This window comes from Pholis gunnellus (assembly GCF_910591455.1).
Source record: "Pholis gunnellus genome assembly, chromosome: 11".
In the NCBI taxonomy this organism is placed as follows: Eukaryota; Metazoa; Chordata; class Actinopteri; order Perciformes; family Pholidae; genus Pholis; species Pholis gunnellus.
Genome location: NC_136538.1, coordinates 7,245,207 through 7,363,731, shown reverse-complemented (window position 1 = coordinate 7,363,731; position 118,525 = coordinate 7,245,207). Strand labels below are relative to the sequence as shown.

The following is a 118,525-nucleotide window of genomic DNA, read 5'->3' as shown; positions in this document are numbered from 1 at the left end:
AAACAGCAATTATCACACATACAGAGGGCGTTACCTTGGAATTGCAACCATGCATCAGCAGGAAACGCTAATTATCTTCCCGTAAGTGGCTAATTTCACAATAATAAAGTTGCATTTTGTTATTATGCTCCCCTATTAACATGCAAATCTAAATGCTGACAGGCCCTGTGCTATTGCTTTTTAGCACTGACCATATTTCCACTTTCAACTGACATTTAAATGTTGCAGTTGCTCCCTGCACTAGTGAGAATGAACTCTGTATTAGCCTCAGTGTTTGCCAGCAGGAGTGGGTTCACTCATTACCGTCGCTGCAGATATAAATTCGTCTGTCAAAGGCCAAAGTTCTGTTTACATCTCAGGCTATTGAACATAGCCGGTTTGACCACTGAGGTGCAGCAACAATGATTAATCAAGCAAGCAGAGACTCAACCTGGCTGTTAGTTCACGGTTCAATGATGCTCACCATCGCATTGATATATGACTCATAAATTATTATCGTTTTCATTACCCAGCGGAGCGAATAAGGCCCATAAGTCTCGACACAACAACCTGAGCTCGGAGTGACATATTTAGCTCTATACCTTGACTAATAAGAGACTGTTATTCATATAGATTGAATTGCTAAGGCTTCAATAACTCAGTGCGTGGCGGTTAAGACTTGTTAAGGTTGACCTGCCTCAGACAGGTTTCTTCCAGGGAGGTTGATAGCTGTTCCACTCACACAACAATGCTATAAATAGGGCCAAATGTGCCGAGGCTGCGCTCTCATCTCCAGGAATTTTCCACGACACGAGCTTGGATGTTTTTGTCCGTCTTTTAGAGAAATATTTGCAAATGTGCAAATTTGATCCGCCTGAAAAGCCTACTGGTGACAGATAATGATGCAGCAGAGGTGAGGCTCACACCATCCTTCTGATTTCTGTGTCAGTGTGCACGGTTCAAGTCTGACAAAGAGCCCCCGAAAACAAGCAAACATGACATCCACGTTGTCTTGGAGAATAAAACTCCTGCGATGTCCCTCCGTAAAATCAGCCTGGATGTCATCGAGAGGAAAACCATCTCCTCGGGGCTTGAATTAACTCAGACAGACAATATGCACTCGCCGCTGTGTGCACTTTATTTATTGCACATTACAGATTCTCTTACTTACACTACAACATCCCAACACACCGTCGATGGCACATGGGGAAATGCAACAATTTACTTTGAGGTCTACTTCAATTTATGACAAAGCAGATCACGGGGGACAAGATGTGAGACGTTTAGACAGTGGTGGCTAGTGGGCTCGGATCTGACAGGGCTGAGAAAGCATTGAATTAATGATGCCACGTTTGAGAAACTCATTTTTATACAAATAAACAGTGTGAAATGATGAAATCCAATTAGAGCAATGAGGGACACTGAGGCAGGATCCAAGAGTATTAAGCCATCTGCCAGTGAGTAAAGATTGCTGCAGGGCTGCCTAATTGAATTTTATCCTCTTGACTGTAAATCTTACGAGTGACCCAAATCAAAAGAAAGTTTGCCTGAACGTGCGATGCAAAACCGGCAAGCCCTTGCAAAACTGTCATATAATCTTAAGATTATGTGCAGTGGAACAAGGTGAGAAATTTGCTCATACACAAAGCCCTGCCAGGAGCAGACTGAAGCAGGAAATGTAACAGGAGGCGTGTGGAGACAAGCTTGATTTTTTTTTTGTGTCAGAGAGATGTAGTGACATTTAGAATAAAACAAAAATGTGAATAAATGCCAATATAGTGATCATAACCATCACCGCAAAACAAGCAGCTATTCTCATAAAATCACACCCTGTCATCAATTCAACCACCTGTTTTTGCTGGGCACTATGAATTTATGAGACGATACAGACATTGTATTATGTGTTTAGGGCTGTGTGGACTGGATGTTGCATCCTGGAGTGTGTAAGCAGAGTATTTGTGCAGCAATGAAACCCCATGTGAAGCATCTTTGAGCAGCCTCAGTCTCATTTACAAGAAAATACCAAAACAGTGCACTTACAGAGAGATACCCATGTAGCCTCTACAGGTGCAACAGCCTTTCCCTGCAGGTTTGAACAATCTGCCCCCCCCCCCCTCTCCATCAAGCATATAACAGCTTTTGTGATAGATGCGATTACATTTCGATGACATGGTGCCCTTGCTGTTTTTCTGAGTGAGTGAAATCTTCATTAATTACGCCAATTCCAATGGAACACACAGCAAACTAAGTTGACGTGAAACCTGAGCAAACGATCAAATTGACACAAATGCACAAATATAAAAAAATATTTTTAAAAAGCCGCATCCCCGCTGAAACAGCAACAGTGGCATCATTTCACCTGTGATCCTCGGAGTCTGTCCTTTATCCGTCCGTGCGCCGGGGTCGAAACGCAGCAACGACGGATGTATGGTGAAGCGATTGGAAACTGACGCTCGTTAAGCCAGAGCCAAATGCACAGCTTCCTCCGGAGGATGCTCGCAGGTCGTCCGCGCGTCGCGCTCAACTTTCATCGCCACAGTGAGTGAAAGCGCTCCGTCTCCTGCGATCCGCCGCTGCGTGTGCCGCGCAGGCAGCTACTGACGTCCCCGCTGCACACTGGCACTTTGTTTCTCACGGTGACAAAAAAAAAGAAAAGAAATAATGTAATAAATGGGGCCGAGCGGCCGCTAGATGGGGCCGTTTGAAATGAGCGAGGAACAACGGGCAGTCAATTAGAGAGGTTCACGAGGTTCACACACTGCTGTGATTAACGACTTTACTTAATTATCTGGAATTAGGAACTCGTTTCCCTGAGTTTGGTCACTTGCCGATGGAGAAAAGACTAAAGCACATTAGCCTACTACAAAAAAGGGGGAGTAAAACTGTAGTGTATGAAACAGAGAAGGCTGTAGCCTGGATTAACAATAACTGAAGAAATAAAATGGACAGAATGATCAGAGGGTGACAGATCATCAATCTAAATCCAAATCCACGCAATGGCCCTGCACGATTAAAGCTTTCAAAGCCTTCTTTACACTGCCAAGAATAAAACTTGAATATGGTAGTTAACTTAAACATATTACATCTAAAAATAGACCCACTGGATTCCACTTGCAGCCATACTCATTGAGGTACTACAAGCTTAGAGGCCGAGCCTATTTCAAGTTTGCTGATTTTCTGCAAGGCTACTTTATACCGCTGCTCTACTGGGTTTAATGGGGAAATGGTGTCCTTCTTGCTTCGCTACATTTATCTGACGGCAGCAGCTACAGGTTACTTTTCAGATAAAGATAAATAAAGCGTTAACATGCCAGCGGCTCTCTGAAGCTGTACTTGTCATTAGAATACATCCTCTGAAGACCAATGTCTTTACAAAATGTCACGTTAAACCATCCGTATATATAGAATAATATGATGCAGTGAACCACCCAATAGTAATAAGATAACAGTAGAATGAAGTCACCTATGGCCAGCTATGACATTATAAAGCAAGTAGGAAGAATCAGTAACAATTATCCAACATTATGATATAAATGATAACTCTGACAGACACCAGTTTACATACCTGTAGTGGCTATTTTACTCTTACTTTAGCTACATTTTGCTTACTAAGGTAACATTATGAATGCATGACTTCTACTTGTAATGTAGTGGGGTATATTTTTAGACCTACTGCTTCCATCACTGGCTGAAGGTTAACTGCTAAACTGCTGAGGACATGACCTCGGTCTACAGCTCCTGAATGAAAATATCGAGATACACAGACAACCTGCAGCACAACTTATTAAGTTCCCTGCTAGCAAAGAAACAAGCCCATAGATACTATCAGAATCAAATATAAGAAGAGGGCTTCAAGTCTTCAAAACTATCCACTATCATAGCAATAGTGTAGATTTCAAAAACAATAAACCAACATTTTACCATAACAGTCACTAAACATCCTATAGTTACTCTAGATTGTATAGAAAGTAGCATATAAAGTATAATGCGACATACATGCTAGTCTGTCCCTAGAGGAATATTGCAGTAATATTTCATCAGGAATTGAGTGTCAGCTCTACCTACCAACTTGTCACAAACTTTCAAGCTATTTTGCGCCCCCCCCAAAAAAATATATTTATTTACTTATTTTCCTCTAAATTGCTTTTTCAAAACAGCGTGATGGCAGCAAGCTACAAAAAAAAACGACCCCCTCACTCCTGCCTGTGTCAGGTTGAAAAAAGGAAATCATTAATATGGCATTAGAAGCTAGCTGTGAACTCATAACTGCCCTGGGCACCCATCAGCATACATGCAGCACTGTTCTCTGCTGCTACACCTTCCCCCAGGTTCAAATGTCATCCTTCACTGTCATTACATTTTCTGCTCCCATTAACTATTGATTATCTCCACTTCAGCATTCCGAGCCCTCCTGTGGAAGTGGCCCACATATACCCGTACTCCACGGATCAGGCAGAGCAGAAGTGCCTACCTCCTTGTTGTTCCAGTAAAAGAGGGGGGTGGGGGGGGGGTGGGGGGGGTCAGGTTCACAGAGGGACAGACCGACTTACCCATTAGCAGTGGGCTTCAGCGGACAACTGGAGTTTAAGTTGTTCTTTCCCAGGACCCGTGAGAACAACTTGTGTGTTGAATATTTACTGTGAGGTCAGTCCAAGTTTGTTTCTGATTTTCCGGAGAGTGCGGGTCGAAAAGTTTGTTCGGGCAGGAGCCCTCTGCCATCAACAAACTGCATCCATAATACCATGAAAGTTGCTAGGACAGCTTTGTGTGTATACCTGCCAAAAACCTCTAAATGTCTGTGTGTTGCCAACTGCTAATGGCCGCCGTTACTGCTCTCTGTTGTTTTCCATAATTCAGTATCACTGCTGTTTAAGGTTTTACATGTCCAGGCTGTAGATGCACATTTCCTCTTTGTAGAAAAGTATCTGTTTGTTGTATGAGTCATGTTATTGTGGCTGTCTGGTCTTTGCTTTTATACGGGTCAGACAGAAACACAGGGGAAATATAACCTTATTTGTGTCGATTTGTTTATAGGTTCACTTATATGTCAAGGGCTTGCATCAATGAAATGTGAAATTCATATCCGAGTAGGTGCTCAAATATCTTATCCACTGCATGTATATAAAGTCTAACGAAGTAGATATTTTGTTTATACAAAAATAAAATAACATAGGAAATGCTCTCTGAGTTATTAACTGTAATGTGTTGTCCTGATTTATATACAATTAAAGTTCAAAACAATGCATAAATCATCAGAGTAGTATTTAGGAGTCAGAGTAATCAACGCAAATGTAAAAGGTTTTCTTCACCAACAAGATGAGAACAAAACAACCAATCGGTATTCATAAAAAGTCACATTTATTCCAAAGTCATTTCAAATATTACAGCTCTGCATTGTTTGGGGGCGGACCCACACCAGAAACACATGAATAAGACATTTATCACAATAATTGCTCAGCGTCCATTTCAGATGCTGAAAGTCGAAGCATTCCAGTCGTTCAGGTTGGAAAACAAACAGGAAAGAAGCTGGCGTACAAAAACAATAAATGAGTTAGTTCAGCCAGTCCCGCTCTACAGGATTACTGCGTAGAGTGAAATCCACTAGAATCCAATGTGGCTTTAGGATAATCCCATCAGAACTGCAACAGCACAACGCTACTACAGAACACCCATGCCTGTTAGCACTGAGGAGAGCCTATAGTGAAGGAAAGGTTAAATTGACAATCCTTGTTGAAAAATACTTAACACAGCGACTTCTACCGTACAAGACAAACATTTCAACAGCCTGCTGCCAACAAAACACCACGTCTTATGATGCTCCGTTGCATTGTCTAACAACAAATAACATTGTAAACAGAGATAGAAAACTAAGTCAATATTTGCATTATGGAAAATACCTCTCCTGGAGTAAGTCTTCATATAAAGCTCTGTAAAATGAATCCATTTGAAAAAAAAATTGCTTTTTCTAGGATACTAATTAAAGCCTGAGTTACCCACATTAATTGTTAAGCATGTCTGCAAGATGATACTGAGTTAACGTGCACCTCTGCTGCCTGTTTTAATTATTGAGGTCATGTTTTGATACTACCATGCTTTCAGTCTGTTTCTAATAATCTCCCAATTTATGGAAGACAAGTGCTACACTGGCAAAACTCACACACACACTGGTGTAAGCTATTTGTAAGCCTATATACACTCAATTTCAAATTCTTTTTTTAATCATTTAACGATGTCTTACCAGTCAGCTACTCTGACGCAACTTAAAAAGCAGACATCAATAGGGAGCGAACTTCTGCCGATCTGATTTTTTGATGCCGGAGGTCGACATTTTTGCAGTGTAAGGGCATAAACCATGAGCTGCTGGGTGGACAGCCAGGAGAGTTTTCATGCCAAGCAGGCTGGAAATGGGGACGGCGTAATGTGGGCTTTGGATGGTTTGTAGGGTGGAGGGAGAGTGGACGTTAATGGTGGGGGCTTGGGTGGAGGCCGCCAGGACGGCCATAGAGGTAGCAGCGGTGGAGACATTGGGAGCAGACTGAGAGAAGCTCATGTTGAGGTCAACTGGGGTCGCAGAGGAAGCGGCCTGCATGGTGTATTTAGCCATCTCTAAGCTGCAGGTGGTGATGTTTGAAGGGGGGAGTTGAGATGGTGAAGGGGTTAAGAGGAGACAGTGGAAAATGAAAAGGGGGAGAATGGGTGAGACAAAGGAGAAGGGAGGTGAGAGAGAGGAGAAAACATAAGTATCAAAGAAGGAACGTGTTAAAAAGCAGAGTCAACAGAGAACGGAGCAGTGAGATGGAACAAATCCGGCCTCACTCTGAGCACAATAACTCTGGTGTTTGGCTGTCTCATCATCAAGCCGCAATGTGATGCCCTGCTTGACGTGGGCGCCCCGTGTAATGTCTTACCTGGCGTTGATGAGGTACTGGGCGATGCTGATGCTGGCCGGTGAGCCTGTGATCGTGACTTGGCGCATGGCTGAGCCATCAGTGGCACTGGCAATTTTGATGTGAGCTCCAGAGACCTGCCGAATCTCATTGATCTTGCTGCCTTGTCTTCCAATTATGCAGCCAATAAACTAGAGAGAGAGTGGAAACATGTAAATGGCAGGACAGGTCATGTTTTCAATTCCTTCAGGAATTATATTTCAAAACAGCATGTGGAAGCAACTGCCATGGCGATAGTAGCGCCACGCACTGACAGTTGTTTTCTACAGAGGAAAACCACATTTCTAGCTGTGTTAATGTAACAGCAGAAACAAATGATATCCATATTACTAACACAACATACTGTAATTGTGTGATTGCATGAAATGTTAGCTCACAATACTGTGAATCCTGTCGCTAGAACACGAGCTACTTTAACATTATGATATATAAACGTATTCACCTTGTTAAATATTGACACCACTGTCATGTCTGTACGGTAAATACGAAGCTACCGCTAGCAGCCGGTTAGCTTAGCTTAGCTCAAAGACTGGAAACAGGGGGGAACAGCTAGCCTCGCTCTGTCTGGCCGTAGCTCTAAAGCTTACTTATTAGCATGTTATGTCGTGCTTGTTTAATCCATACCAAAGTGCATAAATGACTATTCTAGGTACTTGAGTCTACACTAGTTGCCTTGCAATCTCAAGGTGTCAACAAGCCTTAGATTTATTTCTTAACATGTCACTGTGTTTGCTCATAGAAAACAAAAGAAAATTCCCTCAGGCAAAATTTACCTCTGCATCGCCTTTTGATTATTTTATCAATTGACTTCTCATAGTACACCCACACACACAAATACACTACACATGGCAACAACAGAGGTGAATGAAGAGGAATCTTAATTTGTTTTCTGTTGGTGTTTTTATGGGAACGTGGATCTTTCAGATTCATTTGAGTAGTTTTGCATGGTCCACATTTTATCGTAAGTATGTCATGCGGTGTGGGAATCGCACTGGTCTGGTCTTGTCTTGGTCTCAACCCCTCGAAGTCTTGGTCTTGTCTTGGTCTCGATTTAGGTGGTCCTGACTACATTGTCATTATAGCTGTCCTCCTAGAAAGTATTAATAAATGAAACAGCATGAGGATTATCTGTGTGAGTTTTTGTGCTGGGAGAACACAAACAATGTGGCACTTACATCATTAGGTATTGCCAGCTCTTGTGAACTTGTGGGGGCAGATATATCCAATCCTGCAAAGTAGGACAAGAAATGCGAACAACAGTATGGCACTAATGGCTTCCACATTCATTGCATGACAAGTTAACCTACTTTATCACTGGTACACTGCTCAAATAGGAACATGAAAATGGCAAATGGCAACAAAATCTTTCCTGACAGTAAAATAATACTGTATATACATATAAAATCTATGCACATATTTAGCATTGCTACAATAAGATAAGCATTTAAATTAAGATATGAGTCACTCATGAGCTCTAACACACCAGTCCTGCGTACATAATCCCAGTGTTGTAATGTTTTGTCCTCAGTTTAGTTGTGGCAGAGTAAATGAGTACGTGGGGTGGCTGAGGTTAGGGATGGACTGGCCAAGAAGACAATGTTAGATTTGGAGGAGAAATGTTGCAGAGGTGGAGGATGGGATTCGAGAGATTAGGATTTGTTTACGGAGAGGGAAACTGGGCAAATGGAGCTGAAATTTTTGGGAGGATATGAGAAATCGTGAGAAATGGTTAAATATTTACTAAACTGTAAATATTTCTGACATTTTTCACATTCCCCTCTCAGAGAACTCTGCTGTTTTACTTTTGTATTTCAGTCTGTCTGCTTCAATCCGTCACACACTGTAAATATTTCAGTGACTAACTTTCAAGATTGTTTATAATAAACCTGTTTGGTGGCTTAACCTTAAAACGTCACTGTCCTACTCACTATTCTGTTCTTTTCATCTTATTTTCTTGTACAAATAGATGCAAACGCCAAAACCTAACCTCATTTCAGTGATATGCACGTCTCTGTAAAGCCACCTTCTACAAACAAAAAAAACCTGTGAGAGAGTCTGTAAACTCTGAGAGAATGGAGACATCCTTGTTCCTCTCTGAAGTGACAGGGGTGTTGATGATGTGATTCGAAGAGGAGTGAAGACAGAGGGATAGATGGACTTCCCCGGGGAGCCGTGGGTACGTACCAGGGAAGGTAGGGTGGCTCTGCCCAAGGGAAGGGAGGGGGATATGCTGCATAGCCAACTGGTGAAGCTTGGTCAACTGCAGGGTAGGAAGGAAGTTAGAGCTAACCAATCAAACTGGATTATTATCAGAGGAGCTGACAACTGCAATACAGAGCCAATCTGAAGTTCACAAACAGTACAGATAGTGAAGAGATCCATTCCCTTCAGAGAGCATGCTGGCTTCTCACTGGCAGTCATCAGAAAGTACAGTCACATCTCTGGCTACGAAGCTATCACTGATCAAGAACTCTTAAGATTTTCACTTTCATTTCAATCAATGCATGCTGCTACAACAACAACAACGTGTTAGCGTTAGTAATGTCAACAGATCAGGGTTATTGAATTTCATCTTTGCAGAGGGTACACAGAGGGCGGAGTGGTGGCTTGGATGGAGTGGGCAGGGGAAGGTCAACGGGGCGGGTGTCGGCAACTCAAATGAGCATACTTACATCTTGGTGCGCAAAAGCATACTGCCCTGGAATTGCAAAGGCCTGAGAGGAATAAAAGAGAGGAGACGTGGTTGTGTGACTGAGAGGTGCGGACGTGTACGAACACGACACTTGAAAAGTGAATTTGTCACAGAGTATAACGTGTGAACTCGGTGCAGTGAGTGCATTTCTGAAAATCCATTCTCTTCCATTTTTCCATAGCTCTAATGTGTATGGATTTGATGGAATTTCATCTAAATGTCATCTGCTGTCGTGCCCCCCCCCCCCCCCCCCCCCACACACACACACACACACACACACACACACACACACACACACACACCTCTTTGACCACATGCCGAGAAATCCAATAACATAAACAGATGTCTGATAGGTCAGAGCACACTGTGCCAAAATCAGGACAGCAACCGGCCAGCTCAGGGAAAGCTCAAGCTTCAGTCACGACATCTTTCAGGTGTCCCACTGCAGGGGAATTATTTGATGTAAATGACTGTCATTCATATCTCTGACACATTACAGCTTGCCTGAATACTTTGTAATGTGATCATTACCTCGTCCTACCGCTCAGAGCGTTACAACATGAAAAGCTCACTGCTGTATAATTACACAGATGTGTCCCTCTAGTGGCAAGATGTGTTTAATGATCAGCGTGACTCTGAGCTCCCACAAAATAAGAAAGCCTATTCAATTGTTGTGCTTTTAACAGAGCCGTTTTAAAACCACGTTTAAATAACTCCCATATTGCTACTTACTTGTGCAGAGTGTTGTGGTGCTAATACTGCATGGGCTCCAGCAGACATGGACTTGGGTCGGTAGGGAATGGTCGCTCCTTTTGGTGGAGACTAGAGACACAGACATGCAACAAGAATTTACACAGATACAAGTGAGAAGAGGGCTCTTACTGCCACTGGTGCATTTTATATCCCCTTTTTAAATTGCCTGCTGAATATTTGTATTCCCCTTTCATCGGTTGAGAAAGTTACATAAGACCTTGGACCAAAACAACTTATGATAGATACAACTGTGAACAGAACAGAAAATAAGGAGTTAGTTAGATTTTTTTGCTGAACTTAAAAATAGTTTTACTTTTAGTTCAGTTCAGGCGATTCCCATCCCCCCTGGTAGTTACAGCAGTATCTCGAGAACTCAACTAACTTAACTAGAAATTAAAAACAGAAATGGATCATTTGATGAAGAAAATATGCATCCACCATTTTTGTGTTAAGGAGGACTGACATTCCTCAGACAGGACTTTGGTCGCATGACTGATAACATCAAATCATTATCTAATAAAAGCAACAATATATTGAACATCTTCACAACCAGTGCAATCGTTGTTGCATCTCTCATGAGGATGACCAACCACTCCAACCTGGACGCAAAGCTTTAGCCTGGCAGGAGTTAAACATATTCAATATCGGGAATTTGCTACCTTTTACCAGCTCCTAAACAAATGTGACATTTAACGCCTAAATAGAGTTGCTGAACGTGTGGATCATCTGCTGTCTGACAGTGCTTACCTCCAGCATGACAGAGCAGATGTGTCGTACACACTGAGTGATGGCCTGTGGAGTGCCTGAGATTGTGACAGCCCTCTCTGTAGAGTCCGGCAGCATGTCTCCTGCCACCTGAACCTGAGCGCCTGTGGTCTTGACGTTGCCAGACAACAGAAGAAAAAAAGGCTATTTATTGCTGAAAAGAGCTCACCATCACCCAAATTGAAATGCTGTTTTAGGCACCCGCAAATTATCCCAAACATATTTTGACATGCAGGGAGCAGCTGCAAGCCAAATAGCAATGTGTGCTCCAATATTTGAAGAGGCGCACACAAATATTGTCCATTCAGAACGAGTATTCACCCTCCACCGATCTTTACAGGCATAATCAGAGGGATTTTCATGAGCAGCAGACGAAGAAGAAACAAAATACACATATTTTAAGGCAGAGAGAAACAAGTGAGATGGAACAAACAAGTTTGACTGGAGTGCTTGATACTTGAGGTGTCGAAGCAGCAGGGAGGAGGTTTTCTGATCCCTTTTGGGTGCTGAAAAACAACTTCCCGATAGAAAAGTAAAAAAGAAAAGGACTTCTGCCCTACCTCTCTGATCTCTTTAATCTTCGAGCCTCCTTTGCCGATCAGCGAGCCACACTGGCTCCCTGGGAAAACCAGGCGAAGTGTCACAGGTGGCTTGCTTGTCACGGTGCTGTTTGTCATTGCTGCGGTGATATCCTGAGGGAGGATTTAAAAATACTTTTTCAGCACAGACCGTGAGAACGTCAGTTTTATTTGACAAGTCTCTATTTTCATTTGGCAAGGAAAAGGTGCATTCACTGTCCTTTGGACTTCAGACAAAACCTTTCAAGAATGTTTCTTAAATGTTTGCGTTAAACTGAATTCTAATGAAGATATGTGAGAAATGTGAAACGTTGCAGTGGAGTTCGCTGCACATTTGCTTTGCTGTGTACCTCCTCAAACTTCTGAGCGATCATGGCGAAGGCTTTGAAGATGCCCTCTGTCGGTCCTGTGATGGTGACTATCCTCTCGGGAGACGATCCCTCCGATATGTTGATACGAGCGCCACTCTGGAAAACACAAATCCCCAATTATTCCAGCCTCAATTTGTTGTAATTGGTCTGCCAGAACACATTAAAGTATACGTGTTTTCACATTAGGGGTGTCAGAGTGAATGCTCACCTCCTCCCTCATTTTCTTGACTGTTTCTCCTTTCTTGTGTCAGGTAGGGGAATATAAAACAGTAGACTTGATTAGTTTGATAAAGAGAAGAAAACAAGGCAATCAGGAAGAAATCAGTGTGATGCTGATGGATTGTAAAAAAAGAAAAAAGATCTACCTTCCCGATGATGCTGCCAACCTCCTGTGAATGAAAAGACAAAAACGCTTAACAAGCAAGTGGCAACACACAAGTGGCAACACACAAGATTTTCTCTTAACAGCTTTATACATTTATAGCAGCACGTAATTATTTGAACAATGGCCTGTTATTTCCAGATTATTAGGATACGATGACATAAATACACTCAATTATTTGAACTGTTTCCACATCTGTCTATTACCTTTCCATGCATCAGCAGCCTCAGCGTCAGCGTTACGTTCAGACCCCCATCTGAAGCCATTTCTTCCTTGTCAGACATTGTCTGTGTTTTCCTTGAATGTAAACCTTCTGCAAAAAGAGGGACATTGTTTAAGACCACTCCTGTGCATAACAAAGGAGCTCTGGTGTTTCAGGTGGCTCAGTACATTATCTGTTTAAATAAATGGATCCTAATTTCATTACAAAGTCAAACTGTGTGGAGAGTATTATATGAGTTCCACGTTTCAATGAATTTCCGGCCTTCTTTGTCTGTTAAATCATTCTGGTAACTATGGTCTTCTTCTATTTATTACTGTCAAACTGCTGCAGCTGCAGGAAATGTGAAATGTATCATTTCCTGTGCTCAACAGGATTTTTCTGGGGAAGAGCTACTAGACACAGCTATCATGAACTGGGTGTAAGCTGCATCATCAGTCTGCAGAGATGAAATAGATCTCTATTTGAGAAAGTTATGGATCATTAGCTTAACTATGGGGAATACAGAGTGACCGGGAAATGCTTCAAAGAAGCAGACCTTTTTACGCTGCTAAAAGGAGAACACTTTCATCATGGGACTTGTGCTCTCTGAAGAGTTGTGGATCATTGTTGTTTGTCTTCTGACTGTGCACATGTGAGGGGGTGGAAGATAAGCCTATCGCTAGGTGCAATCTTCACTTGGGACCGCATCTTTAGTTCCGGCTAAAAACAAGTTGTGTGTCCCTCGGATAAGATAAGATACAAAGGAAGCCACTTGTGGAGGCCTGAGAATCAAGTGATGTGTGTGTGACCGGTTAGTCTCTTGATTTCCTACCACACAATGTCGGCTCTGTTGTGGCCGCGTATCCAATATGTTGTATTTGCAGAACAAAGAAAGAATGTCTTGATGCATGGAAGGGTAGCTCATCGCATCATAACTAACAGAGAGAAGACTTTAAGTCGACCAAGGACCAAGGTCACCTTATATTTATTGGACCATCGTGGTTCTGAACAATGCTTTAGACCTTTTCTTTGAACACCGGGCTTAGTAAAGCTCAGTTTTTGAGAGACATTCTGCACAAAGAATTGAACTGTAGCCTAAACCGTAGCCAAAAGCCAGTTCCCTTAGCTTAGCATAAAGACTGGAAACAGCTAGCCTGGCTCTGTCCGAAGGTTATCCGTCTACCAGCACGTCTAAAGTGCACTAGTTAACTAGTTCTATCTCATGAGTTTAATCCATATAAACAAAGTGTAGAAAGGGAGTTTACAGTGGGACTATTTCCTGGCTCTGAACAGCATCCAAGCAAACAAGATATAGTGTGGACCATAACCAACAGGAAACAACAAATTGTCATTGTCTTTTCCCTCATACTTAATCCCTGTACGGACTACACAAACAAGATATAATGTGTTAATTGTTGAGCTTTAGAGGGGCTGGATTTTGTTACCAGCACCAGGCTAGCTGTTTCCAGTCTTTGTGCTAAGCTAAGCTAAACGGCTGCTGCCTGTAGCTTCATATTTAGCAGACAGATATGAGAGTGGTATCGACTTGCTCATCTAACTCTCTGCAACTAAGCAAGTAAGCATATTCCTCAAAATATCAACCTATCTGTCCTCACACACAAACCAATAAATACAGAACTCTGTCGCCATTCCACGCCTAAAAAAAAGACCAAAAATGAGAGTGGGTTTGACTCAACCACGCTAACTCTGAGGATATCATGACGAAATGTGGCAATATCAGTAACTAACAAGTAAATAAATAGAAAATAGTTTTCCAGGGGCAGAGACAGGTTTACAATAAGATATTGTTCGAGCACATTCCTGTGTTGATAATACCGGTCCGAGCTGAAGGATGAGCGAAGGGTGTCTTACTGCTAACAAGACTCACAGCCATTCTTCCCGCCGTGTATCATTATAAAGTTAGAGTGACTACATCAAATAAACAGCAACATCTCTGTCTAATCCTATAGGCTGGGATTTGTTTAGTTAATGCTAAGACCCCTTTGACCCATTTCTGTCACCTCTAGCACGTCAGCGCCCACTCAAGACTTCCGAACAAAACACTGGTGCACAACAGCACCCACAGAGCATACATGATAAAACAGATAATCTACAGGAGCCTAGCTCCCAGAGCACTGCAGGCAGAAATGGGCTTCAGACAATAACAAAAAAAATAAAACCAGGGCATTAATCCTTGAGGGAAAAGGAGAACAATGTCTAAGTGGATTACTTGAGGGGTTTCATGTACTCCAAATTTGAGGGTAAAACAAAGCGTATTTTTACATTCTGAAGAATGTAATGCTAAGATTATTGTATTTTACAATATTATTACATACAATAGTGCTCCAGTTTAGGGAGCAAAGCTCCTAAATAAACAATAATTCAAACAATGTTCTATACATTTTGAAATAACGTGTTAAATTACATATCTTTCTCACAATTTAAATAACCCACGACTAATCATTTCTTAAAGATCTACAGTAACATTCTATTTATAACGATCACATATCAGACTATAAGCACGGGGCCCGGCGGCATGGCATTCCTCCCTCAACACAAAGGTTACGCTATCAGAGATTCATGTCTGCTTTAATGTGATAATCCATTGTAGCGCAAACTATCTCTGCCGTCAAGAGTGCAACAAAATGCATTTACCACACAGCAGAGTACTGAAAAACAACCAGCACAAATCAACTAATGGGAGTCAGGAGACGTGCATTAGAATGAAGACGCGCATTCTTAGCTCCCTGTAAGTGAAGAGAACAAAAAAGGAGGGCTGAATTCATAGTTACTTCAACTCAAAACTTCAACTTTGCATCTGGTTGAACCCCCAACCTTACTGTAGTCTGCCACATTGTTACCAGTAGAAACTTTAGCTGTGACGGAGTCTGACCCTTGTGGCTCAGTAAAAGGGCCTGTATTTAAGAATGATAAGTGTACTGACCTTATATACAAAATATTCCTCTTCTGTATTTCTGGTATCTCCTAAATGAACGGCCTTTTAGTTTGCTGTCCGTGATCAATGTTTGCCCCCTTTGTTGTCAGTTATCCACAGACTGGACAGATGGTTCCCTGTGCCCTCGGACCGGCTGGAGCGGAGGCTGGCTTTGCTATTAGTCCCTCAGCTTAGCCCAAGATAAGCCCCTACGCAGGGCAAGTGAACCTGCATCTCTTGCCTAATTCTCCCTGTCACAGCCACCAAAGAGGCGTTCCTCCGCACGGAGATCCACAAGCCGAAGGGGCCTGAGGGCAGGGCAAAGAGGCTCTTTGGCTGGACACTGTCCAGCGCAGATAGAGCAGGCTACAGTTACAGCCACCACAACAAGCAAAATCAGAGAGCTCTAGCCTTTTTCAGTCATCGAAAACACCCATAGAGACACTGAAGAGAGGCTTTGTTAACCAGTTTTGCTCTGAGACTAACAACTCTGCATGACTGCTGTGTTCCTCATTAGATTTTCAGAGAGCTTCCTGCCTGCACAGGGCCGGATTTTTCTCTAAAAATAAATCACCCTGTATGAAATCGGTGCTTTGTACAAGGACCCCCACTAATTGAGGGCTGGGAAGGACAATGTGGCGTTTGAGGTATTTAGTGATGTTAAGCACAATGTCTTCATGGGGCGCTTCTCTCTCACCCCCCCCCCCCCCCCCCCCCCCCCCCCATCACTGCCTCTGCCCTCCCCCACACCAAGCCCTTCTGCCCTTGTAATGAGGCCATACTCGATACAATACAGCCCCGCACAGAAAAAAAAAAATGTATTCAGCTGAGCTTCAAAATTGTGAAGGAAATGAATCAGTGAAGCATAAGTGGCATATTTAATTACTACTCACTGCGTTGCACGGGGACAATGACGGCTGCTGTGAGCCTCATGGCAGTCTGTCAGACATCTAGGCCGGCCACGTTACATTCACTTCTCAACTACCATTTCAATACAACTTAGTGAAATTTCTGTTTATGAGGATTCAATGTCCACAAACATGAATACTATCCTTTAAATCAAAGTTGTTTTGCTCTTCTTCTCTTTTTAAGGGACTTTTTCACGGTGAGGCTCGGTTAGGTTACGATTAAGGATGAAGCAAAGGTCAACAAAGGTCCAGGAGAGTAGAATAAAACTTGTAAAACAGTGTGTCATTCTGATTCCAGACTGCAAACAGAGTCAGAACCACAACAAAGCTATCAAAGCTGTCAAGGGCACGGCGACTGACAAAGTATGTGACAGTTATTTCTATCCTTTCAGAGACCGTGAGATGATCGGGCATTTCATGCCAATCACTTGTGACTAATTTCCCTTCCTTCGTGTACCTTGTGTGTCAATGAGATTAAGGAGTCGGGGATTATATGTAAAGGGATTGCTGTGAAGCGATTACTGAGACTTGTTGGTGTAATCAGTTACAGTTACTGACAGCAGCGTATAGATGAAATAAAGAATACACTGAAAATGAAAGAAAAACGGGGTCCTAGCGGCACTAAGTTTACCTAAACTGAAAAAATGGCCAAAAGATAAATATAATATATACATGGTTCTTTCATCATTAGCTTTAATAACACACAGCCGCTCTAGTAGCCGGACATCAAGTAATCATTACACTTGAATAATATGCACTAATTCATATTTTTTTAAACTATTTTGAATGTCAAGCACTTTGAACTAATTTACTCCTTCATGCACTGTTCAATAAAATAAGAGTCAGGGGTTTGGGATTACTGTGAAGTGATTATGGAGACTTGCTGGTGTAATCTATTACAATTACAAGCTATAAAAACCAGTACAATTTCTGTGATTAAAAGAAACAAATGATTATGAGAACTGAAAGATGAAGTAATCTTTTAAAGTGAGAGTATTAGAAAGTATTTTTATTTTAAAAAAATACTTTTTTAGGTTAGGGATTGGTCTGAGGTTATGAGTAAGGGTTAAACAATGAAGATCAATAAACGTTGACCCTGAAAACAATGAGGGGGGAAGGGTGCATTGAGTACATAAAGGATGAATATAATACTTACATGGTTCTTTCATCATCATTTGTGCTTAGTTATAATAAAACATTTTCAGGCCTGGTAGCCTGACATAACGTACAACTCTGATGTATCACCATGAAAGTAACGTATTTGTCAATGTATGGCTCTCAATATCCAAAGCATATAAGTCATCTATGTATGTGTACATGCATATACCACAAATATCTAAAAATGTCAATTGTCTTTCAAAGTTTCATGAATGCATGTGTCTTATCATAAGGAGACAAATATTCAAAATTATGGAAAACTGTATATATGAAATGTATTTTGTGTGTATGAATTATATTGTCTTTATGTTTTGGAGTAAATAAAGAAGATCATGTGACGGAACATTTTTCATACCTCACTTTTTGGTTGAAATCCTCCGCCTGTGTATATAACATTACCATATTACACATTAGCACAAACACAGTAGATACTTTGTCTTTTCAAACATTTTGCAAAACAAATTGACAATTGCGTATGACCCTTCATTATCCCTATTCATGTTAAAGTGATGCATGGCTACATTTTCATATTACATATGTCAAATAGATGTTGAATATATATATGTTGCACAGTTGGCCTATAATCACATATATTAGGAATATACAGGACTGTCTCAGAAAATTAGAATATTGTGATAAAGTTCTTTATTTTGTGTAATGCAATTAAAAAAACAAAAATGTCATGCATTCTGGATTCATTACAAATCAACTGAAATATTGCAAGCCTTTTATTCTTTTAATATTGCTGATTATGGCTTACAGCTTAAGAAAACTCAAATATCCTATCTCTAAATATTAGAATATCATGAAAAAGTATACTAGTAGGGTATTCAACTAATCACTTGAATCGTCTAATTAACTCGAAACACCTGCAAGGGTTTCCTGAGCCTTGAAAAACACTCAGCTTGGTTCAGTAAATTAAATCACACGTATGGGGATTATCACAATATTCTAATTTTCTGAGACAGTCCTGTAGATATATGCCTACATATTAAACAATTCTCATACACATACGTCATAGTTGGTAAATATGGTTGAAAAACATGTTTATCAAATAGTAAATGCCCATATGTAAACATATAAAGTACATGTTATAAGATATTAATAACGTTACACTAGAATCGTGTGAAATAATCACTAATCGTACAAACATTTTGAAAACGACTGTCGCGCCCTGCTTCATGTGTTCTTCTGCAGTTAGCAGTTGTTTGTAGTCCAGTTAACGTTTGCTGAACATTAGCTAACGTGAGAGCCAAAAGCTGTGTATGTGTATGTGGGTGTGTGTGTGTGTGTGTGTGTGTGTGTGTGTGTGTGTGTGTGTGTGTGGGGGGGGGGGGGGGTAGTCAAAAACTCGCTTGTCACATGATTGCAAAGCAGTTACTAACGCCAGTGTCTCTTTCAACGGGACCGACTTCAGCCCAATCTTCCTGGTTTCTTACCACTTTCTGTCCACTTCCACACAAAAAAAATCTACTTTGTGAGAGTTCGTGACTGTAACTCATGTGACCTTTCTGCAAGACTGGTAAATAGTCTCGAGACGGTTTGCGCGAGGGGCTGGAAAGGGAGGAGGGCTTTACAGCTCTGCCGCTGATGGACTTGGACCGTAAAACATGTCAATAATTACAAAACAAGCCGAGTGTTGACGCGTCTGTAACCACGGCCGCCCCGCGGTCTGCTCTGTAGCACAAAGCGGTCGATGGATTTCCAAACACTGTGCACTTTTGACACCTTTAAGTCGCTGTGGAGTCACTACGGCTATGGGGGGAACTTCCGGGACGTGATCGAGCAGGAGTTCACACGGATTAAAGGTAATAGTCGCGTTCAGTCATGACATGCGCAGTGGCGTCGCTTGGTTGACCGCTTACACAAACACACACACGGCTGCTCTCTCGTTGTAAACAGGAATAACGTATCTGGATCATGCAGCGACTACTCTGTACCCAGAGTCTCTGGTCAGGGACTACTTCCAGGACATTTCAAGGAACGTGTACGGTGAGAGAAGTCACATAAAACGTGTTTATGTGTTCTTTATTCAGCCATAAAACTCAGAGCATTTAAGTTGTTGTCTTATGTCCCAATAGGAAACCCTCACAGCCACAACCCCAGCAGCAGATTGACACAAGACACAGTGGACAGGGTCAGATACAGGTAAAGGCTGTTCGGGCCCTCAGAGGCATTCATAATGGGCCCCTGTGACTCCTTTTGAATGGTACTTTCCTGGATGAGATGAGTTAAAAAAACAGAACATTTTCTTACAGGGTATTGCAGCATTTTAACGCCACCCCTGAGGAGTACTCTGTGATTTTCACTTCTGGTTGTACAGCCGCACTCAAATTAGTGGCGGAGAGCTTTCCCTGGAGGCCGCAGGCCGAGAGCGAGGCGGGAAGTCACTTTGGCTACCTCACCGACAGCCACACCTCTGTAGTTGGCATAAGAGGGCTGGCTTGTGGCCGGGGGGTGGTTGCCCTGCCCGTCTCCCCGCAGGATGTGGAGAACAGGGCCAGGACGAAAGGTGAAGATGATACTTGTCAGACGCCGCACCTCTTCAGCTACCCGGCGCAGAGCAACTTCTCGGGGAGGAAGTACCCCCTTGGCCTCGTGAGAGGCATCCAGGCGAGACGCCTTTACCCAGCGTGTGACCACCGGGGCCGCTGGTTTGTGCTGCTCGATGCGGCCTCTCATGTCAGCTGTTCGCCTCTGAACCTGCAGGAGTGCCCCGCTGACTTCATTCCCGTCTCCTTCTATAAGATGTTTGGCTTCCCCACAGGTCTGGGGGCCCTTCTTGTCCGTAACGACGCAGCGGGCATACTAAAGAAGACTTACTTCGGAGGCGGCACAGCAGCAGCTTACCTTTCTGGAGAAGATTATTATGTGCAGGCGGACAACATTTGTGACAGGTAAAGCGCTATACGAGTCTGTCAAATCCTAGATATTCTCTGAAAGTTCACAGTTGTTCCGGTAGCTGCTGCATCCTTATTCTAAGACGCAATGTTTTCTTTCTCCCCGATACAGATTTGAAGATGGGACTGTCTCTTTCTTAGACATCATTGCCGTGAATCACGGTTTTGAAGCTCTTTACAGGATCACAGGTACTGTAACAGACATGTTAATAGAAAAACATTAAAGCACCGATTTAATAACAGAATAATGATACATATGCAAGTTATTCACGATTTGCTAAAGGTTAACGTGAACAGCGTCCCCTGTCTTCATCTCTTGTTGCCTTCAGGGGGCATGCACAACATCCAACAGCACACCTACGGCTTGGCACGCTACACTTACATGCTGCTGTCGAGCCTTTGCCATGGCAACGGGCGACCGGTGGCTCAGCTATACACAGAAGGCCAGTTTGAGAGTCCGAGCACACAGGGCGCAATCCTAAACTTCAACCTCAAGGATTCTCACGGGCAGATAATTGGGTATTCTCAGGTGCATTCGATAAATTTCAGTTCCACAACAGCTTGATTACCGCATGTTTTATGCAGAGGCAGCGCTGGTGCATATTAAAACAGCTCCTCTGTTGTTCCTCAGGTGGACAGAATGGCCAGTCTGTACAATATCCATGTGCGCACGGGTTGCTTCTGCAACACCGGAGCCTGTCAGTCCTTCCTCGGGATCACCAATCAGCAGATGCGTAGAAACCTGCAGGTGAGAGATATACCGTAGTGGGAAAAATGTCAAAAGTCTGTTCAGGGCATGTGCAGGTGGAATAAGAAGGCTGTGTTTTTTTCTCCTCAAGGCCGGCCACGTCTGCGGAGACAGCATCGACCTGGTGGACGGCCAGCCGACCGGATCTGTGCGCGTGTCCTTTGGCTACATGTCGACATTTGAAGACTGTCAAAAGTTCCTGAACTTTGTTGCCGAGTGCTTCGTGGAGAAGCCGGTCACAGTGGACCAAGTGAGACTGCAGGAGCTAATAACAGCCACAGCGGCATCCGGAGACTTACGTGAAGAGCCCCCAATCAACCACACTAATGGAGGTGCAGTTAGAGCAGACGAGAGGGCGAAGCCTACAGAAGCATCACTGAGGGGATTTGGTCACAGAGACTCAATCAGCCACCGGGAGGCTTATACTCTGACCAACATCTACATATATCCCATCAAATCATGTGGAGCCTATGAGGTTTGAGGACGACCCATATCATGCATCGATAATCTTTTTTTCTTTCACTTTGTTCTGTCCCCCGTTCTTTCCCTTCTCTCTTGCTTGGATTTGACTCGGTGCTGTTCGTCATGCAGGTCCACGACTGGCCGGTGGGACCGCTGGGTTTGCTGTATGACAGAAGCTGGATGGTGGTGAATGGAAACGGCGTGTGCCTGAGCCAGAAGAGGGAGCCGCGTCTGTGCCTCGTTCGCCCACAAGTCCACCTGCCCTCAAACAAATTGCTCCTGCAGGCTTCAGGTCAGGCAGTCTGTCAGCCGCTCGCTGCGATAAAAAAAAATAACTCAAACTGCCTAACCAAAAGAAATTCCAGTCAGTCAGATGTTCTGCTATAAATTAGCTTTGTTAGAGGATTTATATGTTTTTTTCACGGCCCTGCAGGCATGGATACCATTTCGGTTCCCCTGGAAAACAAAACTCCAACGCACGCAAGCCATCGAGTGTGTCAGAGTAAAGTTTGTGGTGACAGGTGAGCTGGCAATGATAAAACATCTGAATGCAGCAGCTGCAGGAAATACTCTGATATGTATCATTTGTGCCGCGCTTTTTGGCTCGTATCAGTGCAGTCTCTCCGGCTCCACTGTTCTTGACGCTATCTTTCTACAGGCACCGGAAGGTCTCCTTGCTCTCAATAGCATCTGAAACTCCACGTATTTAACACTTTTAATGGAAAAACAAACAGTGAGCATGAGATAATATTGATCTCCTTAGATCCCCTCATGACGAGTCACAAGTTAAACACAAATAAATCTATTTATCCACTGATTCTTGGATTACTGTCGATGTTGCCCCCAAATGACAAGCAGCATCAAACTCTGCAGATTTCCCTCAGGGCCTCCAGAATGTAATCCGCCTCCTTCTCCCCAGGGTGGAGGCTGTCGACTGTGGGGATGAGGCTGCATCATGGCTCTCAGACTTCCTCGGACAGCCATGCCGCCTGATAAGACAAAGTCCTGATTTTACCCGTGACATGAAGAAGAGGCCGAGTGGAGGTACCTATTTAAGCATTCTAACCTGTTCCTGGCCCTGGCTCTTATTTCGTTACGCTGGATTTAACTGCAAAAGTCTCCCATTTGCAACCCAGGGTCACATTATCCTGCTAATACCACCTGGTTGTGGCTGTGACCTTGCGTTACTTTCAGCTCGTCACATGGAATAAATAAAAAAAAAACGTCATCCGTTTCTGCTTTTGCAAGTTACTCTGTTTAAAAGCATCCGTTTATTACGTGACACGTTTATGTGTAAATGAATAGCTGAATAATATGTTGGTACCTCGTCAGTTTTATACATCTCGTTCAGTTTCCATGTTATGGTTCGTAGTATTCAGCCTGTGAAGGAGCTGTGTGTCGAGTCTGGGAAAATTACCCCGATGATGTCTAAGCTCGGGCTTTTCAACAGAAAGCCTGCGTTACAATCTGGCTGTTTGAGAGACGTGGGTATTTACCAGCCAGGGAGGATCTAACGCAGAGATACTATCCAGTGGCATTATGGGAAGTGTGGGCTCCGGTGTTTTTGGAGCGTGACTCAAACTTAAGGAATAGAAATTTGGATACAGCGGCCTTTGCTGCACAGATTTTGTCTTTTTTATAAATCTGCCTCTCGGGACTCTCACCAGATATAAATCCCGACTTTTAGTCTCTGGTATGAGTCAAGCTGCAAAAATACTGCATCCCACCTTTCCCATAATGCAGCTGATTCATCTTTTCAATGCCCATATCTTTTCGGCGTTTGTAATTCAGGCTTTCTGTTAAATATCTGCAGACTCTGATGACCCCGATGGCATCATCAAGATTAATCTCTCAGCCTTTCGGAAACTCCCTCCAGAGCCACAGAAGACACTATGCAACTATTTTCACCGTCTGAGTAGTAGCGGTGCTCATGACAAATATAGCAACCCTCGTGTAAATGTGAGGCTTTTTGCTGGTAATGTTGCATCAGTGAGTCTCTCTGCTTTACTGCATTGTTTAATTCATTTTTGCATTAATATGATGACTTATCTTAGTTGTTTAGGTCTTTTGTTCACTGGATGAGTCAATTCCCATTTGACTTTTTAATCTATTAACAACTTCTCAATTGAATTTATTACATCACGATATGTATTGCTATTTGGAAAAAAAAACAATCTTATCACAAGGTCCGTGTAGTAGCTGTTCTGGGGCTTTTGATCGTATCACACAATCTTTGTCAGCAGATGGAGTTCGCCCCGTTGTCATTGAATTGCAGATATCAAAATTTACATTTTCAGAGCATTTCAAGGTCGTCTTGTTGGCTTTAAAGTTGAGATTGATGTTGCTGTATAAATTACACTCGCAGTGATGGAATATTTAATAAAAAATCGCCAAAATGTAATTAGTAGTGCACTTTTCGATTAGTGTTGACACATTTACTTACACTTCTCTCACCCTCTGTGTTACAGCAGAACCTCAGTTTTCAGGCTCTGTCAGGATGCGGGCTGCGCAAACCAGAGATCAGAATGTTTTCTTCATATTGAATAAGTCACTGGGGTAACATAAAGTCTTTCCCTTCTAGCTACCGCCGCCACGTCCCTCTCCCTGGTGAATGAAGCTCAGTATCTCATGATCAACCGTGCCAGCGCCGAGCTCATTCAGAGGCTAATGAGCAGCAGGTTGGAACACATGATGTGTTATTCAAAATACGCGACGCTCCGGTGAAAAACATCAGGATGCGTGGACGCCTGCACATTTACATGACAGTGGCTGATTTTCAAAAACGACATGCAATTTCCCACATTTCCCTTTTCGCAGGCAGGACGACGCCGAGGGCGATCAGCTCCTTGACACACAGAACGTCATTAGCCGCTTCCGAGCCAATTTAGTCATCGCTGGAGTAGAACCATTTGAGGAGGATAATTGGCCACACTTGATTATTGGCAACACTCGATTCGTGGTGAGCTGACATTTTGAGATACGTGACGAAATGTTCAAAGGCTTTGAGAGCGGATCCCTCAAATATGAATGTGCTCCCTTCGTGATTAACCCAAAGGTCGCAGGTCAGTGTAGGCGGTGCCAGATGATTGGAGTAGACCAGGAGACTGGGACCAAAACAAAAGAGCCGCTGATGTCTCTGGCGGCCTACCGCAATGGGAAGGTCAGTCAAAGACAATTACTGCTCGTTCATGTGTGTGTGTGTGTGTGTGTGAGAGAGAGAGAGTTTTGTGAAATGCATGTGCATAAAAAAAGATCTCTTTCATCTTCATAATACATTTTTAGGTCACTTTTGGAGTGTACCTGACCCATCAGCTCCCAGAGGGCTCCAGTGAAGTCAGTGTCCTCTCTGCTGGTTCCCTGATACAGCCAGAGCCACGCAGTTCCTGAAGTAGTCGTCTGCATCATCCTCTTTATTTATTTTGGTGACATCGTTGGTCCTGAGCGGTCATTTCGCGCGCTGCACGTTCCTAAAAATCACATGTCAAATACTGCGGGGAGTTTGATGCTGCGCTTTTCCCTTTGTCTCTGTTGCCATGGTGCCTTTTGTCCTCTCAAGTGTCCATTTCATACCAAGGCATTCCGATTTTATTCTATCCAAGTCTGCTTTGATGGAAAATGAGAGAGAATTCTTCTCCTATGATTGCATTCTTAAAATGCGTGCAGTAAAGTGGAGGTGAAATAAATCCTACTTTGAATGTATTGTTGTTATCTGAACCAGAACATGTCAGGCTTGATGTAATAACCGCTGCTCATCATGTTAACCTCCCAGACATGTCGTCTTCGGTTTAGTCCCATGGAGGATTGTATTGGTATGTATTCCAAACACACCACTTCTGTTAGTGCGGCCACAAATCTATAAAATATTGCTCCCTGAAATGAAAAAAACGTACCAGACACTCTCTGAACGTGGCGCTGACTTGGACAGCTATGCCAGAAAAAGTAATAATACCTTGGACACCAGAAATGATGTGCTCAGAGTAACATGCTTCTACATAAAGAACACATGTTACATCAAGGTGTGGAGGTAAAATTGTCCCTGTTTATTGCTCACTTATGGTGTAGTTATAGAGAGTGGCATGAGGTGGCTGCAAGGATTTGTACTACTTGTCCCATGTTTCCAATATGTATGTGCCCACATGTCAACTTTCACAGTGCATATAAATTACATGTAGATTGGATAGGATGGAGAATGGTACCGGCAATATCAAACAAAAAAACGTTATGTATAAATGGATGACAATAAAGAAAGTGCCTACATAAAATGTCCTAATACATATTTGTTTATTTTTTACAAATACAAAATCATTTTGTTTCATTAAATAAAATGTGTTCAACTTAAAGCAGACAACAGCACCATAACTAGGGCATATATGCATTCATATGTAATTAAACATCTGTTTTAGTTGCATTGAAAGAGTCTTCTTGTAAAATGACAGAAAACAATGGATGGTTAACAGCATTCAGTTTTTTATTTATTTTATTTTGCACAATTCAAACAATAAAATTCAAAATAAAGAAACATAACAGAGATAAATGAATATCACAGTGCAGGAAGAGGCAGAAAGACAACTTGGCTTATTTGAAGCCTAAACCTCTTAAGGATTACTTTTAATAAAATGTCAAATATAGGGAAATTATGAATATCTGAATGTCATTTCAGCTAACTTTACATGTACTTTTCTCAAAAACTGTACAGTAATATCTCTTGAAAATATACATGGGCATAGCAAGGGTCGTCATAAACAAGAATCCCGTGAAATATTTACATAACCTCTTAAGGATTACATTTAATAAAATGTCAAATATAGGGAAATTATTAATATCAAAATGTCATTTGAGCTAACTTTACATGTACTTTTCTCAAAAACTGTACAGTAATATCTCTTGAAAATATACATGGGCATAGCAAGGGTCGTCATAAACAAGAATCCAGTGAAATATTTACATAACCTCTTAAGGATTATTTTTAATAAAATGGCAAATATGGGGAAATTATGAATATCTGAATGTCATTTGAGCTAACTTTACATGCACTTCTCTCAAAAACTATCCAGTAAGACTACATTACATTTGACATGGAGATATATGGGGTCATCATGAACAGAACTTTAGCTATCCAATGAAGGAATTTTTTTTTTTTACAGATCAAAGATTATTATTAGGTAATATTATAATTTTCGAACCCTTTTTCAATTAAAGATTATACAGCAGTGTATTTCAGATCATTGTATTGTTGTATTTCACTTAATGTACAAAATGACGTTGTTTTTGACTTGTTTTATCAAATTAGACAAATTATTGATGAAATATTGATCTATTTCCGGGCTTTTTGGGCTATCCAAGCACCCGTACCGTAACACCACGAATAGACGAGCACTACATTTCAAACGTCGGCTGACGTGACCGAAGTTCCGCAGATGACGGACCACTTGACCGCAGTCAGGTTCCGCCCCTTTCGACTGATTAGAATGTACTTTGGTCAAACGGATAGAAAAAAACCCACTGCCTAACTGGGCCATAGGTTAGCATACAGAGTGAGCAGTTATAGCAGTACGTGAATTTACTTGAATAATACTGACGTTATGACGAGGAAGAGGGTCGTCAAACGTGATGGTTCATCCTCCGCTGCCAGCAAAGTTCAGGGGTCTGCCAAAGCCCAGAAGGAGGGGAGACCGTGAGTTTGCTAACGTTATCTTAACCTAGCCTTACTTCACTTCTGTATTAATAGCTTTCAGTTGGTCATGGCTTATGCTGTTATTAATGTTGCATACACGTGTTGTTATCATGTGAAGGAAGCCCGTCTCTGCATCTGGTAGACTTATCGTCGAAACCACTAACTTCCTGTTCAACTGAGACGTTGTTTGAGAGGGTTTCTGACAGTGGTGTATAAAGTACCCAAAAGCCATACTTGAGTAAAAGTAAAGATACCTTACTGGAAAACGACTCCAGTAAAAGTGAAAGTCACCTATTAAAATACTACTTGAGTAAAAGTCTTAAAGTATCTGATATTTACTGTACTTAAGTATCAAAAGTAATTTTCTGATATTAAATGTACTTAAGTATTGAAAGTAAAAGTACAAGTAAATGCTGTTAATAAAAAAGCAAAGGGTCAGAATTTTGAGAATTAGGAAGTTTATTCTTTTAAGTGCTGTGGTCACCATGACCAAGGACAAGGAGTTGTGTTGAAAATAATTGGGTTGGCTGTGATTCATCCAGGAGCAACAAAGTTCAACACAATATATTGTACATAAGTATACTTTTGCATCTACTATAAACTATGGGCCTGATTTGAACACAACAGGCAAAGGTAAGAAGAATATTTCACTCCAACATAAGAAAACATTTCTCGCAAATATGGCCACGGTGTTGGTCTTCGTCACCACCGTCGTTTGTTGCGGGAGCAGCACGTGCTTCCATTTCTGCTTCCATCATGAAATCAGTCATCGTAGAGTGGAATTCTACTCATGTAGTCGCTCGCTAGCTAGCATCCTGGGCATCACTGGGAATCAAAAAACCGTGGCTTTGAGAGCACTTGTTTGCAGTTGCGCATTAACATGATTAACCAATGATTTAACTTGCAAGCTAGGTCCACTGATTCACCAAACCTGCTTGCTTGCAGTCTGTGTTCCACCACAGTCCCCCACGTTGGTCTCATGATTCATTTTTTTTCCTAAAGATAGATTTTATTTTGTAGCGAGTAACGAAGGTTTCAGGGGAAATGTATCGGAGTCAAAGTATCAGTTTTCTTTGCAAAATGTAGTGAAGTAAAAGTAAAAGTCAACAGAAGTATAAATAGTAAAGTAAAGTACAGATATCCAAAAAAACGACTTAAGTACAGTAACGAAGTATTTCTACTTCGTTACTATACACCACTGGTTTCTGATTGCATCTCTGTGATCACAGCCCTCTAGCTGTATGTAAAGAGGGTATATTTACCAGCCGTCGACATGTGCGACACCGTCCTGCGACAAGACGTGTGTGTGTGTGTTTATGATTATGTAGATGAACGGATTGACATATAGATGTGTTTACTGCTCTAGCAGGGCTGTACTGTAGACATGAAGCATGTAGCAGCAACTTGAATAGTATGACAGAGCTGGATCAAATACATAGTAATAATACATAGGAAACAATGTCAGAAATGTGTCAAATAGGTTGAAAGGACACTTATAAGGACAGGCGAGGAAGTGTTTGAACGTTTGTGGTCAAGGACTGGATTGTAAAATGTCTCTATACTTCAGTAGAACTCATGACTTATTATCTTCATATTCAGAGTTTTGGTTGTACACTTAAAAGACAACAGATCCGTGAAGTGTTTGCAAAATACTACGAAACGGAGTAGAAACAAATGGTTCTACAGTAAAACAAAGGTTGCGTTTCATGACATTGCCGTTCATCAATATGGCACGAGGCTTTGGACATGTTCTAGAAAGATTCAGAGGTGAAGAGCAAAGTAAAGGCCTTGGATCAGGACAGATGAGGAGACAATTTGATGGCTGTTAAAATAAATCACCTCCTATATGTTCCCCTCGAGCAGTGTGGAGGAATCAGTCTTCGACTAAAAGGGCTCTTCTGGCTGATTAGAGTGTTAATGGAGGGGGTGGGAAGGATTGTCCATTAATTGGCAATAGTCTGAACAGCATCGTCTTTTCTGCTGTTGCCTCTAGGGAGTAAAGCCTGACTCTAATGACAGCCTGCCCTCTTGATTAGACCATCCAGTTCTTCTCTCCCACATTAATGCTGCAACCACAGACTGATTGGACATGTGCGGACCGGCTCTGTACATGCCAACTGGCTTGAGCGCACACATTCCCGTGTACATCTGTTGTTTTGAGCGGTGCTGTGTTCACTCACTGGTGGACACACTGAAGCGCAACAGTGACGTCAGTCAGTCAGTCAGTGAGACTGAATTCTTGTTCGAGTCAGTAAAGCGATTCGGGATTTCCACCTCCAGCACCTCACAACTCTCCTGGATGGAGCAAAGTTGCAGCTCAAGCCAGATGTAAAGTGGATGAAGAGGAGAGTGAAGCTGATTCGGTGTTGTGACACTTGTTCAGACTGGACGTGTGTTGATCGGGGAGTGGGAGCTGATCTGTCTTCAAGGAGGGAATTAAAAAATCACCAATAACCAATAATAATGTCAAATTATAATTTGGCTACAGTACAATAAGTATTTGAGTTAGTTGGAGACAACCTGGAGGGTCATCTGCCTTTACTGACACAGAGCATGTGAGATAATGGTCAGATGTTCAGTAGTCACATTGATGTTATTCCTCTCTCTGTTCTCAGCTCCGGGTGGTGGCTGAAAAGAGGAGTATTGGCCATCGTTGTCTTACTTCTGGTGCCATTCTTGCAGAAGAAACTCCCAGAATTAATCCAGCACCTTGTTTACTCTCACAGAAGTAAGTGAATTCCCTCTCTGCCTCTGGGAAGTTCTCTAAACCTTCAAGTTGCTCACACAAACTCTCTTCTTTCCCTGTTGGTAGTCAGGGTACCTTTCTTTGTTGACCTGAGCCGACCTGCTGATCTCTCCCTTAATCACACCATCAACATGTACTTAACATCACAGGAAGGAATCTCTCTTGGGGTGTGGTGAGTATAAGCCAAGTTTTTCTCTTTCTCTTTCGAAAGTCGATATATAAAAAAGCGAAGACTTTTTGTGTAATGATCCAGCCATCGGTTGTGTCTGTAAGCGGGTGTACTGTTCTGAACTCTTCAAGGCACACCGTTCCTGACAGACAGCAGAAAGAGGCTCAGGGGAAGGACTTGGCATGGTACCAGAACACCTTGAGGGATGGAAGTCCAGTCTTCATATATCTTCACGGGAACACAGGCACAAGGTATGATAAATAATGCAAAAATGAACTTGTATTATACTTTGCTCCCCGAAGAAGCAGAGTCTCAAAGTTCCACGCAGCTTGACATATCTGGGTTTGCTATTTTAAGACACCTGTGTTACCTTGAATCCTTTTAACAGGGCAGAAACTCATCGGGTGGGAGTGGCAAAAGTGAGTGATCACCACCACAAGCATATTCATCTTTTTGAAGGTCTAATAAAGATTTGCAAGTCTCAATAGCCACTCTGATGACAGTAAAGCGTTGTGTGTCAACAGGTATTGAGTGCACTTGGTTACCACGTGCTGGTGCCTGACTACAGAGGTTGGTGAAAATGAAGATTTATGTCTCCTCTTCTAAACGCATTATTCCATCGCTACGCTTCTTTGCCTTCCTATTGATTGTGATACACGACCTTCTCTCATTGATTTAATATAATCTGGAGGCATAAGCTCCGTGTAGAGTAATGCACTTGTGTTTAATGACTGGTTTGTTGTAAGGCGGGTCAAAAGACGGCGGCGGTTCAATTTAAGGTCAGTGTCTAGTGCAGGTGTTTACCTCTGAGTGGCTGCCACCTGGTGGCCATGAAGAGGATCGCTATGCTCTTGTTAGTGAGCGGTACCTGATGGCGAGAAACTCTGGCAGGGTTTGGTGATTCCACCGGGGAGCCGACTGAAGCCGGTGTGACGACTGATGCCCTCTACTTGTACAACTGGGTGAAAGCACGCAGCGGAAGCAGCCTGGTCATCATCTGGGGACACTCTCTTGGTACCGGGTGAGTAACGGAAGACTCCCAATCTACAGCATTTGAGAAGTAGAAATGATTCATGTCACTGTTGTAATATCTGCTTTGGATGTGCATTGATATGCTCCCCCGGTAATGTGAAGCTTTAAACCTTGATGTAATAGCCTGCAACACTTGCACTTTTTGCTGGAGCAAGGGCTCCACACTCAGGAACACAAAATGCATCAACAGGAAATCAGCGCAGTGCTAAATACATAACCATTGATTTAGTTGACATGGCAGTCCTACGTTTATGACAGAGGTGATTGAAATTAGCCCACAGCTACAATAAACCCGTCACCTTCAGGAATACAAAGAGGAAACTGTTTATTCAAAATGTGCTTTTCTGTGCAGAGTGGGCACAAACATTGCAGTTGAACTGACTGAGCGAGGTAGGTTTTGCTGCCAGTACATTTAGGCAAATAGAAATAAGAGGAAAGAATTGCAACGTCTCTGTAGGATGACTATTTCCTCTTGTCTTCAGGTGAGCATGTTGATGGTGTGATGCTGGAGGGTACATTCAATAGTGCTCGACAGCAGATACTAGTCCATCCTTTTAGCTGGGTAAGCTAAGTTGTCACTTTTGATATTTGGTTTATTCATTTAATGTGGCTGCTACTTCATTACTCAGAACCCTTCGATGTTTTATTTCCTTTCTGTTGACAGTATTACTGGAAGTTCCCGGGCGTTGGGTACTTTTTCCCAGAGCCATGGGCAGATAACAAGTTTGTCTTTCCTACTGAAGAAAAGTAAGTTTTCATGAAACTCTTAACATGCTGCTTATACAAAACAGTTTGATATTGAATGATTCATCAAACATTAACCAGCTTTTCATTTAGTTTGGACCCGACTAGAAGACAACTTTTAAAGTTAATCAACAACTTCTTTATTCGATGGCAGCCATTGTTCACTACACATTTCGTGCACCGCAACAACATTTCACAATAAGAGCCCTACTTCCTTCCAATGTGTAAAATCTCATAATATATATTTATATATATATATATATACACAGTTATATTTAGTCACTTGAATATAATGCAACCAGTATGAAAATATAAGCATGTTAACAGTTATTACTAGACTTATTTGTTTTTCTTATTCTGCAGTTTAAAGAAAATGAGATGTCCAATCCTGTTCCTTCATGCAGAGGACGATCACATTGAGGTTGCTCAGCAGGTATTTACTGGCACATAAAGCTACTTTTCATCTGATACAATGCACACTGAGGTGGTATTTTTCTGTATAAATGTAACTGAATAAGCGTTTTCTCTTTTTGTTTTGGGTAAACTGAACAGTTTTTTGCTTTTCTCTCCCAGCTGTATGAGGTAGCAGTGAGTGCCCAGAATGCAGAGCGAGTCAAGCTGGTGTCATTTGACGGTTCTCTGGGGTATCTGCACAACGGCTTATATCGTGACTCCCATCTGCCTGACATCGTAAAGTGAGAAAACATTTCACTTAAAGCGATTATATGCTTGGCAAAACACGTATCTATTTTATTTCTTCGGCGTGTATGTCTCATCATGTCTCCTCTGCAGGGAGTTTGTGCTGTCCTTATAATGTTGGAAAGACGACTGAAGAAGAAAAACCATGCCAGACTTCATCATCTGGTTTCATTTGATCACACGCTACATTCAAATGTTTTGCTTTGCACTGTTATCCGTCTGTCTTTACGCTGTCATCTGTCTAAGAAAATTTAAAAACGCCATAATTTACGAATCAATGCAAAAGTTGATCAGGCAAACTGATTGTAAAATGATTTTTGTGATTGCTTTATCCTCAATTATCATAGCACTTCCCTTTGGAAATGTGATTTGGGTGAGCCCTTGTTGCAGTAGCTGCCCTCTACTGGGCTTTGTTGTGTGGTGATAATGCTCATCCATAATACTGAATAATGAGTTTGGTAATCCAAGGCTTAAGATGTCTCTGTGTCAGCAGCTGGGAAATATCTGTGGTTTTCGAAAAAAAATATTTTAACCACAAAGTATACAGCGCTGCATTGTGCATTCAGATGTGTGTAGGAATCTCAGTTAAAATGTCATTGCTGTTAAATTACAATAAATTATGTATACATTTGACTTCATTTGACTTCCTGTGTCAACCAGCACAGGAAGTGTTGGTCTGTCGTTCTTTCACTTTTGTTCCAAGATAACACACATTAATATACTGGTCTCATTAGAAAGAACTGCAGAGTTGGTGTAACTCATCTTTACCTTTCATAAATTCTTAATGGATTGACGAGGATTAATTCAGGTACACGCAGCACCGTTTACAGTTGCCTTGAAGAAACTGTTCAACCGCTAGGGTTCTTCGATAACCAAGGAAGCCATAGTGACTAAAGAGTAGTTACAAATGTTCCTGTTCTTCTAAATGTACTTGATTATTCTACTGATATTATATAGATTTCTTTTCTTTGATGAATTCAAATCTCTTTAGAAATAAAACTTCAGTTATATATCACATTTGTTTAGATGTTAAGTGACATAAAAACTCAAGAGCATGTGTAAACAGTCAAGGAAGCTGGATCTGTCTCCTTTTGAAGACAAGGTTTGACCACATTCACAGAATGTTATCTTGATAGACAAATACAGTTGGATTACCTTTGAACCACTGTTGTAGATGGAGCATTGTTAAAATGTAGCTCTTTCTATTATACTTTGGTGTTGTGGTTCTGATAAGAGAAGTACAACCAACTTTATTAATGACTTACAAGGTGAAGCCTGCAAATGTTCCCATGGTAGATATTTATATGATGTGTTGTCAATAATCCATTCATTCATTTGAAGGTCTTAACCTGTGGTATCAAGTGATCTGCACTATCGTCAGAGGAGCATGGACATGCAATCCAAACAGATGTGAATACTTTAAACTGCACGTCAATGCATGAAAAGTGAGATATTGTTCAGACATCTTCAGGCCCATTACGAGGCCTCATCAGTGAATGGACCTGTGTTTGTTGTGCGCGCGATCATGTTGCATCCACCAGGTTTGCCAAAGGTGAGCTGAAGCTCCAGTCTTGGCAGTCGGATGACGTGGCTGAAGGTTGCGGACGATGCGCCGACTGAGTTTCTTTACTCACCGTCTGATCCATCGCGTTCCCCTCTGACTGGAGGATGGGAGTCATGTGACTCAAGTCGGCCAATCCAATGTGCGTGCGATGTGCGCTTGTGAAACGCTTACGCCATATGCGTACGAGAGCATCCCTAAAATTGCCTCTGTCATACAACCAGGAAGAAGGTGGGATAGCCGTACAAAGCTAACATCCCCAATCTTTCTGTATACTTTCTCCGACAAATAATGGGATCGTCCAGGTGGAAGGTAGCAGCGGCTGCTTTTCTCGCTCTAGTGGGCTCTTTATTACCTGTCGACGCAGATGAGCATGAACACACGGTAAGACGGCGCTGAGAGGCCGATTGAAAAGAGGGAGCCTTGAAAATAATGGACGTTTGTGCTCGGTGTGACATGCTAGCTGTAGCTGCGACGGCTAGCTGCACTCAAGAAAACGGCATTACAGACACGACATAGTGCATGGCTCGGTCCGTTGGGTTGTTTATCAATACTTGGTGAACTATTTAACAGAAAAGCATTCATTTTGCGTGCTAACTTGTCACCACTTATCGGCCTAAGTGCTTATGGCTAACGTTGTTAGCTTGTTAGCACGTCTTCCTCACTGGTCTTCACAAGCTTTCCTTGAGCACCAGCGGAAACTACTGCGCTCAAGTTAGGCTAGCTAGCTAGCGTTAGTAAGTTAGTTAACGCCAGTTAGTTCGTTAGTTGCTCAACAAAATAAAAACTACTTTCCTAATGAAATTGTAGTCAATCCAGACAAACAGGATGTTCTTGAAGTGATGACTGCGGTAGTCAACGTCACACCAGCCAACGTGATATTATGCAGAAGCACCGGTTAAACGTCGGGGCCTCTCGGTATCTCGTCTGTCTTCTCGCTTTTATCAGACTCTGGTGCCCAAGTTACAGATGATTAACAAGTTAATACGGTGTATTACATTGTCTTCTTCGCATAGTGCAGCTGACTCAGGCGTGAACGCTGTTAACATAGTGGAAAGGGATATTGCATTCCATTGAACTTCTTTGCGTGTAAGCAAACATTACACCAGATTTTATAGTGTGATGACGTACATTTTTTTTATGTTTGCATGAATTTGAATGCAGTGGCTGATTAGTTTCAGTGTAAATGTGATGATTAGTCATCTTCTGTCTGAATCAAATGCATCTGTAACGTTAGCTGTTTAGTTAGTAATATGAGGGTGAACATGTATTGCCAGTTATTTTTAAGTAACTTTCTTGCAAAATGTCCAATGGCTAGAATATGAACCCAGCAGGACTAGAAGAACTGGTGTTGCTTTCCCGGATTTAACATTCTTTTTTTTCCCCCACTTGCAGTACACAGATAAGGAGGAGGTAGTTTTATGGATGAACACAGTGGGGCCTTACCACAACCGACAGGAGACATACAAGTACTTCTCTTTGCCCTTCTGCGCGGGCTCCAAGAAGACCATCAGCCATTACCATGAAACACTAGGAGAGGCTCTGCAGGGAGTGGAGCTTGAATTCAGCGGCCTCGACATCAAGTTCAAAGGTAATCTTCTGTTCTGACTTTCACTTGTTGAGTACATGTGAGCTGATGGGAGCATTGAAATGATAAGTTGTCACTCGTCTCTGCATCTGTAGGTCTTATTCTTTTCCCACACCTCACTTTCTAACATAAAGGAAATGTGTTTATTTACGATCCCTGCAGATGAAGTCATGCAGACAACATACTGTGAAATTGACCTGGATAAAGCCAAACGGGATGCCTTTGTCTATGCCATAAAGAATCACTACTGGTACCAGATGTACATAGACGACCTGCCCATCTGGGGTAAGTGATACTTTATTTATTTAAAACAGACCTTGAGAGACGACTAAGACATTAGGGGGTAGTGAACACATGCCTGTGTTCTGAATTGTCCTGTGAATTGGAGTATTACTGCAGTGTTTTCTCATTCAGGCCATCTGTGTCTTCCTTTCTGTCCTTTCCTTTCCGTGTGCCTATTAGCTTATCAGCCTCTTAGTAAGGTTTGCATTGACACTGTTTCTCTTGCTTAACCGTGTGTTTATCTTGGCACTAGAGAAGTTAAACCAGTTCTCATGCAGGGTACTGTCCATTCATCCCTGGCCAATTTGCTAGGGGTGTAACAATACACTGATATCATGTATGAGATGGCTTACTGAAAGGCACTCAACTCCGTATGTGTGGTGCCTCTTTAGGAGTTCAGCATGTTTTTTTTTTGCGGCGTTCTTGCTGATTAGCTGCTGTCTTCAGTTACTGTCAGCTTGTCTGGTTGTTGTTATGTTGTAGAGAGCTGTATATAGTTTCATGTATGCTGCTGAGAAACTGTTTTTAATAATGGAATCACACGTATGTTTTTAGCAACTGAAATGCTAGCATTACTTAAAAATGTGATTGTGATGCACATTGAAGGGCACTTGTTATCTACACTCTACTGGTTATGTGTTGTTATATGAATGCAGACATAATAATAATAATCAAAAATGTTGTGACTAATTACAGCCCTTGAACTTATTTGGTGCATTCACATGTAGAAAAGAGCTTTTGACGTCAACTCCGACTGTGAGGCGCTCCATTGTTGTTCTTTACTCAGAAGCATATTAATGAGCCACTGTCCTTACAGACTCTTTCAATGCTGTAACAAGATGTCAGTGTGTGTGTGTGATCACTGACATACGTGGTACAGTGGGGCCACTCCTACAGTTGCTCAAGCATAATGTTGTTGGTAGTGGGTGGGGCGCCGGCATTTGCTGAGACAATTGTCCATGTTTGTATCGTACATACTAATGCCTTAATCACAATGAATAAATATAGACTTTAACCTCATGTCCGGTTTGCCGGCGTGGTTACGGAACTGGTGCGCTTATCATGTCTGAAACAATGATGTTTGGTCGGGGTTGTTCCACACAAAGCCTGGAGCAGCAGATCTGTAGTTAATCATGTTAACTACAGTGTCTCAAGTTCGATTCAGCTCACCTGCCCAAGTTTGGTAAACTAGACTTAAAAACAATGCCAATGCCGGCTTTAATCATAAACTGCGTCGTACTCACTACAGAGAACTTTCTCATAAGTGTGACCTGTTGCCACAAGGGAATAGCATTGACTGTCTAGATTAATATTGAAATTATTTGTTGTGTTTCCATGCAGTGGAGAAACGGAAGGATAAATGTGCGGTACGCAGTGTGCCGACCCGTCGGGAGTGTATTCACAGCGACCGCATCGAAGTGATTAGCTCAGAGTCGGAGATTGTTTACGGTGGCCAGCAGGGACAAACTTTGTTAACAGCTGAAGCCTAAAGACTGAATGCTACAGATGATTGCTACGAAGTTAATGAGCAGTGTAGCAACGAGCAAGTGACCTTTCTTTGGCATTTCCACAGCCCGATTATTAGTTTTCTATAACCAGAGGCTCATTGTTTACACCGTTCTGTTCGACCACCACAGTTCTCTGATTCAATGTTTGTCAATTTCTCAAAGGTATCGTTGGTGAGGCGGATGAAAACGGAGAAGATCATTACCTGTGGACGTACAAGAAACTGGAGATCGGCTTCAACGGCAACCGAATCGTTGACGTTAATCTGACCAGTGAAGGCAAAGTCCGACTTGTGCCAAACACAAGAATTGCAATGTCCTACTCTGTGAGTACTGAACGATCCACTCGTTGGTGCTTTGTATGTGCTCATGCCTCGTAGTCTCATGGGGTTCTGCTCATGTAAACATGTAAACCTCTCCCACCACAGGTGAAGTGGAAGAAGTCAGATGTGAAGTTTGAAGACCGATTTGACAAGTACCTCGATCCGTCCTTCTTTCAGCACAGGGTGAGCTGAATGTTACACGTCTGGTGTTCAGAGGTTTGTGCCGGTGGCTTGTTTGTAACGGCACAGTTGCGTATGACCTTTCAGAAGGTACGAGTTGAGCCTCGTATTTTGGTAAATAAGATGTAATTGACCGGTCTGGTGACTTTTGGCTGACTATTTGACTGTACCTGCCATTGGGGCTGAACTCCTGCTGGGCTCTTTTAAGAGGAATTTGTAATCCGCACCAGCTGCCATAGCCAGAGGATGAAAACGTGTGTTTCCTGCCCCGACTTGTACAGACAATCTGAGGGCATGGCTGTTACAAACCAGTGTTTGTGATTTAAATACCTTTTAAATATCCTTAGTAATGCATTCAGCAAGTTTTCACACCACTCAATAGTTCATTTGGTTTATGAGGCTTTTAATATTTCTTATATTCTGTTTTGATAAAATAACTTTATGACATGGTTACGAACTAGAATAACTCTGGATTTTATTCATTCTACTTTTAGATTCACTGGTTCTCCATCTTCAACTCCTTCATGATGGTCATTTTCTTGGTGGGTCTGGTGTCCATGATTCTGATGAGAACACTCAGAAAGGATTACGCCAGATACAGCAAAGAGGAGGAAATGGATGACATGGTAAGGTTTTTACCTTTTTTCTTTTTTTTTTTTTTTTTTTTTATTGACTCAGCAGTTTGCGCGTGAGCACGTTTTGTCATCATTATTTTCTTAAAAACCGTAGTGAATGGAGGGATTTGCCTTTTAAATTCTGTTTCAAGTCTTTTTCCCTCCTTTTTTTTTTTTGTACTTGAGTTCCAGTGATGACGGTGTGAGTTTATTTTGTGCAAGAACTTTTTAAAAATGTCTTCTTGTTTTCCCTTTCCTCGCTGTGCACCATCAGGACAGAGACCTGGGAGATGAATACGGGTGGAAGCAGGTACACGGTGATGTGTTTCGGCCGTCAAGCCATCCGCTGATCTTCTCTTCGCTCATCGGCTCCGGCTGCCAGATCTTCTCCGTCTCCTTCATCGTCATCGTCGTTGCTATGGTTGAGGATCTGTACACAGAGTGAGTGGTTGGCGTTGCCTGGTTGTAACTTTACTGTTGTAACTGTGGGTTTGGGGTCAGCTACCAGCTTCCATTTCCAATCCAAATCGTAAAATAGAATTATTATTATTCGTGTGCAAATGGGGGAAAACACAAAATGTCCTTATAGGTCCTTAGAGGTAATGCTTTTATGACGCCTAAGTGTATGAAGAGTCCTGTTCATGTGTTTTTCTGTGAGTAATGTCTGACATCCAAGTTCTCTATTGAATTATAGGTTAAAACATATGATTAGACGTCAGTGTAGGAAAACACGATAACTATAAAATAACAGTTTCAGGGGAATGAAGCCCAAACACTGACGGTGTACCGGACGTCACAGGGCTCCACTCATATCATTTTTCTCTGCAGGAGAGGATCCATGCTGAGCACAGCCATTTTCGTGTACGCTGCCACCTCACCTGTCAATGGGTACTTCGGGGGAAGCTTGTATGCAAAACAAGGAGGTAATAAAAAAAATATACACAGTCCATATATCTCATTCTCTGTATATGGGCGACTGTCTTTATTTCCTTTCAGAATCGTAAATGTCTCACACGATGCTGTTTTGATTTGTCTGAATATTACAGGCAGAAGATGGATCAAGCAAATGTTCATCGGGGCCTTCCTGATCCCAGCCATGGTGTGCGGGACTGCCTTCTTCATCAACTTCATCGCTATCTACTACCACGCCTCCAGAGCCATCCCATTTGGCACCATGGTGGGTTTGCCACAGTCGCGCGTCCCTAAAAACCACAGAGTTATGAAGAACATCCTCCCGAGTCCACGGCGGTGTGGCTGTGCTGCACTGTGGTGTGGAGTTTATCAGGCGTGGAGCTGATAGACAGCTGAAGTAATAAGAATAGTGTAGAAAGTATTCGGTCAGGTGTGTTTACGCTGCACCTCACATGCTGCAGGTTCTTGAAAAATAGTTTTTATGGTTCGGCCCGGAAAACTATGCTACGCCTCATCTGAAGAACATTAAAATCAGATCACAGCCTCTAAAACACATTCCACATGATGCTGACTCAATGCAGTTTCTCAGTTCTGATGAGTTTGTTTCTGCATTAAGTGCCAACATTTCCAAACGGAACAGTAAAAAAGAAAAAGAACGTGAATGTTTTCCAGAGAAACTCGTCAGTTACTTAATTGCAAACAGCTGTTTTTGGGGCTCGACACTCAACGGTTATGTGTCTGTCAGTGCAACACAACATCAATCTTAAGTGTCGAGTAACCATCTTGAAGTCAAATCAGGAAAAAGCCAAGTTCAAGCTGCATCAGTCAAACGTGTTATTTTAACAGACCTGGGGCAAAACCTAAAAGTCTTCTTTTAATAACCACAAGCCTGGATATATTTGTTATTCATCTGATTCTATGAGCACTAGTGTTTGGGCATTTGTATCTCTGGATCAGGTTTTGGAGATCATCTGTCAATCTTGCCTTACATGACAGCTGGATTCTCGGGATGTCAAGAAATCACGCGACAATCTCAGGATCACATATCGCACAAAATCCACCATGTCAGGCGTCCAGTAATGCGTTTCAGCGTCCTGTGAGCAGCTACTTGCATCTCTGGGCGTGGCTTAGGTGTGACACAGAGAGGCGACTGTTCATTCTAAACAACAATGGCGGCTCCAACAGAGGTTAGCATAGATGCTGCTGTAGCATCATTTATATCAGAAGTGGAGAGTATTTCTTCATTGAAGGAAGAGCAAAGATCGCCACTGATGGCTTTTCTAGATGGAAAAGATCTTTGATTGACGGGTGGTTCATCCCATCACCTGCAGATGGTTCTGTGTAACAAACCATCTGGCGGGTCAGGTTAGAGATCCAGCACCTCTTAAAACGAGTCCAACAGTGTATTAAATGTCATTGAGCTAAAAGGAAACACTCACCGGGACATGGTCAAAGGACAGTTGAGATAAATGAGGGGGGGGCTCTGAAATCGCCCTGGAAGTTGAACCAGCCAATAGCATATTAATCCTGTTTGTTTTGTGCAGGTTGCTGTCTGCAGTATCTGCTTCTTTGTCATTCTGCCGCTGAACCTCGTGGGAACAATTCTCGGGAGGAATCTGTCTGGCCAGCCAAACTTCCCCTGCCGAGTGAACGCCGTGCCGCGACCCATCCCCGAGAAGAAATGGTAAGTGTGGCTCAACACAGGCAGGGGCAGTTTAGTCTCCGAGCGTGGTGTTTAGCAATTTGTCTGGAGCAGAAGTCCTCATAGTACATGTACAGTGTACAAAAATGTCACAGATATACCCGTCACAAATAACCAGAAGCGAATATAACGTCTTAAAGTTGCTTATTTTCTTTTATCAAAAGGATATTAATTCACAATGACGTGGAACAGAGAAATGACCAGCTAATTTAGGTGCTTTTTACAAGATAAATAAATTAAATGCGTACTTAATGTGTATTTAGTAATCATCTTGTGTACTACTGTGCGGCATCTGGCATGCGTCCAAACATGGCATCCAGTGTGTTTATCGTCGTGGAAACAGTGTAATGACTGATGGAAGTTGTTCTTAAAGCATGAAATGAATACTGTGTTCCAGTGTTGCACAAGTGGAAAATGGCATTGCTGTCTACACAAACTCTTTGGGGAATGAAAAACATCAAAGCAATAGACTTGAGTGTATTAACATTTGCCAAGCTGTCAAGCTCTGTGGGCAGCTGCCAACAGGAAATGGTAGATGTGACTTAAGGCCACCGTCAGACTTTGCTAGAATTTCCGATCTGTGTCTCCTGTTCCTTCTCATAACGCAATAAGTCATGTACACTGTGCCTGCAGGGGGAGGGGGGTGGATGCGACCAGTTGTGTACAGAGTTCAGTGTGTACAGTCACATTCATATGTTGAACCTTGTGCGTCAGGTTCATGGAGCCAGCCGTCATCGTCTGCCTCGGGGGAATCCTTCCATTCGGCTCCATCTTCATTGAAATGTAAGTCCGGGCTGTAATACTGCGGGCTTTGTTCGCTGCGAGAGGATCTTTACAGCCGCTGACACGTTTTTATGTCCTCGTTGGTCTTCAGGTACTTCATCTTCACGTCCTTTTGGGCCTACAAAATCTACTATGTGTACGGCTTCATGATGCTGGTCCTGGTTATCCTGTGCATCGTGACCGTGTGTGTGACCATCGTGTGTACGTACTTCCTGCTCAACGCTGAGGACTACAGATGGTGAGTGTGTTCACGTTTTGTCCTTATTCTTGACGCTGACTTTTCCAGCACAGTGAAGGCAACGTACAAGTATAACCTGGGGGACCTTTAGTGATTTGTAATAATTACGGAGGACGTCTGTGATCTTACTTCCGTTGCAATCTGCTCTGTGAAGCACGGAGGTCATGTGACGATATTAGTTCCGTGGGAATCAGCATCTCTGTGATTTGATTTGATTTATTTCGTTTTTCTGCCTCTCCCAGTCGAGAATTATGAAGGCTTCGTTGTAAATTATAGATTTAATTTTGAATTCAAATTCAGGAGGCTCATCTCGCTAACAGCATGGAGAGTAGGGCTGTATCGAAGGTCCTTTTTAAAAATACATTCAAAGCTTGTATTGAGGTGTTTGAATGAAGCTTTGAATGTCTCTCTGAAAAATGGGGAAAACAAGATTTTTCTTTGAGGTTGTAGAAATGTCATTTATGGTTCTGTTTATGTAAGTAATCGATAATATTTCCAATGTCTAGTTATGAATGAAGCCTCGATGCTTTGAACTGTCTATTCAATACAGCACTAATGGAGACTCGTTCACACAGGCACCGCAGTAAGAGGTCCTTGCGGATATAAACATAAATAGACCAATATGATTTTTATAATATTAAATATCAATATTATATAGTGTAAAATGTAATATAAGTAGATGTTACAGATGTATTTCTGAATCACTTGGTCCCCTGGGAATACTTCCTGTGTGAAAAATATTCAGAGAGTTATTAATGATTTTAAAAAGTGACTTCTGCTTCTGGTTAAGTCTCTAACTGTTGATTCCCCTTCTCTGTTCTAGGCAATGGACCAGCTTCCTCTCTGCAGCATCCACTGCTGTTTATGTTTACATGTACTCCTTTTACTACTACTTCTTCAAAACCAAGTAAGTTGTCAGACTTTGTTCACCACATACCCACACAAGTCTCACAATGGGCAAAGAATACAGAACTCTGTTGCTTTGCTGACATGCTGCGTTCTCCCTGTTGTATTTCAGGATGTACGGCCTATTCCAAACGTCCTTCTACTTTGGCTACATGGCCGTGTTCAGCACTGCCCTAGGAATCATGTGTGGTGAGTCCAACTGCTACTTGTTTGAATGCTGTACGCAGCATTTCATGCATAATGCAGGCAGAGCTCGTGAATAAGTTGTTGCCGTTTCCTAAAGAGCGGGCCTCATGCAAAGGCGTTTTAAGTATCCATATCTCTCAGGACCAGTGTGTACGACGGAGTGCTATCTGGCGGCTGAGGTTTCAGATTGCAACCAACAGAAAACCAGTCCCTTTCAAAGAGTACAGAGGAGCCTACGGTGGCCTTAGTGTGTATTCACCATAAGTGATAAATACAACTGTTCGGCTCCGCTTATGGGCGAGTTCCCAAAGGTTAAAAAGAAGAGCTTCACACGGCAGGGCTTCAAGTCAGACGGAACAAAAGTAACCGTTAACAGTCACAGGGGACCCGCAGCAACGATGTGTCTTTAGAGCAGCGTCCTGCTGGGAGAGAGAGGGAGGAAGGGTTCGACCTGAAGCCGGATGCTAAAGCGAAGCAGCAGCCCATGATTTCGTTGGGAGGTAATCAAAGGGACAGTCGTGGAGAAAGATGTAAGAATATTACACAGCAGGTGGTGTTAACCTGTCAGAAGCAATGTAGGCTCCTCCCCCCGCACAGCAACTTTCATTAAGACCCAAACACTGAACAGAATATTCATTTTTCTTTTAGTTTATTTCAGTGACGTATTCCAACTCGCAGAAATTCATTCAGATTAAGGTGTGTTAAGACTTCATGCAACCGGCCATAGACGCAAATTCTGAATAATAAGAGTTCACGTAGGAACAAATCTGTGCACGAAAAACACTTCTTTTTCCACACTGGTTCTTCTGCTCAAAGTGCAGTGAAGCAGCGTTCCCTCTGCAGCTGAAAGCCAAACTAATCCTTCAGCGTGAAGAGTAATAAGTCGAGGCTGGAACCTCGCTCCCTTTGTGGAGCTTCCTCCTATCCGCGCTAGCTCCGACAGGATGCCCTCTGGCTCTGTCGGGTTGTCTGGTGCTCATTTTGTGGACAAAGGAAGTGCTTCCTCTTGCTCAAACCTTTTATTGGATACCTTCACCAGTAATCATTTTATCCTGTGATGGATTAACCTGCAACATGAGAGTAGGGTGATAACTCGCAGCCACCTAGAAGAAAACTGACCGACCACATGTTGTTTTCCAGGTGCCGTGGGATACGTGGGAACAAGTGCCTTTGTGAGGAAGATCTACACAAATGTGAAAATTGACTAAAAGGCAAAGTAGCAACACGGGGATCTAAAATGGATTTGCCTACGAGTATCCTGAAGGACGGCAGGCACAAGTCATTCTTTATTACTTTTCTTTCCTGCGAAGAGATTGTGAGAATCTCACTTTGTACAATGTAGTTTTTTTTTGTTTTCGTTTTTTCCGAATGAATTTCAACGCAGCATCTAAGAACAAGAGCAAATCTGCGGACGAGATATCAAACACAAGGTTCTGTTTTTATCAGTTGCTTTCAGACAGACATTAGGGCAACGTTTAAAAGGCTGACGTGGCTTCTCTTTTCCGACCCAGTCCCACCTGAGACCAGAGAACATAAATGTTTATCGATGGAATAGTGTAGCTCTCTTCAGTGAAGAGGCCTAAGTGTATTGAAAGCCTTTGTTCTACTGGGTCAGAATATTGGAGAGTTGGGTTCATGCCCACGTTCTGACCTGATTTCTATTTTGTATTCTTGAACTCACTCGAAGTATCGTTAATCCACAGTGCAGTCGTTTGTTTCTGATTTACTTCCACTGCAAAACGATGATAGAAAAAGCTCACGCAAGAACCATCCCCCCCGTTTTGACTATTCTAAATTCCCTATTACAGTAGCAATCCATCCAGATGTTGAGGGAGATTTTAGTCCTGCTGTAGTTCACTGTACAGACGAGAACAGAGGGACTGATCAACGGTTGAGGTACAGTAAGAACCGATTTTTAAATGGATGTTGGATGTGATCCAATTTCCCCGTTTAGTTGGGGTTTTCTTAATGTTTGGGTTTGAATGAAGTCTACTTGTAAAGATAATATATGGATGGTTGGGAGTGTATATAACCTTAATGTACCTTTAGATGTAGATCCCAAATGTATTTTCGTTGTACAGATTTACTACAGGGTGTTTCTTTTTTTTTTTTTAATGAATCATTTAGTTATAAACAAACAAACATGTTTTTTTCTTTTCTTTGCTGGTGCTTGGGACGGGGCTGGTGGCGCTGTTACATCTTGCCTGAAATTGCATGAAGTTTTCACCAAACCATCTGCTCATCAAATCCCACTTCAGTCAGCGCTGTCAGTTTTTTTTCTTTTCTTTTTTTTCAGTCTCAAAATGTAAAAGGTTCATTTTTGAGGACTGGTCAGCCTGCTTATGGACACTCTTATTTTGATTTTATATATTATTTAAAGCTTTAAAAGGCTCTACATCTTCTGGTAAGCCATTTTCCTCATGTTCTTTCAGTTGCCTAACCTAAAACATAAATTTGTGAATGTCAGAAGGAATGAGGCGATTGCGTTGTTTTCCGCAAACATACTGTACAAAGTGAAGTTTATGTCCACTTAAAAACTAGATGTTTTCATAACCACACAGTGCTGCGGAGTGTTTCAAACGCTTTTCTCCATTTTGTGTAAATACAGTATGTACCCTACTTGTATGAGAAGTGGCAATGCCTTTTTTTTTTTCCTTCTAATTTCTAGTTCCCCCCCCACTGAAGTTGATTTTGGCACCTCATGTTGTGTACCAATGTCTGATTGGACATTTTGAACCTGCATAATAACTTGCTGTAAAAAGAGAAAATAAACATGTTTATGTACAGGGGTTATTAAGTGTGGTTTTGATCTTGAAGATAAATATTTTGAACTGAATTATTACATCATGTTCTGTGTACAGGGGCAGAATGTGATGTCAAAGGTGTGTGTGTGTGTGTGTGTGTATGGGGAGGCATTGTTAATACAGGCACAAATCCTCACCTGAGGTAGAACACAACACAATTAATTTTGATGATGGTTGCAATAAAAAAATATTGAATGCAGAAAAATGATGGTATTTAATAGTTCAGAACAAAAGCACTCGAGAGATGCTACTTAATTTCTTGTCATGTTTAAGCCTTTTGCTCAGATTTAGTGTCCTGCTAGCTGCCCTACACCAAAGCAAAACCTATGCTTTAAAAGAAAGTTCCATTACTTAAGGTAGTATATGATGGTATGTTGGCACATTTCAGGCCATCACATAAACTTTGTACATAAACATTAACGGGGGTGCAGTAAAGCTGCATGAGAAATTCATTTCTTTCATGTTAAGATATAAAAGATTATGCAAAAAGAAACTCATGACTTTCATACTTTTGGAGATGTAACAGTAAAATTGTAACTATAACTACAATACTAACCAAGTGTGCAACAGGTAATCTACACATTTATTACTCTACTCATTATTTTGGTTGCTGTTCAAACAGCACAGATCTCCATCATACTAGAATGGGGTAAATGTCACGATATTGAATTGTGCGTGGCCTCAGATCAGCACTGTTGCATATATGCCCAGTCAGCAACACCATCTATGAGCAACGCGTAGACAGAGCTATCGGCTAACAACTCATCCTGTTAACAGGTAAATGTATAGCTAACATCGAAGATATTCATAGTTGGATTTGTTGAAAATAAGCTCCAACGGCAATTTAAAGTGAGTTTCTACACCGCAGTGTTAGTAATTCTAAGAAATAATAATAATGTACGTTGACGTCATCGCTGACCTCAGTGGGTATTCATTAGACACCCATCTGTGCCACAGCCTCTCACACATTATTGCTTCATTTTAATTCACTCACCTCTCTCGAAGGTTAAATGCCGTCCCTGCTCATCATGCAGGCTAACAAACACGTGGTCGCGGTATCCGTATCCCAATGTCAGTACAGCTAGTTAGCATCTGTTTGAGGTGAATAATCAAACAACCCAGCGGCAAAATTCACCCGAGTGATGCGAGATGAAAACTAGAGATTATGGTGTTAAAGAACATGGCGTTCGGTTTTGATTTTGTTACACATTTCCGACTGTTTCGTCAAAGGAAATGAACGACACTTGTGGATGAGAACTTAGCGAAAGCTAAGCACACAGGCTCTCCATCAACATCAGGGACCTGTGCTACGAAGCAGGATTTGGGTTCACTTCTTACCTTGGTAGGTATCACCATGGTAACTTATTATGGAACAGGTCGTGTTCGAGAGAAGAGATTAACTCGTAGAAAAAAGCATCACCTACCGACCAATCACAGCGAAGTGCACGGTCGTTGCATAATATTACAAATGTGAAGGAGATGGTACTCTGGGCTAAAAGCAACACACGCTGAACTGTTTATTACAGAAAAGGACAGTCGGTAAAGAATCACTGAGAGAAAGATGTTTGAATGTGTACATTAACAGGCTTGTAATAAAGCAGCTCAGCCGCCTCCGGGACGAGAGCTAAGGCAAGCAGCGGATGAAGGACAACATATTGTTTCCATACTTTGATATTCATTTCAGATTAGAATGCCATAAAACTTTCACAGTATACTATGCCATAATATAGTATGCCATAAATGTCCATTCTTTATCTGGATCAATCAAAACAAAGAGCTGACATTTACAAAGACTTGATTTATTAGTGCATTCAGCTGTAAATGAGTAAATACAACGTATAAACTATACACTAATAGTGTAAATATATTTCTAGATGTACGAGTTGTGAACTTCTTCTTCAGTTGACTTTTTCAAAGTACTCCTTGGATCCTTCTGGGGTTGGTTTGATCTGAGAAGCAAACAGTTAGACAGAATAAACTACTAAAATTACCAGAATACTGAACAGCAACACTTCATTCTCAGTACTGAACTGGTAGTGCTGGAGGAACAGTTACAGATCAGAGGTTGAAAGAACTCACCGTTGGGGACTTGGGGGTCCAGCTGGCCGGACACACCTCACCGTGTGTCTCCACGAACTGGAACGCCTTAACCAAACGAAGCGTCTCTTCAACACAACGACCGACGGGAAGGTCGTTCACACTCATGTGTCTCACCAAACCGGTTGGATCAATGAGAAACAGGCCCCTGAAGGACAATAACAAGTGTGACAATCAGCAATTAACAAGCATCTTTCTAAAACAACAGCTATGAAGTTATCTACAATAAATAAATAAAAGGTAAAACAGACTATTTCAGTATCAACGGCGTGGATGAGAGTATGTGATTATTACAGACATTGTGCAAATTTATAAATGCTGTCGGTAAGTATACGTGGCCAACACCAATGTCTTTTACGCAAACAGTTATGATACCATATAAGTACATACCAAGACTATCTAAAGGTCTTATCTAAAGCAGATGAAAGTGATGTAAGTATGAAGGCAAATCAACGTCAAAATCTGCGGGTGTGTAGAGGTCCCGCGCGTGGATTTGCCTTCATAGTAAACCACAATAATCCACAGACTGGATTTAAGAAGTGGACGTAGTCATCGTGACGTCTCACATTGGTTTGTGGACTGCTGTTTTAAAGCCTCGAGATTGGCAATTTCGCTGTCGCCATCTTGGATTACAGCTGTTGCCATATTGGCTTTTTGCAACCGGTGAACAGATGTTACCATATCTGGAATGCAGAGGAGTAATACAGATGCCGTATACGGCTCTGGTAGAGGCAGCAGTGAGCCCGCCCTAAAGCGTACGCTGCTTTAAAAGGTCCATTTGTCTCTAAATGGACCATCATTTACTAAATGAACATCATGCTGTATTGAAAAGACTGAAAACTAGAGATTGAGACCATAAACTCATGTTCACAATGTTTACTGAGGTAATAAAACAAGTGAGAAGTAGAGTCATTTTCTCATAGACTTCCATACAATCGGACTTCTTTTCATAAAATAGTGCCGTTTCCATGTCCTGTAATGTCTGTTGTGAATAGCTCACGTAGAGCACATCATGAACGTACCTAAGTGCAATGCCTGGACCCTCCAGCAGCACCCCATAGTCTCTGGAGATCTGTTTGTTGAGGTCAGACAGGAGGGGGATGTGGATGTGGCCCAAGCCTCCAGTCTGAGAAAACACCACGAAACAACACCTGTTAGATCAACACTGACACTGCTGCTGCTCATACTGTTGATCACAACGGGTTTCAGACACACAGTGTCATTTACTAAAGACACATCAAAGGATGAATTAAAATAAAAAAGTCACAGAGTTGTACTTTGCACCATGGCATCGTTAATGAGTAGATATTTAAATGAGGTAGAGAACCTTGCGAGGCGTGTTGATCCATGCCAGGTGGGTGAAGTGAGAGTCCACAGACACGCCCACCACCTCACAGTTTATGTCGTGGAACTCACTGGCCTTGTCGCTGAATGAGATGATCTCCGTTGGACACACAAAGGTGCTGCAATAAACAAGAGGGAAATAAAAAGGCTCTGTGAGTGAAACATTTACCGACCCGATCACAATCTGCACATCCGCAGAGGACCGATGAGCATTTCTATTATTTTCCATTCAACAGAGACGGGAGGGCAAGGGCCTGTGTCACCAGACCAAAACTCTACTGGTCATCAGTAGAGGTATTTAAGAATGTTAGATTACTCAACGTGCATTTGAAATCAGAGGTAGAGAGAGCCGTCATGTCGTTGTCTTTGTGCATGTCACAAATACTCACAAATCCAGCGGGTAGAAGAAGAGGACCAGGTATTTGCCCTTGAAATCAGCGAGGCTCATCTCCTTGAACTCCCCGTTGTGGACAGCTGTGGCCTTGAAGGCCGGAGCAGGCTGAGTGACAGCAGGGCTCCACCAGGAAGGGCCTGATATAGTGAAGACAAACACCGTTCACGCATGCATACGACCAAGGTTACTCTAGACCTCCGTGTACGGTCTCACTGTACTTCTAAAGGGAAGATAACTTGGATGGAACATGGGCGCCGTTTACAGTGATGTTGAAATGGTTGTGAGATGGGACATGCAAACAACATGACCCACTAATTAAAAGCAAGAAAATCAATGTAAACTGCATCATACCTTCAGTAGAATTAAATGATGATGAGGAATATGATTATATAATAACTACAAATACCATTGTTGAATATGCAATAGTTTTTTCAGTTCATTGCCCTAAACCTCAATTTGAATATTTTACATGTGATATAGTTGCTTGATTGCAACACATTTCAATCACACAAAATATATATAATATTGTGATGTCATTGCTCAGCTATAGCTGAGGTTGAACTTTTATAACCACATCTGCCAACTATTTTCTCAGTTAACAAATAATCACATATTAAATTCCATTATCAAAATTGTTACAGATTCATATTTAAGTCACACAAATGAATTGTTTATGCAGAAGCCACGTTAACTAAATTCCACTGTATATTGTCTGACGTTGGGTTTGTACGTACTGGTGGAGAAACAGGTGCTCTGGAGTGACGGAGCGGTGAGGATTCTTCCATGTTGACCGGCTGCTGTGACTTTTAATCCTCCTGCTGCAACCTTTGCCTTCAAAATAAAAGACATCAATTCAACATAAATAATCTACATATACACTGAGAAAAATAAAAAAAGATATCAACATGTGTAGTTAAAATTAAAACTAGCCATGTGTGGACTTCTAAAACAGTGAAGTCTAAGAGTATTTGTCCTCCATGAAGGCAAAAGATGTACTTCCTCTATTATTTGTCAAAGTTTCTTTTTGCTGCTACCGCTTCATAGTCTAGTGAGGAAAGGTCTTGAACACACAGTATGTAATATCTGCTGCTTGGTGTCTCTTAATCAAAACAATAACAGATGGACTTTGATGACGTCGTGAACTAGCTGGGGATCATGGGAGTTGTCTTCATTGTTCAACAACCACCATTAGAGATACAAATCTATCTGACGTGACTCAGGCTGAAATAGTGCGGACGAGGCGATAAAGTCTTATTCACGTTACAGCATTTCATTCTAATGAAATAGCCGCACGTAACGTTAGCTAATGTAATGTTAACTTACTAAAACCTCAGTCAAGAGATACAGTTATGATTATTATTGATAATGGTGTGTTTAGAAATGTAAATAGAAATATACATTTGAAAAAGTTAAAGGCTTCATTATTATTGCTCTAAAGAATATACTAGTTAATATATTTAAAATACAACAGGATATCGACAACGTTTTTTTTTTTTTTTTAAAGGAACTTGTCTTATGGCGTAACTTCTGCATAATAAATCTTTAATTCACTTCGAGTCCATATGTAGTTTTTTATCCCCCGTGTCATTATGATCCTGGTGCAGCGCTGCCACACAACACTTTTACTTCTGCAGGTCTGACGTCACGCCAACTAACTTCAGGCAAAAATAGTCTTACTTTTTATTTTAAATATGTTCAATGAAATAAAGGGCAAAAAAAAAAGATCTGAATAAGACTGAAAAGTCACCCTTGGAGCTCTTGTGACCTCCACCGTTACATCACAGCAGGTGGTTTTCCATCTGCTGGGCAGAATACCTGCTGTGACTAATTACTGTTACTAACAGCAGTGACACGATAAGCACACTACTAAGTGTGCAAGTGTGATGTGGCTTTCATGTTGTAGAGTACAAGATAAAGACAGTGGGTGTGAGGAAAACACCAAAAATGACACGTTTCTGTTGAGGGCCGACAGGTCAACTAGTGTGCTCTCTTTCTAGAAGTCAATTATGATTTCTTTCATTTGAAGAAAATCATTTTAGTTCATCATTGAGCGAACATTGCGTTTTAAAAAGACCACTTACATAGCGGACATTTTCAACTCGTCATAGCAGGAAAAGCGCAGGCGTTAAGAGCAACAGAGCCAACCTGCAGTTTTAATTATGACAGAAAGACATGCCTCCTAAAGGAGGACGCACACATGCCATCAAGGCTTTATTTCACAGTATATATATTCACATGTTAAAGCAGAAATGGTTCAGTAATAATTAAAACTATTACTCATGGTGGCATTCCATTCAGGTGTGTCATTTCAAGGATATATTTAAACATAAAAGCATCAACAGAAACATATTAGATGCATGTGTGCTCACTACCCGGCATGGCTTACTGTAACGTTTCAATAGAACCAAACCTGCCATTTCTGGAGGGTAACAGTGCCATCTACTGGCTGTTTGGTGTAAGTGTTCAAAAGAAGCGCTAAACCTGCACAGAACACTACACAGGGATTAAGATTCAGAACACAAAAAGCAGTAAGTGTCAGACACAAAGGTAGTAGGTGTTAAAACAAAACACCAGATGTGTGTCAGCATCAGCGATGTTAGTGGGTGGCAGGCTGTAAAGGTTCTCCTAATCTATAGGGATCATTAATTAACTTCACTTTTATAATATATCACTCCTCGAAAGCTTCTTTTTATATGGGCATTTGTCTTTGGCGTGTACTTTATACATTTCTGATGAAGAGCGATTGACAGATAAATAGACCAAAGCTACCATAGCTAAGTAGGCTATCCAGAAGAGGCGATGCAGCCCCCAGAATGCTCCGTGATTTCTATTATGTGTGATCTTTAAAAAAAATAAGTATTGCATTTGATTTTTATGTTTTCATTTTCTAAATGTTTAATTGTTAACTATAAAGTGTTGCCTTTAATCCTTTCTTAAATAATGTCTTTTTTTAATTATATTTTATATAATGACGTATGCTGTATTTGGGCATTTGTATTTGTATGCATCGTTTGTTAAAAGTATAAAATCAATCAAAAGTATAAAATCAATAAACTGATTTTTACAAAACAAGAACAGAAACAGCAGTAATTAATGTCATTAATGGGATAAATACAATTAATTTACCATTAGTGAGTAAACTAATTTGTGTTGTTTTGTTAGAAGTTTAGACGGAAACTCTTACAAATAGCCTGAATTACTTGTCAGTGAGTACTACTAATAATGGTCCAAAACAGCGGCCGCGGTCCAGAGGTTTGTCACCACAGTGTCAGTTGGTCCTGTGGATTAAATGTGCGACACACAGCACGCGACAGCGCCTCGGTGCAGAGGTGGATTATTCATCATTGCCTGCTATCGACACGAGTTAATTACTGATAACGAAACACCAAGTTCAGGAGAAAGCGTGTCGGCGTCAAACGTTATGTTGCATGAAGTTACACTTACAGAGGTCCTGAGTAGTCTTCCGATGGTGGCAGCCATTTTGGATTGTGTCAGAGGGGGCAGAGTTACCAGGTCGTTGCGTCATTTACGCACGAGCTCGACGCAAACCTGTCCTCTGTGGGAACAAAAAAAATTATAGTATATACTAGCAAAGTGTCAAATGACTCACGTGTGTGATATTCTGCATGAAAACAGTAGTCAAAGACGGTTACTGGTACAAATGTTGCCTTAAAAACAAAATAAACGAAGTTAGCATGGTGCCTTCAGGTGCTTGGGAGCTCCTCAGGTGATAATACATATTTTTGAATAGAGATTGAAGTATGGAGAAAAAAAAACGTACATTTTGCGGGCAATGAAAAAATGACATGCTGACAATTATACCTCGAACATCTCGAGTCTTTTTAATATGTTTTGTTAATTATTTTTCTCTAAATCAACTAAAAGCTAACCTCGGACTGTATCCACGCGCTTATCATCAACTACAGTCCACGCTGTGAACGCGACCCTTGTGCTCACCGTCCAATCAACACAACGACAACTTGATCATAGAGTTTATAAACTCCTATATTTCCGATACCCCCGAAAGTAGCACACACCCGCCCACAGCTGAACACGTGGTTGAAGGCGGAAGCAGTTTGTAAATAGAACTTGACCTCAAAAGCACGAAATACATGCTGGTAAAATGTGTACTGTGGTAGTGTTATTGTAAGTGAATTAATGTATGAGAAGTAAGTGTACTCGTTGTTCTAATGGATCCCAATCTGTTGTATTGGAAAAGCCAGGGACAGGTACGTGTGCACACAGCAGGGTCTTGACATGCAGAGCATCACCAGTGATGAGGATTTATTATATTCAACCAGTTACAATGAAATTGTGTTTGTATCTTGTAGATATTTTTAATATGTGGTCAAGTGTTCCTTTGCTCCTTCACAGTCTCTCCTCAGTCGACTACAGATCTGGGTTAATCTCCTTGATCCAACCTCCCTGCTTTCCTCTGATGTGAGTAGCACTACAGTGATCTTATGCTGAGCTGAGTAGAAGATATATATATGTGACGTTTAATGGGTTAACTGGTGACACTGCTCTCCTCAGGCTGAAATACAAAACGCCCACAGTCTCCTTGGAAGTGGACAGAAACCAAATGAAAAGGTGGGATTATGTTTAAGAATCTGAATCAGTCAGTTATGTGTATGAACCTGCCACAGCTTTATTTAAAGCCGTTTGTTCTGTTTCTTGCTCTAGGATGGACACGCACTGACCCTCTCACTTGTAAGTCTTGCAGGAAGTCCAGATGTTGTGATGTGAAGGAGTTTAATGTGCTGCTTGTTGTGAGAAGGCTTGATGTCTGCTCTGTGTTTACAGTCGTCTGTCCACGCCGACTCTGGCGCTGTTGTTCCTCTAGTTTTCCGCTCTGCAGGTACAATAAAATCTAGGCTTTTACAAATTTCTAAAAAGTTTCCATCCATTATTAACTTAGGAAATAGTGCATTCCTATCATGTAACATCATCATGTGAAATACAGTGTACCACCATGTATATTATTACTATGCAATCGTATCACAAAACTGCTGATGCCGTCACTTCTGTCATTTTTCTTTGCAGCACTGTTTCCGATATCAGCACCTCTGGTACGTTCATCATCCTGTAAATCTAAACCGACGCTTGCTTCTTCATGAAGTTGTGAAACAAAAAACAAACGTCTTTTTCAGGTGGTTGCCAGCTTTTTGCCACACAGCGGCGTCAAACCCGCTCTGTTTTGGCAGGTATGACGATATGTTCATCGTATCTTAAAATAAGTAAATGTTGCTGTAACACAGTATACATTAATGTTTAAATTAAAATGCATTATTTCAGTTTTTGCTGCAGAGTTACAGTGCTGGGTTCAACTATGCAAACAGAAATTCTTCATCAGAGCAGGTAATATATATGTAAATACAGTAAATGTATATATCTGTGTGTGTGTGTGTGTGTGTATATACTGTATATCTCCTTGACCCCCCCTCGGTCCGTCCTCCCTCTGTTTGTGCTTCTCTTCATTGTCTTTATCTCTCACCACCAGAGGAAGACGGCGTCTTTGAAACAGCTTCTGTTGATCGCTGGAACAGTTTCCTATGCAACATGTGCAGGGGTGTGTAAACCTGATTGAACTAGTGTGCCATGTTGATTGGAATGTTTCAAGTAAACTTTAAAAAAGAAGTTGCTTCTAAATTTCCCGTATCTTGTATTTCAGGCCCTTCCTCAGATTTTAATTAACCGGCTTGGCGTAAGAAGCCCACCGATCCAGACTTTCTTTAGGTCGATACTACCAATCCCACTCTCGGGTAAGTATTTCTCTCTAAATTTAAATACTGCATCATAAGCAGTATTACAGTGTATCATACATCAAAATACTTGATCTTCACCTGAATGTCAGATGTCACACCAAGCTAGACACAAAATGCGACCGTTTGCTTATTTTCTTCTGATGTAGTAGTGAGTCAGCTGGTGTGGATCCAGTAATAACAGGTAGGACTCTTTATTTATTTGAACTAACGTGTTGTGTGACTCTCTCCAGCTGCTCTGGCCTTCTTTAATGTCTTTACGGTCAGAAGTGAGGAGTCAGAAACTGGCATCCAACTGTTCGATTCCAATGGAAACCCTGTCGGCCTCTCTAAAGCAGCGGGAGACAAGGTACGAGAGCAAATGGACAGAAATGAGTCTTCTCATTGAAAAGCAGCCGTGTTACACATCGTTCTATTCTTTTTGTTCAGGCTGTGAGGGAAACTGCGTTGTCGAGAGCGGTTCTGTTTGGTACAACCGCTGCTGTTCCTAACCTCCTGGTTTTGCTCTTACAGAGGTCGGTCACTTTTACATGTAGCTCTACTTACGCGGTCAAATCGTCAAGACTTCACCAAATAGATTTTTTTCTTCCTTTTTCAGAACAAGACTTTTCCAGAGGAACTCTCTGCTGGCCGCTCCAGTCCGTCACATAGGCGTCGCCTTAGTTCTGGGCTTGATGATCCCCGTCTCGTTCAGTCTCTTCCCACAGCTGGGGACGGTGAGATTCGCGACGCTCCCGTTGCTGCAATGTTTTCCTTGTGATGAACTCCGCTGACGCTGACCTTTTGTTTTACAGATAAGGAAGGAACATGTGGAGGAGCAGCTGCAGGCGGCCGCGGACGGTGGACAGTTGTACTACCATAGAGGACTCTGAGGAGCAGCTTTACGTTTCTATCACTGGATATTATGATGATAATAGGTCTTATTTAAAGTCATGTTGCTGAAGATGTACCATACATTTTGACACAAAATATTAAAAACAGGAAGGAAGCTACTTTTTGATAGTAAATTTAATTAGCTGGAATATTACTCGTTTTCATAGATACAAAATATTACATCAATTAATGAAATTACATTTAGTTTTCAGTTGCGTATTACATCTGCTATGCATTGCACTCTGTCTTATCTGAAATACTGAGGCTCAAAACCATCCTTTTGGCAATGTGGTTGAAAATGTACTCAGCTGTAAAACAGCGCTAATTACACATCAATTAAAATAAAAGAACCAGACAATATGACACAATACAAATCTAAATCAATATGGACATGGAAGCACCGATTGTTATTTGATTAGATGGATGAGGAACAGCTTTTTTTTCCTATCGATCGCCTTTTTATAAAACAGTTTGAAAAAGCCTCTTACAACTTACTTACTTTAGTAAAATACAAAACGAGACATTGTTAAAAATAAAATTTAAATCAAATCACACGTGTGTCTCTTGCAGTTGTGATCTGATAACCACGTATAATGCAGTTTCTATCGACAAACTCAATAATAATAATAATAATAATAATAATAATAATAATAATAATAATAGCTGCTCGTTACATCGGAGCCATTTCAGCTGCTGTTGCTGTGTATATATTGGAGGGGCGGACGTCTGTGTGTCTGATGTGTGTAAGTGGAGTGGGAGCTTACGTCTGGAAAGCACTACGAGATGTAGCAGCTGAAAAAGTACCAGCTTATTTGTCTCCATTTCACAGTGAGAGCCTGACGTTAAAGGACAAGGCTCGCATCATCCAATATTTCTCTGTCTGTCACCAAATCCAATGAAAAGACTCCAATCAACAGCAAGTTAGTCTGTCCGTCTGTGGCACTGATGCTTTCTGCTGGAGAAGTGTTTTTTAACAAACGTAATCTCAAACAGTGCATTTGCTGGGTACTATTTTCAGCTGCGGATTAATACACATTTGTTGCTGCTGTGAGAATTGATGGCAGCGGAACTGACTCAAAATGACCCACAGTGGCCATGGAATGAAGCAACATGTCAGCCGGTGCAGCAGTGTGGCTCATTCTTGTGTTTTTTTTAGAAATGGAGAACTAAGGAATAAGATTCCAACCCCACGTTAAGGTTACTGTGAGAAAGTGCCTCGTGCACACACTCATGAAAGTGGTGAGAGGATGCACAAGCCTTCCAGACAACAGTAATCGTCCCAACATACACACAGCAACACAGCTGGAGTCCGTACAGTAACGTCCTCCTGCAGCACGGTGTCTGAAAACAGGTTCATATCCGTAAGAGCTGCTCGGCAGCTGCCAAATGAAAGAGGAAGTTCTCCGTCGCCGGAGGGAAATGATGCAGCTTTAAACCTTCCAGTGTGATTTTAGAGTCTTCACATTTGTCAGCCAGGGCCACCAAGTTGGCAAGGATCTCTTTCGTCTTGACAGAAATATCCTGTGAATTGATGTGTGGTCGTCATGTTAGATTCAGGGATACATTTTTTTTTTTTTTTTTACAATTGGGGATTGAAAACTGTGCTCTACGGATGCTCTCACCTTAATGACCTGACTATCGGACCGCTCAGCATCCTCTGCAGACTGGACAATAAGGTGGCCGATGTCCTTGTGCAACTTCCCCATCGACATGGACTCTGTGGTGGGATACTCAGCATGAGTCAGAGGGAAATGCTGTCCTACACTCTCACGAATCAAAGCTCTCTGTGAAACATACTGCTCTCTCTTTGAACACACGGTACCTTTGGCACTCTGGGATACCGTGATGACGCCGTCTGGGAGGTTCACATACACATCAAACAGATCCGATCTGTTGCTCACCTCCGGATCTACAAAACCTGCTACATAGCCTGCGGAGGGAACCAACATATTGGTGCATAAATAATTAATTTCCCCACCGTGAGATCACAGTGCAGACGGGTGGCTGAGGAGGAGACATCAGAGTAAACAAACCAGGAGGCAGCCTCACCGGGGCATTTCTTGAGATCCTCTACTTCAGCATCAGTCAGGTGCACGTAGGGGTGCAGGATGGACCAGTCTTTCCTGTGCCACGTCAGAGTCGGCAGAACTCTGAGGGGAAACAGAAGAAGAGTTACCAGCAGACGACAATATTCTCCACAACGGAGGGTTGATTCAAGTTTCAAGCCAAATATTTGGAATTTCAAATGCACCTCGTAAACTCCAACAACGCTTCAATCTGAGGGTGATGGACAATGATTCTCTTCTTCAGCATGAGAGCGGTATACAGGATGATGGTCTCCATACCAAACTGGGACACCACATCTATAGATAGAGATACATGGGAGTAAACCGGATGAGACACTTTTAGTCTGAAGGAATCTAGATTGTGTTTCAAGTGACTTTTTATGAACCACAATCAATTTCAGTTCAGTTTTTTTTTTCAGCATTAGATCGCGGTTAATCACTGTAAACAAGTGATAAAACATATACATATCTGTAATAACACCCTTGTAGGACTTGCTTATGTCACCAAAAGGACGCACCTAACACAATGCGGGTCAGTATTCCTGTTTAAACGACGTCTTACCTTTGACTGAACCAGCCAAGTACGCATTCCGAACGTCATAATCCTTAATTAGGAACGAGCCGTTTTCATCACTCTGGCAAATTCCTTTAGTGAGGACAGTGACATACGCCTCCATCATCTTCACTGGACTGCCATGTTTGATGTACATCCTGGATTTAAAAAATAAAATACACAACACTCAAATAAAAAATTTAAAAACTCAAAAGTGCACAAGCAGTTTCATTTGAACTGAACACTGTACCTGCAGAGTATTCTACTGAGTGCAGCATACTTCTCAGGGTTGAAGTCTTTCGCTGTAACAACTATTGAAAAATGAGTGACCTTGAAGAGAGATAACAGAGACACAAATATAACTCAGACATTTGAATATTAGATAGAAATGCTGCACTCTCGTTGTTCCTTGTCATACTGACAGCAGAGTCTCTGCACGCCGTACCTTGTTTAGTGCTGTAGGTTCCTGCACCTCCACGGTTGTGATGTAGTACCAGGTGCGACAGAACTGACCGAACACAAAGGTGTGGAAATCCCGGCCGTCCTGAGTCAGACAGCACTTGCTGAGCAGGACTTTCCTAAGGTCTGAGCCCACAGAGGGAAAGCACCACACCCACAGTGTGTCTCCATTCACATCTTTCTCTGGGCAGAGGGGAATAAACCAAAAGTGGACATCATACATGATCACCTATTAGAAGATGGACAGACATATAACATCACATCGGACAGGGTTCTCTGGGGTTCTGTTAGGAACGCCTAAAAGGCAGGAACCGTGAACGAAGGCGGGACCCGGAGCACTGCTAATGAGACACGTTTGGGTCACACTGAAATCACGTGATTCTCCTGCACGTACTGAGGCGTCTACATCCTAACCGAGTGGCGAGAAGCTGAAACTTACCGATTAATCCGACGCTTAACATAAACTGCGTTTCAGTTGCTGCCATGTTCCATAACCTGAAAGAGTTCAGAGTCACAAATTAACTGCACATGACACGCCACGCACCAACTATCTGTGGACGCTCATTCAACCGGAGAGTACCTTGAGAGCTCCCACTCAGTCCAATTGTGACGCTAGACGGATTTAATAAGACAGAACATGGGTCAAAACTTTTCAGTGGCCTGGGTGTGATTTCTGCTTCCTTCTTCCGGGACAGGAGGATTGTGCGGGAGGAGACACGCTGCTGACAACCAATCATATAGCTCGCGATACTTCAGACGTAATGGCGCGTTCAGGGTTCTTGAAAGTATACGACTATACGAGACTTAAAAAAATCTCGACAAATGAAAATAAATGGTGCGGCCTACACTTCTGATGTAAATCAACTGATACGTTTGCGTTGGTTACAATAACATAGTAATCTATCTACATGTTGGAAATGTTATAATCATTTCTTATTTGAATGAAACAGACTCAGACAAAATCAGCAATGTCCTGATTTTGTTTTCTTTCAATCTGATCATTTTATATTAAGTATCTGTTGATACTGACTTTAATATTAAGTTCAATATAAACATTGTTATATACAGTTGAGTCTATGGTATGAAGCCTACTTTGATTGACAGAAATCCTATTTAACGAGGGTTACCCGAACACACCACTAGTGGAGAGCATACGGGACCTTTATACACCCAGAGCTGCCAGGTTTGTAGAAACCCCCCGTTTAGTAGGTTTGTGAGGTTACAGTTCTCGATACCTTATTTAACACACTTTATTCATTTGAAACGTTTTAACAACACCCATGGTAACTTATCAGTGAGTTATGTGACAGCAAAATGCATGATGATTGGTCTAATACAGCATACAGATAAATCGAGAGAACAAATTGAGAATACTCCAACATAACTTATGGCTATATAGCTACAGAGGATCAGTGGCTCTTTTGCAACAATGTGTAACCATGTATAAAAGATATGACCAATAATTATTGTTATTATCATTGTGATTTATCTGTATCAAATTGTTAAGTAACACTTATTTAAATAAACAAACAAACATACATCATTACCCATAATAATAGATACTTATTAGTTAACAAAGTATACATATTGTGATTTGAATAGAAATGAGAAATAACTACATTGACGCCCTGAATACGGATACATTAACTTTTAATATGGATTGTAATTTGTGGTTGAGACAAAACTGAATTTCTTGGTACTCTGTTTCATCTACTCGTGAAGTGGACACTGTGAAAGGGGGATAATGTTTGAGGCAACCCTAGCTAGGCCGCTCACGAGGTTCATCCTTTCTCAGCCAGCACCGTTGCAGCGGGTGAGTGCGTGGCGTGGATGGACTGGTGAAATTGATCAAAATTCACTCAAGTCAGCTAATTTGAGTTCCACTAAAACGCCACCAACATGCCGGCGTATTTTCAAAGGCCGGAGAATGCTCTGAAACGAGCAAATGGTGAGTAGAAATACATCTTCACGTTTCACAGATGGCAGACATTAGCTAACGTTAGCTAGTTAGCTCACTGTGCTGCGGCGGAGTTAGCCAAGCTAACTGTTAGCGTGAATGACGAGGAAGCCCTACTGCTTTCGTACTGCTACGTTCGTGTGAAGCTAACCGGCTGGGCCATTAGTGTGTGACTGAGCATTGGTTAAGCCAGTGACGTTTGATGAATGTATCTTAGGAGGCCTTTAGATGACCGTGATAACTTTCAAACGCCATTGGCAATGACTCTTTGCTGACATTACTGTCTATTTGTTTGCGCTATCGAGTCTATTCTTGCGTTGATGCCAATGTCCGATCATCAAGCACCCTGGGCCTAACGCAGGCAGATCCAGCTATGTAGCTAACCACGTCCGTGGGACTGGTGCGAGATGTTACGGTTTAGTGGTATCTGTATACGGGTAACTGTACCATCAACCTGCGGTGGAGCTCATGTTGGTCCATTTCTCTTTGTGTTTACACAGAGTTTCTTGAGGTCGGTAAGAAGCAGCCAGCTTTGGATGTTTTGTACGATGTCATCAAAAGCAAGAAACATCGAACATGGCAGAAGATCCACGAGCCCATCATGCTCAAGTACCTGGAGCTGTGCGTGGATCTCCGCAAGAGCCACCTGGCGAAGGAGGGTCTCTACCAGTACAAGAACATCTGCCAGCAGGTGTGTTAGGAGAAACTGCCGATGTTGCACAGATCGGCTGGTTGTTGTAGTTCTATGGAGTTCGTTCAATGTCTGTCGTTGCTTTCAGGTGAATATCAAGTCCCTGGAGGATGTGGTTAGGGCTTACCTGAAGCTGGCGGAGGAGAAGACTGAGACCGCCAAGGGGGAGTCCCAGCAGATGGTCCTGGACATCGAGGATCTGGATAACATCCAGACTCCTGAAAGGTGAGTAGGCTCAAATGTTAGATGCAGAAATTAAGTTTCTCTGAAGCATAAAAAGTGTCTCTTGGATGGAGAATCTAAATTGATTTCTTATTGTAGTCAGATGATTGTGTGTTATACAGTATACTGATGGTACAATAGGACTTGTCTTCATATGAGACTAGATATTGACTTAATGTTCTAATATGGCATAAGCTGCATTACAGAAACCTGATGTCATTTTCGAGACCGTTCTAACTGTATTATTATTATTATTATTATTATTTGCCTTGACCCACTAAGTCATAATATCCACAGTAGTGAGGATTATTTATCATAACTCTCATTGTGTAAATATTTACTGAAAGCACCAATAGTCGACCCTTAAATATCTTCGCTATCCAGGTATTTGGTCAAAACGTGTCACTTGTTTTAGTCCATACTGCCCAGCCCTAGAGTTTAGGGTAATTAGCATGTGCGTGATCATTTTCAAAGATGGATTATTAACCTTGAGCCTGTTGTGACTTAAGTGTTCTCCTGAGTGCTGTGAGTGGAGAGGACACTCAGGATCGTACCGATCGCCTGCTTCTCACTCCCTGGGTGAAGTTCCTGTGGGAGTCCTACCGCCAGTGCCTGGACCTGCTGAGGAACAACTCCAAGGTGGAGCGCCTGTACCATGACATTGCTCAGCAAGGTAGAGACTCACTGAATACCGTGTTCAGAACATGTTTCAATCATTTAATCTCCAATTGTCTGAACCAAGTGTGATATTTGTCACGGCTGTATTAAAGTTACCGTCAACAAAATGTTCTATACTTAATCTGTTTTCATTGCTGAATGACGGCATGAACACGTTTTTAACTAGTAATAATACATGTTTTACTGGGTCCCAATATACAATATATATTTTAATTCCAATGTAAATATTGCTTTCAACTTATCTAATTTCAATAAGATTATACTGTGTGGATCATTAAAGTTACATAGAAAATAATTAAACCATAAATTACATGTTGAATGTTATAAAATAAATAATGTCTGGTCGTCCTCTCTGCAGCATTCAAGTTCTGCCTTCAGTACACCCGTAAAGCGGAGTTTCGCAAGCTGTGCGACAACCTGCGTATGCATCTGGGTCAGATCCAGCGGCACCACAACCAGAGCACGGCCATCAACCTGAACAACCCTGAGAGTCAGTCTATGCACCTGGAGACGCGTCTGGTGCAGCTGGACAGCGCCATCAGCATGGAGCTCTGGCAGGTCCGTCCACCCAACGCTAAATCTCTCTAAGGGCGATATTATCATGCATGCACGTTTAAACGCACTTCCTAAAACTTAAAATGTATAAAATATTTCAGAAATGCTTTGGAAAGTAGTCAACAGTATTGTACAATATAGTGTATTACCTGTAGAAAGAGAAGTATTGTACTATATTGTTCAATAAAACTGTGACATGAACATGGTCAAAGTGGAGATGATATCGGTACTGATGTCGCGCTGTTTGTCTTTTTCCAGGAAGCATTCAAGGCTGTTGAAGACATCCACGGCCTGTTCGCTCTTTCCAAGAAGCCGCCCAAACCCCAGTTGATGGCCAACTACTACAACAAGGTGTCTACTGTGTTCTGGAAATCTGGAAATGCTCTCTTCCACGCCTGCACGCTCCACCGGCTCTATCACCTCTCAAGGGAGATGCGTAAGAATTTGACCCAGGATGAGATGCAGAGGTATAGTATTCATTTATCTGTAGATAAGTGCACACACGTGTCTCTGGTGGTGACCAAACGGTTAATGATGCTTGCTTTTGATCTTCAGGATGTCCACCAGAGTCCTGCTGGCCACACTGTCCATTCCCATCACCCCCGAGCGCACTGATATTGCTCGGCTGCTGGACATGGACGGCATCATTGTAGAGAAGCACCGCAGGCTGGCCACCCTGCTGGGCCTGCAGTCTCCACCAACCCGGCAGAGTCTCATCAATGACATGGTACGTTATCTGCACAACAAAGCTTTGTCAGGTGTTTCAGGGTTGAACCGTGCCCTCGATTGTTTGAAATGTAGCTTTTATCCTGATCTTTTACAATTGTTAATTAATATTTGCTTCAAGATGTTTTCAGAAATTGATATTTTTGTGTTTGCATTCCAGGTGAGGTTTAACTTGCTGCAGTATGTTGTACCGGACATAAAAGAACTTTACAACTGGCTTGAAGTCGAGTTTCATCCTCTGAAGCTGAGCGGACGAGTGACCAAGGTAAACAATCTGCCAAGGAAACTATACAACCCATCTTTACAGTGTGAATTTCAGTTTGTATAATATTCATTTGATTCATGAAATTGTTCAACCCAGCATGTGCTAACAAACCTGCTCTCCTATCAGGTGCTGAACTGGGTGAAAGACCAGGCAGAGAAGGAATCTGATCTGCAGCACTACATCCCTCACCTGCAGAGTAACACCATCCTGAGGCTCCTGCAACAGGTAACGCTCTCCTGTCTGTTTGGTTCCCCTGCGATGCTGTCCTAAACCACACCTACAATGTAATGGTAGTAGAGATCTCTCATCATTCTTCATCCGTTTCATTAGGTGGCACAGATCTACCAAAGCATCGAGTTCACCCGTCTGGCCTCCCTCGTTCCATTTGTGGACGCCTTCCAGCTGGAGCGCTCCATTGTGGATGCGGCCCGGCACTGTGATCTGCAGGTGAGACCGAGATCAGAAGAGATTATGCTAATCAACTAATTAGATAAAATAAGTACTTATAAACCAACAAAAGTGTTATTACAGTTAAGAGTGTTGATTAATCTGACATTTCTGTTTCCCCTGAAGGTCCGTATAGACCACACCTCTCGAACTCTGAGCTTCGGCTCCGACCTGAACTACTCGACCAAAGAGGACGCCCCCGTTGGTCCCTTCCTGCAGAACATGCCCTCAGAGCAGATCAGGAACCAGCTGACCGCCATGTCTTCTTCTTTGGCCAAAGCCATCCAGGTCATCAAGCCTGCCTCCATCCTGGTGAGTTTAAATAGACACACAGAAGACCCCTGATCAGTGACATCAGTACCTACTCCCACACAACACATGCATGTAGTTCCATGTGGTATTAAACTCTAGTTCACGATTAGTGTCTTCTGGCACCATGTTCTATTCTGCAACTCAAAGCTACATTTTGATGTTTTTTTGTCGTTTCTCAGCAAGAGCGCGAGGAGCAGAATCAGCTGGCCATTGCTGCCTATCTGAAAAATGCCCGCAAGGATCACCAGCGCATCCTGGCCCGTAGACAGACCATTGAAGAGCGCAAGGAGCGCCTGGAGAGCCTGAACATCCAGCGTGAGAAGGAGGAGCTGGAGCAGCGGGAGGCCGAGATGCAGAAGGTTCGCAAAGCCGAGGAGGAGCGTCTGCGCCAGGAGGCCAAAGAGAGGGAGAAGGAGCGCATCATGCAGGAGCACGAGCAGATCAAGAAGAAAACCGTCCGTGAGCGGCTGGAGCAGATCAAGAAGACTGAGCTTGGAGCCAAGGCCTTCAAGGATATTGATATTGAGGTAAACTGTTGATTGCTCTTTAGGTTGAATTCCATATTGCAGAAATGTATCATTGTAATATCAAGTTAAAAGGTGAGGCTAACAAATGTGTTTTGTACAGGACCTTGAGGAGCTGGACCCTGACTTCATCATGGCCAAGCAGGTGGAGCAGCTGGAGAAGGAGAAGAGGGAACTCCAGGAGCGTCTGAAGAACCAGGAGAAGAAGGTAACCGAGTGATGCACCAGTGAAAATATCAGTGACCTCGGTGTGAATTGGACACTAATCGTTGTTTCTCTCTAGATTGACTACTTTGAGAGGGCGAAGCGTCTCGAGGAGATTCCTCTTATCAAACAGGCTTACGAAGAGCAGCGCATCAAGGACATGGAACTATGGGAGCTCCAGGAGGAAGAAAGGGTATTTAACAAAAATAAATAATAATACTGATTTTAAAAAAGTAGATGCATAGATCAAAGAAATGTAATACACCCAGGTGAGTATCTAGAATTCAATATTTTGTCTTTTCTTTTTCTTATAGATCAGCAACATGAAAGTTGAACGGGAGAAGGCTCTGGAGCACAAGCAGCGCATGTCCAGGATGATGGAGGACAAAGAAAGCTTCTTGTCCAAAATAACTGCTGCCCGTAGCTTCATCTATGAGGTAAGAGCATCGGCATAGTACAAGCTGCCTGAAGTCCAGTATGGTTACGTCACCTCAAACATGCAGAGGAACCGGTATGCATCAGCTGTCGGTCTGCCAGCACGTGTCGTCTTATACAGTCAGTGGATTCCAAAGGCGCTTCCATAGGCTTCGCCTTGCTCAGAGATACTACCTTGTGGTTGTTTGAGCACACAACAACTCAAGTGTCCCCTGCTGGTGCCGCAGTAATGGCTTCCGCTTGGAACCAATACTGTTTCTAGAGCAGAGTGGCAGAATAACTGTATGACTGACAGTGGTTTCAAATTCTCCATTCTGTCTTTGAAGGAAAAATTGAATACTTTCGAGGAGCGCCTGGTGGAGGAGAGGAAGAAGCGCCTGGAAGAAAGGAAGATCCAGCGCAAAGAGGACAGGCGTAACAACTTCTACCGCCAGAAAGAGGAAGATGCACAGCGCATCCACGAGGAGCAACTCAAGAAAGGTAATTCATTTCGGTTTGCACATGTGCACTGGGACGGTCACTAACGAGAGGCAGGAGGACCATGTGGCCGGAAGGTGATCACGACAAAGGAAATGTCAGGAACATGTTTTCTGATCGTGGCAGCCACTCGGGAGTATGTCATGCCCTGCTTATTCTGTCAAAGTTTCAACATGTTGTCTTCTGCTTTTGTTACAGAGCGCGAGGAGCGTGACCGCGTGGAAATGGAGCAGCGAGAGGAGGAGGACAGGGAGTACCAGGAGCGTCTGCGCAAACTGGAGGAGCAGGAAAAGAAGCAGCGTGCTCGTCAACAGGAGATCGAGGAGCGAGAACACCGCCGCGAGGAGGAGAAAAGGGCCCCCGCTGAGGAGAAAGCCAAGGTACAAACTAGCATCGTCTTTCAGCCGACGGTCAGAAGCTAGTTATTGAGCTTGACATTCAGTGGAATATTCATGCAAATATAAAGGGGTGGGAATTACAGGTAATTCATGTAATTAACACCATAGTGCCTAGAATAGAAATAAATGACATGTAATTTATTTTACTGCATTGTGAAATGTATTTAAACCATTTAGATGTCAAATGAGTAAAGGTTACACTTATGTATACATATTGCAACTTGATGACAATTGATCACAATAGTTTTTCATAAAGTATTGTGTCATCCCTAATATGGCGGTGTGATGGAAGGGAGCCCAAATATATTGTCTCATAAGTTCAAGGACTGAGTGCAGAGTAATGGACTACGGGCTAAACCATTAAAGCCTTGTAGAGACCAATTAAGTCCACACACCTTTGAGTGACACTGATGTAATGCCACAGTGTGTCTTGATTGATATGTTTTGCTTACACAGGATTGGTCCGAGAAGGAGGACAAGGAAACTGAGAAGGAGGAAGGAGGAGGAGGAGGAGGCTGGAGGAAGCGCACGGAGGGTGATTCAGAGTGGCGTCGTCCTGTGCCTGACAGGTAGGTTTTGGTGACTATCTCGTCCTACTTTTGTTACCGTTAAACCATGAGAGGCTCCTCTTAACCATGCCCGTGCTCTCTCCAGGGAATGGAGACAAGAAGGCCGTGAGGAGGAGAAGGAGGACAGAGAGGGGGGCTTAAGGCGAGAAGGTCTTCGCAGGGGCGGAGATGACAGAGCACCCCGCAGAGGCTTCGGTGATGATGAAGACCGTGCTCCACGTAGAGGGATGGACGAGGACCGTGCTCCACGCAGAGGTTTTGATGATGACCGTGCCCCGAGGCGCACCTTCGATGATGACCGCGGCAGTTTCAGGCGCGGCTTTGATGATGACAGAGGTCCCCGTAGGGGCATGGATGACTCCCGAGGTTCCCGGCGTGGGGCTGATGATGACTGGGGTCCCAGAAGAGGAGGAGGAGATGACGAAAGAGGTGGAAGGAGAGGCATGGACGATGGGCCACGTCGTGGTGCTGATGTCGACGAAGAGAAACCTTGGAAGCCCCTGAGCCGAGCCGGTAAGCGTGTAGCCGCTGCTAATAAGTGATGGGCGTCTTCTAATCTACCTGGAGACTGGGTTTATTCAGTCAGCTGACTGCTGAGCAGCTCTGTGCTGAAATGTAATGTGATGTTTAGCAAGATGATAAGCAAATGCATTTCAGCTACAGGTGGTTGGCGTGAGCGGGAGAAGGCCCGAGAAGACAGCTGGGGTCCTCCCCGTAATGACGCCAGTGAGGACAGAGAGGATAATAAAGCAGAGGAAAAAACCAGCGACAACTTGAGAGACCGCCCAGTCAGGTGGGCCTGATAGACTATGCCTCTGTAATAAATGGAGAGTATGTCATAGTCATGTTTTCTGCGATCGGTCAGTCATGTTAATCGCTCAAACTATCTATTCACAGAGAGGAGAGTACTTGGAGGAGGCCAGGCGCCGAGGAAGGAGGAAGCTGCTGGAGAGACTCTCGCAAAGAGGTAACTGACCGCGAGGAGCCTCGGCGAGAGGAGCCTCGCCGTGAGGAGCCTCGCCGTGAGGAGCCGCGCCGTGAGGAGCCGCGCCGTGAGGAGCCTCGTCGAGAGGAGCCGCGCCGTGAGGAGCCTCGCCGAGAGGAGCCTCGTCGAGAGGAGCCGCGCCGTGAGGAGCCTCGCCGTGAGGAGCCTCGCCGTGAGGAGCCGCGCCGAGAGGAGCCTCGCAGTGAGCGACGTGAAATCACCAGAGCCCCACCCAAGGAGCCAGAGGAGGGTAAGCGGAGTGGGATTTTTAGATATAACCACAACATCCATATCACGGATACACCGCAACAGTTTCCCTAAAATATGTGACATTATTAAAGGCTGTAGGATGTAGATTTGTCACGTTCTTATTGAAATGTGGCTCATGGTTGAACAAAACTTTCAGCAACGTCCTGGATACAGATCCAACCATTGTAGAAGTCATCAGGCACACTTGACACAACTAGAGTCTCCAAATAGTAACTAAATGGAACAAATCACTTTTAAGTAGGTGTGAACTTTATTTAGCACTATCTAGTCTAAAAAAACCCATTTGGGATACACCATGTGGGGGTGTTGTATTCAGCCAGCAGGTGTCGCTGTTCACTTTTATTACTGCTATGGCAAGTACCAGGGAGGATAAATCTATAAACTCCCAAACTAGAGTTGTAAAATAATGTTCTAATGAGCTCCATTGTTTCCTCAGGAGGAGGTTCTTGGCGTCGTGGCGGTGAGGAGAAGCGCGAGGAGCGGCCCAAAGAAGTGGAGCAAGACGCTGAAGGAGATAAGGCTTGGCGTGCTGAAAAAGAAGCTCGTCGCATCAAGAACGAGACGGATGATGACGGCTGGACCACTGTACGCCGCTGAGTAACCGCCAGTTAGCCACAGTGGTGAAGTAATGGCCACACGCTTCTGATACTCATGTGGATTATTCCTTTGTATGACATCTTTGTAGACAGTAGTTTTCCTGGGAATTCTTTTCCATTAATCTTTAATTTGACTTCCAGCTGTTTTGAACCACAGGCTCCTCATCACCCAAAACACCATCAACCAATAAACTTGTGTGCATTTAGGACTCATGCAAACTACTAATGTACACATGACTGCGCCCAGTGGTCAGGAGTGTTATTACCTTACAATAAAAAAAGTGAAATTGACTAAACTGAAAACCAATGTACCTGCTCAGACCTCCACTGCAAACTCAGTGCATCACCAACGGCCTCTTTTAAATACATGAACTCTACATAGATGATGTTATATTCTGCCACAGATCCACCACTCTTGTAAAAGCAATGACTAGGAATCTGTCATGTGCTTCAGTGATCTCAGCTCTTCATCTAACGTTTCAGACGCTTCTTAACCTGAACCAGTGCAAGTAACATTTTGATGTGCATGCTTAGAGTATTCAATCGGTCTCGCCTGATCTCCAGTGTGTGGTTCCAGCTTGCTGCAATTACTGGTATCAAACCGGGTTGCATGTGTACAGATAAAGCCTTTATTAATAAAGATGTTTGTTCACCACCTATTGTTGATTTGGTCTCAAATGCTGTAACACCATTGAAGATTGCAGCACACTTATTAGTTATAGTCTGGTATACAATACTAAGCCACTTAGCCCAACGTGGGGGTCAGAGGATAAACCGCCTGGGGCACACAATGGGGTCAATAGGTTGAAGCTTAGCTTAAAGAACAATTATAGGTCCGAACACTTGTAGTATTGGCTCTAACTACCTGAACTTTTACAAAGTGCAACACCAGTGAAACTCTTCATCAAGTGAGGGAGTTGCTGGATCTCTGCTTTCAAGGTTTAGATCCGTTTTTAAACACACTACCACTATGTTACCACCAGAGGTCGGTGACGCTCCGTGGAGAGGACACGCTTTCACGTGGGAGACCAGAGGTGTGTTTGTTCATGATCAGCAGTGAACTTGGTCTAAAAGTCAGTGGTCAGAATCCAGTCAGTTATCAAAACCAGTAGCGTGATGTTGGGAGATGTTTGAAAAAAAAAAAATCTCAACCATGATGTAGGCCACCTTTCCTTTAAATATGCTCGTTTGGTAACAACACATGGCTTTGAATTTGGCTGACCTGGACCGACATATAGCTATGATGTGGGTTACTGTCACAATGATGATGGTTATAATAATAATAATAGTAATACTGATAATATTAATGTGCGTCATGGGTAAGACATTTATATGTATTAGGTGATATTACAGAGAAGGCATTACCTTCATGAACTGACCAGGCGACTTCAAATAAAACATCTAACAGCCAACTCCCAATGATTCGCGATAATAACAATGATCTAGATTGACACATTTTTATGTTAAATCAGGCGTATTATGTGTAGTGGAGCTGTTGGTGCTCCAACAGCTTTGCGAACCCTTTTCTGTCTAATTTGTGTTTTATTCCAAACAGACCCTTAACCTGTAACACGCACAAATACACCTAAACCTGCCGATAAGCTTTGCATGCATCCTCGAAGTAAGCTACGATACTTTATAATAACAGCCTAATAATAATGAAAATAAAAATACATTTAATAATAGCTAATAATAATAATCTGACACAGTATGTTTACCATTCATCTCTATGTGGTCCCTTTAATTTTTTCTGACGTCTGAAAAAGCATGCAAACACAAAATATTAATAAAACATTATATTCAAATAAAATATAAAATAGCACATAGCATTGCTCATTTCCCGGGCTGCACCTATTCAGTTCTCGTGACTGTAACTCCGCGTGCTATATCAGTGTGTGTTGTGTCTCTCTGAAGGCCCTCGGTGCGGGGTGACAGCCTGCAGACCCAGGTAGATACTGCAATAAACACCTGAGCATGTTTGCGTTGAATAACACTGATTGACACGCAGCGACTCATACGTGGAGAGGTGTTGTTGAATGCTGAAGACTGTCAGTCCTCATGCAGTGTAGTATTTAAATCTAAAGCCTATTTGTGTCCCCGGTGTCTCCCAGACATCCCAGCCGGCAGAAATTAAGAGTCTTCAATTTGAAACTTATCCTAATAGAATCTGAAGAAAAATGAAAAAAAAAAAAAAGAGCAGGGAGGAAACAAGAGCAGCTTCTCTACATAAATCCAGCTGGAAAAAAAAACCAAAACACAACAGGAACAAAAATGGAGAAAGAAATGAAGGCCGACTGATAAAACTGAGGCTGAACATTTCCGCGTGCACAGCGTCGACAATAGAGTTTAATATAGCTGATTTGATGTTTGCACAACATTGTTGTGCATAATAAAAAATAATCACTTGCCAACACTAAATGCACCCCCCACCCCCTTAAAAAAAAACAGGTTGAAGCTGTCATAGCCCTTCAATGCAAAATAAGCAGGCTACCTTGAGCTTGGTTCAGACGAGTGTGTTAAATGTCCTGGAGATATGTGCACGCGAGTATGTGCGCGCGCGCGTGTGTGTGTGTGTGTGTGTGTGTGTGTGTGTGTGTGTGTGGGGGGGGGGGGGGGGGGGTCTCCTCTCTGGACGAATCCGTTCCGTGTAGCGCGTTCGAGTCCGCCTCTCCGCGTCCCTGCTTCCCATTGACGCACTTTTTAAGCGTCTTCCCCTTCTCCACCTTAAGGCGAGCAGCAGCGGCGGCGACCAATCACCATGCCATTACAGCCTTCAGAGGAAGCTGTTTATGGGACTGCAGCGCTAATTAGGCTCATGAACTAACAAATCTGCCTGCACGAACCCGGGCGAGGAAAACGATCACATCCATGGATTAGTCTGGGAGTAGCCGAGCACTTTTTATTTGGGCTTTCCCGACACCGCCGCGTTTTTTCCCCCCAACTTATTTACTGCGCAGAAACTTTCCCCCTTTCTTTGAGTGTGGAGTATTTTTTAAGCTGAGAGCGCCATACGACTACTTTAAACCTAAACTGGGGAATCTGGACTATCAGACCATGTTTCAACCTGCACCCAAGAGGTGTTTTACTATAGAGTCTTTAGTGGCGAAGGATAATCATGTACCGGCGTCCCGCACCGAGGAGCCCATCAGGCCAGCGGCTCTCAGCTATGCAAACTCCGGCCAGATGAACCCCTTCCTCAACGGCTTTCACTCCGGCGGCAGGGGCGTCTACTCTAACCCGGACTTGGTGTTCGCCGAGGCGGTCTCTCATCAGCAAAACTCCGCCATGCCGGTGCATTCGGTGGCCCCGCCGCACGCTCTGGCTCACCCGCTTTCATCCTCGCATAGTCCGCACCCTCTTTTTGCCAGCCAGCAAAGGGACCCGTCAACTTTCTACCCCTGGTTATTACACAGATATAGGTACTTGGGTCACAGATTTCAAGGTAAGTTATCAGAATGCTTCGTTTGGTTCTTTTGCGCCGAGCGGCTGGACTGTTTTCTTTCTTTCTCTCTCTCTCAGTTCAGACAGCAGGATGTATAAGGAATATAACAAAATATATGCGAAACTGTAGCAAAGCCGTTTTAAAGGCAGTCATCTGAAATCATCAGGCCACAACAGACACTTATGTAATGTATTGTTTCGTTAAAAAAATACACCTGGAATGTATTTCATTTGCAAGAAATAATTTTAAAAAAAACACTGGAGTATAAAAAAACATATTGTTGACTTGGCTTCTGTGTCAGTCTGCTGCCTGTAATGTCTGTCGGACACCAAAGAACACTTGAAATGTTGACATGTTTGTACACTGTTGGTGCTGCAGTTTAGATATGAGCTGGATCAATGCGTAAAAAAACGAACTAATGTATGTCGCTGCTTAATTCACAGACGTATTTCACATTTTAATAAAATACACGTTCTAGTTTTTAAGGGGGAAAAAATACCCCCAAATGGGTGGTTATTTGGCAGTCTTTTGGTAATTTTCTATGAGTCAAATTTCGGGTAATTTAAATTGTAATAACTAAGATGACTAAGTTTGACTAAGATAATTCGTTTGTATATATATTTTTATTTTGGGCTCTTATTTTGTTGTATTTATCATTGTGATTATTTGTTTGTTTTTCTGACAAATAAAAGCAAAATTAATACATTTTATAGGAATCAATTCAAAATTAATTTCCCTACTTTTTTTGGGGTTGCTGTTTATTTAAACGTCTTCGTGCTATTTCATTTTACCTTTTGTTTACAAAGGCTGTTTTTTCACTAATTTAATTAGGCCCAGGATTATACCTTTGTGCTGGTTCCCTCTCTCCTTCACGTGGTGGTCTCACAGATGTTAGATGGAGAAAGTCTACAATAGGCAGCTATTTAAAATGCACTCGTGTTCGGTAAATTACCAAATGATAGACAATTGTGTCCGGCTTCTCCTCAGACATTATTACCATGCCGTATTTACAGTCAGTCGACTAATTGTTTCATAGCTGTGCGCAGGCCTGCTGGTGGTTATGGAAATGTTAATATCTTATATAGTCAGAGAAAAGCTGCTGACGGATCCTCGTTTTCTGCTCGTTCCCAGGTAATGAAACGAGTCCAGAGAGCTTCCTTTTGCACAACGCGCTGGCCAGAAAGCCCAAAAGAATCCGGACAGCTTTTTCACCTTCGCAACTCCTGCGGCTCGAACACGCGTTTGAGAAAAACCATTACGTGGTGGGAGCAGAAAGAAAACAGCTCGCCCACAGCCTTAGCCTCACAGAAACTCAGGTAAGACGTACTGTATTTTACTCAACATTAAAGTTCACATCCTGTCGTTTTCTATCAACGGGACAATGCGCTCATGTTATGCACGCACTGCTCCTTGTGCGTTGAGTCATGCTCTATGAGAACAGACCTGTTTTATTGTTATGATAAAAAAAAGATAGTCCTCACATTATGGCTGCTGCAGTGGACTATATGTTGTATGTTTTTCTTTAACGTGGCACTGTGCGTCATGGAGCATTTTTGTTTAATTTAATCAGGCCGCTATATAAAATGAATGTCTCGTATGACAACAAAGAATACACATGTAGTTAGCAGAGCAATCCTCTCAAATAATCAGCCACCGAATTGTTTCTACACAGCGGGGTCCACAAATGCACGTTGTCAATCGAAGACAGGGGCTTTCTGTTGGATCAAATCCACTGTCATTGTATAGGCCTAACCTCATTTCAGGAGGGGTTGAATTACTTTGTTTTGGGGGGGGGGGGGGGGGGAATGTTGCCTTTCAAAATGGAGGGCAAATTAACCAGTTAACCATTTTATGGGATAGGCGATACAAAGAGCGAGGCGGGTTCAGTGAATTCCCCCTGCCATATTTAAGATGCTGTTTGAGCCCATCAGCCGCTGTCTTTTGTCCGCTGTGTCTCCTTTGGACGGCGGGGCCTTTGGAGGGACTGAAGGGAGAAATGAACCGTCACCTACTTTAATTAGCCCACTGAAGGCTTATTAAATGCACCTCAGTTGCCGTTTAAGAGCAAAAAAAAAAAAAGGGGTCTGCAGAGTGACAAAGCAGGAGCAGAGCCTTTATCGATTCAGATGTTGTTAATTCTCAAACGGCACCGTTTAACAGAGCTGAGTCCATTTAGAGGAGTGTGTGAAACTCTATGTTTAAATAAGTGGCGTGGATGCGACTGCTTTATTTATGTTGTGCTGGCAGAAATAATCACATTGTGAATCAAAACGCTGACAAATTAAAAATACTATACTTTATTTAATTTTATATTCATTTGTATTATTTCTAAGGGCGTTTGTGCGTTGAATGAATATTGGACTAACAATTGTAATTGGAGGATTTAAATGCATGGATTCATACTTTCATGAGAATATAATTGATCTTTGTATATCCCGGAGGTTGTTTGCTCTGTGATCACCGACTGCAGGTCACAGTTCACCTTCGTATTTCCAGTGCAGCGCTGCCTGCTTGCACTGAGCCTACAAAAACAACGCGTCCCTTTTACGTGTGGTTTTACGCACTGTGCCAATCGCGGTTTATCTCGTGACACTGATCCAGGTTTAGGCTTTTTTTTGTAGTTTTTTTATTAAAACCTTTTCTTTCTCTTTTTTTCCTTCCCCGCCTCTGCAGGTAAAAGTGTGGTTTCAGAACCGGAGGACGAAGTTCAAGCGACAGAAGTTGGAGGAGGAGGGCTCGGAGTCTCAGCAGAAGAAGAAAGGATCGCATCACATAAACCGGTGGAGAATGGCGACTAAACAGGGGGGGGGAGGGAGCCCGGAGGAAATCGATGTCACATCGGACGATTAAAAAAGAAGAAGAAAAAAAAGACTATATAAGCGTCTGAGCGAAGGAGGACATGGATAACGGATGCCGTGTAGAGACAGTGAGGGGGTAAAAAGCCAATGTCACATTTCAGATCTCCGGAGATCGGCAGCTGAGGGTGAGAGAAACCCGACCGGTGGCACTGCTGTCACCGCGTGGGTCTGTCATTCCAAAGGACCCAGGTTGAGTGTCTCAGTCCACCGACCTGAACCCTTCCACGCACCAACCACCACCACAATCTCCCATCTACCACCACCTCATTTTTTTCTCTCCAATTCATATTGGACGTTTGCACTTCAGAAGTTTTTGTTGTTTTTTTAAAACAAAAAACGTTTCCACTCAAGATACCAAAACACCAAACTGCTTTTGTAAAACTTGAATTGCATGGTATAGTTTTTTTTTTTTCCCCTGGTAGTTGTTTTTAATTTGACAAGTTTTTCTCAAAAAAAAAAAAAATGTTTTCAACTCTATTTTCAAACAGAGATGTCGTGCTTCTTCCTTTTTACAAAGTGTGCAGTCTTTAATTAATGATTCTCGTGTAAAAGTGATTGTGAAAACATATGAAGTAGCGGTGCTGCGATAGTGTTTTTTTTTTAATTTATTTTTTTTTTTGAGAAAAAAAGTACAAAAATTGACTTTCGATTTTAAACAAAAATCTTTCTAAAAAGCGAATCAGACTACAGACCCAGTACTTAAAAGGAAGGTATCAGGACATTCCTTTAACCTAAAGCTTTACAAATGTGTCGCTGTGGCCCCATGCAGCCTTCTGTCAGGACTGACCCTCCACTGAAAGTTGCCACGAAGGACTAAATGCAACAAATGAGAGTTAAAAAAAGAAAAAGAAAACTCCAAGCACTGAGCGTATTCCATGTACAGAAATGCTAAAAGTTAATGTTTCTGTTAAACCCTCTTTTACAGAATGTAAATACTTTTTGTGTTTGTGTTAAGTTTGCTACAATTTTAACACAAAGTATACTTCCAAGAAGTATGTAATTGTCAATATTTTGTCAATAAAGTTTTATCAATATGTTGCGCGCAGTAAAAGTATAGACGTTTGATTATATAGAGCAGCTGAATGGAGGCCTCTGACGAAACGAGGCTTTTTAAAGGCGATGATATTTATTCTTACTTTGTGCCATCAAGCGGAATCGTGTGGATGCAGTGTACAGTGAGGCTTTGCTGATGTGGCGTTAGGAGTTTTATTTCTCAAAGAGAGAAGAAAAAAAAAAGAAAATACCGCAGCCTGTAATTTGTTGTCCTCAGCTCTGCATTTGTTTCTCGGTCTGATGTAGTCGGCATTAGTTGTATTTCTGAGGGGCTGCAGCGTCTGCTCCGCTCCGGCTACAAAGAGTCCCTACAAGCTTTTGTGAAAGTGCAAATCAGTTTGGGCAATTATCATGCGAGTAATATGAAGGGGGGGAAAGGGGATGCATTGCCCAGTGGTCCACTTTAATCTCTTAATCCACGGATCCAAGGGGCCTTGGTTGGACATAATTTAGTACAATCTGACTACCCCTCACGATGCGATAAGGGAAGGTTGCAATGTGCCGCAAAATGGGATCTTTGTTTAAAATCTTGTCTTGTGGGCTCCACCGTGCTGCAAGCTGCTGCTTTGGACTGAACGGGGACTTTAGGACCTCTTCAGGAGCCTGTAGGCTAAACTGTTATTTACAGCAGGAAGCTATTCTCTGTTTACACGCAGTAAAACAATGCAGCCACTTACCAAAAAAAAATCAGACAAATTTAAAGTGGATTATGATTCTTTTTTTCCTTGTGAATACATAACAACCACAACCTCGGATTTTTTTTTTCTGGTGCAATGTGCATGTGTTTGTTTAATTGTTTCTTAAACTAAAAGGAGCTATTTTTGTGGTTTGGGGGGGGGGGGGGCATATAGGGAATTCTTAATCTTATAACTGCAATAAAAATCTTTAGAGAATACCATTAGCTTTTTAAAAAAAAAACCTAAAAGCTTTATTACAAACCCAGCTTTGAAATAGGGGGGATTAGAGGACTGAAAGGGTCCCACAATAGTTAGAAGAAAAGGTTTCATGCTAATGAGGTTAATGCCCTTTGTATCTCCGGACTCCACAACTTCATTACTCCTATCTCGGGCAACACCGAGCGGCTCAGAGCTTCACAATCCACTCGAGCTTTTCCCTACCCGGCCTCTAAAGAAGGATTTGATAGCAGTCCTGTTCAAACTAGATAATTATATCTTTTCAAGTTGGAATTAAGATAAAGAAAGTGCAGTGGAGGCGGTGAGCCTTGATCCGCCGCAAACAAATTTGGCGCACTCTCCCCCCCTCTGTGCGCTTGTATGGACACACAGGAGACAAGACAGGCTTCTCATTAGAGGCTGGCACAGTTTGATTAATTTAAAGGCGTTTGTTTTTAATCTGGGAATATCTATGGTTGTTTTTTAAATGTAGCGGCAGCTCTATTTATGGAAATACATTATTGTATTTGCTGCGGACATGATAATGAGAATTTAGCAGGTTAAGCAACACAATTCAAAACCCAAATTTACCAAAATATTATAAAAACGCGTAATGATTCCTTATTCTGAAGGCACCTGTCCAAATATTTAAATGAGAAAAAAATATGAGTTATAAAAAGCATTTTAGAAATTGGTCTCGGTCCAAATAATCCAAAATGCAAAATAATAATAATAATAATTGCGAATGTACGTTACAAACTGCAGAGGTTGGTTAATATTTAGATGCTTTCTCTGCGTTTTAAAAATTAAATGCGCCATTCTTTTACGAGCTTGGCTCTTATAATAAAAGGACGATCAAGCGCAGTTTGAGACTAAGGTCACATGAATATTATCGTTCCAGGCAGAATTCAAACAGTGTGTGTGTGTGTGTGTGTGTTATGATGTGAAGTGGGCCCTCGCACATCAGATCCCTCTCCCACACGCTCGTGCTGTGCGTTAAGGGCCGGCTGTGGGGACCTTTGGTGACCCGCTTATCTAAACTTAAGCTGCTGCGCTCCATCCAGGGGCCAAACTCTCCATAAATCATCACAGCTCCTGAACAGTTGGATTATTCCTCAAATATTCACGGGCGAGACAGTTTTGGACGTTTTGGACCTATAAGCCCCGCGTGCATGAAACATTTAGTCTGCAACGTGAAATGATTATCCGTCATTGAAAAGAGTAGTCGGTCCTATCAAGTGACCCCACTGACCCAAAACCTCTAATCTGCAATTAGTAGGTAATTACGTCCGCTGACAACGCTAATGTGGATAGCGGCGGTGGGAGGGAACCGGAGGAAGTCAGGCTTCGTGGTAGTGCTGGAAGTCAATAATTGATCGAGCTGAAATATCTTAAGTCGGGAGAAGTGGCTGTTGAAAAGGATGGATAGTTTGTCAACACGCTGCAGCTTTTCTAATTTCATTTCATCAGGGTAAAAGAAAATGCTCGTGAGCGGGCACCTGTAGGCCGGGCCTGTCACAGAGCCACGTCAGGACTAACTTGATCTGTCCCGTTTCTCAAATTGCCTCTGAAATTGATCCTTGAAACGAGAGAATGAAGCCCACACAATTCCCTTGGCCTTGACATAAGGTGCAGCGATAAATATACAAGACTAATGAGCAATTACTATACAATCACCCTTCAAATGGCTTACATAATAATAAATTAAACATCGGAGCCTCGGATTGGGTTTCTTTCTTTATTATTAATAATGAGGGAGGGGCGTTTGCAGCCACGATGTGCACTGATGATTATGTTTTCCAAACGCAGCAATTTTCCAATTCGCCATCGGGAGCAGTCAGCACTTATTGACTCGGACTGACTAACTAATTCACTGACCGTCTATACTGGCATTAACACAACTGCGCAGACGCAGATGAATATAGTTTTAAAAATGTCTTTATTCTTATGGATTCGCTATCATTTCTAATTTAGATGTTGAAGCAGATGATGCGTTTAAATGCACAATTAAAAACACAGACACGCACACAGTGATCTTAAACGCAGCATTTACCCGCCTGCTGCGTTCAATGATATAAATCGTCGTCGTGAAAGCCTAAACTCATAGCTTAAGTGTGCTAGACAATGTATTGTAGTTAATGTTGTTGCATCTAAAAGAAACTAAATTCAAATTAAGGCAGTAATATGTAAATAATATATAATATACTTTTGAATATTATTTATTTTGCTGCCCCTGCACTGATTAGCTTGCTAAGTGTCCCTTTTTTTTCCTTTTTTTTCAAATTCTCCATCACAATTAATGAATTCAGAGCAGGGTTCCAGCTTGTAGACACACACACACACACACACACACACACACACACACACACACACACACACACACACACACACACACACACACACACACACTAAGAGGCTGGCACCAAAATGAATGTGATTGTTAATAGATGAACGAAGCCTAAGAGCCACATTACAAGCTTCTCTGACAGACTGGTGCAGAGGCTCCATTGCCCACGTTCACTGAGGTCACCACACAGACAACATATGACCAAGAGATGTCGCAGACCTACAAGTGATAAACGGCCAGTTCGCAATGAAATATTCATCGAGAGCTGCAAATCAGGAAACACTAAACTTTTTCCACCTGCACAAGCGTCTCTTTCTCCTTCTGCCGGCCTTCTTCTCGGCCCCAGGACTCGCTCCGCAGTCTGCAGACGCCTCCGGCATGTGCCTGAACTCGGCCTGCACAGTCTAAGCTCAGTTTGGGAAGCCTCAGAAAGTTTAAGGCCTTCATTAGCAGTTTTTTTCCTCTTATTATTTGTAAACTGGCTGCAACAGTAAACATGCCTTTTTTTTTTAATGCATTCTTATTCTTATGACCTGCTGCTAGCCCACAGATTCCTAAGGTTTATTTTCTTCAATGACAGGGGGAATTTGGGCTGTAATGTGATGCAGTTTCATTTGCATATAAGTGCTTCCCACACATGCACCAGCTCTGAAGAGAGCAATTGTGGACCCCCCCCCCCCCCTCCTCTGAAGTTCCAAACATTTTATAGGTTGTATCTGCGACCAGCATTCCCCTCAGTGCACTAATGTGTAACATATGGCGGACTGTACACCTGATAAAATACCTCAGGGGCCCTGCAGTTTGGAAAATCCTCAATTCGCTCCCTAAATAAAACAAACAATGGCCCCACTAAATATATCACATGTGCCTGCTGAGCTATTCTGTGTCTCTTGACCTGCGAGTCCCCTCCCACATCATCAGCACTGATACGGGTCTATCTGCTTGCTGGCCAGTGCCGTGGCTCAACCAGCAGGTCCTTTTGGGAACAATATCACCGTTTTGAGAAGCTCCTGTCTTCACCTGCTGCTGGCTAAACAGGTTGCAGGAGCACGGCTCGCTCTCGCGTCTGGCTCTGTTAAAACCCACGCGAAAGGCGTCCATGTTTTGTGTTGCTCCATGGCAGGATATGATCACATCCAATGACATTAGCTCACATCTAAAACTGCAGCCGTATAGTCCACTTCTCTCTCTGCTCTTTCATCTCTGTGAAAGTGCAGTAAATGTGGCTACGATTAGAGTTGAAATGTAATATAGCTGCTAGTGTGTGGGTTATTGAACAGACAGGTGAAATTGTGGGCACCTGCTCCTCTGTCCCTGCTTTGCACCCCTCTGAGCTTCGCTGTGTCTCCCCCTCTTGGTAGCTGGGAGGGAGAAAAGTCAAACCCCCCCCAAAAAAAACATGGAATATCAAGTTTCTGTGGGCCGAGGCTGACGGCAGTTGAGTGCTTAGTGTCTGGAAAGTGAGGCTGCATAAAATACTAGTGGTGGAGTTCTTGGACAGGGGCTTGTGTGCACATGGATAGTGGATGGTGCATCGCTTTCCCTCATTGCTTTTCAACATTAGAGTCATCTGAGCCTGTGACACATATTTAAATAGTCATTTTAGAGATTTGGATTTCTCATCGAGGGCTTTTCAATAGATTGGCGTTGACTAAGTGAAACATAACAAAAAAATATGTTCTAGTTATTTTGCTCTTGAAGTGCTGCACATAATAAGTTATACACATGATTTTGCTGAAAACGTTTTGCTCATGGTTTAAATGATGCAATGCCAACTGATCTTCACTGTGATCTTGTTGATTAGTACATACATGTGTTTGTATAATTCATTATACAATATGTATTTGTATTAATTAAAAACAGCACTAAACTCTTGCAATGTATCCATATATATTGCATATATATATATTGATTTATCTTATTTTTAGGGACCAATGATCCATAGCCCAGCACTGGAGATGGAGTACATCTGATCTATTCTAACATTCAGTTCATAAAAAGCAGTGGAATACACAAACAATACAATAAGACAACAATGATATGATGAAAATACCATAACACTGACTAAATACTTGCCCGACAACATGTACCAACATGTGGTGCTTTTTGCCATTATAACTTTCCGTAAACCCCAAAAAAGACTTTTTTAATACGCATCATAATTCACTATGTTATGACGGAAAACAAAATCAAAGACTGAGACAGTGCAGGAAAAGTAGCCTACTGCAGACAAATGTCTAGCTATTTAAAAATACAACTCTTTTTATTTTTGTGCAAATTAAAAATATTGACCAGTGATTTATATTATTTTCTATTTTGATGAAGACATTCTTCCGTATATAAACTTGAGAATGACAAGTAACACTAACCAGAACACTTTATTCTCTCTGAAGCCTAATTTACAACAGACAGCATTCATAACACACAAGCTGGGGTTTTATGACATGACATGATAATTGATGAAGTCTCAGCTTCGCCACAACTTCATGCAACGTCTTCATGAATGCCGACCCAACTCGTGCGCCAACTCTCGTTAGCTTTTAATATAACACCGAAGTTATTTGTGGCATCGAGGCAAAGCCGTGCCAATTCTCTGGTCAGTGCTGCCATAATACCCTCCTTCCCCTGCACAACATGCGCTTGAAGTTGACTAATATTCACAAAGAGTATTTTCTGTGGGATGGGGGGGTTTGTGGATACCTCTGCATTCTCTGCTCGTGGCGTAAAAAATGCTGTTGGACAAAATAGTCAGTGGGTTTGTTTCAACAAATCGGAGGCCCCTGGGTTGTGGCGACAAACATTTTGACTGTTATGTTCAGCACACAAACACCTAACTAAAGAAGTGGGGTTTGTCGTCATGACCCCGAGGACTGAAGGCCGCGACTCCAGCAGAGATGAAACACAAAGTTGGACACAAAACACGGAAGTAATACACAGAACGTGACGTTGGAGAAACAAAACAAGAAAGAGTATGTAGCTTCTTTCCTTAGGCGGCAGATGTTCTTGAATTTCCTGTCATAAAAAAAAGTGCAGCCATGTGTTCAAAATGTGTTGCAGTGCGTCTGACATCTAAACACAGCGATGTGGAAAGAGAAGAAAAGCCATTTGGTTATTTGTTCTGAGCATAAACATGGGGTTTCAATATGGCTGCTCCACAGAGCTGGAGCGTTGCTTGACAGGCGGGCGTAAATGATTGGTAGTAGTAATTCAGGTTGTGACATCTATTATGGGCCAGTGAACACCTTAACACCTCCACAGAGAAACTAACCCAAATTATACTTGCTAATCATTCACTCCCATTCACTCATAATGTTCTTCCTCCACGCTGCTGAGCTTAGCCATTGCAGGAGAAGGATGCTAACATTGTCTAACGATCTCAAGTGGACTTTCCGAGAGCGGCCTTCTAATTAATAACAAGCATAACTTCTTGCGGAGGGTATATGTAAGCTTAAGGTGAAATAATTACAGCCGCACTCCTCGCACACACTTTGAAGTCGGACCGGCGATGGTTGGGAGCTCTCCAACATCGGCGGTCGTTGCAGCACTCCATTATGCATTAGCAGCAACTGAGATGTGCTCTGTGCCTCACCTGGCTCTCTAACTGCCGGTAATGCTCACTGGCTGAAGTGGCATCTGCCATACAATTGGATGCAGTGTGAACATATGAGCTCCAAATGCATGTAAGCCCACAGAAATTGACTGGCAGGTGACTTTGATGATGTGCACCACCTTCTCAGATTAACGACTCTGGAGCATAAAACAGCAGAAAGAAGACAGGAGTGTATAGAACATATAAACAAGGTAATAGCAAGATATGTCTTTTCAAGTCCCATCTCACTGTAGCTTTTGTCCCCCCCCCCCCCCCCCCCCCCACCCCACGGGCAGTCCGATGTGTTTATAAGCGAGGTATAATGGTAGCGGGGTGTGTAAGTGCTGCAGGTTATTTTGTATGTGGAGGTGAGGACGTGGCAAATCAGACCACTTCACACATGAAAGGCAGTAGCTGGTCCATTTAATTCTCTCTTACCCTGGATCTCGCTGTCCTTTTAGGGGGACTCCAGAGGCTAGTTAAAAGGTGTCTGATTCTCACCATGAATCTAATTAGATCTCTGACTGAGGTCTTAACATCTCCTTAGAAAAAAAAAGAAGAGAAAAAAAAAGAAAGGCACGGAGGAGTAAGGTGCTAAAGCCCCTACCCCTCGCCTCCACTGCACCTTGGCCCGAGCCGTCCCCTGCTCCCTCCCTTTCTGGTGAAAAACAAAGTCCTGCAGGCTAATGAAGTTTGTAATTAGGAAGATTCTGTCAGGCTGAATGTGTAATTAGGACGCGCTCTCTCAGGGGTGTTAATGGTGGTCAGGCAGAGCACGGGCTGCATGGATGGCCTAAGAGAGCACCCTTTCGCACCTCACCGGGAAACGGGAGGGAAAGAGGGCTCGTTTTCTCTCTATTCTTTTTTTCCTCTGATCTGTTTTCTTTCAGAGAGAGGGTACACGGTGGCGATGGTGCACTTGCTATATAGAATAACATTTATATGTTAAATATGTGCAATGTCGTTTTAGATCTGAAACCAAATGCTAGCAGGACTGCAGAAGATGGCTTTCTTGCTTATTGCTTCCAGATGATCGTGTTTACATCTGTCTATGGGAAACAGGACTGCGTTTGCTAACCCACTTAATTTGCTATGAATTTCTGACGTGTTGTGAAATCAGATATCATTTGAGGGAAACGGCTGCGGGACAGGACCACGCTCTGTTCTCGGTGAAGACATCTCCGTTCTAATTATCACATTTACTTCAGATTGGTTGACTGTGCTGCTGATAAAGAAAGTTCACCTGGCCTCAATTAACTATATTTATCTCAGATTATCCCTCCACGAGATTTCTGCTCTGGCGAAAAGATTAGCGTTATTAAGAGTCGCATATGCAGGATGAATACATTTTTCAGACAAAGTGACATCTCTTAAGGATGAGAAATTAAATCAATGAAATGGGAATCAAAAGGAAGAAGCTGGGTGTTCTTGGGATTCTCCAGCAGCGACCATTTTTTTTTAAAATTCTGCCTCAATATGACAGTTTACACCAACTGATATGCTCTTCATTTGGATAACAAATTGAAAATTACAGTTGATAATTGTTTAACTCTCATCTGAAGTTAGGTAGAATGAAATTTGCTCAGCGAAACATGGTAGAACAGTGGTGAGATTTACTTAAATTTGCTATTTGGATTTGCAGTAATCTATGTGTTCAGACACTAAGATAGAGACTACTATCACCCCTAAAGTAAGGACACTAAATGAGCACAGACACAACAGACAGGGGCAGATTGGTGTGTTTACAAACCGCTGTTTTTGACAGATACAGTAGAAGGAGCCTCTTCTTCAGAGGTGGATCTCTGTGATCTCGGGTTAACCTCGACATTCTCTAAAATCATTTACACTGTTCAGACTGGGAAGTGTCCCGCTGCGAGGCACAACACCTGGGCTTTGAACCCATGACCTCACATCTGAGCGCTCTCGCTGAAGCCCCTGCTGCCTCCCGGTCAGCTGGAGGATCAGCGTGGACAGACAGGCCCAAAAGTCTTCATTTCCTGCTTCGCCTGCAACCAACCCTTTCTCAAACTACAAAAAAAAAATACAAAAAATGCTACCTGTGTTTCAGGTAATATACATCAACATAACCAAGGTATGACCTCTGTGAGGACAAGTCATGTTTTTACTGCAAATTAACAAACCAGTTTTGTAAGAAAACCACCTGAAACAAGTTTTATGGGAATTGATAGCTTTTGATGCGATCATCCCAGATTTTGTGCTATATATTTCAAACATGAGTGAGTTTGTTCTTCATTGCCATTCCACGTTTTCCTCCCTTAGACACGAGACAGATCTGAGCTGCCGACTCATTACAGGTTAAGTAGAACAGGTGTTTGTCAGTTTCAGGCAGACCTACGTGGATGAGGCCTTTTCATGTCGGCTACTTCCTCACACATTAGTCTTCCGCCAAATTGCTCAGAGTGGAGGCTTTGCCCGGCCCATCCCTCACAGTCCACCCTGACCTCTCTCCCCTCCGCGCTGCAGGCAGGGCTAGAGATAAAAACCAAAAAAAAGGCTGAAAAACGGCTCTAGGAATCCTAAATATTAGTGGTTGTAAATCAGCCCCCAGTGGCCTATGAATAGCAATTATCTTTTTTGCACTAATAAATCCCCCCAGTCACAGATAAGATGGTTTCCCTTCCTAACCTGCAGTAAAAAACAGCTAAGTATTGAGCAAGCAAAAATGGGAGGGGTGCAGCAAATAAATGAGGGCTCTTTAGCTGTGGATTACACTCAGTCATGAGAGGAAAATATGTAGTCTTTTGTGCTGGCGGTGCCACTACATGGTGTATAAACTGAGAGGGGAAACGGAGCATGATCACAGGACTTTGGGAATTCAGATGATATCACGCTAGAGCTCTTATCAGCCTTATCAATACCTGCTAAACATGACTCACTTCAGTGCACAGTGACTTTCAGCTGGCGGAAGTGCTGAGATTTCTCAAAAATGTCACTGGAGGGGGGGCGAGTGGAGGAAAGGTGGTGAATGATGGCTATATTGATCTGATAGCAACATTCTTTGATTTCTATCTACAACAGGTCAACATGGACAAGGTTTAGCTATTGTGGAGCGCTATACTCTCAACCTACTGAACTGAGCGTCCTTCAACCAGAACTACAAAACAACTCCCTTCTCTCCTCCGCTTGCTGTTACCACTGAGAATAGGTTCATCTGAACCTCTGCACTCCACTGGGATTTACGAGGCCACATGGTCATCATCTATATAGGAGAAAAACACGGCAATCAGCAGCGGTGGAGCTTTTTTTTTTTTTTCTCTACGAGGTGACTGAACCCTTATTCCATGTAAAGACTTAAGTTAACCTCATTAAGCTCGCTCACACACAAGATACATAATTATCCCTGAGAGGATAGCCAGTGCTAATACAAATTAGAAAGATAATTAAGCCACCGAGACTGGCCATTGCATCTCCCAGAGCATTGGACCCATAGAACCATTATGGTGAATTAGAGCCTTTGTTTATAGTCACAACAACAGCCTTTTACCAGTGGCCATGTTTGTCCCATATAACCTGGGTTCAAGTTTACCGCGCTTCGCTTGGACACATGTGACGCTTCAGTTTCGGGAGCAAGATAATGCGAATTCCTTTCTCTCCAGTGTCAGGCAGGACGACGTCTCAACGCCCTACCTTCGCTGAAAACAAAGAACCCGGAGTCTGCTTGGGAGAAGTGCCTTTGGGGCGCTCATAAAAAAATCAATCTAAATGACAATTCGCCTCTGTAGTGTGCAATGCATCTGGTGCTCTCCGTAACAAGACCGTTTAGTGCCCCGAGAAGACTTGCAGCTACTTCAAAGGCGCCTTAAATGCCTCCTCAAGCTAGAGGAAACATTTCTCTCGTTGCCTTTCGCGAACGCTCAGTCACACAGGAGCAATAAATCGGGCTGATTTCGACATTCCTCCTCAGATCATATGATACCTGAGCGGCGGAGTAAAAACTCGAACCTCTCCAGTCTGTGCACAACAAACATATGTGTGAGCCTTCTCGGTCTGGTCTCTCTGCAGCGTCACGATTAGATCAGGGCTGGACGTTTTTGCTGAAAAGTATGTTGAGAGAAAAAGTCAAGCGCACACAGCTGGATGCATTTTAGAACCCCAATTCCCTTTTGTCATAGGAAGAGCCCACGCTGCGTCAGGCCTAAATGAAAACGCTGTTGCGTTTGAGTGCACGTTGGGAATTGGAGGGAAATTGTTGCACAGACTTCAGCTCTGCTTTCAAATGCAGCGATACAGCTTGTGATGTCGAAAACGTATTTTGGATGTCTACAGAGGAGAGTTTCTTTTTTTTCTCTTTTTCCTAGCCTTCATGGTGAGGGGAGTATGAAGTGGAGGAGCATGCTGCTGGGTGTGTGCCAGCTCTGCCTCCTGTGGTTTCACGCATAACAACCTTGCATGTGCACAGCTCTGAGTAAAGCATTGATTTAAGAGGGCACTTCTTCTTTCCACAGCTTTAGCAAAACAAGCCCCTATGTTTGGATAGACCCGGTAAGCAGCTCACTGACCTGAGCAATGGGTCAGATTAAGTTAGACCAGACCCCCCCCCCCCCCCCCCCCCCCCACACACACACACACACACCTCCAACCCTTCCTCCCTCCCTTCTTCCCTAACGGCCCAATGCAGAATGAGGAAAGGGAAAGTGCTCTTCAGGTCAGGGGAGTTGCTCAGGAAAACAGGAAACTGACAACGGAGACAAATGATAGGTCTCACCCAAGCATTTTGCCACAAAGGTTGATCATCCATAATTGGTCTATAGAGTAGTACTTAAAAAAAAAAAAGGTCTGATACAAGTCTTGTGAGATTGAATCTTAAAACATATTATATATGTTATTATATTCTCTATTTTCCACTGTTGAACCACTTTGTTCAGAGCAATCCCAGTGCAGGTGAATCTGTTACCACGACGCAAAGTCAGCGATGAACCCAGGAAATGAAGCGATAAAAGCGCTCCTACAGTTTGTCATAAACACTGCGAGCCATCCGTTTTAATCCGCCATTAAAAGAAACATTAACTTTGCGTGTGTTTCTGCAACATCACAAAGCAAACACATCTGATATTATCTATTGACCCCGCTGTGAGACTTTTCACAAATAAGTTAGTTACATATTTTCTCTGGACACGCTGGAGGGAGGATTGTGTGTGTGTGTCTGTGTGTGTGTGTGTGTGTGTGTGTAAGTAAGGGGAGGTGGTTCGGAGCAGAGAAGCTGCTTTTGGCCAAAGGCAAAGATAAGCGAAGGGGAGTGGAGGTGGTGGTGGTGGTGGTGGGGGGGGGGGGGGAACACAATGGATTGAGCCAGGCAATCAGTGAGCGATCTGGGGCGGTGTTTAGTGGTGCTGTAAGATCTGCTAAACTAGCCCTAATTTCCCCTGTTGTAGGAGATGTGTGAGTTGAGGTGGAAAGGGGCAGGAGGAGGGGAGGCCTTTGGTCTGTCAGAGTGGAGTTAATCTGAACCCGGGGCAGCACGTTCACTTTTTGATGGAGGCCAGAGATAGGACTCCGAAAGGCGGAGGAGGAGGAGGGCCGGGAGGATGAAAGATCACCCACACCTGCGAGGGGCTGCCGAAAGTTACAACTCACTCAAAGAGGCCTTTTCTACCGCGGCTCCATTTGTCAAGGATGATGGGGGCAATGGCAGTGGGAGCTTCCCTCCATTTCAGCTTTTTTACTGGTGGCTCATCATATGCACTCGCGGCCACGGGACGAAGATTACATTGATTTGTCTTCTTCACCCGTAAATCTTTTCCAAATGCAATTGTAAAGCAGCTGTGAATGAAGTTGCATTGAGTTCAGTACATTCCAGCCTTTCTCTATTCAATAACACCATCGCATCAAAATGAATTTAACACACGGGACAAAAAAGCGAAGCAAATATCATTTTTCCACCACCACCCCATGTTTGATTCACCGTGGCCCCTTTTTGGTGTCTGTGTACAAAACCTACAATAATCCTCTTGGAGAGAAATATGAAGCCCCCCCCCCCCCCCCTCCCCCTCCCTTGAGGTTTGCACTCTTTGGCCCTGCATCTTCTTTTCGTGCACTATAAGATTCATATGTGCCATCAAGAGCTTTCGCTGAACTCATGTAGCCAGAATGATTAAAGCGCTCACTTTCTTACACCATAAAACACAGAGCGGTCCAGAGCAGTCGGCTCCGTCTCCACAAACCACGGCATCATAAACAATTATCATAAACAATAACTCACCGCTGCGAGGATTTATCGCGGGACTTCATCAGCCTTGAAATGAGGATGAACACGATGTCTGAATCAATTAGTGTCTCAAAGTTAGAATCGTTCATTTGCAAAGACTTTATGTCGGTGGTGTGTGTTAGCATGGCTCTTTATTAGAGTCAGCAACTAGCCATTGTTTCTAAGTGCATTATGGGTCGGTCACGCTGTATGTGGTGAGCGGTTGCAAACTCAGGTTCTCAATAAGAATGGGAGGAGAGCATTAATCCCCCTCTGTCTGTTTCATCTGGCCTTTTTGCTCTCTGCCAGGGTAAAGCTCTCGCCTCAGCTGGCAGCTCAGACTGCGCCGGGAGCACAGCACATCTGGATCCGAGGCTGAGGGAGGGACAGTGTCTGTGTGTGTGTGTGTGTGTATGTGTGTGTGTGTTATGTATATAGACGGAGAGCTTGTGTGCTGTGTGTTGGGCAGGTGGGCAGTACTACATGTATGGGCAGATCCTCTGAACTATGAAGAAAATGCCCTCTGTGTCCCAACATGACGGGGTGAATTCCCAGCAGAGAGGCAACTGCTCATAAACAAAAACATATGGTGGAGCGAGGAATCATAAAGATTTTGTCTCCGCTGCGCCAGAATCCCACCGAGACTTAAGTATCAACTTAAGTCAAAGAATGAGTGCTCTCTGTGAGACAGCGAATCTGTAAATTATTATCCTGACAAGGGGAACGAGAAGGAGAACAAGGCCAGCTCCCAGTTGGCAGTGAAACCGATTGTGCTCTACATGCGTGTACATTTCAAGCGAGTCATGCTAATCGTGCACTCTTGCTAACATATTGAGATGTTTTACAAGGGAAACACGCTTGCTTTGACGTTCCTGCTAAACACATTAGCGTGGAGGATCTGCGACGCTGCAAAAGTGCTCCCTCTCCTCGAGACCACCACACTCACATGTGGATTATTTTTGTGGAGTGCTCTGAGCGGGACCAGAAATTGGAGTTCTTTCTCTCGGCTATTCTAATGAGACTGTTCAAATATAGGCGGGGGAATTGCTCATGCCATGTATAAACAAAGCCAAAATCATTGTGTTTGACAAGTGAACTAAAGGAGGCCTGTATGTGCACATGGCCGGCGTTAGCAGTGGCTCGAGGCTGTTGTTGAATAGATGGGAGAGAAAATGTATCCACCGAGTAATGGCAGAGTGTTGTGAAAAGCGAGTGAACCAGCCGCTCATCGATCACGTTTCACGCTCTGGGGCCAATTAAGATTGCTTTAAAGTACGTCAAGAGCATCTGAACACGACCAAAGGTTAGAGATGGATCCGTCTCGACCCTTCACACCAAAAGCCGTGGAAGTATGTGAGCGCTCATCGCCACGCAGTTTAGCGCCGCGTAGCCAACAGCAGTCACACGCGAGGCAGCGGAAAATAATGGGCATCTTCACACCCTCTCTAGTCCTTCACACCTGCATGCCATGTCTTTAGTTCTAAACTGGACGAAGTGGTTGATCTTGGCAAGAAACAACATTCAAAAGACCTGGTTTCCGGAACTGAATCCCCCGAAGGAGGCAGCTCATCATTTCTGTTGTCTGTGTTTGTGAGAGAGGCACCATTTTCGTTGTGATTGTGAACGGCTAACTGGTGGTGTTGGGTGTGCGAAAGTGTTGCTGGGGTATTCCGCCACATGGAGGGCAGACCAATTGTGTGTACAGCACCGTCTCTGCAGGGATTAGTGGTGCCATTAAGTGGCGATGAGTTGCGGTGGGGGGGCCACATCCCCTGCTCCCTCATTAAATCGCCGGCAGCTGCCCTTTATCACAGCTCTGCTCCGCCACCATACTGTACCATCAGCACCCACGGTGCCAGTCTAGGACCCCCTGACCTTCATGAAATCTCGTTTGGTGGCTTTCAGAAAGTTTAATTGCAGGCTATTGTGAGGCTCACACAGATTTTGTCTTGGGGTTTTGCGTGCATGTGCACTGTGTGGTGTATTAACATAAAGAGTGACTGCGTGTTGAGATGTAGATGGTGCAAAAGCAGTTGAATATCAGTAAAATGGTTTAACTATTTTTCACCCTTAATATATCACTGCACAATGTTGACAATGTTGTTATTCTCTCTTTCTTCTGTTACAGATAATTTATTTAGTCTGGGATGTTACCTTGCGGTGGATTGTGTCTCGCCACTCAGCAGGTGATGTGTGGACATGGAAGCTAGGATTGATTTGTTCTGTCCACGCAAACGACGTGACAATGATCATCACAGCAAAAAAACTGTCAAGCGTTTCCAAGAGCAGCCTCTCCTCTTAAAGACACAGCGCTCTCGTAGCTCTTTAATCCATCACGACAATGAATCCTGCGACTGCTGTTTTAAGCTCGGATGAAAAAACAAAAAGTGTGTGCTCCTGCGTGTGTGTTTTTGTGTGTGTGTGTGTGTGTGTGTGTGTACCACACAACGGTATATGCAAAGAAATCAAAAGGGATCCATAAATATTCCTGGGATCTAAAACGGCTTTTGAACAGAGAAGAGGGGTGTGTGTTCAAACACAACCCAGAATGCATTGCCTTAGGCTGCGGCCGCGGGGCGGAGATGGGTCGCTCTGTAGACAGAGGGGGGAAATAGTGGGTGGGACAGGCAGTAATGACAAGCTCTTCCCGAAAAACGCCCACTTTTGTGAAGTTTGTCATTTCCTTAAGGCATAATTCATTTCAACCTTTTTTTTTTTGGGGAATATTTTGGACATGATGAAACATATACTATCTCTACCTGAGAGGATCTTTCTCTACAAAAGCAATTCAACAAGTCCGCTGTAATCCCTAAAAAGTACCGTAACAAAGAGACAAGCAGTGGAGTCCGAGGCCGTTTAGTTTCAGTAGGTACAGAGTTACAGAGTACAGCAGCCCAGCACCGGCCTCGGCCCCTGAGGCGACGGAGCCGAGGTGAGGCCTCAGAAATACAATCATACACACATGGATTTGGGGAAATTAGAGTTTCACCTCAATGTAAGCATTTACAGGTGGTAAATATCCTGTTGGATTTCACGAATGTAAAAGCTTACAGCATTACACCCACAGGCTCCGGGGCAGAGCAGACGAGCTCAAACACACACATTAATGTCGGAAGTGATTTAGTTTTCAATGTGCATGTGATTCAGTTGTAATTCTTTTTTGTTCACACCTTTAGCTAAATAATCGACTACATCTTGAAACAAAACACAATTTCACTGATACGCCATGTGAAAAAAAATACAAACTGTGATGTGCAATCTGTGGCAATCACCAACTCAACCGGTGGGTAAATAACTGAAATCTCTAACCTATGTCAATTTCTGGTATCTGCACCATGGAATATGAGTCTAATTTCAAGCTAATTAAGATGATCTCTTTCCTATTTATTTTTTCAATTTACGTGCCTTCTCAGGAAATATCGTTTTCCATACATCACCCCTGGAAATAGTTAAATCAAATTTGTATCCCTTGAATCGGGTATATCGCAAACCTGATTGCATCTGCAAATCCACCTATTTTCTGGGGTTTGACTTTAGTCACGCTTTGTGGAATTACATGGCCGAGGACGGCGGCGCATTTGAGACAACAGGAATTACGTCGGTGTTGGCTGATGTAATCGCTCATTCACAGTGTTGAAAGTTTCCGCCGCCGCCTGAATTTTGTAACGTTTTCACTGTGGTGGAACCGAGATTGTGAAGATGATCGCTGCCACTCAGCCCCTCCAATTTGTTATCCGGTGCGCTGCCATTACCTGGAGAGCCGTTGTAGTTAAAAGAGAATAACAGCCATAATGGAGATCTCTATCCAAGGTTCCATATCTTATCGAGAGGCTTTAAAGATCAAACAGTCAGTCAAACATTTGGCATTCCTCACCGGGTTTCTTCTGATCTCCAAAGGTGTTGTCTTCATACCGCCATGAAGATGTTAACTTTAATACTGTCAATGCAATTGGTCATATTCTGTCCGCCTTCAGGGCCAAGGCCATATTCATGTTATGCAGAACAGCCCAAAGAAAGGATCAGACCTTTCGTAACATTGTTTGAAAAGTGAAAAGTGATCAAATGTGTAGGAATCACAAGGTGTAGCTGCACGGCTAAATGCCATTCGCTTCACCGGAGCTTTTATGGGGAGCAGTTCCAGACCATAAAATAAGGTTTCCTGTTAGCTCACTTGCAATATACAGTAGTTCAGTCTGACGATAAAGACTATTCTCTATGTTTTGCCATTTTTTTTAATTTCAATGTTATTTTAACAAAAACAAATTCAAATCTTGCGTTACCCACTTTTAAAATAAGTAATTTGTGGGACTTTATTCGGTAGTGTGAAAACAGTGTAAATAAATTAAATTAAAATGGCAATGGTTAACATTTTGACAGAAATAGGTCTTATCATTGACTTGGCTTGCATCACCTTGCTTCTGTTCAGATGGAAGCAGCTATTATCTGGCAAATGATTTTCCGAATCGTAGAGAGTATTAATGATGACTGTAACGCATGCCCAATCACTTCACAGGAAAAATTATAGAGGATTATTTCTGAAAGGGAGAAAAACATGCCGCTTATTAAATAATTTCTCTGCCCCCCCCCCCCCCCCCCCCCTTCTTCATGCTTTTCATGGGTGGTCAACAGTAATCAGTTTACCGTCTGGCTCTTTCAGGGTGTTAAGACATCCACTTTTCATTTGCACAAACACTATGATAGTTTCAAGCACCCATTTAAATTAATCCCCCTTAAAGTTTTGTGCAGTCCCTCTAGAAAAAAAAAACACCCACTTTTAATCTGAAACCTATGGTGTTTTATTTTTTGTGTGAAAAAGGATTTTGACAATAATTCTCATTGCCTGCACCCCCCCCCCCCCCCCCCCCTTCCCCCCACTTAGAGACAACACATCTGCACCCTTTTTGAGCACACACATGCAGACACACACACACACACACACACACACACACACACGCGCGCGCTGACGCACACACACTGCATAATTTATAAAGCCTAAGCTCTTTCAATACTCCAAAATGCCAGATAAACTTTTCTCATTTGCTCCTAATTTGGTCACGCAAGATAATGCCAACATCTGAAGGCTTTTTAAACTGCTTTTTTAAAATGCATTCCTGAAAGGAGCTGGCACCGGCACCTCTGCACCTTGTCAGCTTCAATAATTATTTCCAATCCGGAGCTAGCCCTTAATGTGCTGATTAATCCAGCCCTCTCCTTGCTGTGAGATGCATTCAGCTCCATTAATTTTTCAAAAAGGCCTCACTCTCTCTTTGCTGGGAGCCCTGCAGATGTCAGGGCCGTGGCAGAGAAAGCCATTAGAAGTTAACACCTCCCACTCCCCGGAGACTGGCATGGACTTTCCCCTCCCTCATTCTAATGCCAAGCAGCCGCATTGTGGACGTCAGCTGCCAGGCCTGGCATTCCCTGAACTTGGACATCACCATCTAAGCACCCCCCTCCTTCCCAACAAAAAAAAAAAAAGAAAACAGCCCTAATAAGAGCGGTTGGAAGAAACCAATATAATGAGAAACGAGGCTATGGCTCAGTCTCTCACAAGCAGCTCCTTTGCTTTCATTTGTCTTGGGGATATTTAGGACGGGTGGAGATCTCATGTCGTGTGTGTCACTGTTCTTATCCAAACTCTCAGCTCAGAGACTCCCAGCCAGGTTTCAGATCAGCCTCTGTGAAAAACGTCCTTTAGAACAACTCGCTCACCAGCGTGTTCGAATTCAAAGCGATTTGAAATCTGTGCTCCAACCTCCTCTCACTCCAGAGCTTTGTGCACCCCCCACACTCCCCCTCCCTCCCTTCCTGCAGACTGGTTACAAGCTGTCTCAATTGAGGAAATCCCCCCCTTCAACCAGCTTTTATCTGCCGATAGGTAGGTGAATGGTGGAAATTAGGATTCCTGGAGAGACTTGGGACGGAGAGAATAGAAACAAAGACTTCCCCATGTCGGGAACCGATGTCTCTTTTTCCACTGCTTTTCCCTTTCATCCCAAGGGCTCCTGTCAGACAGAGGGAAGGAGAACGAGAGCACATATAATACCTTTTAAGAGGCTGCCAGTTCTCTCCCATGCGATAAGCTCTGCTCAAATCACAATGGAGTTTCAGGACCCTGCAGTCACCCCACGGTAGGCCTGAGAACACACTCCAGCATACACATCAACACCGATTTGCCAGCCGCATTGAATAACAGCACTGTAACTAACTCGACATACAATGTTGGATCCAACTCGCACTAAAAGCTATGTGTTCTGGGGATCATTTCTTCCAAAGCATCTTTTAGGGTCTGACTGTAGCCTTTTACGTCACGATGGAGCAAAGAAACATTTCAAACATTCAGCATTAGTTGGGACAATCATCTGTCGACACCGCGATGCTTAGGCTGCCAAAATGGAAGTGTATAACTCCACTCAACAGTGGAGATACTATGTATACAGTATTCTGTATACAATCCCCGCTGCAAAGCATTCAAAAATCTGTATAAACAGAGGCAGTGTCAAAATCCCAGCCCTTTTGAATGTTAATGAGACGGAGGTGTTAGGATGTCAGAAATCTGTCCAATAATGATAACGGTACAACTCCTGTTTACACTGAGCACGCTTCAGCTCCCCAAACCCAAAGTGCAGCCTCATTTACGTGCTAATGTGGGGAGGCAGATAAAGGACGGAGGAGCGATCACATGCCCTGTCAGAGAGTCACCCTTTGAACCATCCCTCATGCCGGTGAAGAGGGGGGAAATTAAAGAGCCTCAGCAGGTTTACCACCTTTCAAACACAACTCACACTCCACTCAAGTCCTCGCATTTGTGACAGAGAGAAAAATAACCTCTGTGATACACACACACACACACACACACACACACACACACACACACACACACACACACACACACACACACACACACACACACACACACAAGCTTTCAGGGCAGGGGTTCACGGACTTGTTTGTGTACGGGAGATTTATTTTTCCAAATGATTGTTTGGATGGAACAGAATTAGGCTGAGGTTGATGTAATGTGCATGACAGCGCCAAACACAGCTCTACTTTGTATGAGGCATTAAGTATACACCACGATATTAAATGCTTTTCGGTGTCATATAGTCAGAGTGCTCCCACATTGTTGGACAGTTTGACTCGACAGCATGCTAATTTAACTTTCTGCTTCGGTAAAAGTGACGGAAATGAACATTTGCAAGAGAAGAATTGTAAAACAGAGATAAAGTGATGTTTAGGAGCAGTCCTGCTTCTCGTCACATTTGCTTAAAGGTGCACTAATACATATTTTTACATTGACAATGGGTCAAATGGCAAATTTAATGTGAAAAGGTGTCACTAATAGTCAACTTCAACTTTTCCAACAATTCCTTTCAACTCTAAAGTGCGTTTTAGCTTCTTTATCACTTTGTTGTTCAGCCCCCAACTTTCTGTTATGATTGAGTCTCACCGCTCTCATCGGCAGCGTTTCGGGAGCCTGTAGCTGCTGAGTTGGAAGAGACTAAAAACAGAAGGAGTAGTAAATATTGGACATTCATCAGTTGCCAGAAACTCCATTTAAATGCTAATGTTGCTTTGCATCTACTGAATGTGTAAATACAAAACTGTTCGCGAACACATTTGCAACTTAAAGGGGGTTTTTACTCCTTGTTGTGTTGCCCTCAAGTGTTCAAAAATAATAATTATAGCAGGTTTAAAGTCATACTGATGACCAAGCTCTGAACAATGTTCCTTTTTTTTGTAGTTTCCAAACAAATGATTTCTTTATTATATTTTCCTGTCACAAGGCAAGTGGTGTGAAATTGTACTACTGTATTAAAGCAGCAATTACATCAAGGGTGGATTCTGAAAACCGTCTCCAAAACTGTCCACCACAGAGAACAATACAATTAACAAAGAGGAGGAAACACTCCCAAGACTTTCTTAGTTGTGGTGCTGCAAGTGATGTAGCCACTAAAATTAAAAATTGACTGCAGCGCACACAGAACTGTACACCATTCTAGTTTGAATGTTTCATCTTCTGACCCTCATGATGACACGTGTCTTGAGGCCAGATGAGGTGAGAGATGAAACATTAACAGCATAATACAAAAAAGTGTTTTGACTATTCCAAGAAAGAACCGTGATCTAAAACACTCTGTGACACTGTCTGGGACTGTTCCAGTTGAGTAAACCCCACCCATCTGGTGTTCGCAGACGGTCAAAACAAATGAACTACTTGCACACAGGATGACCCCGCTCTGTTTGGGGTTAAAATGAGGTAACAGAGGACGGATGGAGCTTGTGCGTGATCCGAGCTGCGCCGCCTTTTGAAGGAGTGGCTCTCTCTCGGAGCAGGAAGTGAAATTCACAAAGTCGTCATGTAGTGGTTTCGGTGCGCCGAAGTCTTGAAAACAAATATGCCTGGATGTGCTCCATCACCCTGCTCCCCAGCCTGGGCTGTCCCACTAATGAGAGCAGCCAGCTAGGCCACATCAGTGGTGCTGCATTAACTGTTCCCACATGCTGCTAAAATGTAAAGTAAAGCACCTGTAATTTTTCCCCCCCGTTTGTTAATACTTTACACGCGGGTTTAAGGTCGAACGTTACTGAGTGTAAAAGGTTGGCGCGGGCCTGCGGTCACAGTTTGATACTTCTGTTTTCGTTCACACCTGCTTACAGTTTTACAGACTTGGACTGCTGTAACTTATAGGTGGTTGTGTAATGTGTTCACATAACTCATAATAACAGCCACATAAAGGCACACAGCCGAACTCGCGGGTCATTTCACGGTGTAATCGTTTTCCATCTGTCTGATTTTGTTAATGTAAAAAGAATACTGAAAATATGTGACTGATTGAACATGTCTATTACAGTCGAGGCGCGTTATTTTCATCCACCTCTGCATGTTTGCTTTGATTGGCGTCATACAAAACTAAGTGGTTGTGGAAACATGGTTACTTTCCTGACTCAAAAGGGAAACTGCCCACATGGTAAGACTAAGGTCTGATTTGTAAGATTTCAGTTCCTTTTCCTGTAATTCCTGGAAAAGGATCCGTCTCTAAGAGGCATAAATGTTGAATAAAATGTCAGCGTAATTATTCAGGGGAGATTTGGAACAGTGGAACATTTAGGCCTTTATCCCATGTATTATGCAGGGAATTACCAGCTAGAGAGCTATCTGCATTTGGCAAGAGGATATAAACACCCCAAACGGATGAAACAGACAACCTAGGATCTGACTAAATGAAACTTCCCAGCATTTTCATTCACTTTTGGGTGCTGCGTTATTGCTCAAGTTCGATTGTGGATCTATTAGGAGTAAAGAGAGCTGGATATAGCGTTCATTCTTATGAAAGTTGCTCAGCTGCGCGAGAAACAAAAAAAGTTCTGAATATGAAATTCAAATAAAATAAGCTAGAAATAAATAAGCTTAAGGAAAATTACTCGACTATTGGTGTTTCTTTACAACTTTAAGGACCTAATGATTTTAATAAGGGTTATTCAAGTGTTTGTACTAGGAAGTTGATTTACCTCCAAAAAAAATATGTTTAGAAACTACTATCCTTCAAGTTTTTACTTTTACCAATGATCCCTCCCAGAGCTCTACGTGCGGTAATGGGAATCCCATGCACATTGTATGTTATGATGCATATAACAATAACTCTACTGGGAAACAAATAAAGGAACTATGACTTGGCTTTTGGGATATTTTGGCTGGGACAAAAAAAAAAGAACCCCTAATGGCTGGAGTTCAGAGAGGGGGCAAGCCAGATTGCGAAAGAATTGCTTTGAGTGGTGGATCGGCATTGCAGGAATTTTTTAATTTCCTGTTACTCAATAATTCTGCTCTAGTTAGGTCCTTGGACAACATCCTGCACTGTACCTTGTCTGATCAGCGCAATCCATTGGACAGATGCAGGGGAAACATGCTTTAATCCTTTATCATTGGTCCACGACATGGTGGCCCTGTGTGACCGTCCTGGCAGGTAGGAGACTGGGTGTAGTTTTTTGGACGATGTGGTCCGGCTCAGTGATGTCACACGCTGGGGATGCACCTCAACTAGCCCGTTAGCCCACCGCACAGGCGACTATTTTAACCTCCAGGCTTTTTATGAGCTCATGGTGATAAACGGGAACGATTCTGCCGTCTTTTACTGGGGAAATAAAGAAAACAGTGAGATGAGAAGCAGAACGAAGTGAGCCGTAAGTGCTTTACTGTGGGGGCGTTAACTTCCAGGCCTCCGGGGCTGTGGAGCTGCTTTTCTGGTGAGGATCTTCCCCTCCTTAACCTCCACCCCGCCTCCCTTCCCACTGCACGTTCGTCATGGCTGCTCAGGGTCAAATAAATCACCTGCCATCGCAGGTGCTGACCTGTTGTTTATTAGTAAATGTCTAAAGGGAGGAGCTGGAGAGAGGTAGTCATGGGGTTAAAGCACTAGTCTTAGGTCTTAAGGTTGATTTAGCAGCCCCTCTGGGAGGCTGCTGTACTACCCTGAAGAAATGAATGCCAATAAAGCCTGCAGTGACTGATGTTTGAGAGCGTCTTAATTGTCTTGTTAAAAAGAAAAAGACTACGGTATGTAGGAAGAAAATGTGCTCTTGGTGCTGGGAGTTTTCATAGCAAAAACAAACTACACATTTGAGGAGTTATGAAGACATTACGGCTGAAAACTGCTACTGACAACCAGCTTTCATATTTGACCAATGTTATTTTAACTTTAAATGAAGATAAGGATAGCATTGTTAAGGTGGGGAAATCTCTCTTTCTAGGGTTTATGATCATTTATAAAAACCCAGCACATAAACTCATACATCTGTGCTTTTTTTTTTCCCGAAAAAAACCATTAAAGTTGACAGTTCGAGGATACCTGGTTTTCATTTTGTACGAGGAACTATTCCCCAACGTTTAATCATATGTCATGCGTTTAAATGGTGGAGGATTATAAAGGGATTATTATATTATGAGAATGCTGACTGTCAGAAATGACATGACACAAAATGACTTCAATCACTGCTTCATAACTGAAACAATAAAGTACAACCTTTGAGACTAGCCGGGACTGACAGCAGAGCCTGATCTTCAGCTATCTAATAAACGACACGTTTGTCTCTTCAGTCTTGACTTTGCTTCCTGAAGCATGTGAGCTTGAAAGACACCAAAGCACTGGAGGCCAAAGCATAACACTCCCGCTGCCGCCATCCAACAATGACAGGCACCTTCCAACGAAGACAAGTCAACCGTAACATTTTTAAATTAAAATAATGATTGTCTAAACATTTATACACCCGATTTCTGTGTACATATGCCTTTGTCTAGACAGTGCGTTGCCATAAAGCTGGCAAAACAACATTAGCCCGCACAAAATATCTGTATCAAGTGATGTCATCTGCCCATGTAATGTAAAGCTAAGATTGAGCTCGATCAATTAGGATTTGCAGCGGAGCAGAAAATAGCTTATGACAGAGCTAAGGTGCAGGAATGTGTGAGGCTCCTCTGACACACACTCTGCTTCTGCAGATTCACAACGTATGCATTCATGTACTGTCCTCACTAATAGAAGAAAAGTCTCTTCATATTTGTTAAACTGAGATCATTTATACACTTTCTCTCGTAAATACGAATTGCAATTGATCGACAGTTGCATGTGTAGACTTTGCAGCGATGTCATTGAACCTCCCGATTGCAAGTGAAGCACCTTCAGGAAAGGTTGCATCTGTGCCTCTGATGCACTAAAGCAGTGAGATCTGGTGATCATCCAGTTGTTGCTACATCAATGAAACACAACATAAACTCCCTTAAACCGACTGGTGTTTTGGTCAGAATTTTGTATAATTCCGGCCTCAGTTCTGGTCACATCGGAGCTGCTCGAGGTGCTACGAGTCCTTGCTTATCTGACTGGATTGTGACAATCAGAGCATGCTGAGGTTTGACCACAGGAGAGCTCCCAGCTTCCCCGCGATCTTCCATTCATCTTAACACGGGACAAGCTTGCAACTCCACAGAGGAATACTCAGTGCACCACCCATTTACCTACATTTACCTGACACTGGCTTCGCAAACAAAAACTAGAAACTACAAGTAACTACTTCCCACTAGTACCCCAAACACACCACAACCACTACTGCAGGAAATGCACTATTATTTTTGCCCCATTTATAGAATCCTTTTGGGTCGCTTCATCATGTAACCTAACCCTTAAGGATTGTCTTTCTTTACTATATGGTTTCTTCCATGGTTTGAAAAAAAAAAAACGTGGTTATGTGTTGGTTGAAATGATGCAACAACGCATTCTATTTATAAGTTTCCTTGCTCTACTTGGTTGTACACCTGAGTCTTACGTATTGAAGTCTCCATCTCACGACGTGGAAAAGGAGATAAAATAACTGGTACAATATGCTACGTGTCATCTTTTTTAATTTGAATTCTTTAAATCAACAGTAACACTGCTGGGAGTGCACAGTTTACTACATACAGCGAAGGAACTAAAAAGATGTGTAAATTGTGACCTTCTGTAAACCGCGGTTGAGGCAGCGGCATAGCTGAGGCTTCATAATCTGCAGGCAAAATCTCTTACTGTCACATCAGTGAACCTGTATAGTTGATCTTTTCATACCCCATAATTTGTAGCAGATATTATCAGTATGGATATCAGCGCGTCAGAATGAGCTCACTGATGAATCCGTTTAAATGACTTATTACCTGCTCAATCTGGCTTATCGCTTTCATCTGCTTTCAAAAGCGCCATCTTTAACAGAAAACTTCCTCTCGGCGAGCAAGTCTGTGCAGCGGGTCATTCCCAGTGACAGCTCGAATCATGTTTGTTGTTGAGCAAGGGGTTGAGAGTGGAGGCTTGACGGGCAGGTGTAATAAGCCAGTGAGTTGAGATGTCACCCGTGGGTGCAGCCTAGGGCAAACAAGGCCTAGTGAGCGTCTTAGGATTCCTGCCGCTATAATGTAACTCTTTGTTCAAAGTTGTACTGCAGAAATGGGAAATATGTCCGCGCTTGACGTGGTCTTGTAATACCGGGGGTAATGAGTGTCAAAAAGCAACGGACATTTGAAAATACCTTTTGGCATCATGCGTAACTTCGGTGTCAAAACCGCAGGCCAAACGCAGGTTTAGCCGCAATTATTTCACCTAAGAAGATGTAATTCTTTGAGCAGGAAATGAATAAAATAAAAAAGGGATTAGTCATTATAGCAATATATTTGATCTGGCAGAAGAACTGGATAAACTTTGGATAAAACTGACTGTCCTGCGTCTGTAATTTATTACTGAAATAGTACATATGGTATTTGCTACATAGTTACTGGCAGCTTGTCTTAGCGCCCAAACCTTATTGTGTGTGAGTGATCCATTAATGACTGACTCATTTTTTTAACAATTACATAAACATGCCAAGCAGCATTTTTTTTCCTGTGTATATTACAACAACACAAACTCATCTATCCATGTTTTTTTTATCTACCCTATTCACGGAGGGCGGGGTACACCCTACAATGCTAAATGCTGTTAATCCTGGCCCGGGGCCTCAGACGACAGAAATACAAATTTGCAGCTGCCTTAATTACCAGATTTCAAAAAAACAAACAATAAATCTGCCTCAGATAGAGATGCTGGTGGAAAACAAACAACCTCTGGGCTTACAGACAGTTATCGCCGTATTCTGATGTCTTAGGAAGATTAGCATAAAAGCCCCCATACATTGAGGAAACGGCTCCTATGCAGGGGGTTGTGACACTTCAAAAGTGTGTGAATCAGGGTTCCCTTAAGTGAATTCATTCTTGCCTTTTCTTTGAGCATTGGTCTGCGACGGCGCTGACTTTTAAGGCGGTTGTTTTCCGAGTTGATTGAGAGAAACATCTCGGTCTTTTGGAACAAGGTGTGTCTGTTTCACGCATGAGTAATACCTCCCGCGGGACAAAGTCAGCTCTGTTCTGTCCCTCGACCACCCGAGTATCGCAGCCCAGCTTTTGAGGTTTTGATTATATTTTATGAGTCCTAATTGTGACTGACCTGGCCCGCTGGAGGCTTCATTGCATCTGAGGGAAGAAGGGGTCCGGCCCTTCCTGCTGACTGGGGCATCTCGGCCGATCAGCGCGGCCGTCTGCTGACCTCCACCTTCACAGGACGGTGAGGGACACGTCTCAAGTTCATCCTCCCCTTGGGTGGTACGGCTCTCAGCTTACCTCCACCTGTCCGCTGGGGCCAGCTTCTCCCTTCACCCCTCGCCCTCCGGCTCCTCTGTGAGACTACTTAACATACCCCGCTCGGCTCCTTTTACAGCTCTTAAGCAAAACTCCGCCATTGTTTACCAACACTAGTTTGGGGGAAACACGGCTTTCAAGTCTAGTTTTGCTGCGACATGGCATTTGGAGTCGTTGAGTGTTTATAATAGGATGTGAATGGAGCTATGGGTTAACTTAAACCTCGTATTAGTTCGAAAACGAGGCACCGCCGAGGACTTTTTTTTCCCTCTGAAGTCCAGTGGCGGGTGCTCTCTTTGGGTAGTAACATAAGAATGTGAGTCTAACCCTTTATTAAACTGCAGATTCCTCATTGTTTGTATAACCCCAAACTGACTCCAGAGTCACATTTGTTCTCTAGGCCTCCGTACAGCAGAAAATGGCCGCTGCATGACCAGAACCTCTTTGATGCAATAATGAAAACAAATGAGTGTAACATGAGATAATATATTGGGGGAGTGCCGCAGTTTCAAAGCTGACATCGCGGGGAATTGAGGTGCAACCAGGGAAACACTAAGCTATGTTTGTCATCACTCTTGACGTTGTCTCTCGCACAAATTATTTCCTCCAGCTCACTTCAGAGTATCGGTCTTCTTCGGGGTTCAATTAATCAAAGGAAGCACAGCTCCATGTGCCTCTGCCGGGCCGCTTCGATTGACCCCGGCATCACGGCGGCCTTAAAGCCATACTTCATTATTCTGCTCCTGCTTTATGCTTTAAGTAAATACCAGAGAAAGGTGCAAATCATGTTGGAAAAATAAAACATTTTAGCAATCCCAATAGTTGCTTAAACAGAACCCTCTAGAAATGATGGTGTTAGGACACGTCTCAATTCACCACGTTACTGAGCCTTATCCTCTTTATTTATATAAGCATCATTTTATCTTTACAGACTCGGTATTACCTGCTATTTAGGCAGAACCTGAGTTATTTTCTACAAGCTCACCTGTTGTTCTCATAAGGAAATCAATGCCTCTCTCTGGCGGTATAATAACATTCCCGCTGGAGAGTAACAGCTTAATTCACTCTTATCACTTTTGGTTGTCTGGCTCGCAGTCAAGCTCGGGTCCAAGAGGTGAAATGAGTTTGGCAACCTCAACTCCAGGCGCGACAAGAGAACACACATCATGGTACAGTTAGTGGGAAAAGAGAGGGAAAATTGCCTGCATAAGCAGGAAAGATAGAGTTTCATCCTTGTCCCGCTAAAAACGCACACTCGTCTTTGGCAGACTTCAAACGCGTAATCGGCAATCATTTTTCAATGAGCCCCAGAGGAGCACACTTTAGTGCTCCACCAAACAGTCTGCTGCTTTGTGCTCTCTAATCCCTCACGGTTATGCATCACGGGGAGCCAGTGGTCGTTCTTTAGGCGGAGGTTAACCCCCCCCCCCCCACCTCCAGACGCAACAGACAGACGGACCCGCAGCCCTGCTCCAGTCCTCCCCTCCACCGCCTCTGCTCTGCCTCAACCCGCAACGTCTGTATCCATCAGGAAACACTCACTTTCTATTGGTGCAGCCCTCAAATTAAGATTGTCTTTTGATCTGGAGGCTGGACAATGAAACACGATCCCATAAATGGCCTTCTCATCTGCCTTGTTTGGCTCTATGAGGAGGTTTCACCAGCCCCTTGGATTGAGCGCTGCCTCTTCTGGACACACACACACACACACACACACACACACAGCTGTCGTCCCTTAACCCCTGCTTCACTCCCATCTCACGGTTTGCTTGTGCTCACAATCGGAGACATAGTGCTCAGGAAAAACCATATGCAAGGAAGCCAATAATCTAAACAGCACTTAACCTGGCCGGTGGAGGAGAGTATTTGTGTGATGAGAAAAATCTCCAGGCTCTGGCTCCGTCTCATTAATAAGAAAAGATGAGCGTTCCCCACTGCAATTAAGAGTCAATCTCCTGCATTAACTCACCGCCCCGCGGCCACACACACAGCACAAAGACAACAGGCCACCCCCTGTCACTCATTTTAACTGGGGTAAGCAGTGCGGAGAGCACTCCCAAGAAATACGTCTATTAAATTAGACGCTCCGTCCTGCTGGGCTCACCTGCTGAAGCCTCAACTGAAATGCAACGAATGCAGCTCCGACTGCGTCTGACATTTGATCGTATTACAGCGATCATTTTAGTGTGGTGCATTACAATCCGACATACGCGGTCAGACCCGCAAACTGTAGAGTGTGAAAAAGGTCACAAAATACCAAACTACATTCAGATAAGGGGGAACGAAAACTTAAGTGTTTTCAATACATAAATGAAGGCATTTGTAGCATTTTAAGTGAGCAATAGAATAAAACAATAAAACAAGTTTTATTGCAAATAAAGCAAAATATACTAAAAGCAGCAAAAGTAAAAGTACTCATAATGCAGAAAATATATATTATTGGATTATAATTATTGATGCATTAATGTGTTCATCACTTCAATGTTGCAGCTGGTAAATGTGGAGCTCAATTAGATTTATTCAATTTATTACACGGCTTTGTTAAATACTCGATTCTGATTGGTCAATTAGTGCATTCTACAGTCCGCTGCTATGAATAACAGGCCGTTAATGTGGATGTAGTTTGGATCTCCTTACACAGCGAGCAGAAGTAGCCGAAGTAAAAAAAAATCATTGTAAAATCAATAAAATCATTCTTAAATCAATATTTTGTGTCACATTATTGATGACATGCTCTATGGACATTATCTCTCTTTACATACTGATGGGTTGCTTGTGAGTTTCCCCCTGGGACTAATACATCCTCATTTATTAATAGTGTATTTATTGATTGATATTAATATCTATTTATGTATTGATTATGTTTAGTATTGTTAATCTAAATCTGAAAAGTAACTAGTAACTAAAGCTGTCAAAAAAAGAAGAAATATGAGTAAAGTTAAGCAACGCAATATGAAAGTTACAGACATTACAATTCCAGTTTGTTTTATTGATGAATAGTAAAGTTCACAATAAAATAGGTCCTCCTGGGCGGGCTGCCAGCACATACCGAGGCAGTTGCTATGGACGCGGTTTCTATTGAATGAAGCCTTCACAGCAGCTAGCATATTTATTTGAACAAGCTAGCATTATATATATATATATATATTGTTATTATTTGGCTCTTTATTCATTTGTAGTTTGCTATTCATTGTGCAACCACTGAGAAACTGTCCAGCATCAGTCGGAGGACTTTGAGGACCGCTTGTATGAGGCTCGTCTTTATTTGGCAGGTGGAGGTGTGTCGCTTGTAGTTTGCGAGGATGTCTCGCCGGCCTCCTCAGCATATATACGCCACTATTTTAGACTGTGTAACACTCAATACAAAAGCAAGGTTTGGACAACTCACCGTTGTAATTTGAACAGCACACATCATTAAGCACTCTAAGCGCAATATTCATCAAACAAGATTACTGCAGCACTCAAAAGGAGCGCAATGGCGGGCGACAACAAACAGACAGTCGTTTCAAAGAGCACACTGTAGGTGGGAGAGAATCTCAGCAGAAATACGGGGGATCAACACGCCACTTGAAAACCATTATTCTGTTTATTATGTTACATCATGGTTTCAGTGTAGGACCAGCAGACCAAACAGGGCCAATGAATCAATGTGTGTGTGTGTGTGTGTGTGTGTTGGTGGTCATGGGGGTTTTCAAGAGTCTGACAGAAAATAAGAGACAAGTGGAGGCATGGGAGACTGAGTTGGGGTGGGCTAGCATAATGAGCGACATATTGTGAAATCTTTACCTACAAAGCAGAGTCTTCTTCCATGCAAATGAGACTCACTGGATAAGGATCTGTTTGATGGGACACATGCGGAATCTGAGGCAGTTAATTCCCTCATTAGTATTCAACAGAGCTGATTGGCAAAGACCAGGGAGAGCCAGCCGGAGAGCATGTCTGCAAAACCCAATATTGATTTGTTTAATGGTGTCAGGAAGTCAAAATTCACAAATCTCTTGTCAATTGTTTATGAGGCTGTTTAGCGGGCCAATAGATGCCCCTCGCTTAATTAATACCTCATTACGGAGATGTGATTATATGCTTGAACTGTTAATGGGGCCCCTGAATTTCAAAGACCACCATAAAAGGTGTTTTGACAAACAGAGCTGGGGAAAACGGCGATATCTGATGAGTCCCAGTGTGTTTGTTGATTTGGGACTTTTGTTTGTTTTCTTCCCTTTTTATCCTTCCATTATTCACAGGGCATCCGCGCTGGAAGGCTCATTTTCCTCTGCTTATATCCAATTTAGCTTTCTATCATCTCGCGGCATATACTGTTGTTTTACCTGCGTTCAAACTTGCTGCTCCGTACGTCAGGTGAATTAATGAAATAAATAGGAAAAAGGAGTAATAAACAGTTTGTGAGGACGATGGAAAGAAAAAAAAAAGCTATTGAATAAAATTTGACTGCATAAAAAAAAATATGCGCATGTACGATATCCAAACACATACAGGATACCGTACACAATGTCTGCAGGAAATATATTTAAAAAAAATCATCATCATCGACAAAGAGGCCAATCCCCCCCAAAAAAATGTCTTGTTCCAAACGGCAAGAAAAGCGAGGTAGGGGGGGATTCACCTCGCCGAGCACACATGGCTGATCTGAAGGGCTCTCTATTTAAAGGCCCATAAAGAGAGTGATAATGGCATCGGTTTATGAGGACTCAGCCCAGTGAGACAGGCTGTTACTGCCGCGGCTGCTGTTGTTGTTATTCCCACTGTTCCTCGATGGCCACTAAAGCGGAAAAATGGATCCCCACTTTGGGCTGAAATATGAAGCTGGGCTTATTCTCCCTCTCTTTCTCTTTTTGTGTGAAAGGCGCCCAGGCATTTGCCTGCATGGTTATGGAGTTAAATGCTCAGCTCCATGGCTGGGCTTCTGCACGGTCCCCCCCCCCCCCCCCCCCCTCCCCCCTCCGTTTCACTCCCCCTGACAGGATTAGCAGGTCTCCAGTGTTAGAAATACATTAAGTGGACCTTTGCAGTCACTTATTATGCCTGATTATGCAGCTGGAATGGGCAAGGTAGGCTCTGTTTGTAGTTAAATAACTTCTCAGATGCTTCTTTTTTTTTTTTTTTCTACAGCAGCAATCTTCAAAGCGTGAACGGGTCAGTGGCTCAGGCACAAAGCTGAGATTGATTTCCACCCTCCTACTCTTTGTTCCCGTGGTTTAAAGAGGACAGGTTCTACTAAATTAGTTTACCCGTGTTATTAATGGAATAGCCAATTAAACTCCCATACAGTGGTGTCATGGCAAAACAATGCAGCCGCACGGCCTTCCCACAGCAGTGGTTAGCACTGCGGGGTTAATGAAATGGTTAACTTATGCTGATGTATAGATAGGATTAGGCTCCGTCTGGGCAGCGTGCCACCAAGTCCCCACAGCTGTCCATTTCCTACATCAGCAGAGCGATCCTCGGCAGAGCGATGCATTCTGGGACGTAATCAGGTCGAGGCGTTTCATATAGAAAACCTATGCATCCGCACCACCCGAGACTGCAAACGTGCCGAATGTTGACTCCTCTTGTTTTGACAGCTGGGACAAAACAACCTGAGAGTTTTGAGCTGAAACAAGTGGACAATTCAACAGTCTGAGAGAGTTTCCATGAAATCAGCAGAGAGAGTGAGATTGACAGGGGGAAGGGGGGGGGGGGGGGGGGGGGGGCTTCACCAGGAAAGTCTACCAAACGGTGATAAGATATGTGTTGCGTGAGGAAATTGGGAGGTTGGGTGTTCAGGCAGCTACAGAGGCTGGCTTAGTGTCAGCTTGTGCTCAGATTGTCCAAAATGAGAGAATATTCAGTGAAACCCAAACCCGTGTTCCTCCTAGTCAGTTTGCCGTCTTGTTATTCATTCATTATCTCTGACAATGTAAACGACTCATCACATTTAGAATGGCTCCCTAAGGTGAACCGACCCCAGGAACGATGTGAATGAAATCATGGGGCATTTAGGCGACGGCCCCGGTTCCCTTTTGCCTGAAAATCCAAGTTCAGAGTGAAAGGCAGAGCAGACGGGGGAGAGTTAGTCTCCCTCGCTTGATGGCTGTTATACTTGGCCATTTCCTGACCCACTGTGAATAAAGCTCCAATTTATGGCAATTATCCTTGTTAAGGACGGCACCCATACTAATTAGCAATAATGCCAGAGGTGGTGAGAATGTGGGAGCTGGAGTCGCCATTATCATGTTCCTCGGCTCCAATACCTCACATGTGCGGCAGATCGCAGCAAAAAAAAAACGACACACGTTATCTGTGAGGCGAGTTTTGTTTCTATTTATGTGCTCCTGAGAAGCAGCGTATTTGTGGCGAGGGCAAGAGAGGACTCCCCCCCCCCCGAACAGCTGACACAAGTGATCCGTTCTTTCTTGGAAGGGAGGTCAGGCACATGGGGCCTCCTCACATCACACACCTCGGGCCATGAGCACTCAGCGACGCCCTCCCCGTCACATCTGGCCCGGGACGTTTTCTTTCCCCCTGTTCAAAATGCACCAGTGGTTCCCATTTAACACCTGTTCGCCTTAATTTCCATTTTCGGGGACGCTGTGGATTTCAAATCATTTATCACTTCCCAAAGTGCTTCCACATGTGCGCCTGCCTTTCCCAGTGTGCGGGGTTCCTGCCTCCGGGCAACCTTTTCCAAATGTATTAAAATTCAGTTTGGTCCAAAGAAGTTCAGACACTGATGTTTCATTGTGGTGATGTCTGGTAATTATTAGTCTAAATTACGGCTCCGGCATGTGACTTGACAGGGTGGACTCCATGTTTAAAAGGAGGGATGGGGCGAGGAGGTAGGGCCAAGGTGGTCTGTCACGCTTTGTGCACTTCTCGAACTGTGTTCCCCAACACTGGGATGTCAGTCAGACTGAAGCAGTTTCGCCACCGTGGAAACACTTGTGTGGTTAGGGACCTGAGAGGGTCCACTGGGGCCCACTGTGGGGCAGCTGGGTGAAGGCTGTGTCAAAAGCACTCCACTTTGAGGGGACGACTCCCACATCGAAGCTCCGATGAACATTAAATACCGACTGCAGTCCGGTTGATATTCTGGGGTCAGAGTTCATATTGTGAAACCGGGATTAGATCTCAAAGTGGGAAACGATTTGAATGAAAGTGAAATCAGATTATGTCTCGAGGCTCTTGGGTCAACAGTCCCCGAGCCTAAGCAGCACACCAACAGGGAGTAATTGGCTTTGACTAAATGGGACTCCAGACATGCAACCTACTTGGAAACTTGTGTGATTTATGTTGCGTATGTTGCCTAAACACTGTAACAGCCCCTCACATATATAGTCGTGTTTGTCATTGTCAAGTCAACACCTTTAATCAACAGATTGAATGTCTGGGAATGCGTTTTCATCGCTACGCAGCTGAGCTTATAAGCTCGCCAACTTATTGTGTTGTCATCATTTTAAATAATAACCACAAATCAAGATAAGTAACGAGAACCTTATCACCGCCACAGTTGTCACGTTCAAGGGCATTGTGCTACAGTAGTGGGACAAAAGTGGAGAAATATTTCCGCAAAACACACACAAAAAGAAAAGCATTTCAATTTGATCTAATTAAAAAAAAAAAAGGAAATTGCAACATTTGTGTTGACAAAGTAAGTTTATTTCAGCGCGCTAAGCTCCATCTTCAAGTGGCGAATGTTTGAAACTGTACTGTAAGTGTGCTTAATTAAAGTGGGCTGTGAAAATGTGCGCTAATCAGATATGGTTGGTTACAAAGTCCATGAAATTACTAATTAGAATTTCATTAAAAGGTAGCGCTTTATCATCTGAGGAAATCGTAACCTTTAAAACGCTTTCAGGGAGCCAGTGTGCCTCTTTAAATGGGCTACAAGAGAGAAACGGCTGGCTTTTGATGTAATATCTCGTTTAGGATTGGAGCTAAATTGGACCATTTAAACATGTCATTGTTTTGGACGTAATTTATCAGACTAATTAATGACAGTTATTGCCTGGGTTGGGCGGCTGACAGAACACCAGGCTCCTGCAGGAGGAGATCACAAAGACAGACGCTCAGCTTGCATGAAAACACACCACGAGGAAGCGTTCGCCAAGAACAAGTCACCCCCTTTTTGATTTGCTGTTCGGTTAGACTACCTCAGATGATTAACAATCACATTTCAAAGTGTTGTGGTGAACACAGACCACGTACAGATGTTTGATGCATATTTTAAACCATGTATGTAATCTACCGTTTTATTGCAACGGTTTCCAAGCTCATAAATTATCTTCAGATATTTCTTAAGATTTACGCAACAAATCCTACATTTTTGCACTCCATCCCCACGTTAAGTTTGCACGCTTTGGCCAGTTACGGTGTCGTCCGCGTGACCGTCTGCCTGATTACTATTCCTCCCACCGGTTGGTCAGGACGGTTCTGCGTTAGTCGAAGGGATCGTATGTCAGCACTCAGGCCTGTTTATCTGAGGGACGGACGCAGCGGAAGAAAAGACAATCTGTTCTCCTACTAATGACCGCCTGATTTAAGCGCCACAGAGTTCACTCCTTTTCTACACGGACTCGTAAGAATAGCGGGCAAACTGTCGACATTGGGGGGATCTGTGCAGAAAGCTGATTAGTTGATAGTTCACTCTGGTAACAGCCCGTGAGTCAGAGGTCGAGTGCGAGTGAACAGTGAAAAGTAATACTGTAGCTTTCCCTTGTGTCATGCCCTCTGCAGAGGTGCTGGTCCTGCTGCAGATGTTGAAGCAGGGACAAAGCAGAGAGAGGTGCATTACGGAGCCAGAAATTGTCATTCTGGCTTGGGATGCAGTTTCAGTCTGACTTTACAGTCTGACCAAGCTCAAAAAAAAAAATCAGGAAACTGATGGAGTCCTGCTAAAAGCGAAGGGAAGTCAATCAAACAAAAGGCTCCCATTAAGTCAACTGCCAGTGTGGTGCAAAACAAGGCATGTCGAGAATGCAGCTGTTTAATTTGCCCCGCAGGCTTCATAAACCTTTGCCTTTGAAATACCAACCATGGTGGCGACATTCTGTCCCACCGTCTACATGTGTACACACGTAACGTATCGCAGAGTGTTTCTCACACAACATGAATTCTCACAGGATGAACAACTGCACGCAAATGTAAAGGTTTTGAGAAAGTAAAAGTCCAAAAAAAAAAAGAATCTTTATTTATTTATTCATGGTTGTATTTCCATAAACAGTCATCAAATTGACTGGGAATAAAAAAGGCCGGAACACCGATTAAATTGATAATCACAGACACTTTAGTTGATTGTGCTTGATGCCTGAGGCCAAATGATGTCGTTAGTTTGATTTGTGGCACACCCTGGTTCCTCAAGTGGAAACTAATTTGCACCTTCGCACGGGTGACACTTAGGCATTAGCTTGTGAGTGTGTCAGTACCTGTAATTAAAGCAGATGGCCAAATAACACTGTCAGGGCGGTTAACAAAGTAGGGCCTCTACATGGTCCTAATTCCCTGCCCGTTTGCAGAGCAGAGCTGCGCCTCGGCCAATTCCCCCTGCACGTTGTTACAGAGGACTTGTTTTTTTTCCCCTCCGTTTGGGCCTTATTAAAGCTGTGGCTACAATTAGGCCATACAGTAAATAGACTTGGTGGAGAACAACAGAGAGGACGTTTAGGCGAGAGTCTCTGTGACATGCCAGATATTGCCTTACATGACTGGAAAATGAAGCCTGCTAATACCAAACTGCCTAATCTGCCCAGCACAGGTACTCACGGTTTGAATGACCTTCAATCAGCCCCCTAAAAGAAAGGGTTATTTCCCTAAATCTTTTTTTTTTTTTTTACCCTGGAAGCAAAAAAAAGAACAAGTACACCATGGGAGGTCACTAAATTAAAGCTGTGACAGATCTGTAAGTTAGTGTGCGGTTGGGCTTATATTTGAAAATAACCCAGTGAGATTCCCATTAGCCCGTTTCCTCTAAACTAGTTCCAAATTTTTGGTCCGTCCCCCTTAAATAGTGAGACGTGTTTAAAAGCACCACACTGAGATATGTGCTAAATACCAGCTGAGCAAAAAAAAAAAAAAAAAAAAATCCCCGTATCTGTCATTAAAAGGATCATAGAGTATAATCATGGAACAAATGCTGTAATAGCGCATTCAGCAGTCCTGTGCAGTCACTATACTTTCTGACATGATACTGCAGCGCATAATGCAGCCTGTAATTATCTGTTTCCTGAAGGTGGAGGGCTGCGTAAAAACTGCCATGAGCTCCTGTGCGCCTCTCATAAAAACACTTTTCTCCTCTTTGGCAATCGCCCGCGATGGACTGACTCACTGGGTTTCCACCAGAGAACTTAAGCAGGTTCACACCAGGAGGGGCAGTAGTACAGCAGCCATCTGGTTAGGGGAACAAAGACCAGTAAAATATAGTGCACGCCTACGGGCGACTCACTGCACAAACCTGTATTCTTATCCATTCATTCATTTGGGGCGAGGTATCAATTTTAGACTTCAAGCTTATTATTATGAGCTTCCTGGCATTTTATTATGTCTTTTCTGTCTCACTGGACTGCCATCACGCTCCCATCTATACAGCGTAATTTAGTTTAGCTTCTATATCAGGCCTTAACATGACCCTTCATCCCCGCAGACTACTGTGAACAGCCAGGAATACATGATACTCGTATCTTTAAGCGGGCGTGAGATTAAGGAAGCTAAATAAACATAATCAACACGGGCGATAGTGCTGCTGTTGTCCACTGCCTTATCTAAAAAATACTCTTGTGAGACGTCGTCCTCCTGCTCCTCAGATTGGGTGGAGGTATTGAAGCGCTTTCTTAATGATATGGCAAACGGAGGCAGGGCTTGTGTGTGTGTGTGTGTGTGTGTGTGTATGGAAGTGGAGGTAGAGCAGGAGGAGAGAAAGAGAGGGTAAAAAAAAAAGAACATTAATTATTAGCCCCAGTGGGATCTCTTATATTCTGTCTAGCCTGGACAACACCAATTAATACAGCAATTATTATCCTGGCCCGTAGCACAGGGTTGACTAAGCTGGCTTGCCTTCTGACGATTATGGCGTGAGGGGGAGCAGCAGAGGAGAGGCATGCTGGAGCGAGATTATTCATCTCACACTAAACCCCTGCTTTTATGATGCATGGGTGATGGGGGAGATAGCCAAAAGAGCCAAAGAGTAATTTAGTCTGCACATTTCAACTCAGCATTACTGCAACACAATCTCCCTATAGATTAATTTCTGTTGGGTGTCATCTTTAGGGGTGTAGGGGGAGCATCAATTCGATAAAGAGTGAACCGCGCGGATATTCCCTCATATTGCCGCCCTTCCTTCGGAGTAACAAGCGGGCCTAAAGCCGCGCTTTTAAGCCTGAGACCCTCCAGATCCTGTGTGACAGGTGCACAGTTCACAATGCTACTCCTCTCCTTATAACCCCAAGGTCTTATTCCAGGCTGTGACCCAGCCCTGCACTGCATTCATTTCCTAAACACTGTCTCCTCCCCCCTCCCCTCTCTCTCTCTCTCTCTCTCTCTCTCTCTTGGCCCTGATTCCTAAGCGGTGGACGCAGATGTAAGCAATAGCTCCACCTAGTTTTCGGCAGCGCAGCTCTCGCCCATGCGCTCCCTTTTGGAGAGCAGCATGCAGGCGGCTGAATGGGGCTCGGATCTGCCGTTTCGAATAAAACACCGCTTCCATATTATCCCCCCTGCTCCAGTCAAATTATCCACTGTGCTCCATTCTTCCTCCTCATCTCTTTGGACGGGGGGAGCTCTCTGTCTCTCTTGTTCTATTTTTGCGCCTCCCCGGTCCTCTCCCGCAGTGACAGCCCCTCGCAGGAGCATCTTAAGCACATGTGCCCCCTTTTCCCCGCAGCCACTGTAAAATCTGTGCTGACAGCCAATGAAAACAACACGGATGCTTGCATGTTATCTTGACATGACCATGTTAAGCTTCTGCTCTCGTGATGCTAAATGGTCGTCATAAACCTTTTAGGATCTGTGCCGCCTAATATGGACTTTTATGAAAACATTATGCTGTGTAATGTGTTTAGGTTCAGTGAGGACATACAGTAGGCAGCCACCGCTCGCTGTCACGGAGCTCAAAAGTCAGGCACTTCACCAAAACAATGTGTGAGCGGCATTAAAATAAAATGAACCAGCAAGGTGTTTGCATAGATGCATATTCCAGCCTCTGAATGTACCACTTTCCATGTCACAGCAGATTTTGTGTTGGAATCATTTTATACATTTCAAATGATTGTGTTGACGTGGATTCTTTTTTTTTTTAATGTTCTAATGTCTGCTGCTCTCTAATCTATCTCCGCTTTTCTACGGGATCAATTGACAAAACAATTACAGTCTACTGGATCTAGTCTAACAAGCCCTTGGAGTACTAAGAATGATTAGATGGCGGGTATTACATGAGGAACCCATCTCTGGATTAGTGATGAACACAATAAATTCCGAAATAAGTGGAGGAATATGTACATCCCTTTCATGGAAGACGCTTAGGTGATTGCTGCCACGAGAGGATTTGTCAGCATAACACAGGATCTCAAACAATAATGTGTGTGCGATAGGACACCATGGAACACATTCACAGCCGAATTTGCTGCCTGTTGTGTAAATGGATTTCTCCTCCGTGCAACCGAGCGAAGGGCCGGAAAGAATTCTGCCCGGTTTCATCATCGTTCAAGTTGAATACATTAAACCCTCCTCGCCATCATCATCATCGTCAAAAAGAGAAAGCAGCATTTATTCCTCAAAAAAAAAAGAAAAATCCAGGCAAAATGTCCAATAGATCAGAGGCTTTAGTTAGTAATTGGTGGATGTTCTCTCCAGCAGGACCGTCATTTATTTACGGCGGTGTTGTGTTGCACCTCAGCACAGAAAACCGGCCAGGCCTCTAAGAGGAGGCGCTGTCATTGTCACCGTGAGGTGTAGGATAACAGCTCTTGAGCAGGTTGTAATTAGAGTGGCTGAGGTGTAATGAGGGTGCAAGATTCCTGCTCCTGCAGCCGGTGCCAAACTGGACCGGGGCACCGATGGCACACCGTAGAGCGGCATCCTGGCCAGCTCGCCGTCTCTACCTACAGCGGACATGGTTTGGATTAAAGGCGCTGAATATTTTTTTACAATAGCCTTTCAGCTGAACTGGAGCGGTTCCCAACACGTGGTAGTAATAATAATAATAATAATAATAATAGGATCCCGAGTTATTCTCAAGAGAGAGAGGTAGTGCTTTGGCTTAAAAGCTAAGTGAGACGTGAAAGAATTTGTGTTTCACTGATTGACTCATAAATGAAAACGTTATATTCATCCTGGGTGTTATTGGAAAACATTCTCTGACCCACCCCTCCTTTCCAATGGTCACATTTTGACTTGCTCACAAGATGTGTACAGTGCAACTCCCAACACACACACACACACACACACACACACACACACACACACACACACACACACACACACACACACACACACACACACACACACACACACACACACACACGCACACACGCCTCTTTTTGCACTCTTGGCAAAACGAAAACTTCTGTCGGAGTCAGATTGAAATTTATATCAGTTTGTCAGGCGCAAGCCAAAAAACGATCTTACTACACATTATTTTGATAAGTTTGGTGCCAGAGATAGAGAAGAAATT

At 43.0% G+C, this 118,525-nt stretch overlaps 9 protein-coding genes across 9 annotated transcripts; 6 read left to right on the top strand and 3 right to left on the bottom strand.

The window, feature by feature from the left end:
- Positions 1-6,253: 6,253 nt before the first annotated feature.
- On the bottom strand, positions 6,254-12,751 carry LOC306702728 (poly(rC)-binding protein 3; the record flags this gene model as incomplete). The annotated part of the gene is made up of 12 exons (XM_079168383.1): positions 6,254-6,590; positions 6,888-7,057; positions 8,102-8,154; positions 9,111-9,186; positions 9,599-9,640; positions 10,351-10,440; positions 11,119-11,247; positions 11,697-11,828; positions 12,065-12,181; positions 12,294-12,326; positions 12,451-12,474; positions 12,674-12,751. The coding sequence occupies 12 exons, from the start codon at positions 12,749-12,751 to the stop codon at positions 6,254-6,256; spliced, it is 1,281 nt and encodes a 426-aa protein (XP_079024509.1).
- Positions 12,752-19,355: 6,604 nt separating this feature from the next.
- On the top strand, positions 19,356-26,030 carry mocos (molybdenum cofactor sulfurase). Its single transcript, XM_079168849.1, has 15 exons — positions 19,356-19,478; positions 19,573-19,662; positions 19,752-19,818; positions 19,929-20,567; positions 20,683-20,759; positions 20,900-21,099; positions 21,202-21,318; positions 21,410-21,793; positions 21,910-22,072; positions 22,214-22,301; positions 22,700-22,824; positions 24,362-24,458; positions 24,598-24,739; positions 24,836-24,940; positions 25,063-26,030. Exons 1-15 carry the CDS (start codon positions 19,367-19,369, stop codon positions 25,165-25,167), a joined length of 2,511 nt encoding a protein of 836 aa, XP_079024975.1. The 5' UTR covers positions 19,356-19,366; the 3' UTR covers positions 25,168-26,030.
- Positions 26,031-27,230: 1,200 nt separating this feature from the next.
- On the top strand, positions 27,231-33,482 carry LOC306702836 (lysophosphatidylserine lipase ABHD12). Its single transcript, XM_079168551.1, has 13 exons — positions 27,231-27,454; positions 30,070-30,182; positions 30,267-30,372; positions 30,501-30,620; positions 30,758-30,788; positions 30,894-30,939; positions 31,261-31,390; positions 31,754-31,791; positions 31,884-31,963; positions 32,066-32,148; positions 32,509-32,578; positions 32,719-32,840; positions 32,938-33,482. Exons 1-13 carry the CDS (start codon positions 27,363-27,365, stop codon positions 32,957-32,959), a joined length of 1,053 nt encoding a protein of 350 aa, XP_079024677.1. The 5' UTR covers positions 27,231-27,362; the 3' UTR covers positions 32,960-33,482.
- A 1,146-nt stretch (positions 33,483-34,628) lies between these two features.
- tm9sf3 (transmembrane 9 superfamily member 3) lies at positions 34,629-46,426 on the top strand. The gene is made up of 15 exons (XM_079168418.1): positions 34,629-34,789; positions 35,801-35,996; positions 36,156-36,278; positions 37,946-38,106; positions 38,209-38,286; positions 38,778-38,909; positions 39,172-39,338; positions 39,726-39,820; positions 39,944-40,074; positions 41,354-41,493; positions 42,226-42,294; positions 42,386-42,532; positions 43,356-43,439; positions 43,551-43,627; positions 44,765-46,426. The coding sequence occupies exons 1-15, from the start codon at positions 34,697-34,699 to the stop codon at positions 44,830-44,832; spliced, it is 1,761 nt and encodes a 586-aa protein (XP_079024544.1). The 5' UTR covers positions 34,629-34,696; the 3' UTR covers positions 44,833-46,426.
- A 1,495-nt stretch (positions 46,427-47,921) lies between these two features.
- prdx3 (peroxiredoxin 3) lies at positions 47,922-53,767 on the bottom strand. The gene is made up of 7 exons (XM_079168582.1): positions 53,708-53,767; positions 50,998-51,094; positions 50,259-50,400; positions 49,853-49,988; positions 49,548-49,651; positions 48,508-48,673; positions 47,922-48,377 (listed from the first exon to the last, which is right to left on the bottom strand). Exons 1-7 carry the CDS (start codon positions 53,741-53,743, stop codon positions 48,327-48,329), a joined length of 732 nt encoding a protein of 243 aa, XP_079024708.1. The 5' UTR covers positions 53,744-53,767; the 3' UTR covers positions 47,922-48,326.
- Positions 53,768-54,356: 589 nt separating this feature from the next.
- sfxn4 (sideroflexin 4) lies at positions 54,357-56,942 on the top strand. The gene is made up of 14 exons (XM_079168790.1): positions 54,357-54,492; positions 54,638-54,703; positions 54,797-54,853; positions 54,947-54,973; positions 55,067-55,121; positions 55,307-55,332; positions 55,414-55,467; positions 55,559-55,621; positions 55,764-55,832; positions 55,935-56,025; positions 56,259-56,374; positions 56,455-56,540; positions 56,624-56,741; positions 56,820-56,942. Exons 1-14 carry the CDS (start codon positions 54,454-54,456, stop codon positions 56,895-56,897), a joined length of 945 nt encoding a protein of 314 aa, XP_079024916.1. The 5' UTR covers positions 54,357-54,453; the 3' UTR covers positions 56,898-56,942.
- Positions 56,943-57,015: 73 nt separating this feature from the next.
- Positions 57,016-60,666, bottom strand: dennd10 (DENN domain containing 10). The gene is made up of 10 exons (XM_079168789.1): positions 60,557-60,666; positions 60,416-60,471; positions 59,963-60,159; positions 59,768-59,847; positions 59,527-59,675; positions 59,150-59,261; positions 58,948-59,048; positions 58,721-58,828; positions 58,521-58,615; positions 57,016-58,419 (listed from the first exon to the last, which is right to left on the bottom strand). The coding sequence occupies exons 2-10, from the start codon at positions 60,459-60,461 to the stop codon at positions 58,252-58,254; spliced, it is 1,056 nt and encodes a 351-aa protein (XP_079024915.1). The 5' UTR covers positions 60,462-60,471; positions 60,557-60,666; the 3' UTR covers positions 57,016-58,251.
- Positions 60,667-61,767: 1,101 nt separating this feature from the next.
- Positions 61,768-70,944, top strand: eif3s10 (eukaryotic translation initiation factor 3, subunit 10 (theta)). The gene is made up of 22 exons (XM_079169339.1): positions 61,768-61,924; positions 62,434-62,624; positions 62,713-62,849; positions 63,356-63,519; positions 63,883-64,082; positions 64,338-64,546; positions 64,635-64,806; positions 64,966-65,070; positions 65,197-65,295; positions 65,401-65,517; positions 65,644-65,829; positions 66,009-66,356; positions 66,457-66,561; positions 66,637-66,750; positions 66,872-66,994; positions 67,319-67,472; positions 67,668-67,849; positions 68,324-68,436; positions 68,522-68,949; positions 69,094-69,229; positions 69,334-69,671; positions 70,128-70,944. Exons 1-22 carry the CDS (start codon positions 61,876-61,878, stop codon positions 70,286-70,288), a joined length of 3,831 nt encoding a protein of 1,276 aa, XP_079025465.1. The 5' UTR covers positions 61,768-61,875; the 3' UTR covers positions 70,289-70,944.
- Positions 70,945-73,341: 2,397 nt separating this feature from the next.
- emx2 (empty spiracles homeobox 2) lies at positions 73,342-76,579 on the top strand (the record flags this gene model as incomplete). Its single annotated transcript, XM_079169297.1, has 3 exons — positions 73,342-73,729; positions 74,861-75,045; positions 76,403-76,579. 3 exons carry the CDS (start codon positions 73,342-73,344, stop codon positions 76,577-76,579), a joined length of 750 nt encoding a protein of 249 aa, XP_079025423.1.
- Positions 76,580-118,525: the final 41,946 nt, after the last annotated feature.

Bases quoted from the DNA above. Each gene is read 5' to 3' on its own strand.
- mocos (XM_079168849.1), top strand. From the start codon at position 19,367: ATGGATTTCCAAACACTGTGCACTTTTGACACCTTTAAGTCGCTGTGG. The intron at 21,794-21,909 runs GTTTGAGGACGA...TTCGTCATGCAG, and splicing joins AATCATGTGGAGCCTATGAG to GTCCACGACTGGCCGGTGGG. The intron at 22,825-24,361 runs GTACCTATTTAA...TTTCCCTTCTAG, and splicing joins GAAGAAGAGGCCGAGTGGAG to CTACCGCCGCCACGTCCCTC.
- LOC306702836 (XM_079168551.1), top strand. From the start codon at position 27,363: ATGACGAGGAAGAGGGTCGTCAAACGTGATGGTTCATCCTCCGCTGCC. The intron at 30,621-30,757 runs GTATGATAAATA...TCCTTTTAACAG, and splicing joins CACGGGAACACAGGCACAAG to GGCAGAAACTCATCGGGTGG. The intron at 32,149-32,508 runs GTAAGTTTTCAT...CTTATTCTGCAG, and splicing joins GTCTTTCCTACTGAAGAAAA to TTTAAAGAAAATGAGATGTC.
- tm9sf3 (XM_079168418.1), top strand. From the start codon at position 34,697: ATGGGATCGTCCAGGTGGAAGGTAGCAGCGGCTGCTTTTCTCGCTCTA. The intron at 35,997-36,155 runs GTAATCTTCTGT...CGATCCCTGCAG, and splicing joins CCTCGACATCAAGTTCAAAG to ATGAAGTCATGCAGACAACA. The intron at 40,075-41,353 runs GTGGGTTTGCCA...TGTTTTGTGCAG, and splicing joins CCATCCCATTTGGCACCATG to GTTGCTGTCTGCAGTATCTG.
- prdx3 (XM_079168582.1), bottom strand. From the start codon at position 53,743: ATGGCTGCCACCATCGGAAGACTACTCAGGACCTCT. The intron at 49,652-49,852 runs GTTCTCTACCTC...GTGTTTTCTCAG, and splicing joins GGATCAACACGCCTCGCAAG to ACTGGAGGCTTGGGCCACAT. The intron at 48,674-49,547 runs GTACGTTCATGA...ATTGTCCTTCAG, and splicing joins GGTCCAGGCATTGCACTTAG to GGGCCTGTTTCTCATTGATC.
- sfxn4 (XM_079168790.1), top strand. From the start codon at position 54,454: ATGGATCCCAATCTGTTGTATTGGAAAAGCCAGGGACAG. The intron at 54,704-54,796 runs GTGAGTAGCACT...TGCTCTCCTCAG, and splicing joins CCTCCCTGCTTTCCTCTGAT to GCTGAAATACAAAACGCCCA. The intron at 54,974-55,066 runs GTAAGTCTTGCA...CTGTGTTTACAG, and splicing joins ACGCACTGACCCTCTCACTT to TCGTCTGTCCACGCCGACTC.
- dennd10 (XM_079168789.1), bottom strand. From the start codon at position 60,461: ATGGCAGCAACTGAAACGCAGTTTATGTTAAGCGTCGGATTAATCG. The intron at 58,829-58,947 runs GTGAGGCTGCCT...TTCCCTCCGCAG, and splicing joins GGATCTCAAGAAATGCCCCG to GCTATGTAGCAGGTTTTGTA. The intron at 58,420-58,520 runs GTGAGAGCATCC...ATCAATTCACAG, and splicing joins CCGATAGTCAGGTCATTAAG to GATATTTCTGTCAAGACGAA.
- eif3s10 (XM_079169339.1), top strand. From the start codon at position 61,876: ATGCCGGCGTATTTTCAAAGGCCGGAGAATGCTCTGAAACGAGCAAAT. The intron at 65,518-65,643 runs GTGAGACCGAGA...TTTCCCCTGAAG, and splicing joins CCCGGCACTGTGATCTGCAG to GTCCGTATAGACCACACCTC. The intron at 66,995-67,318 runs GTAAGAGCATCG...CTGTCTTTGAAG, and splicing joins CCCGTAGCTTCATCTATGAG to GAAAAATTGAATACTTTCGA.